At 35.8% G+C, this 144,179-nt stretch overlaps 5 protein-coding genes and 1 long non-coding RNA gene across 16 annotated transcripts; 2 read left to right on the top strand and 4 right to left on the bottom strand.

Moving 5' to 3' along the window:
* The first annotated feature begins 17,539 nt into the window (after positions 1-17,539).
* Positions 17,540-22,573, top strand: LOC127850781 (uncharacterized). 4 transcript variants are annotated; one of them, XM_052384089.1, is made up of 4 exons: positions 17,544-18,091; positions 20,995-21,340; positions 21,928-22,035; positions 22,209-22,573. In XM_052384089.1, exons 1-4 carry the CDS (start codon positions 18,026-18,028, stop codon positions 22,370-22,372), a joined length of 684 nt encoding a protein of 227 aa, XP_052240049.1. In that variant the 5' UTR covers positions 17,544-18,025; the 3' UTR covers positions 22,373-22,573. The 4 variants fall into 4 exon arrangements, with proteins under 4 accessions (XP_052240064.1, XP_052240049.1, XP_052240056.1 ...); XM_052384104.1 differs by lacking the exon at positions 20,995-21,340 and having other exon boundaries at positions 17,540-18,438; XM_052384096.1 differs by lacking the exons at positions 20,995-21,340; positions 21,928-22,035; positions 22,209-22,573 and adding exons at positions 19,010-19,117; positions 19,289-19,653 and having other exon boundaries at positions 17,711-18,438.
* Positions 22,574-49,824: 27,251 nt separating this feature from the next.
* On the bottom strand, positions 49,825-50,575 carry LOC127850857 (uncharacterized). Its single transcript, XR_008035530.1, has 3 exons — positions 50,534-50,575; positions 50,074-50,145; positions 49,825-49,912 (listed from the first exon to the last, which is right to left on the bottom strand). It is a non-coding gene; the product is annotated as an uncharacterized LOC127850857 (long non-coding RNA).
* A 411-nt stretch (positions 50,576-50,986) lies between these two features.
* Positions 50,987-59,737, bottom strand: LOC127852835 (uncharacterized). Its single transcript, XM_052386874.1, has 8 exons — positions 59,635-59,737; positions 58,634-58,866; positions 56,132-56,245; positions 53,772-53,939; positions 53,175-53,311; positions 52,435-52,543; positions 51,901-51,984; positions 50,987-51,175 (listed from the first exon to the last, which is right to left on the bottom strand). Exons 1-8 carry the CDS (start codon positions 59,735-59,737, stop codon positions 50,987-50,989), a joined length of 1,137 nt encoding a protein of 378 aa, XP_052242834.1.
* Positions 59,738-75,120: 15,383 nt separating this feature from the next.
* On the bottom strand, positions 75,121-84,025 carry LOC127852765 (uncharacterized). The gene is made up of 8 exons (XM_052386764.1): positions 83,909-84,025; positions 83,639-83,842; positions 83,134-83,296; positions 79,493-79,746; positions 78,476-78,634; positions 77,952-78,062; positions 77,311-77,397; positions 75,121-76,220 (listed from the first exon to the last, which is right to left on the bottom strand). Exons 1-8 carry the CDS (start codon positions 84,023-84,025, stop codon positions 75,888-75,890), a joined length of 1,428 nt encoding a protein of 475 aa, XP_052242724.1. The 3' UTR covers positions 75,121-75,887.
* An 8,010-nt stretch (positions 84,026-92,035) lies between these two features.
* On the bottom strand, positions 92,036-96,431 carry LOC127850630 (uncharacterized). 2 transcript variants are annotated; one of them, XM_052383816.1, is made up of 3 exons: positions 96,264-96,431; positions 94,859-94,943; positions 92,036-94,036 (listed from the first exon to the last, which is right to left on the bottom strand). In XM_052383816.1, the coding sequence occupies exons 1-3, from the start codon at positions 96,369-96,371 to the stop codon at positions 92,418-92,420; spliced, it is 1,812 nt and encodes a 603-aa protein (XP_052239776.1). In that variant the 5' UTR covers positions 96,372-96,431; the 3' UTR covers positions 92,036-92,417. The 2 variants fall into 2 exon arrangements, with proteins under 2 accessions (XP_052239776.1, XP_052239778.1); XM_052383818.1 differs by lacking the exon at positions 94,859-94,943.
* Positions 96,432-96,446: 15 nt separating this feature from the next.
* LOC127850608 (uncharacterized) lies at positions 96,447-135,453 on the top strand. 7 transcript variants are annotated; one of them, XM_052383748.1, is made up of 11 exons: positions 96,447-96,624; positions 98,352-98,471; positions 98,819-98,903; positions 99,143-100,906; positions 117,055-117,229; positions 120,772-120,905; positions 121,482-121,656; positions 125,199-125,332; positions 125,788-125,896; positions 126,302-126,450; positions 134,628-135,453. In XM_052383748.1, the coding sequence occupies exons 2-11, from the start codon at positions 98,364-98,366 to the stop codon at positions 134,864-134,866; spliced, it is 3,072 nt and encodes a 1,023-aa protein (XP_052239708.1). In that variant the 5' UTR covers positions 96,447-96,624; positions 98,352-98,363; the 3' UTR covers positions 134,867-135,453. The 7 variants fall into 7 exon arrangements, with proteins under 7 accessions (XP_052239708.1, XP_052239737.1, XP_052239718.1 ...); XM_052383777.1 differs by lacking the exons at positions 117,055-117,229; positions 120,772-120,905 and having other exon boundaries at positions 96,449-96,624; XM_052383758.1 differs by lacking the exons at positions 120,772-120,905; positions 121,482-121,656 and having other exon boundaries at positions 96,449-96,624.
* The last annotated feature ends 8,726 nt before the right edge of the window (positions 135,454-144,179 follow it).

The raw sequence follows: 144,179 nt of genomic DNA, 5'->3' as shown, positions 1-144,179 counted from the left end.
GGTAATTACTTTTACTATTACCCACTAAAACTTTATATACATATATCAAATGGTAACATTCACGTTTTACGGTTTATAATAAGTTTAATACACATAAAGTATTACATTTGCAAATTAGACAGATAAAACATTATTTCTAGTGAACCCTAAAAAACATAAATTATCACTAATTTTACGAGGAGTATAAGAGGTTAACAAGTTACTGGTTCCCCAACGAACCCCAAAGTTTATTTTGGTATTCCATGTTAAGTTTTCATCATTTTTGCTTATTACACTTAATTAACCAGCTGTATATTTTGCGATCATATTATCTAAATTTAATAATTGTAATTTGCCAACAAGTGACGAAAGAGATTATACAGAGATTTGAAAGTTGAATTCATGTCATTTGTATATTAATAAATAATTCTTATTCAATTTAATAGTAAAAACAAGCTAACGACCTATCTCTCCTACTTTTTGTCTATGTAAGTGGAAATTAATAACATTGTTTGGCCTAAATACCCATCAGAATTTCTACGAATTGTCGGAATAGTTCTATAATATAGATGTTTGTTTAATTTTATAAAACTTTTTCTACCATAAAGAGTTGTACACATTAGCGTTTAGCAATTGTATGAACTGAATTCGATAAAACGTATAATCGTACTATTTAATCGCTTAAAAGTTTCTCTACCGTACGGTTACCTTCCCAAACTTTCGATGGGCGAGTACCCTATTTATAGTATGGGGACCTACGTACGTTCAATCATACTACAATTTTGAAACGGATATTGCAATAGTTGTTAATCACTACACAAGTGCATGTGCATGTATGTATTGTACATAGGAAATGCCATAGCGTGTAAAATAAACTGAATTTGTAGACTTATGACTTAGGTACCACCCCTAATGTTCAGTGTTATCGTACTATTTGCCCTTCCTAGCTGTATAATCATCACTATCATTATCACCGTGATTGATATAATCATCATTATTAGTATTATCATTATCACTATCATAATCCCACCTTTATGTTACCTACCCTATACTGGAGATTTTTCATGTAACAACTCTTTTTCACAATATACGATGATTTATCGTATAGACTACTGTTTGTTTGATATTTGTGACATTCTCTTATAAGTAAGCTCACAAGTTATTACAAATTGTTATTGTTTTGTAAACTGTGAACACTAATAAGATACTGTTCTATCAAGTTATTATTTAATTATCTCATTTTTACATAAAAGTTTACACCAAATGCTTAACGTTTTAAAGTAGATACATGAAGAATTTTTTTTACCATTTCGAGTATGCCCTTATTCAATTAGTTACCATGTTAACTAACAGCTTGCCGATATACTTTGAAAACTTTGAATTATATTTATTATTCCATATGAGCAACAGGAAAATGCACATTCGAAACATTTGAAATAAATATTAGCAAATACATAATGAGCCCTGCTCTGTGAAAATGAGTTTAAATGCATGTGCGTACAGATTCTGGAGTCCGCACAGTCTAATCAGGGACGACACTTTCCGCTTTTATGACATTTTGTGTTTAACGAAAGTCTCTTCTAAGCAAAAATCGAGTTTATGTGGAAAGTGTCGTCCCTAATTAGCCTGTGCGGACAGCACAATCTATTCTAGGACGACACTTTACGCACATGTACATTTAACCCCTTTTCACAGATCGAGTCTCTAGTATTTTATTCCAACGTTCTAATATTGTTTCATTAAATAAATATATATTGACTGTCGTTTTAAACGTGCGGGGTAAGAACTATACTGCTAAAAATGTTATATTATATTATACATATATCTTATAACATAAAGCAAATTATGCTCTAACTGGAATTTAAATTCTCGTAGCTGTTCTGTTGATTTATAGTCCTAGGTGCTCGGATTCTTACCACATATTTTTTTTATTAAACAAATAAATCATATTGTACGGTCATTACACACTTCCGAACAGACGGCACTTCTCTTTTTGTGTTAAAATTTTATTTTTAGTGGCTGTAAATCTAACCAATTATTTTGTTGACAGATAAATGTTATTGTGTGTGTATACATTATGAGAAGATGTATAAGCAATGTACATCTAACTTATTCCCGTCGGCGAGTAATATACAAAATTAATTTATGTTCTTATTTAAATAATAAATACAATGATTTACAGTTATTTATACATTTAAACTCTGTTCTTAGATACAAATCGAGTTGTTAAATAACGACAGCATTTGTAACACATTCTAGATTATCGTCACATCAAACTGATAATTGTTGCGGAAATTGATGGATATTAATTAGCATGGGGTCTCTTAACTCGAATACTATGGAGTCCACCTGCCAGCTCTGCTGACACTTAACTTGTGTATAAAGGGCAAAAAGTGGAAAAAAATTTTTTTGCTATAAAAACACAAGTACTGCAGAGTAAGTATATTCTACACTTCTGCTATGGTGTCGCGCAGGGGGATTGTGGATATTTTTCGAGACCAGTATAGAAAATGTTAACACCTGTTGAAGCCATATGACACGTGTGACCGGATATTAATCATTAAGTTTGATGTTTTGTGTTGTTTTTCTTAGAACATGGATTGTGTGCGTTAATTCTTTAAAAAAAAGTGGAAATATATATTAGTTTTCAGCGTTCTCTATATCGTCTGCGTGTCATTTATATAAAAACGCAGAAATACCTATACATTTCCTGTCTTTTTTAATTGTATATGAAATTGCAAAGAAAAAAAAAAGAAAAATTACACCCGTAACATATTACCCACGGACTTCAACCGGTTTTAAATATTTTCTTTTTGATTAAACTATCGGTACTATGGATAATAATGGATAATAATGCTACTATATTTAATAAAATATCACATTTACAAGTGTTGCGCATCTTAGTGACGTGTAAATAATGATTTAAATCCATTTTATTAAAGCCCGTCTGCATTTTCCTTCTTTGTCCATATCGTATGCAATTTCCTTCTTTGTTCAGATCGGGTTTATGGACGTTTCGTGCCACTACCAGTTCGTGCCACTGATATTTGTGTTGAAAAGGGGTAGACGTTTCGTCCCACTGATAATATATAGGCGGATAGGTGTGAATAATGCCGTATAGGTGTGAATGATATTAGGGTGTATATAAATGTAGAAAATTACAGCAATGTTGACAATTATGATTATAAATAACAAACAAATAAAATGATTTATCGTTAGTATACTAATATTTGTAAATAGTGTATTATATGTGATAAACATAAAGCATAAAGTGTTGTTATTTTTTTATGAATCATGTGTATGCGCTTGTAATAATAAAATAAAATGATTTATTGTTAGTATAAAAACATGTGTGCATAGTTCATTATGTTTAATAAATATAAAACATGAATTGCTGTTATTTTCTATGCTTCAATTGTATGTATTATATACATAAATAATAATATATAACATGAATGAACAATAATACAATTTAAAATAAAGTTGTTTTTTTTCTTTAACGAAAAGCTTATGCTTTACTATCGACTCACAAACTTTCATTTAGCCGTATGTGTCTTTACGTAATTAGCAAACAATTAATTACCGACTCGGGCCTTTAATTTACCGACACGGGCCTTTAATGGCCAATTAGTAACCAATTAGTAGACAACTCACCGCTTTAATTATGATACAAATTGTGTATGTGTGTATCAGAGTTTATTTACAGGTCCTACCGGCCTCTTCACGAGGTCTTTGAGGTAAACTGTGTAATTCATTGAAAGAGTAAATAAAGTCAGTTGAAGACACAGTATATAATACCGCCAGACGGTACGAACGAACAACGACGTTAAAGGTATTTTTTTACATGTATAGAATAATTAAGCAATATATTATTTTCAATTGATAGTTATAATTTAAATATTATCGTATACAAACTAATATATCATATTTTCATTGGATAGTTATAATTTAAATATTATTAAATACAAACTAATATACATCATAGTTCACAAAAAGAAATATTCCAGGATGGCATCGCAGAATCAACGGTCGAGCGGGGTGTCCCGACCTAGGGTTTTACGTGCTCGTAGCCCTGTTGCGCCGTGAGGCAGAAACATTGGATCTGACAATTCGCCGTGTGTCGGAGCACGCCCTGACTCGGGTACACCGGAAAATCTTCAAAGAAGTGCACGGGCGGCTCTTCGAGATCTGGGAGAAGTACGAAGACGATGACATGACAACTACTCAACTGCTGAGAGCGTGCAGCCATGTCATCGGTCTGGGACCGAGCACAACCCAGGATGACATCCACAATGAGGACTTCTGAAATGCAATACATTGTATATATGATTTGTGTATGTGTATGATAGGATAGTATGCTGTTGTATTTGTGTTTCTATATTTGTGCACTTTTGTATATGTGTATTAAAACAATGTTTGAATATATTTATGTAATCAATCTAGATATTGTTAAAATTTATGAATGCATTCACTTCTGATGTTGTTAATGTCAATTTATTGCAAATGTTTGTATATATTTATGTAATCTCTGCCAACACAAGATAATCCTACAAGATTGGGTAGGATGCATTTTTTTTGTTTAAAATGTATGTTTGCATTCACTCCTGATGTTTTAATATATTTATGTAATGTATTGTTAATGTATTATATGAAGCATTTAAATTGACTCTTAAACTATCTTGAAAAAAAAACAATGTTGTTTTCCCATTGAACAGATGTTACAATCAAAGGTGCGAAAGTTTCCTGCTATGATTTCACACCTATACAGTATTATTCACACCTATCCGCCTATATATAGAGTATGCAGTTTTCAACGTTATCTATATTGTATGCATAATCCGTAAGTGTTTTAGTGACGGCCCATCTCTAATAATTATGCATGCTAACAATAGAACTATTACCTTTATAAAATGTTAGGTATATGCAATTTATTCAGACAACATTGACATTACACTATTTGTAAAAATGTGTCACAACAAATATAACAATATTCCAAACTTACATCCTATCTTTCTAAAAAGATATTCAACATTTGCACTCAATATAATAACTTTGATATCTAGTATCTTATATACAATGTAACGCATATATTCCGTATACTGTACAGATGTTTAATGCAAATAATGTCTTATCCACACACTATTTAATAAAAGTGTAAGGAAAATTTATCAAAATATATACAAGTGTTATGTAAAATTCATTCAATATCTAAACGCGCACAAAATCAAGAATTGTTTATTCAGAATATAGTCCGCGTGCACTAACTTGACTAAGTTGCACGTGAGATTATTCAAATTGAACTATGTGACAAAAATATATTTGAATGTGTATAAAATAATTAGGAAAAACAACTCTTACCAGTAAAATCCTAATTTCTTTAATAATACAGATAACTACGCAAGTACACACATACACACTAACAAAGTGTCTAGGCAGTAGGCACTTACCTAATGTAAGACGATTTCACTATACACAAAGGTTCTCTCCACAACAGTTTAGTTAGAACTCGACGTCTCGAGTTAAAAAAATCTAAGTCTCTACGGATGGGCCCATCAACACAACCCTTCATACGCACGTGACAATGTTTGTAAACAAATATGTATCGATAGTATATCCAATGAATGTTCAATCGCGTAAACCGAAAAGTCTCTATTGGTGGACGTGATAAAAAAATCCGGGTCATATACATAATGCGATACTATTCCCGTAAATCGAATGAATGGATTCACGTGATTAGGTAGTCCATTTACACTGTAGTGGTCATGGCTAATCCCTCCACGACAATTGTGTGTTTACGAAATAGTGTACAAACAAGTGATGTCCGCTCTGGAATATCCAGTGGGTCCGGTTTAATGAAAAACTACAAAACCCAATTGACCACTCGTCGCACACAAGGAGCAAGTTGCCGCAACTGTGGTCGCACGACGGTGTGGTCAGTCGACTGCGGTCTTGGTGGGCGCTATTTTTTAGGAAAATTACCACTTCCACCATTCACATTCGACGGCGCAAAATAAAAGCGAAAACTGGAAGCCGAAGACAGCAACGATTCAAGTCAGTGCCATTCGTGATCCAAAAAAGAGATAGATATCCTTTGAGAGCTTGTTATCTGGGAGACCGCCTGGCACCGTCTGGGAGTCTCTTGCTGGTACCAAGACGGTCTTGTCACTGTCGCTGACTGTCTGAGAGTCTCTTGCAGGTGCCCCGGAGGTCTAGGAGACTGTCTGGCACAGTCTGGGATTCTCCTGCAGGTTCCTCGCCGGTCCTTAAGACTCTCTGGCACCGTCACACACTGTCTGGGTGTCTTCCCACCGTCTTGGCGCCGTCGCAGACTTTCTTGGAGTTTCCTGCAGGTGCCCAGCTGGTCTGGGAGACATTCTGAAATCGCGCAGACTGTCTGGGAATGTCCTACAGGTGCCCAGACGATCTTGGTACCGTCGCAGATTGTCTGGGAGTCTCCTGGCACGGGTTTTGGGTGCCGACAAAGCGTCAAGCGACGAGCAGTCGTGGTGTGAGGGGTGGACTGCGGTCGCTCGACAGAATGTCGAACACCGCGCGGTCGATTGACGACCGTCGCTCTCCATTAAACGCGGTTATCGTCGCACGACGATTATTCGCTGGTACAACCATGGTCGCTCTCATTAAACCGGAGGTCTACACGGTTGATTGTGTAATGTTAGCTGTCCTTCAAGATCACCTGCCCTGGTTTAAAAAAAAAACATAAATATACCAATTTTATGAGAGATTATAATGTTTTATGCAAATCCATGCCATTATTCGATCGAACCCAACGTATTCAGCGAGTATACAGCCGATAACTATGCCGATTTTTTCGCACTTCGCGATCGAGTCGACATTTTTGTTCAAACCGGAAGTGACGTAGTAGGGCACCACTTGCGTGAGTTCATAACACAAGAATCGATATCAGCTGTTGTCATATTAAAGATCGACATATATATATCGAGGAGTTTTCTTGGTAAACACACATGAGAGCGTATCTTGATTGTTTTAAGTATTGAATTACGATTTAATCAGACTATTATAATTGACAGATAATGAACAGAAACAATTATTTCCTGAAATTGATCGATGTTCGATTGCAAGTCCAAACCTTACATATAAATAACCGTTCAAATTAACACTTCAACAATGTAGTCAAAACAAATAATGTTGATTTACAATGAATGAATCTTACGTAAATGTAGCGTAATTTAAAGTAGAATTGTCTATAATATAAATTTCTTTAATTTCTTTTGCTATTATCCGGAAAGGGCCATTTTGTTGAAACCCGATGTTGACCGTGCACACGATTTTGTACTTACGCTTAATTGATCTCGTTGTTGTCGCCATTCACTTCAACGTGAAACTACTCATTTCTGTTCTATTATATATAAATAATTTGTCTTAATAAAATTTATTAATAATTAATTAAAAATAATTAATATTGTTCGTCATATAAATATGAAAAAATGGAATTGTTCTGAACTCTCCACAGCGAGGTGAATCTGATTACCGGAATAAACCCCCTTCGGAAGAAACCCCCTTTCCTAAAAACGGCATAGCGGAAGAAACCCCCTTTCACATTTTGCATACGCGGAAGAAACCCCCTCGTAAGTTTTGCATAGGCGGAACAAACCCCCTTCGAGTTTTCAGACAGGCGGAATAAACCCCCTTCGTGTTTTCAGAGAGGCGGAATAAACCCCCTTCCTAAGTGTTAAGTCTTTCCCGCAGAGGTAGTAAAATCCCGACTATTAACGATAAAAGCTCTCAATAATTTCTTTAACACAAACCTTGCCATTTTTTCTCTTGTATCAAATAAATTTCGGCATAAGTGACTATTTATAGACTTGATGAAATATTCCCTTCGAACATGCATCAATCCCCTGACTAGTTGTGTGCGTGTTACAACGCTCAATACACCCACGCTTTCTATGCTGCATAATTTTCGCGCCCTTTTTATTGAGAAAAAGAGTCAACTCAAAATAGAATTTACACTGCACAAATATTTCAACGTTGCAGTAACATTTACATTCGGAAGTGCTAATGTAATTAAACAAAACTGTTTATAACTTCACACGAGCCGCAAAGGCGTCGATCATGACACAACTTCTCATCATTATCTACAATAGCCGGTACATTAACGGACCTTTTATATAATTAAATGAAGGTGCGAAAATCTTTTTCCAAACTGTTATGTGCTGAGTAAAGAGGTGTACCGGCCGTATGTTCACAAGTTGTTAATGATGAGATGCTCGTGTGAATTTGTCTTGCACTCGTTTCAGTGAGATTATACCATTTTATATGCGTTAGCTTGTACTAGATTGAAAAAAATAACAAAAACTCAAAATTAGCGCCCAGAGCCGATAGTGACGAAGATATTTGGTACATATTTTCCTTCAATAACCGAAGAATTCGTCTTTAAAAAAAAATTGAATTATGCTATCATGCTCCCCTGGAACTTTCTGAAAATGAAGGTGAATTTCTGTAAACAATTACCGTGCGTTTGAATGTAACTAAATCGTCTGGAAGGGGGTTTCTTCCGCTATGGAAGGGGGTTTCTTCCGCCTATGCAATCTAGCGAGGGGGTTTCTTCCGCCTATGCAAAACTAGCGAGGGGGTTTCTTCCGCGTATGCAAACTATGAAAGGGGGTTTCTTCCGCCCTGCCGTTTTTAGCGAAGGGGGTTTCTTCCGGAGGGGGTTTCTTCCGTACACCGGTGAATCTATATGATAAAGGACAAATATCATGTCAATTGTTAACTTACTAAATTGTTTAAATGGAGTACACAACACTATAAGTAATATACAATTTTATTACAACATTACAACTATAAATTATCACAGACAAACAAAACAGAACAACCTGTACAATGACGGCAAGTTTTAGAAAACTGGACGGAATTAGAACATGAACTTTGCTAAAACATTGTGGCAATACAACTTAATTTTTTTTTACTGCAGACAGATTTATTACTGTCTGTGACAGATGAAATTAATTGATAACAGTAGATCACTGATAACATGACTGCACAGCAACAAACGGGACCAATTATTTTATGACACCAGCTTGATTTATGGCATCTGTAAGGTGGTAATACACAGAATTCTGCCAACTTGGTGAAACTTCCATGCATTGTTGACTTGGTGATTTGCAACAGTATATGCACTGAAATGTAAAAATAATAAACTGAAATTGTCTTATTTAATGTTGCACTCATTATAATGCTGTCATGAGATGACAGTTACCATCCATTTATTGTGTACTAATACAAGAATTGCAACACAAACTTTACCTATATGATAATATAACTTATGAGTCATACTAGTAATAAAACATGTTTCTTAAAAGAAATGTATCAAGCAATACACCTTTAGTACATTTAATGCTATAATTATATAACGAAATGGCTCCTTACCAAAATTTTTTTATTACCCTGAAACCTGTTTCCAATTCAATTATGTATATAACAACATTTAATTGTATTAAACAATATATTGCACTAACAGTGAGTCTAAATAGTCCGTGTCAGGGAACAGAGTTGGTACTGTATCAGGAAGTAGCAAAGGTCTCAGCCCTAAGCCCGCACTCGCCATCACACTCGGGGGATGGACAAAACACTTGGCCTCAAAATGTTTAATGCATAGCTTTGAATGTTTGCTAGGCGTAAAGTCCACCACCTTTTCATCGATTATCCGTCGTGAATTCACTGCTAGGATCCATTTTCGCCTGATACTTCGTCCTTTGGGAAGCGGAAAAAATAATTTCTTCCCCTTTTCAGGACGAGCATTGCATCTAAACGCTGCACACTGCACCATCCTTTTACCCGTCGATTCGCAATGTCACGTTACAATTCGAATCGTAATCAACTCAGCGTAGATAGAAAATTTATAAAATGCAAGCAAATGATCAACACAGTCCTGTATACATTTACGTTGTGCGGGAAATTAGCGTAACGGTAAATAACAATGGAGGTCGTTCTGGATCATGCGCAGTGGTGCCCGACTACGTCATCGGGGAAAACAATCTGAACGCATCGGACAGTGGGCTACACCACACCGTCTGACGATCGCCGTTATGGCGGAATTGTCTGAGGAGTCCCGATTGCGGGGAAAATAGCGGCGGAAATTACAGAACGCATAACGGAATTTACCGATCATCAAAGTCATCGTTTTTTACCTTTTAAATATTTTTTTGTTATTTTTTGTTTTTATTTCAATGTTATTATACGGTATTTCTTTACAAAAAGTATTTTTAAGTCACAATTATTCAGGTGATCTTTCAGTATGCAATCACTCAACGTTGTCAACTGATGTCTATGGCATCTCGCTGCCAGCAATCCAAACGTTGGGCGCCAATGTCGACGTAGCTCAGTCGGCATGTATTTATTTCGTATTGGATTCTTAATTTAATATATATATATATAGAGAGAATACTAGGTCGGTGCCGAATAAAGCAAAGTTTATTTTGCGAGGCTTAGAAAATCTGAACCACGAGCCTTGGCGAGTGGTTCAGATTTTCGTGCCGAGCAAGATAAACTTTGCTTTATTCGGCACCGACCTAGTATTCGATTTATCCCATCAATTTTCTTAGTCGTAAATTATTTCTTTTAACATAGAATAGGAAAATCGAACTAGACGGAAAATCCCAAAGATATTTTAAGCAAACATTGTTTCATTATTTTAATCGTGTCGAGCCTAATACATAACAAAAAGATCAGTAACCAACCTGTTTTTCGTTTATCATACCTCTACGTCCCCGATTTTTAAGAAATAATGAAAAAAAGACACTAAACAACTGCATCTTTAGCGTGAAACAACATGCATTGTGTCGTATGACGTATTAATAATGACGTCACGAGTACGCGCACTTAATATTTGTAAATAATGTTTATTTGCTTTTTGAGTTGCATTATGTGTAAAAACTATATTACATCTTGGTATCAAATTGTTTGTTTTGTTAAATCTGATTCGATTTTACTAAAAATGATTACTTTATAGTTGATTCCGAGTAATATGAACATTCTTCGCCGCGCGTGACAGCTATATTTCAGCACTGCTGAAATAAAGGTAAATTTATTCCACAGTGGTTTATTTCGACAATGCACGTCTGATGATGGGATAAAACGAAAAACAGGTTGGTTACTGATCTTTTTGTTATGTATTAGGCTCGACACGATTAAAATAATGAAACAATGTTTGCTTAAAATATGTTTGGGATTTTCCGTCTAGTTCGATTTTCCTATTCTATGTTTAAAGAAATAATTTACGACTAAGAAAATTGATGGGATAAATCGAATACTAGGTCGGTGCCGAATAAAGCAAAGTTTATCTTGCTCGGCACGAAAATCTGAACCACTCGCCAAGGCTCGTGGTTCAGATTTTCTAAGCCTCGCAAAATAAACTTTGCTTTATTCGGCACCGACCTAGTATTCTCTATTATCATACCTCTACGTCCCCGATTTTTAAGAAATAATGAAAAAAAGACACTAAACAACTGCATCTTTAGCGTGAAACAACATGCATTGTGTCGTATGACGTATTAATAATGACGTCACGAGTACGCGCACTTAATATTTGTAAATAATGTTTATTTGCTTTTTGAGTTGCATTATGTGTAAAAACTATATTACATCTTGGTATCAAATTGTTTGTTTTGTTAAATCTGATTCGATTTTACTAAAAATGATTACTTTATAGTTGATTCCGAGTAATATGAACATTCTTCGCCGCGCGTGACAGCTATATTTCAGCACTGCTGAAATAAAGGAAAATTTATTCCACAGTGGTTTATTTCGACAATGCACGTCTGATGATGGGATAAATATATATATATATATCAAAGATATTTATTTCACAGCAACAATCCGACCGTCATATACAAAATATAAAAGGCAAATGCAGTCAGATATTAACGCGCATAATGGTAATTATAATATATTGCATAAACAATAATAGGAAAATACAATAAATACAATAAATGCACTAACCTGAAAGAAGTTATATATATCAAAGATATTTATTTAACAGCAACAATCCGACCGTCATATACAAAATATAAAAGGCAAATGCAATAGGTATTGCATTTGGTGATCGGTCGTGCGTAACAGGTTAGTTGTTATAATGGATTAAATGACTTATTAGATGACTGTAATGAATGTAAGTGATAACTGGTCATCTGGGTCCGGTTTAATAAAAAACTCCAAAACCCGACTGTAGTCGGTTGACTGTGTGGTCGACTGACGCTCGTCGGCCGCCAACTGACCACTCGTCGCGTTCAAGGAGCAAGTAGCCGCGACTGTGGTCGCAAGACGGTGTGGTCAGTCGACTGCGGTCGTGGCAGTCGCTATTTTTAGGAATATTACCACTTCCGCCATCAACATTCAAAGGCGAAAATACACGCGAGAAATGGAAGACGAAGACTGCAACCATTCGAGTCAGTGCCATTCGTGGTCCAAAAAAGAGATAGATATTCTTTTAGAGCTTGTTATCGAGAACAAGAACCTGCTGGAGGGAAAGTACGGGCTATTGGTGACCGAGGCAAACAAAATAAGTAAAAATGGCAGGAGATTGTGGCAGCCATAAACGCGTGTGGGTATGCGTTGAGGACAGCAAACACTTATAAAAAAGCTACGGGACATAAAGAGGAATGCACTAGACTGACCACTCGTCGCGTTAAAGGTACCAGCAGGAGACTCCCAGACAGTCTGACACGGTGCCAAGGCCGCCTTGACACTTGCAGGAGACTCCCAGACAGTCTGCGACAGTGCAAGACAGTCTCCTAGACAGGCGGAGCACCATCAGGAGACTCCCAGAAGGTGCCAGAAGTCTCCAAGACCGTCACCTTCAGGAGAATCCCAGACAGTCTGCGAGGGTGCGAAGACCGTTTGGGCACCAGCAGGATACTCAAAGACGGTCTGCTTCGGTGCCAGTACCGTCTCGGCACCAGCAGGAGACTTTCAGACAGTCTTTGACAGTCTATTGCAGGTGCCCAGACGTACTTTGCAACATCGCAGACTGTCTGTGAGTCTCCTGTAGCTGCCCAGACGGTCTTGGCACCGTCGCAGTTTGTCTTGGAGTCCCTGCATGTCCCAATCGGTCTGGGAGACTGTCTGGGAGTCTCCGGCTAGTGTCCAGACAGTCTTGGCATCGTCGCAAACTGTCTGAGAGTCTCTAGCAGGTGCCCCGACGGTATGGTAAAATTTCTTGCACCGTCTTGGAGTCTCCTGCAGGTGCCCTGACGGTCTTGGCATTGTCGCAGACTGTCTGGGAATCTCCTGCTTGTGCACCGACGGTCTAGTATATTCGTTTGGCACCGTGTGCGAGTCTCCTGCCGGCGCCCAGACGGTCTTTCCACCGTCACAGACTGTCTGGGAGTCTCCTGCCGGTGCACCGACGGTTTGGGAGACCGTCTGGCACCGTCTGGGAGTCTCGTGCAGGTACCAAGACGGTATTGGCATCGTCAAAGACTGTCTGAGAGTCTATTGTAGCTGCCGCGGAGGTCTGGGAGACTTCTGGCACAGTCCGAGATTCTCCTGCAGGTGCCCAGATGGTCTTGGCATCATCGTAAACTGTCTGGGAGTCTCCTGCAGGTGCCTCGCCGGCCTCGCATGCTGTCTGGGATTGTCCTACAGGTGCCCAGACGATATTGGTACCGTCGCAGATTGTCTGTGAGTCTCCAGGCACGGGTTTTGGGTGCCGACAAAGCGCCAAGCGACGAATAGTCGTGGTGTGAAGGGTGGACTGCGGTCGCTCGACAGTATGTCGAACAACGCGCGGTCGACTGACGATCGTGGCTCTCTATTAAACTCGGTTATCGTCGCACGACGATTATTTGCTGGTACAACCATAGTCGCCCGACCATGGTCGCTCTCATTAAACCGGACCCAGGGAAGGCTGTCAACTGTACAATAATTTATTAAAGCAACATTGACATGGTTTTAGTAAACTTAGTGGTTTCGTTTCCACTGGCGAATTCGATTTATTTCGCATTTTTCGACAGATGTTATTCTTAACTTTTATTTCAATTTTTATTGAAATAAATGTATAATCAGTTTTTTTTACACATTTTAAATAAATTCATAAATATTTGACAAAATCGTGCAGTTTTTGGGAAAGAAATCGTGTTGTTAATACATGACAGCTAGCTCATCGTACGAGCGAAGCATACACAAATTATTCAGGAAGCCTGTGTGGATAGTTTCAAAGATTTTAAAGCTACTTGCTAACAGATTTTTTATTTTTGAAAACAAAGTTAGCAGATGCTTTTATTAACAAAAATATTTGGAGAAATTAAAAATTATGACGTACATGCATGTGATGGATATTTCTTATATCCCTTATATTGGGCAATTGCCAGCATATGTTAGTGCATTGGAAGTATGACATGAGCTATGCACTGATTTATAAACTGTATAAACTAGCATTGAAATGTTTAAACATGAATGTGCAATACAGTACATAAACAGAACATTTCATGCGGTCGATAAGGGAAATAACATCAGAATTTTTTTTTTACCTTTGTTTTCAAATAAAATATTTATGCATTTTAATTTTCAATCTTTATTTTCAATATTGGGTGTCACCAGACTTGTCAATGGAGAACAAGATCGACCACCTGTGCATCATGAAGAAGTTCCGTCACTCTATTCAGGATGAACGCGTTTAGCGAGGAGCAGACATTTATTCGGACCATCATTGTCGCCAGATTGAACCTAAAGCTGAAGAAGAATGGGACAAAGAAGTCCAGCAAACGCCAGCGTTATTATATCGCTACGCTGACAGACACAAAGAAGAAAGAAGAGCTTTACATCACTCTCTAACAAGTTCCAGGTCCTAGAGAAGCTGCTTGAAAAAGAGATGATAGAGCAGAAGTTGCAGAAAATGAAAGAAGCAATGGCCTAAACATTCCAAGAAGTACTGGACCCAAAGCCGTACACCCACAATGGGTGGATATCAGCAGAAACGCTACAGCAACAACAGCATAGCAAGATCAGCAAAAGCAAAAGCACAAGAAAAGTATACAAAAGCAAATCGGAACGTCAAGCGAAGTATAAGTGCAGACTAGCGGAAATACCTAGAGACGCTGGCAACAGAAGCGGAAGAGGTAGCCCCCACAAAAATGAACCAAGGACATCATCTAGAGAAAAGGAGGAAAGTTTGCCAAGAAAAGGAGGAAAGTTTGCCAAGCCAGAGAGGCCAGTAAGGGACAACAATGGAGGAGTGATAGGAGATGACGAAGTGAAGAAGAGGTGGATCGAGCACTTTCAGGAGCTCATCAACAGGCCAGCTATTACGAACCCACCGGCGATATCACCAGCTGCAAGCTATCTGCCAATCAAGTGCTGCGCACCCACGAAGAAAGAGATCCGCAGCGCCATCAAGCAATTGAAGTCTGCAGGACCTGAAAGAATACTAGCAGAAGCACTGAATGTTGACATCGAGCTCAGTTAGGAGGTACTCTTCCCGCTCATCAGCAAGATATGGGAAGAAGAAGAAATATGAACAGAGTGAAAGAGGGCTTCCTCATTAAACTCGCCAAGAAAGACGGCTTCAGTTCCTGCTCCAACTACAGAGGGAAAACGCTGTTCACCATCCCAGGAAAGGAGTTTAATCGCATCCTACTGGACCAAATGAAATACTCTGTAGATACGCATCTCCGTTACCAAAACCGGCTGCCAAAATTAACAATATTACACGGGCCAGATTGCAAACCTTCGCTACATTCTGGAACATTCCCTGGAGTTGAACGCGCCCCTCTATGTCAACTTCATCGATTATGAGAAGCCGTTCAACAGCGCTTACCGGCAGTCCCTTTGTAGACTACTGAGACACTACGAAGTGCTTAAAAAGATCATCAACATCATCAAGAAGTCTTATAAAGGGATGACCTGCAAAATCGTTCATTGCAAACATATAACCCATGCATTCGACGTAAGAACCGGAGTGAGGCAAGGCTGCATATTCTCACATTTCCTGTTCTTGCTGGTCTTAGACTGGGTCATAAAGGCCTCGACGTACTAGAAGCAAAATGTAATCCACCGAGCACTTTGAAAGCAGTTGGACGACTTAGACTTGGCCTACTCTCTCTAACACCCAAGCAACAGATGCAGGAAAAACCAAAATTGTTGCGAACAACTCAGCTAGACTTATCCTCGCTATCAACAGCGGGAATAGCAAGGTGTTCAAGACCAACGCACCCAACGACACACCCACCACAGTCAAACGCGAGGTACTAGAGGAGGTAATTGAAAGCTTCACCTATCTAGACAGCATCTTGGAAAACCATGGAGGTACAGATGCAGATGTCAGAACCCGATTCGGTAAAGCACGAGCAGACTTTCATCATATGAAGAACATTTCGGTATCCAGCGAGATCGGCATCACCACCAATATCATACTCCTCAATACCATCGTGAAGCCAAAACTACTCTATGGAGCAGAGACAAAGAAAACCACGGTCACCACCATGAAGTAAATCCAGATCTTTATCAACACCTCAGGAAGATCCCCAAGATCCCTTGGCCAGAAAGATCACCAACGAAGGATTATGGAGAAGAACAAGGCATCAGCCAGTTGACGAAGACATCCCTAAAAGACGTTGGTGACGGATGACCACACAATTCGCAGGCCCACATCCAATACGACAATGCAATCTCCCACCTCATCTGCGGCATAGAAACACCTGGCTCCGAGACCTGGATGCAGATGCCGAGCAGAAAAGCGAGACATGGGGTCAGCTGGAAAGACTCCCCCAGAACCGAGGCACCTGAAGGAAGCTGGTCTGTGGTCTCTGTCGCAGACGGGACCACAGGCGAAGATGATATCGTTTTTAAGTCATTTTTTGTTTATATAGTATTCACTTGTCTATTAAATCTCTGGGGACGTTAAGCAGAACATGTGCAATTTTATTTGCTAATCAATGTCATTAAATATATTAGATAATCGGATGTAATCTAATGGAAATTTTATGACAAAAAAATCAGGGATAATTTTTTCAAAATATGTGATATTTAAGCCCTTCATAGTTGTCGCCCTTATTATAATTGCCTTGACCACAGCCGGTCTGATGAATTATGTTTCGACCGCACAACGGCCTCGCATTGTTCTCCATATAACGTACGTGTGACCCACTCTGCGGTATGTAGAAATAAAAGCATACTTCAAGAAGCATTTTTTTCACAAACAGATCTGAGTATTTTCAAAGTAAATACAAAAAAAATGAACACCTGAAAAAGTTAAAAAGCATTTTTTAATAAATAGTTTTGGCGATTTTCTATTTTAATTTTATGTTTGCACTAAGATTGCAATGTGCGCACCACATGCGCAAGTAGAAAACAATGTCTTATTCTGTTAAAATTTGTAATTAATAATGTTTTGTCAAGTTCATAAAACTTAAACACGGACGCTTTCTTCTTTGCGAAATAAATGACTGTCAAGATAAAGCTACGTCGTCCTGCGTTAGCGTTACATGAGGCTGGAAATTTATGACAGAAACTGACAGCGCATCCATGAAAAATTATTCATAAAGTAAGTTAAGTTTGTATGATGCGTGCAGATCACTTGTAACAAAACGCGGTGTTTTGGATATTAGCATGATTTCAAAACATTAATAGCATAGTACGTGTACTTTAATAATAAAACATAGAACGAATGTTAGATTTCGCATGTACGGCATTGAAGATTCGGAAACAAAAGTTATGTTGATTGTTTTAAACCATAACTGTATGATTGGATATACTTTGAGTTTCCGAAAACATAATGCGGCAATATTCAATTATTTCATTTTAATTAATTCATGCAACACATGTTGGCGTTCTTTGATGCTGCCGGGACGCTTGCAGAAAATAGTATCTTGAAGTGTTTGCGTATTTGAAGGTGACAATATTCCACGTCTCACTTTCTTGGCATTTCGTAGAGCGACGTGTTTACGTTGGTTATGAAATGACTTATTTATTCACATGCACGCACTGACAAAAAGGATAAACTGAAATGTCAAACAACACGTCTGTCTACATGTGAGATGCATATGTTTACAAATTCTGAATACAGTTCATGGAATACTTCTTCGTGACGACATTTAATGAAGTGTTTAAAAAAATACGCGATGGCTTTTTTTTAGTTTTTAAATATGCAACATATGTTGTTTACGATTGAATTATACATGGTGCTAGTAAACTCAATGGAATTTAACAAACTGCCGTTTCAAATATTATTTTTCACAATTTTACTCGCACGGTATATTACCAGCGAGCTTTATGGTGGACCGAAACATAAAAATAATGTTAATGACGCCATACGTCTTACTGACGTCATAAGCGACGTCATCGAAACGTTGTGCATAGGTCAAGACACTGATAGACTTGTGTACCGATACAGAAATGACACTCACATATTTATCGGCTTTGATGTAATACAAGACAACGTGATATTCACCATGGAGTGGCTTATGTATGGTAATGATGGTGGTACGTTTGTATAATTAATTATTAAATAATTAGTAATTGATTAATATTTAGCTATTGATTTATAATTTATTATTATTATTATTATTATTTTTATTATTATAATAATAATTATTATTATTATTATAATATTATTATTATTATTAGTAGTAGTAGTAGTAGTAGTAGTAGTAGTAGTAGTAGTAGTAGTAGTAGTAGTAGTAGAAGTAGAAGTAGTAGTAGTAGTAGTAGTAGTAGTAGTAGTAGTAGTAGTAGTAGTAGAAGTAGTAGTAGCAGTAGAAATAGTAGTAGTAGTAGTAGTAGTAGTAGTAGTAGTAGTAGTAGTAGTAGTAGTAGTAGTAGTAGTAGTAGTAGTAGTAGTAGTAGTAATAGTAGAAGTAGTAGTAGTAGTAGTAGTAATAGTAGTAGTAGTAGTTGTGTAGTAGTAGTAGTAGTAGTAGTAGTTATAGTTGGGGAAACAAATTGTGATACGACTATTGCAATAGTTAACTTTCTGTATTCCAACTTACAATGAGTAAACTCTAAGTTTAACTGGAATTTCGTTTATTTACAACTGATGCTATGTTTACCGCAGAGCTGCTTCGGGACCTGAACTTGAACACCGGAGGGTTCGACATCAGCCTGTCACATCCTGTGCGCCAGTCGCTCACCGTGGACAAGATCCTCGGACTCGCTAACCTCCGTGAGTCACGTCACACGTTTCTATAAATCGCTCACAATATTTTATTGGTTTTTGTTGGGTGGGAGGGGGGGGGGCAGTTCAAATAAATACACAAACACGCACTCTGGCTTTAACTACATGTATACAAATAGGGATTATTACCTGTATACTCGCTGAACCTCGTGTTTACAGGTCAGCAGCGGCTGTTCGCGGATTTCCTGTCCGAGTGCCGGGTACCAGGCCTAACGCAGTCGTGCCTCATTGAAGCCTTCGTTACCATGGCAACCGGCATGAAGAGCGTCAAGCTTCACAAGTCATGCGTGCCCAGGTGGCGCCGTCTGCCGTTCGACTACTGAACACTCGGGAAACTCGTGCGATTTGTCATAAATCTGTCAGTTCCGGTACGCCAGTGCCTCACAGTGGACAAGATCTTCGGACGCTCTAACTTTGGAAACTCCTGCGATTTGTCATAGACCACAGACAATCTCGATTCACATGTTTGTTTTAATGTTCTCTTGGAATTTTACTAAATGTTCAATAAATGACGATTAGTTTTATATTTGAGTCATGTCAAGGGAAAACATGGCGTCAAGCGCGCATTTCGCGCACGCTGATCAAATAGGCCACTTAACGCACGTGTACAAATTAAGCCGCGTTCTGAGAAAACTGGGCTTAATGAATGTTCAGTCCGCACAGGTTAATCAGGGACAACACTTTCCGCCGACACTGGATTTTTGTTTTGAAGAGACCTTTCAACAATAAAATCCATACAAGCGGAAATTTTCGTCCCGTGCGGCTCAGATTAATCCTGGTGTTCCGGTGTGTCAACTCTGGTCGTACCTGGTGTTACGGTGTGTCAACGCTGGTCGTACCTGGTGTTACGGTGTGTCAACGCTGGTCGTACATAGTGTTACGGTGTTTCAACGCTGGTCGAGCCTGGTGTTACGGTGTGTCAACGCTGGTCGTCATCAACTGTTTATACATGTACAATTGTAAACAATTACCGTTTGTTTTCTTCATTGTGGTCGTCTCACAAACGACCGCAAACACAAATCGTGTGTTATCCCCACGCTCTTTGAAAAGCGTGGGGGTATTGTGGTTATCTCCGCCGTCCGTCTGTCTGTCCGTCCGTCCTGGCTACTACTATCTCCTACACTATTAGCACTAGAACATTGAAACGTACACACATGGTAGCTATTAGCATATGTGCGACGGTGCATTATTTGGAATTTTGATCTGACCCCTGTGTCAAAAGTTATAGGGATTGGGGTGGGGCCGGGTCAGAGATTTGCACTTATTATTATGCCCCCGGTATGGTGCATTGGCTTTTGCAATATTGAAGATAGCAACTTGATATTTGGCATGCATGTGTATCTCATGGAGCTGCACATTTTGAGTGGTGAAAGGTCAAGGTCAAGTTCATCCTTCAAGGTCAAAGGTTAAAAAAACAAATCCAAGGGAAGTAATAAGCTATAAAGGGAGGTAAGTAAATTACCTGCCAAATGATATATTTTTTTTAATATATCAAAGCGGTGTAAGAGGGGGCATTGTGTTTGTTCATCCTTCAAGGTCAAAGGTAAAAAAAACAAACCCAAGGAAAGTAATAAGCTTTAAAGAGAGGTAAGTAATGAACCTGTCAAATGATTTTTTTTAATAAATCAAAGCGGCGCAGGAGGGGGCATTGTGTTTCTGACAAACACATCTCTTGTTTTATGTTATTTTACATTAACTTCTTCATTTCGACACCGATTCACTTCTTATTGATACTGGTCATCTCTTATGACAATGCGGTCAATCTTAACTATGCATGGCCCCATTACCAATCCTTGGGTGCCCCCTGGGTCAAACATGCGACATTTAATGAAGTGTTTAAAAAAATACGCGATGGCTTTTTTTAGTTTTTAAATATGCAACATATGTTGTTTACGATTGAATTATACATGGTGCTAGTATACTCAATGGAATTTAACAAACTGCCGTTTCAAATATTATTTTTCACAATTTTACTCGCACGGTATATTACCAGCGAGCTTTATGGTGGACCGAAACATAAAAATAATGTTAATGACGCCATACGTCTTACTGACGTCATAAGCGACGTCATCGAAACGTTGTGCATAGGTCAAGACACTGATAGACTTGTGTACCGATACAGAAATGACACTCACATATTTATCGGCTTTGATGTAATACAAGACAACGTGATATTCACCATGGAGTGGCTTATGTATGGTAATGATGGTGGTACGTTGTATAATTAATTATTAAATAATTAGTAATTGATTAATATTTAGCTATTGATTTATAATTTATTATTATTATTATTATTATTTTTATTATTATAATAATAATTATTATTATTATTATAATTATTATTATTATTATTATTATTATTATTATTAGTAGTAGTAGTAGTAGTAGTAGTAGTAGTAGTAGTAGAAGTAGAAGTAGTAGTAGTAGTAGTAGTAGTAGTAGTAGTAGTAGTAGTAGTAGTAGTAGTAGTAGAAGTAGTAGTAGCAGTAGAAATAGTAGTAGTAGTAGTAGTAGTAGTAGTAGTAGTAGTAGTAGTAGTAGTAGTAGTAGTAGTAGTAGTAGTAGTAGTAGTAGTAGTAGTAGTAGTAGTAGTAATAGTAGAAGTAGTAGTAGTAGTAGTAGTAATAGTAGTAGTAGTAGTTGTAGTAGTAGTAGTAGTAGTAGTAGTTATAGTTGGGGAAACAAATTGTGATACGACTATTGCAATAGTTAACTTTCTGTATTCCAACTTACAATGAGTAAACTCTAAGTTTAACTGGAATTTCGTTTATTTACAACTGATGCTATGTTTACCGCAGAGCTGCTTCGGGACCTGAACTTGAACACCGGAGGGTTCGACATCAGCCTGTCACATCCTGTGCGCCAGTCGCTCACCGTGGACAAGATCCTCGGACTCGCTAACCTCCGTGAGTCACGTCACACGTTTCTATAAATCGCTCACAATATTTTATTGGTTTTTTGTTGGGTGGGAGGGGGGGGGGGCAGTTCAAATAAATACACAAACACGCACTCTGGCTTTAACTACATGTATACAAATAGGGATTATTACCTGTATACTCGCTGAACCTCGTGTTTACAGGTCAGCAGCGGCTGTTCGCGGATTTCCTGTCCGAGTGCCGGGTACCAGGCCTAACGCAGTCGTGCCTCATTGAAGCCTTCGTTACCATGGCAACCGGCATGAAGAGCGTCAAGCTTCACAAGTCATGCGTGCCCAGGTGGCGCCGTCTGCCGTTCGACTACTGAACACTCGGGAAACTCGTGCGATTTGTCATATATCTGTCAGTTCCGGTACGCCAGTGCCTCACAGTGGACAAGATCTTCGGACGCTCTAACTTTGGAAACTCCTGCGATTTGTCATAGACCACAGACAATCTCCATTCACATGTTTGTTTTAATGTTCTCTTGGAATTTTACTAAATGTTCAATAAATGACGATTAGTTTTATATTTGAGTCATGTCAAGGGAAAACATGGCGTCAAGCGCGCATTTCGCGCACGCTGATCAAATAGGCCACTTAACGCACGTGTACAAATTAAGCCGCGTTCTGAGAAAACTGGGCTTAATGAATGTTCAGTCCGCACAGGTTAATCAGGGACAACACTTTCCGCCGACACTGGATTTTTGTTTTGAAGAGACCTTTCAACAATAAAATCCATACAAGCGGAAATTTTCGTCCCGTGCGGCTCAGATTAATCCTGGTGTTCCGGTGTGTCAACTCTGGTCGTACCTGGTGTTACGGTGTGTCAACGCTGGTCGTACCTGGTGTTACGGTGTGTCAACGCTGGTCGTACATAGTGTTACGGTGTTTCAACGCTGGTCGAGCCTGGTGTTACGGTGTGTCAACGCTGGTCGTCATCAACTGTTTATACATGTACAATTGTAAACAATTACCGTTTGTTTTCTTCATTGTGGTCGTCTCACAAACGACCGCAAACACAAATCGTGTGTTATCCCCACGCTCTTTGAAAAGCGTGGGGGTATTGTGGTTATCTCCGCCGTCCGTCTGTCTGTCCGTCCGTCCTGGCTACTACTATCTCCTACACTATTAGCACTAGAACATTGAAACGTACACACATGGTAGCTATTAGCATATGTGCGACGGTGCATTATTTGGAATTTTGATCTGACCCCTGTGTCAAAAGTTATAGGGATTGGGGTGGGGCCGGGTCAGAGATTTGCACTTATTATTATGCCCCCGGTATGGTGCATTGGCTTTTGCAATATTGAAGATAGCAACTTGATATTTGGCATGCATGTGTATCTCATGGAGCTGCACATTTTGAGTGGTGAAAGGTCAAGGTCAAGTTCATCCTTCAAGGTCAAAGATTAAAAAAACAAATCCAAGGGAAGTAATAAGCTATAAAGGGAGGTAAGTAAATTACCTGCCAAATGATATATTTTTTTTAATATATCAAAGCGGTGTAAGAGGGGGCATTGTGTTTGTTCATCCTTCAAGGTCAAAGGTAAAAAAACAAACCCAAGGAAAGTAATAAGCTTTAAAGAGAGGTAAGTAATGAACCTGTCAAATGATTTTTTTAAATAAATCAAAGCGGCGCAGGAGGGGGCATTGTGTTTCTGACAAACACATCTCTTGTTTTATGTTATTTTACATTAACTTCTTCATTTTGACACCGATTCACTTCTAATTGATACTGGTCATCTCTTATGACAATGCGGTCAATCTTAACTATGCATGGCCCCATTACCAATCCTTGGGTGCCCCCTGGGTCAAACATGCGGCGTGGGGATACGCGTCGGCCTCTGCCGCGCCATCCTAGTTCAAAATGCATTTCAGTTCATTTTTACAAACAGTGCTTCAATATTGGCTCCATATTGTAGTATCTGGTCATGCTCATAAGGGAAAATATGCGTATGTTTACAAGGACTATGATTTGTCACGTAATTTCTCAGACCCCAATAAATACTACATAAGTGAAATTAATATTGCAAACAGTGTCATTCAAGTTAAATTTAAGTTATTATATTTACACGCATACCATTTCTACGTATTTGGAGATTTCTTTAACTCCATTTTTTAAATTAAAACATTAAACATTTTTGACAAGAGCGCCATTGTCACAATGATACGCCCTTAAATAATGACCGTTTACGTGTCAACTATTTCTTATAATTTACCTTGTACTGTGATTTTGTCCGTGGGCCTAGGATTTCTGTTGTTGTTGTTTTTGTTCGCCTGTCTGTTGGCCTAGGATTTCTGTTGTTGTTGTTGTTGTTTTTGTTCGCCTGTCTGTTGGACTAGGATTTCTGTTGTTATTGCTGTCTTTGTTCGCCTTTCCGTTGTTCTAGGATTTCTGTTGTTGTTGTTGTTTTTGTTCGCTTGTCCGTTGGCCTAGGATTTCTGTTGTTGTTGTTGTTCGCCTGTCCGTTGGCCTGGGATTTCTGTTGTTGATGTTGTTTTTCTTCGAGTGCCCTTCCGTATGAAATGGTGAAAAATCCTATGTTTGCTGAAGACCTTGACTTATGTATTGTGCTTAAAGGTAAGACAAACTATGCCTGCCACTTCTGCAATATTGTTAGTTTTTTAAATTTTACATTGGACTAGTAATTTCTTACAATTTACCAATGGTATCTGTTTTTTGCATGTGACATTCCTTTTCATTGAGATTATCTGCCGAGTAATAATAACAACACAAAGACACACATATTCATACTGGGCAAAGTTATGATCAGGACAAAGTGTTAACATTGAACCTTGATGTTGACCTTGAGGCTACTCATCCTGTGTTCTAATGGTTATGACATGCCAACGCACAGTGTTTGTCACTTCTGTTCTTTCAAAACAAAAACACATGCATTTCTATCCTGTACAAACGGTTAGGTTTTGATTCCTATATTTAACATTAAAATGTGACCTTGAAGTTTGACCCATATACCTCGTTCTTGCCTCTCTCTCTCTCTTACAATGAACACCTCTTCCGCTTCTAAACTCGATCTATACTGGAAAACAAGTATTAGTGTTGATTTTCCATAACAACAAACTGCGGCAAAGTTGCAACTAACAATAACAACACCCTGCGGCAACGGTGCAACTAACAACCTCATTAGTGCAATGATACCTGGCCACAGACATTATAATATGGCTTAAGGAAAAGGGTTATTTGAATAACCCATTTATGCCTAGCGTCTAGAAAAAAGGCATTGGCAAACAGCGTAGACCCAGATGAGACGCCGCATGATGCGGCGTTTCATCAGGGTCTGCGCTGTTTGCTTTAAGGAATTTCTGAAAGAAATATTATAAATATAGAAATGAATATACAAGACATCCCTAATTTTGAAAATAGATTGATCCAATTTAGAAATATGGGAGAGTCCTCTAGGCATAAATGGGTTCAGGCAGCGACCCACTGCCGAGAGACGATGCTTTTATCCGTACCCGCTTGATCATATGGTACTGAACTTTTCATAAAATAACCTGAAAATAATTTCTTAACGTCCTCTTGATATTTTGTAAAATATGCAAACTGTGTAACAGTTGAACAAAATATGTCCTTGTGCATATTTAATACATTAAGCCCAGTTTTCACAGAACAAGGCTAATTTAAAGAGTTTATGATGAAATTTTAAGAATGATTATTCAATGCATAATGATGCGATTAATAGCAGATCTCACTCTAAAAGTTTTTTTAAAGACAGACGGAAAGCAAGAGTGATAATAATACCCGCCTTCCGGAAGTGCGTTTATCCGAAAACTCGTCTGCGCATCGCTATGTTCAATTTCGTCGTTTCTTTTGGATTTTAGCTAACTTAGCTAATTAAAAAAAGAATTGAAGTAATTAACACACTTACAATGCACTGCACATGTGTCACATGCCAACAGTCTTTAATCATGATTCAAATCATTATGTAGATCTAAAGGTGTTCAGGGCATATTGCTTTATGAAATCGTCAGAAGTGGGTGGCGTAATGTAAAATTCGAATTGTTTATATAAGCATGCTACAAAGCTTGAAACAGTATTTACAACTAAAAGAACATTAACTTTAGTGATTCATGCACCAGATCTAAATCTTTAGTTTATCCTTTTTATGTTTAATTTATTCAAATACTATATATAGTGATAATCATTTTGTCAAAAGCAGTTGAATAATGAAAACTACTACGATACGATTAAATGTGTCATAAAAAAAACTGAGAGAAACACGAACGTTCAAGATTAAATTAAGTTCTTGTTTACTTATCAAAGATGTAGCGAACAGAAACATAGAGTTACTTTTTAGGTAGTTTATTTTATTTCGCGATCCTTACGGACACGTCTGTCTGTCGAACCGCCGAAAACAGGCTATTAAAAGAATTTAAAGTTGATGACATTAAATCAAGGATAAACGTTCCGAAGAAGCATTATGAGAGAATCAACGAAATACGAGTTGTGTACAACAACACATGTGTCTTGTTCTGATAAAACTGGGCAAAATGCATGTGCGTAAAGTGTCGACCTAGATTAGTCTGTGCAGTCCGCACAGGCTAATCAAGGACGACACTTTCCGCTTAAACTAGATTTTCGGTAAAAATGGAATTCCTTTAAACGAAAAATACTATTAAAGCGGAAAGTGTCGTACCTGATTAGCCTGTGCGGACTGCACAGGGTAATCTGGTACGACACTTTACGCACATGCATTTTGCCCAATTTTTACAGAACAAGACACACATATGGATAGCCTTCACAGTAGAACATTCATGTATGCACATAAGGGTGCGTACTTTTGAGAAATCACCCTTTTTTCTCTGCAGATCTGTTCAATCATACAAATACACACATTATGGTTCTGCAAAAATTACGAGTAAGCGAGTCGCTGTGGGCGTATATATAGTAGCCTATGTGTGTATCTCAGTTTTCATTGAAGTAAAAAAAGAAGATTTATGGAACACTTATAAAACAGGTAGCATGTTTTTGTTATATTTCTCGTTCATATTTTTGTATGGGTTTACGATTTAGACAATATATTCAAAATAATAAAAGCGTGTATAAATGTGTACAACGTGTTAATCTCGTTTTTTTAATAATATTACGTTGTATCAGTAACATATATATGGCATTTTCCCGCCAATAATGGTTACATGCATTAATAAAAATTAGTATATATTCTATGTATGATGCGAATGTATTGTACGAGAAAAGAATTTATTTTTCACAAATATTGCGTCTTTTTAGTTGGATTTTATTCTTCAAAACAGAGCAGAGTTTCCGTCTTTGGGCGTTATTCGAGCCCGATTCGCATGCCTTAATGATATGTGATCGCGGATACTCGAACGGCATCGCGTCCTCTACAGGTTTCCAGCATGACGAGGTTTGAATTCTTACCGCGTCCCCCGGCTAAAGATTGGCCTTGCTCTTTGCGTGTTGGTCGTAGTCGAATTTTTGCCATTTACGAAATTAAGGCAATTTGTGTGTGACCTTTTTCTCTAATTATTTCGGGTTGTCGGAATGTTTGTTTGATAGGTATATGTGTTTTTGCGTGTCGCCCAATCCAACTTTTAATCGGTGATCCGATGTTGTTGCGTGGTGTGCTTCTTAGTTCTAACAGAGCAAAGTAAATGTCGTTCCCTGTTTCGGTGCACTTTTTAATTAGATTGTTCACGGTTTGTGCAGCCTTTTCGGCAAGGCCGTTTGTTTGTTGGTGCAATGCGACGACGTAATATGGCTGATTCAGAACTGGTATAACGTTGTCCGAGATGATTGTGTCCATGATTACGAGCCACGTTTTGCTTGGTTTTAAGTGTCCCTTTCGAGTGTCTCTTCTGTATGGTGCTATGTCAATGAAGTTGGAGAAGTAGTCTAAAATGGTTACCCTCGAGTTCGCATATGTTTATTCCAACTTTGATTCATGGGTAGATCAGTCACTTGTTGGATGATTTTTGGCTCCTTTTTGCTCATTTTGCGATGCATAACACACGCACTACACTTTTTCACAAGATCTTCAATTTGTTTGTTCATGTCGCACCAAACTACTAAATATCTCGCCCTCTTTTTACAGTTCACAACCCCTAAATGCGACTTATGTTTCGCTTTCAACGATTCTGCTCTCATTTTTTTCGGGATACACACGCGTTCCCTCGGTAAAGAACTCCAGTGTATATTGATTATTATCGCGGTAATCCCAAAACGGAACGGCTTGCACGGAACTTCGCACTTAGTTTCAGTCCATCCTCGAATGATTACCTTGGCCAAAACTTTCATCATCTGCTGCTTTTCGCGTTCAACTTTTTTATGGTTGTAACACGACGGTGTGTCGAGCTTCAGAACAAGCAATTCTTCAGCAATATTTTTTGCATCTCTCATGATCAGCCCAAAATTACTTAAATCATCCCTTCAAAGCAAGTTTATACCTCTTGGAGAGTTTTTTTCCCTAAAGCTTTCAATAATGGCCCTCGGAGTGTTTTTCACTAGCGCTTTCAATAATGGCCCTCTTACACCGCTAATAATAACATCACTCCTTGTGATTGGCACTACATGTTCAAATAGCTTTACTGTTCCATGTGAAATGATACTACACATTGCGCCACTGTTGATGTCGATTCCACGTTTTCCATCCTATTTTAAAAATACGTCCGTTTACATGTTCAAACTGGTTGAATAATTGGTCAATCCTGTCGTCTTCCTCAGCTTCCGTTAAGTTGACAAGTCGTTGACCCCAAAGGCCGATGGCCACGGTGGGTCCTCAAAATACTTACACGATGACGCGGTCTACGCCCGTAGCCACGTGCCCACTGTGTGTTTGCACTTTTGTCGATGCGATGCCTCATCCAATGCAGGACATAAGTTTGCGCCTTAAAATGGCAACTCATCGCAATTGTCGCACTAATTTTGATAGGCGGGGCATGTCCTAATTTCATGCTCTCTGTAACACTTGGCATCGTACTATTGTTGTTTATGACGGTTTTTGGTGCGTTCTAGCAATGTTGATGTGAGTGCTTTCGCCAAGTGATTTGATGTGAGGTGTGGGAAATTCTATTTGCCTACAAAACTGCGCGAAACGCTCGATGGTAAGTTTATTATTTCACTTGTATCTCAATCAGCCTGTCTCTACACTTTGCGTCATTCACGCCATTAATTATCATGTCGTATATTAAACCTTCTTTGTCCCCATATTGACAGTGTTCGGCCTTTCTTTTTATTTCCGAAATTTTATACATTATGGACAATTTGCCACGCTTTGTGTCGAGAAACTCTTGTCTTTTTATGTTGCGATAATTATGCACTACGAAATGTCTGTCGAATTTAAGAAAACCGTTTGCACTCGGCTGGCACTGTCGCAATTCCAGCAACCTCGTCGGCAACTACTGCCGGCACCAACGCGAACGAATCGTAGATCTTAACGCACTCTCTTGCCATGTAAGCAAGTAGGACAACTACCTTTCTTCTGCAAGGCTTGTCATCCAGACTTAGTAGCGTTCAAATGAATCTGAAAGTTCCCTTCATATTCTTCCTAATCCCCGTTGAAGGCATCATGCTGTTTTGTATTAACAAAAGATTTACATTATATGATTGTCAAGCAATCGTCCAATTTCGCCGATTAAAGTGAGTTTCTGCCACCTTGTATAAAACTTTATAAATGTCAACCGGAAACTCACTTTATTCAAATAGGTTACGCTGCACATGTTTACAACAAATATAACGGTTTACACACGATATACTAAATGTGATGGTTGTAATGATGATAAATTGCACTCCGGACTGTCACTGTGTCATTGACCATGCAATTTGAAACTTACCTCATACGACCAATTTAACGAGATTGTGTGTTGCTTGTTTGACCCGTCTTCCTGTGTTTAAGATCAATATAACACTTTGGTGTAAATAGTAAAATACATAGATTGTCATTAGTTAAGTTTTGACACACAAGTGGGGCATCCGTGTTTTCTAAACACATTTTGTTTTACTTAGCTTGAAACTATGCGTAGAAACAAAATACACAAGAGGTGCCATGCATTGGGCAGTATCCCATTCGAATACAAAAGGAAAGGTAGCACTTCCGGTGGGCGTCGTACCGCCATGTTGAATTTGGCGGTTTGGGACCAAGTTTAGTTAAGGATGCAACATGGTTAAAAAAGAGAGCGGCTAAATTACATGCATATATTGTCAAAGGAGTTGGTAATGAGGGTCAACGACAGGAACTGCTCCATGGAAGTACGCATGCACGATAACCCCCAGCAAATGCCTAGCTTCAAGTCCTTAACGATGCGAGTTTGAGGCCATTAACTTGTAATGATTTGCTCAAAGCTTTAAATATATTGTATATAGCGGCCACAATATATCATAGGCATTATCCTCTTTTATTTACCAAATTTAGTTATCGTTTAAATATATGTTTCTTTGTTCAGAAAATTGTCAAAAGAAAACGTTGTTTAATTTTTTTTGGATACATAACGTCATTGCTAAAGAGTTTAATGCTTCGCCAAGAAAAAAATAGTTTGCTGTATATAATTTGAAACCCGTGCCCATGTAGTAGGCGTATCAATACAAATAGCGGCGTCTTTCATTGATTATTTTTGAAAGTTGTTCAAATAGCAGATGTGAAACATAAATTTTGCCTTCTTTTCTAGTACGTATTAAGGTCTTTAACCTTAAATGAACTTCTAGTTATCTCGCATTGTTAGCATAATTCATCACTCAGGACGCTTCCGAGTATATGCGCGGCAGTACAAACACTCGGTGAATTTATTTTTTTTACAGCTAGAGGCCTCGGGGTCGATTTCCGGGACTGTTAAAGTATTGTACATACTGATTGCATTTTGTTACCCTAAGTTTTTAGATTATCCCAAGTAAGAAAATTTTCCTTTGTTTCCCCAGTCGATTCCAATGTGCTCACATTATGAAAAACGTTTGTTGAGTTTCAAGGTTTCGGTAGTTCCTTCCTTATCTGTGTAAATACCCTGTGCACATATTGTTTTTACACTGGGATTTGATTATAAACTATCGATTATTTTACCACATTACAACATATCTTTGCACAATTTAGTTATTATATATTGCAACTAAATGTAGGTAATTCTGAATACCATTATTTAGGTGAGCAATAAAACCTGAACAAAATGAACTTTTTTAGGCATGATTGTTTTCGTTTACAAAAGATGCACTTATTGTTATTCATAGATATAAGCAGTGATTGCGATATGTATCCTCAGTTTATGCAACAACCAAGAGTCCCAACCACAGCATGCAAAACTTCTTAGGATTGATTGATTTCCAGTTATACACCCCTTGACATGACCACTTCTTTGAGGGAGGTGGGTGCGGCAGGGGAATACAATTGAATTTGTGGGAGGGGTGCGAGAGGGGAACACAAATGAATTTAAATAGAAAATGTATTTGTTTTTATTATTGTTATCAACTAGACAGTTATTGGTACACATATATCATTAAAGGGGCCATACAAAAGATAAAGCGTCGTATCGACGCGATTCGATATTTTGGGAAACTACGAGGATTGCTTATATAGCTAAACAATACATCCACTCTTAATGTGAGCGTGGATGGTCAGTGGTCTATGCGGGAGCCTTTTTACACCAGGACTCCAGAAATCCAGGGGTCAGTGGTTCGAACCCTGTTGATGGTTACATTTTTTTTCCCTTTTAAAAAAAATTGTATTCTTGTTTCTTTACTGGAGATTTATAGTTCAAATGTTTACATTTATCAATATAAAGCATTTAAAGTATTTAATCACAAGCTTCAATACATGCCAAAATCTGTTGGACGGCCCCTTTAAATTATAACAGAAAATTTAGAATTTCATGCAAGCAGAGTGCTTGAAAACTTGTATTTGTCAATTTTGTTGCAATGAAGAGCATGTATCTCTATCGATTCTGGAACGATAAAGCAGAAACCAACTAGCACATCATTTGCTGGACCTAACTGCTTGCTGTAAATCATAGCCAACATAAGATCATCGGCGCCTTTAACAACAATAAGGGCATCAGATCACACATTACCTCTTATTCACTAGGAGCTTCTTTTGCTTATTATATGCCTTACTCGATGAGTTGTTTAGCATTCAAAGCCTGGAACTTTATAATCAATACATTTGACCATTTTTCTGTCATTTTTGGTTCAATATCTTATTATTCACACCTATTAAATTTACGTATTTGCCTCTCAATCAAAGCCTGCATGTTTAACAACGAGAAGCGTAGTTGGCCTATCTCCTGCGTTGTGCCAACAGCAATCCATCAGAATGAACTTAAATCTCAGCAGGTCAGCTCCTGGATCTAAGGTTGTTTTCGAATATGAGGACGCGGCAATTTCGTTTTAATGAAGTGGTCGTCTTCGATGAGCTAGCATTTGAAATGTTAAAAGGTTTAGCAGTTAGTGTGTAGTCGCTGCTTGGGGTAACTGCAAGCGATTACCCTTTGATTGCTTCTTGATTTAAACAGTATATTACATGGCGTGACTGCCGCTGAGTAACTCAAGGATGTGATTTCGATTTAGCGATCCTGGTTTGCAAGGCGTTAAGGTTAAATCGGTTAAATTCTCGGATGTAACACATTTAGCAGCTAGTGTGAGGGACGTTCCATGTGGTCACTGTGAACGATTTCCCCGTGATTACTTCGTATTTACACAGTAAATTACTTGTCTCGACTGCTGCTGAGTGTAATCGCGGATGTTACTTCAATTGGGCGCCCCTGGTGTTTGCGGTGATAAGTTTAAACCGGTTAAATTCTCGGCTGTAACACACATAGCAGCTAGTGTGAGGGCCGTTCCATGTGGTCACTGAACACGATTTCCCAGTGATTGCTTCGTATTTACACAGTAAATTACTTGGCTCGACTGCGGCTGAGTGTCATCGGGGATGTAACTTCGAGTTGGCGCCCCTGGTGTTCGCAGTGATGAGGTTAAACGGGTTAAATTATCGGCTGTTAAAAATTTGGTAAAATGTGTTGATCGATCCTTGGGGTAGCTTTAAAAAATTACTTTGTGATTGCTTCGGGTTTAAACAGTTAATTTCTGGGCGCTTCTGTCTCTGAGAGTACGCGCGGACGTTACTTAAGCAACCCTGGTTTGTGCGGCAATGATGTTGAATCTATTAAATTTAAAGCTGAAAGGAGCCACTGGTACTAATGTAGCGCACGTTTATCGACATTTTATGTCGATAATGGTAATGTGTCGTTTAGTGTAGCTAAATTAGTAGGTGCCACTGGTGAAACAGTTCGGTCAAATGTGTTTGCTGTCTGTTTAGTGTTGTTGCATTATAATGTTGATGCGAATCGAAAGAAAGATGTATTTGCCTCTGCTGTCGGTTATTTGACAGAAACTATATGATTCATGATGAAATTAAACAAATATGTTCTAAAAATAGTATATTGTCTCTCATTTTACGATGTTTATTGCTTTGGCAATAGGTTCAATACTATGTTGATTGGTCTGCCTTTTCCCAGATCCGATATCCAGTCTGAAAATTCGTCGCGGTTACCTGTTTCATTTGTACCAATTTTGTTGGGTATTTTATTTGTACCTTAAAGGCCGGACGTTTGGCCTTTAGCTCGTAAAATTATTGCTACAGTCTCTATCGTGCAAGTGCGAATTTAAAAGAATACTCCAAATATATGGAGAATCTCATTCCATTTAATCTGTACGTAGTACTTCATCATAATTAAGATGTCTAGAAATTTCATGAAAAGACAATAAATGGCCAGAACGATCGCGTTTTCATTTTTCAACCGGATACATATTTTTAAGCGTCAAGGTTAAAATTCTCACTCATTATAGCGCGAACTACATAAAAGCAGATTTCAACGTTGGATTGTTTTTGAAGCTTTTTTTCTTGCTTTACTGTCTATCGCTCAATAAGTTAGGTATTGCAGCAAAAATGAACAGAATCGATCGCTCTCACATTTTTATTTATCTTATTTTTTCAAACTAGGAAGCAAGTAATTGTCGGTACGACTTCCCCAGCGCCGTCATTGTGGATACAATCGCTATCATGCATGCTACTGGCCATCGGTTGCTGCTTGTTATAGGTTTTACTGTAGCAGGATCTGCAGGATTAATAGAATGATTTTGCTTTCCAGTTTCAACGATGGTTTAATTTATAACAATCTATTTACAGCTAGTTTACCAAGACATTTACACGCATAGACTTATTTAACCGTATCTTTGAATCCTTAATTACTATCCATTCACAACAGAATTACAAATACTAAAATCTACCTGTTTACATGTTTTTAGACTTGACTAAAACATTCTTTCCGACACAATCATATCAAAATAGTAAATGATTCATAACGAAAATATGTTTAAGATTTACAAATGGACCGTGCTCTGTGAAAAAGGGGTTTAATGCATGTGCATAAAGTGTCGTGTCAGATTAGCCTATGCAGTCCGCACAGGCTATTCCGGGACGACACTTTCCGACTCAACTTGATTTTTGCTAAGAAGATATTTTCTTTAAACGAAAAATATCATAAAAGCGGAAAGTGTCGTCCCTGATTAGCCTGCGCGGACTGCACAGGCCAATCTGGGACGACACTTTACGCACATGCATTAAACCCCTTTTACACAGAGCGTTTACCAACTTCATTTTTCCTATGATTACCAGATTCAAACAACATGTTCACATGTGTTTTTTAAGTAATAGTAATTACATAATAGTCGTATAATTGTTCAAAAGATTTCTTTATTTCATTCACCTGTTGTGCTTGCATTTGTTTGTGAAGCTTATGTAAGGTTTACCTTTAGACCCTCACAATTAGAAATTACTTCTTTTCGTGTGAATACAAACTTACAATATAACATCAATGCACTCATTTAAATATGTATCAACGAGAAAAAACATTTTTCAGTTTTATTAAAACTTGTATCTTTGCGTTTTTATGCGATCGGATATATCTGAACTTAATATATGCACCGTGATGAAATCGCAGAATAAATGGGTAGTTAATTCGACATGTGGCAAACATGCATGATACAAGAACCGTTTAAAAAGGATTGAGTTTGTCCCAATATTCTGAAGATTACTCTAGTTTGTAACAATGTAATATATGTCTTATTCTTTTTCACGCACTTGCCCAATTATATTTTTTCATTGTATGCATCAGTTTCAAAGTATTCATTAAGTTTCACTCGGCAAAAGCGAATTTAGAGTTCCGTTTTAACATATTGTATTATAACGTATTGTATTAATTTAGAAATATCGGTTTTATATAATTCTCTAACAATTCACATAATGTTTTAATGTATATTTTCTACATATTTTACATTTTATTACTTTAGTGAAATAGTTATTAATTTATAACACAATAATAAAAAGTGATAGCTAAAACAAAGGCTTCAAATTTACAACTAAACCTTTGAATGTCAAGGCCCCTGCCACACACATTTTAAAAGCTAACATTAAAATTATTGCCAATGGCATCCCCGGGCTGTAACAAAGAGAAAAAACAAGTGATTACACTATTTAAGTATCAAGGTCTTAACAATGATTATTTTACCTAAAGAAGTTCTTTTTTAATGCGCAGTGATAGATGCTCATTTAACTTATGTGTCATTATAATTTAGGTTAATCACTTTGTGGTCATCAAAATCGGAAGTTATATCTAATAATTTAAAATGAATACATCCTGAAAGAAGTCCCGACCTTGTTTTTTGGATCATGAACTGTATTTTCACCCGATCCTGTTTTATTACCTACTACTAGTAGAAACTTATTAGACTTTTTAGACTACTACTACTAATAATAAAAGATGCCTTTCCTACCGCGGTAAAATTTTAGTACTACTGCCAACACTAATAAAAGAAGATCACAGTTTGCCTGAATTATCTCGACCAATCAATGTAAAGCATTCATTACGGCATCAAAAATGGCAGCATGCAGTTCTGTTGCAGTACCGGCGGTATGTTCTAAATTTCTATATTTTCATCACGTGTTTATTAGTATTTAGCGACTGAAGACACTAACGATTGCTTTCACTGAAATATTATTTCCAGGAATTTTTTACTAGCAGCAAAACATGTCGACATCGAAAACGCTATCTCTACAGCACGTGTAGGCCTAACCTTCATTCATGTTGTTTTAAATTAAATTCATAGATTCAATATGTGTTTACCGATTGTAAAATAAACATTTTTATGTCGATATATATATATATGTTATTATGACATATTTTGTGAAATGTGCGACTCGATTTAGCCCCCCCCCCATTTAGGTGTTTCGCTGTCGATCGCCACTGTCGCTACAAAATGACGAAAGGAAAGAGTTGTATCAAAGTAGCAAATTTATTTTTATGCTTTGACGTTTTATGGAAGATATAGAGGATATTTGTTGGATCCGGTGGATTATCGATTTTAATTCACGAGTGATCATAGAAAATAATATTTTCACGAGTGGCGCAGCCACGAGTGAAAATATATATTTTCTATGATCACGAGTGAATTAAAATCGATAATCCACCGAATCCAAAAAAATTTCTTTTTATTTAATGCATTTTTCACAGTTTATATACATTGTTCAAGAGTTTAACTAACGAATTTTGCTGGGATAATGACGTCATTTCGTCAAAAAATGACGTCATTTCACAGTAAACAATGAAAATTATTGATAATTCTCACTGATAATTTTCACTGTTTGAAACAGTGAAATTATCAGTTTTAATTCACTGATATTTCTCTATAAACCACCGGAAAGCATTAAATAAATAAGTGAATTAAAACAATGAAAAATAACAGTAAAATTCATCGATAATTATCACTGTTTTACTGTGAAATGACGTCATTTTTGTGACGAAATGACGTCATTATTTCAGCAAAATTCTCCAGTTAAATTCGTTAACATTATAAACAAACGTTAAAAAATAATAAAATAACTAGAAATGGCGTGGCAGAGGCCGACGCGTATCCCCACGCCGCATGTTTGACCCAGGGGCGCCCCAGGGTTGGTAATGGGGGCCATGCATAGTTGAGATTGACCGTATTGTCATAAGAGATGTTCAGTATCAATTTGAAGTAAATGGGTGTAGAAATGAAGAAGTAAATGTAAAATTACCTAAAAAAATGAGTGAAAATCTCTGACCCGGCCCTACCCCAACCCCCATATCTTTTGATCCAAGGGTCAGATCAAAATTCAAAATAGTGCACTGTGGCACATACGGTATGCTCATAGGTACCATGTGTGTACGTTTCAAGGTTCTAGTGCTAATAGTGTAGGAGGAGATAGTGGCCAGGACGGACGGACATACAGACGGCGGAGATAACCACATAATAGATTTCAAAATCTAAACGCGGACCCTAAGGTCAAGGTCACAGTGGTAAAAAATTTCATGCGCATGGAAAGGTCTTGTCCAGATACACAGTCATACCAAATATGAAAGCAATATCTGAAGGGAAACAGTAGTAATGAGCCTTTTTCGAATCGCGGTCGCAGATTTCGAAACCTGAAAACTGACACCAAGTTCAAGGTCAAGGTCATAGGTGTAAACAATTGTGTGCGCGTGGATAGGTGTTGTCTAGATACACATGCATACCAAATATGAAAGCAATATCTGAAGGGACACAGTAGTTATGAGCCTTTTTCGAATCGCGGTCGCAGATTTCTTAACCTTAAAACTGACCCTAAGTTCAAGGTTAAGGTCACAGGGGTAAAAAATTGTATGCGCATGGATAGGTGTTGTCTAGAAACACATGCATACCAAATATGAAAGCAATATCTGAAGGGACAAAGTAGTTATGAGCCTTTTTCGAATCGCGGTCACAAGAAAATCTCTGACCTGGCCCCATCCCAACCCCATAACTTTTGACCCAGGGCTCAGATCAAAATTCCAAATAGTGCAGGGTCGCACATATGCTCATAGCTACCATGTGTGTAAGTTTCAAGGTTCTAGTGCATATAGTATAGGAGGAGATAGTCGCCAGGACGGACGGACAGACAGACGGACAGACGCCGGAGATAACCACAATATCCACAGGCTTTTCAAACAGCGTGGGGATACAAAGAAAATTTGGAGATTCGGTGGAATATCGACTTTAATTCACTAGTGATCACAGAAAATATATATTCTCACTCGTGGCTGCGCCACTCGTGAAAATATTATTTTCTATGATCACTCGTGAATTCATATCGATATTTCACCGAATCTAACAAATATCCTCTATATATTACCATGACCGTAGACCATAAAACACTAAGCGCGACTTGTTTTCTATAGAAAAAGAAGGAACTCAAGTGTGGGTTGTTCTGCAATAATCATGGGCGAAGATTAATGTTTCGAAAATAGTTCCGAATAAATAAAGAAAATATTGCAGTAAAATGCACGTGCAAAAACCCACTCTAAAAGAAATGTAATAAATGTAGCGTGTATATAATTCAAATGAAACCACAAATTGTATATTTAGTGATAAGTGGCATAACCAACTACAAAGAATGTTATTTGTTAAAGAACGTAATTAAGAAAACATTAATAGCATGTCAGCTTTTTAGTAGCATCAATAAACGTGACGTCATTGAGTTTCTACGATTTTTGTTATCAATGAAAGTGACGTCATTTGCAAAATATTTATGAATGAAAACGACGTCATATATTTATAGAATTCAATGCCGTCACTTAATAGTGAACTTTGTACTAAGAAGGACGAACTATTGAAAAAAGCTTGAACCAAATCAATCAGAATCGTGTTAGAATCGAAATAATAATTTTCTATGATTGTTTGTTGTCAAATAACCTACAGTAAAGGAGTATAGATGCATGTGATCAAATCCCTCGTGCTTCGCACTCGTAATTTAATTCCTACGCATCTAAACTCCTTAGTGTTGGTTATTTGACAACAAACCATGATAGAAAAAATATTATTTCTTAAGTATTTAAAAAGTAAATTTCTGTCATTGCCGAAAAGTGTATTATTCATTTTTTATTTTTCATATTAAAGTAAATTTTTTAATGTTATTCAACATCTAAAGCCATAAATAAACTATGAAATTAACTTAAATATTTTCGGAGATCTTCATTAGCGAAACTTTGTAACTTTTCAGATCGCTGAAGATTTATTGACAAGTACATACGTGCAAGCTGTATATAATTAGCAGGGGTTTCACTGGGTCTAAAAAGTTTTCGCCACTAAATTCGTTACTTGTAATAAGTCGGAGCCCATGTTTGTCCATAATAACAGCTTTCACAATAATTCATGTCACATTTCCTAGTTTATATATACATAGAAACCAAAGATTCCCTTTGTGTTTTAACAGTAAATTGTCAGACATCTTTCCAAACGTTTTTATGCCTTTCATGCGTATTATTTTCCCTCATTTACAATACACACCTTCAAATATTTTATAAAAAGTATTATGTATATCAAGGAGTCATTTACCAGAATGTTAATAAAATTTATTTTCATTTGTAAATAATTGGTCATTTCTGAAATGTTAATAGTGAGTTATTGCATGTTATCATAACTCGGGTTAAACTTGATTTTCGGCTAAGGGGCATAAGGTACAAATGCGCTATACGATAGGTTTACGCAATTATCTACTTATCCAAATCAATCACTTATTTCAACATTGCAGATGAGAATGTTAAGAATTACCCAACTGCCCCGAAACATCTACCCTTAATGTGGAATACCGCTGTCAACCATAATTGTTTTTAAATTAAAATTAGAACAATGATTTTTTTTTTACACTAGATGCATATTTTCAGAAAAGGCAAAGGAAGGACTTTTCAGAATTGGAGTTGGGGGTGCTGGAGGCAGCATGGCTGAAAGGCATGACTTCTACCAGAAAAGAATGCCATCCTAAGATCCTTGAAGTGGCCACACAACTTGAAACTACATCTGAAAGAATTCAAGTAAAATACCAACCATTTAGCTAACAATTTTACGTGACTATGGGTAGTTTTATACCCCCACAAACGAAGTTTAGGGGGTATATAGGAGTGAACTTGTCTGTCTGTCGGTCGGTCCGTATTAAGTGTCCGCTCTCTAATTCAAGTTGTTTTCATCCGATCTTCACCAAACTTGGTCAGATGTTGTATCTAGAGGATGTGTAGGTCAATTTCAAACATGGCGATGCCGGGTCAAAAACTAGGTCACGGGGTCACTTAGTGCGTTTTAAACATTGAGCATGATGCCCGGTGTTTTTTTTTTAGAAGACAACATGCAAAATATTCTGTGTCAATGCGGCATGTGGGGGTATTCGTCACGTCTGTGACAAAGCTATAGTTATACCCCCACTAAACGAAGTTTATGGGGGTATATAGAAGTGAGCTTGTCTGTCGGTCGGTCCGTCGGTCCGCTCTCTAATTCAAGTAGTTTTCATTCCATCTCCACCAAACTTGGTCAGAAGTTGTATCTAGATGATGTCTAGGCCAAGTTTGAACATGGGCCTTGCCGGGTCAAAAACTAGGTTACGGGGTCTATGTCAATGCAGCATGTGGGGGTTTTAGTCACGTCTGTGACAAGGCTCTAGTTAGCTTTTGTAATCGCCTGTTTGCTGTCGTGTTTCGTCAACATTTAACTTGTTAACACTCTTAAGGCCACAATTGTTTCCAATCTTAATGAAACTTGGTAAGAATATATTTCACATGATATCTTGGCTGAGTTCGAAGCTGGGGCGCGTAGTATTAGAAACTAGGTCAAACTAAAAAAAACTATATTGTTAACAGTCTAGAGGTCAAATTATAGTGACAGTCGGAACACTAATGCTGATGATGTCTCAGTTGAGTTTGATATTCCGATTCGTCGAAAAACAGGGGACCGACAGTTTTCATTTTTTGGCTATAGAGAAACCTTGTGAACACTTCACATGTTATATTTAAAGTAAATCTTTATTTAACTTTACAGGGCTCAACATTAAAAGTTGTCCTATTGCCCCTGGCAAGTAAAAGTTGGGTCAGGGCAAGTTATCTTATATTCTAGTTGTCCGCCCAGGCAAGTGCAAAAAAAGAACAAAGAGCATTAAATTTAGACTTAAATTAGACTTAAATTGCTGTAATCATTTTATTATTATGTTCAAAAATAAAAAGGTTGTGTGGTGTATCATTTTGATGTTTATTAAAAAAATATGAGGTTTACAGTTGATGTGATATTTCATGTTTGGGCAAGTGGCTTTACGTTCAGGGCAAGTTGATTTTCTAAGTACTTGCCCGGCAGGACAAGTTGGTTTTTAGGTTAAGCCCTGCTTTATTAAAACAAATTTGCATTTGGAAATGATATTTCAGCCAAGTTTTAAAAATGGTTGTTGCTCGTTGGAAAACATGTACTCGTGACATGTTTTGAACACTCTGGAAGTCACATTTTAGTGCTATCTTCATGACCCGTAGTCAGAACATTTGTTCTTTTAAGTTTGAAACTGGGTCACATGAGCTTAAAACCTAGGTCATTAGTTCATATTTATGAAAAAGCTTGATAGCACTCTTAAATCCGCATGCTTTGTTCTACTGATATTTTCCGTGCAAATAGAAAAATGTGCATAGAAATCAACTTAAAAAATATGTACTTTATTATTCTTAATTCGACCGTTTCACTTTATTTCTCAGTTGAGTCTCGTAGGGCCTAGGGTCATTTAGTTGTATTACCTTTCAAAAGGGGCAGGTCCGTGCAAATAGAAAATACTAGTAACTAATTTTACTAGTTACACATGTAGGGATGTTTGTAAACGAGTTATACTTGGTAATCCTTAAATAGTATTAATTTCATGGATATGTAGTTATTATAGTCATACAAATTTATCATCGCTTTTAGGCATGGATTGGCAACAAGAGGTCAAAAATGAAAAACACCAACTCAACGTTCAAACAATACCAGAGAGATAGAAAAAGAGTCTACAAGAGCGGGCCAAATGCATACGCCATGTTCGTGAGCACTCAGAAACGAGGTAATGTCGCTGTAATTTAACGTTTGAAATCAAAAGTATATGTTATGTATATTACAAATATTACTTATAGACTCCACTTGTTTTGTAAGTAAAGAACATAAAATACGAAAAACATGTATGGATAAAATGTGGCAAACATATTTTAAGTTCCATATATGAAGAATGTTAAAAAAATCTTTTGTGAACTTGCTTACGCAACGTATGTAGGAAAAGTGCAGTTCATCAGAATGAAAACTCTTGCGTAATAATAACAGTTATATATATATATATCAATATACAATCAATTACCGTTTATTATATTTGAATGCTTATCTTTATCTGGGCCTTTACTGACAATGATTTCAGGTATCAATATTTGACTAAATTCAATGTTAATGCACGTATGAAGCTTGCACTGATGAGAATACGCTCAAGTCTGGCTTCGATACCATAAAATTTACTGTAAATTTTTGCGCATTAAACCTTGTTGGGGCTCAACACCTTGTAACCCTGAAACATACGCTTTCACAAAATTGAAGAAAAACACTTTAAGATAAAATAAAGTCTTAATAACAGGTTCAAAGGATAAGAAAGAGTTCTTCAAGGAAACGTCCAAAGCCTGGCGAAACCTTGATGAGCATACAAAAAAGCAGCTAACAGAGGAAGCTGAAAAAATCCGCCACAAACCACACGAGAAGGCCGATATTAAAGAAGTTGTCAAACAACAGATGCGAATTATATCAGATGCAGTATAATATATATATATATATATATATATATATATATATATTATCTGGATTTTTAAGAATTTGCATATATCATTTTGCATAGTATGTATGACACAATAGAAGTAGATGATCTGTAGCTTTTTTAATATGGTAACCATATGCTAAATCTGCAGTTTATTCAACGATGATTTCCGGGCGTGTAATTAATTGTCCTTAGTATATAGTTAAAATTATAATTATAACAATATTCTGAATAATTGTTGTACAGTTGTATTTTACGTTAATTTCAGTATGTTGTTTGAAAAGAACATTAACAAAATTGAAGCATACCATTAACACAGACGGTATTTCAATGTTGAAGGCTAACTAATTTTACACTGCACTATTCAGAATAATTTCACCATAATAGACAATTTAAGAGGACGTGAGTCATTTCATGTAAAACACAACATCATAATTTCCGGACTTCTTTTTCAACACCCAATTACCTGGATGATAATTTATCTTAAAATGAAGTAAATTTATTGATATATTAAACATTTTTATGTTAATATTGTACTTTAAATATCGCTATATTTGTTATTTTTTGTTTTGTCTTATACGCAAAGTAAGCAAGTCGTATTATTCCGATGTCCCATCTGTTATGCAAGTAATACTTAGCACTGGTCTATTAATATGAATGATTTGGGTATGAAACCCAAATTTGTGTGTAATTAGAATTTAAAATTCACGTAACTGAATAATTATTGTGCAGACAATAGCAAATGCTTAATCTTGGAAAAAAATCATACGATGAAGCGAAATTAATCAATTAGAAGCCGTTAGCTTAGCTTTGTAATTAGAATAACTTATAATTGTAATATTTTGTACAAATAACTAAAATAATAGAAGGCAGCTATAACTCTTTAATTTGACCTGTATTTTTACAGTCTGCAGTATTGAACTCGGTTGGGTACCATTTTGGTGGGATAGGAATGGATGCCAACGGAAGCTCAGTGATTGCAGTAGGGACTGAAAAGGCCCTGAACTTCTTCACGCCTGTTTCCATAGAAAACGATTTAAGGACCTTTCTGAACATCACAGGTACCGGTTGACATCTACTGAATGCATCAGAAACAATCTATTGCTGGAGGATTAAAAATCACTTTTAAGGGACTTTTTGATGGGGTATTGTTCGGGAGCATCACTGCCATAATTATCAATTTGTAATATAATCAGGTCATCAAAGTTAGCTTAGCTTAATAGTTATGACAATATAATACCCATGATTGCATTTTTAAATTCCATTCTTGTAAAAATACGTGAAATATCCCGTATTTTTCCACTTAATAAATAACATTGTCGCTTTACAATATCATTGTAAAATATTGACACAATATACACATTTGGAAAATAGCAACAAAAAATCATTTGGTAACATAACTCTGATAAGTGTTGTACAAATTAATATGACATTTAAGCTTTTTTGCGTATTTTTAATTAATTGGGTGTTATTTTTCATTCGAATGTTTTGAAGAACATTTTGTTTGTAAAGCTCCACTTACATGTATTTCCAATATCTTCATGGAAATTTTTAAATTAAACCTATTGTTGTATGCATGCAGTATTAAAAGTAAAGTAGCCTATCTAGTTGCTGACATTGAGATGTCTTCCTTTTTATATATGATCACAGCTGTTAAATGATCCATTTGAAGTGTGGTCTGTATCGAATAGAAGTTACAATGTTTTTTAAGAGAATTACTCATACAATCATGTTAAAAAGGAAGACATCTCAATGTCAGCAAACTTTTCTGGATCCTGCGAATACTTTAAAAGTTCTTCATATTTTTTCAGGAAACTTAAAACATGGATAGATGGCAATATTGAGATTATGCATGTCATTTCATTGGTTCCTACGTCGAAAATTCTGGTTGCTATTGTAAAAATGTATGTTAAAAATACTCACCGGTAATTTTACTGACAATGATGGAGTTTCACCGGTAGGAGACCATATTGCTTGGCAATCTCTTGTTTTGTTGTGTATTTATTCAAACCATAAGGTCCCTTCTTTATAAAAAGTTGTAAAACTTCTTATAAAATAATTGTGTTAAAGGCCAGCACACAGTTGCCAGTGCTAAGACGATGAAAAACGACGACGAGTTGGTGAAATTAAGGCAACAAGTTCGTCATAAGTTTAATGAGTGTTGGGGTATGTAAAAAGAAAAATCCTTTCACCATATTGCAGTACTTGTACATACATATGTTAAACTTTAGAACTATTAAGATAGAAGTCTGTATTTAACTACAAATAATTACTTTTATAATTCATTTTAGATAGAGCACAGTTATTAGTTGTGTGTGTGTGTGTGTGTGTGTGTTTAAACCTATTTACCGAAGCTCGATTGCATAACAAGCCTAAGCTTATATAAACGCTCTCGAGTCCGTTTCCTTGGTGTCTATGGGGGCGATCTAAAGAACGCTCCCACAGTGGGGATCGAACCCGTGACCTCCCGATCGCTAGGCGGACACCATATCCACTACGCTAAGGCGATCTATGTTTGTTAGTTTTTTAATTGCTATTTAAAAGCTGCATACATTGTTTGATTGTAATTGCAAGTTTAACAGATCATTATTTAACAGGGACCGGGGGCAAGGGTAATTGTATTGGTTCATGTTGAATATAGTCTGTTTCTATCATCAAGCATTTTTGTTTAATTACAGAGAAAATCACTGGAATAAAGAGTCTTCCATATGCTCTTGTAAGGAACCAACATGTGCAGGTGACCTTGCTAGGATGTGAGGGGGTTACATTCAAGGAACCAAGCTGGTACGGCAAACAGACCTGCGATATTTGCTGTCACAGTTGAAGGCGTTTGATGTACAGTTAGTTAATATCCTCTAAACAATCACAATTAATTGCAACGCTGTATATGTGAGTTAATGCATACTGCTTATTTTGTATAAAAACGATAAATGTATTTAAAACTCAAGAGAGTTCATGTGGATAGTATCTATGATAAATGATCCCGATGTACTATTTTTTAAATGTTTATGCATTGTTGATTGTTTCATATGTGCATATGTCATATAACAATTCATTTTTCACGTACCCTACAACTACCACGGTGCCATCATCAGCTGAACTAGAAAACAGGTATCAAAAAAGTGATTGACATTCAAGTGTTACACGCGATTTATTCCTTAATGATAAGATCCATTGGCGACGACCAACTACCATATTCTATGCAAAAATACCAGATATTAAACATATTTGATAAATATATATAATTTAACTCACCTCTGTGTAATTGTTGAAAAAACATATAATCACCATAAAACAAGGCATGAGGTTAAAATATCGAATGAATACTATTTCAGAAAATGTTCCGAGGTCCTTGAAACAGCTGAGTCTGTCTACAACAGTGATAATGTAATCAGCCAGTTTGCTGAGCATGAAGGTATTTTGAACCCATTAATAGGATAAGAGGCATTTGTTAGCTCAACTTTTCGAAACAAAAAAAGCTTTTTCTCTCGCAAAGGCGTGAGCTTCCAAACAAGTTTGTCTGTGACAAATTTAAAGTTTAGGAATAGTTTAATTGATTTCCTTTTATATTGAAACATGGTTATGACTTTACTCCATAAGAACTATATTGAAATAAGTGATAACTTGTTTTTTTTATATATGTCAATAGGGACACGTGTATTTCAATAAGGTCGCCGACGTGTAATGGATATGGTGTCTGCCTAGAGACCGGGAGGTCATGGGTTCGATCCCCACCGTGGGAGCGTTCTTTGGATCTCTCTCAAAGACACCAAGTACTGGTTCTAGGCCCAGGAAACGGACTTGAGAGCGTTTATATAAGCCTCAGGCTTTCGATACAATCGAGCTAAAATAAATAGGTTTTAAATAATAGGGAAACGTTAAAAAATGCAATTCCCCCCCTCACTCCGGTAACAAACTGTCACAAAATCTTGGACCCCACCCCCTAAAGTACGTCACAAACTCACACTGTCAAACATATTTCTTTTTAATTAATACCTATTTCAAATTGAATCTAAAACACAATTTACTATTAAACCGTATTAAAAGTTCACTTAAAAGAACTTTTACATTATAAAATTGACTTTACTACTGGAATAGTTCATTGTTAACAGTTGTCACAGATTTTTATTGAATACCCCCCTCCCGCATGTCACAAAATGTCACACTTTCTTACAACCCCTCCCCCATCCAGAGCGTGACATACTTGTGTTTCCGACAGGTACATAATGGGCAACTAAGCGCGCATGTATATGAAATTTAACTGAGATTTTGTATTTCGCATTTACATCTTATGATGGTCTTCTTCCTATTTTGTGACATAATTTCCGTATGTGACATGTTCCCCACCCTGGCGATGTTGGTGTTTTTGTAAGATGTGCATAGTCAATAATTTAAAAAACTATACATTCAGAAATGATTTTGACATGCATGTCATAACACAGCACTGTGGGGGTTGTTATAAAGCGTTGTGTTTTCCTTTACTTCTAGATTCAAATGTTTCGGGCATGTTGGAAAACATATTTAGTGAAGTGGAACAGTCTTCTGGACTTGAAGCCGTTACAGAACTTGGTAATCGTTTAAATTGCTTCCATTTTTAGTGTATTGCATGGGACCATAAATCAGAACTTAATAAGCTTTATTTCCTGTATAATAATTACTCATTATAACATAGTTGTTAGCGGGCTATGTTGGAATGAAGTTATTCATCATACTTTCGGTCAGGGATTTTTTAAATCCCCACTTGGGTGGGAAGCATTACAAATTGCAATTGTCAGTCTGTACATATAACGTACGTCAAAAAGCTTGAGTTTTCCTATGGAATGTACACATGTAGCCCCAAAACATTTAGTTTTGAATACCATCGGTACCATGCAATTTACTTGGCTGTGCATATGATTGTAACAATGTTCTCAACACAAGTGATGTCCTTCCTCCAAAATATTGGAATTTGCAGTTTTATATGGTAGTTGTTCAGCATATTCAATTATCAAGTTTTAAAAAATGCAAGTGCAAGTGTTATCTTTCAATTCAAGTTTCTTTTATTTCTTTTGCGACAAATAATACACATACTTTTAACTTACAGAGGCTGAGCAAAGACTCACAGATGTAATGGTTGAAAATTTGAAGGATTTACAGATGTATCCAAAAGGTTAGTTTATTACCATCTCAAATGCAAACAAACGAAGAGCTACTTTGTGTCATTAAAACAACAAAAATCATTTCCCAAATCGAGAAAAGCGATGCAATTTTTTCAAATCCAAAGGGAACCCGACCCTATTCCCAACATGATGAAATGGTTTATTCCTCTATGCAATTTTTTTTATACCCTTACATTTTTGTAACTTGATTTTTACTGCAGTCTTGTGATATTATGTAAACATTAATACATGCTTAATATAGAGTGTTTTCCAAACCAAAATCAGGAATATCTCTTTCAGATAAAAAAGATGTCACACAGATGAAACTTGGTCCTAACAAGAAAAAGAAGCAAAAATTGACAGGTAAAATGTGAAATCAGATTCTGAGAAACGTACACAAATTGGAGCTGAAAGATGCCATTTACCCACTCGGAATTATATTATCTTCAAATGCCGGCACAAAAGTTTCTCTTTAGAAAGTGTGCTGCATCTGAAGATATATGTAAAATAGCAATGTGCTAATAATTATGCAAACCTAGCATGGGCTTTAATTTCGACCACTCTTGTTAGGTTCAAGATCACTGTTAATTATAATATGAAAACAAACGGTTTCTTCTCAGAAACTTGACTTATGATGGGAAAATGTTGGTATAAAAGTTTAAGTCTACCGGTTAGTAGCTTACCTATATCGCTTAATTGGGATTCCGTTTTTGACCATTTGGTCCAGATCAATGTCACGTTTTCTAAATATGCAACAACTGTATCCTCTCAATAACTTAAGTTAATATGATGTTATTATTTTGAAAGTGTGCATATTGGTCGCTTACATGCCCACATTAATTGAGATCATTTGTGATCAATATCTATTTCTGACTTCTAGAAACTAGAGAAACTGTGCTTTCTCTGAAAGTGTGTGTGCAGTTAGCACACATGCAGGCTAAGCTTGGAACTGTACGATTATATAAATTAAATTAAAAACGTAATTATTCAAGCTTTCATAAAATTGTTAGTGATATAACTATATATTTAACATACATAGAGCATATGATTTTCAACCACTGGCCACTACAGGAACATTATGTAAATGTACTATGTATCTAACAAGAGCTGTCAGAGGACAGCGCGCTCGACTATTCAAGTGCTTGACAGTATAACGTAAGCCATCATGGGGAAATTGTTCAAATTATTCAATAAGGTCAAGTTAATAGTTCAGGTATATTTTCAGGTGGGGGTAGGGGAGGGGGTTGAGAGGGGTATAATGTGGGGTGTGGTCATTTATAAGACGATCTTTCAAAAATAAAAAAATGAAAAAATAAAAAATATATCTTTTTTTTTTTTGGGGGGGGGGGGGGGGGGCTGGGATTCTGGGTTGGTGAGTGGGGGATGGTTTGGACGGAATCCATTGTGGTATTCAGATAAGTGTTGTTTTGTAAAAGTATTAATAAAATCTGATCATAAATAAAGAAGTTATGGCAATTTAACTAGTTTATTCTTTTGACAATGAGAGTCAAGGTCATTCAAAGGTCAAGGTCAAATTGAACTTGCCAGGTACAGTACCCTCATGATAGTAAGAAAATATTTGAAGTTTGAAAGCAATAGCTTTGATACTTTAGAAGTCAAGTGGATCTAAACACACAATTTAACAAAATATTCAATTACTAAGACAAAAAAGGGCCATTATTCTTACAAAATGCTTGCTACAGTTGTCTGCTCTTGTTTATAGATTGGGGTCATGTTGGTAAAGAAGTTTGCAAAACATGAAAGCAAACTATAACGTTTGCACGCTCACGCTAACGCCGACGCCCAGGTGAGGAGGATAGCTCCACTATATATATTTCATATATAATAGTCGAGCTAACAAAAACAACAAAATTCTGAGAAAAAATGGGTCAAGTGTTATGATTGAAAACTCATTATTCTTGCACATCACAACTTCATTTATTTTTTATTTATCCACAAAGAGACTGGATGCTAACTTATAACATTACTTAGAATCTGTATAAAATAACGTAGTAACAAATGCATTATTCCTATTAAAAGTACCTGTATTTTGTTAGCTCCTCCAGGACTAGACAATACTCTTCAGCAGGTGACAAGGAGTGATTTTCTGTATTAAAATGTGCAAATCATTAAAACACAAAGACCATGTTAAGCAAATTATGTGGCTTGTAAACACTTATTGAATTTCTGTTAAAACAATTGAATGCTGCGAGAAAATGATAAACTCACTAAGCTACTTATGAAGCAAATAATTATCATATAACATACCAGTTGATTTGCTGCGGATACACACAACCCGCTCATAATCTATCCATTCCTGTAGACATTCAGTTGTTACTCCTAAACAACAGAAAAAATAAAAAAATATTTGTGAACTTACACAGAAAAAAACAATAATTATTTTAAATTCATCTACATTATTTAAATGGTTCATTTTGTTATCGGGACATTTATAGTTTTGTTTCTTGTGATTTAACATAAAGTCTTTCAATTCTATATTGTTATGCACAAACATTTTGTTTTTTTTAATATTGGGACAATATTTTCTGAGATGGCAATTAGTCGAATTATGTCAAGCCAGCAATTAAAGGTGTTCATCTCACAACTGGTATTGACATGTGCATCATTTAATTAAACACTGGAAACTGCAAAACAAATATGTGATGGTAATTTTATATAATGACTAAAACACTTGTAGCAAAATCTGCATTTGTCCATGTTTTCTTACCTGCAAAAGGTTCCAAAATTTCTTGAAGAGCCTCCTTGCTTTTTTGTCTATATCCTCTGCTCTAGCAAGCTTATCAGGGAGGGAGAATCCTGAATAAGAAAATACCCAGAACTTTAAATTGTCACAGAAAACTAGCATCCATTTTCAAAAAAGAAAACACCATTCATGAGAATTTGACAGTCAACACTTCTAACGACTTCGTTGAGGGAACAGTAAACTGCTATCTATCCTTTCTTTAAAAGATTGGTTCAAATCAGTGGTAAATACTAGCACATGGAGTTTCGTCTTCATCAGTAAGTAAAAGTTAGCGTTTTTCTTTTCATTATGTCCTCTTTGTTTCACATCATGTTACAAGACTGACAATACAACCCTTTATCTTAGGAATTGTATTATTTACAAATTCAGCTAGCAAGCCTCTGTTGGTTATGCGAGAAATCAATTAAAATATGCACTTCACATACCTAACTTATTTTTCATTTTCTGACCATAATGCAGCAGGGCATCGGTCAGTAGGTCGATTCTGTTTTCTGGAGTCATTTCTTTGGTTATCTTTGAAAATTTTCCTAAAAACGACCAAATCCTTTCCATTCCTTCTCCATCAGTTAATCCAAGGCCTTCTATTCGTCTAGGACTGTATAGAATCTATTCAATAGCATAAAAACCAGTATATGCTCATATAAGAGAAAACTGACAATCATCTTTAAGAAATCCTGTGTACAGGTCCTTGCTTGTAAAACAAAATAAACAAACGAATGTAATGTCCAATTTTATAACTAAATAAAGTAAATTGCACAAGTAAATTATTGCAAATTAAAGCACTTTTTAAAACATAATACATTTAAACATTCAATTATGAAAGCTACTCTGATCTTAATACTTATTGGTTGATCTGGTATAATTTAGGCGTAGTAACAGTTTAAAAGACAAGATAACTAAATAAATTTTAATAGAAGTGGAAATGTTTGTCAAATTTATTAAAAGTTAACTCATATTTCTACCACATATTTTGATTATTATTAATTGTTTGGTAGCAGTGATTTGCAAATATAAATAACATACATGAATTCAGGAGTATAAGTTATAGTGCGAATTAAATATTATGTGAAGGTATGGGTTTTCCTTGTTTTTATAGCATGGTCTGAGGGGGGTTTAAAGCATATGTTTTTTTTATTTGTATTTCTATGGTTCAACCTTTATTATGAAAAGTTAATTTGGGTTGATTTGTGAAAAAAAAATGATGACACTAATTTAATATTTTTGTTTTCTCATTTTGTGCACACTATGCAAAAAGAAATGTGCATATTATGTTGTAACTGTTTAGCCTTTATTTTTACATTATTATAAAATAATATTCTATCATGACGTACCTGACAGTCCACTTTGTGGCCATAAGCATGGAAAATTGGTATGGCAAAACTGGTTCTCTCTAATACAGCATTCTGGTTGTTTTTCTAAATATTAAATGACAACATGTTGTTTTTTTATACATTTTAGTTCTTATCAATCAAGATTTAGAGTTTTTACAATTGTGAAAACAATAACCTGCACAGGTTTCTCACAGAAATAACAGCCATGACAACGGCTCAATTCAAGGGCACATAACTCAGAAATACATATATCAGTGCGGGACTTCTACATCTAAAAACAACAGACAAACCACCCACAAAATTACCAACTGCCTTATCTTATATACACCCGTCAAAGTCTGTTCAATTTAATAACCTGATGCAATGAACACATATTTTGTTAATATCTGGAAGTTTAATTTAGTGATGCAGATGTTGGTCAAAACAGAAAATGAACATATGAATGAGTCCATTTCTAGGCAAATTACAAAATTGAAGATCATTATTCATCAGTCTGACATAGTATAAAAAGGAAAGACATAAAAGGTATCATACCTTCAAATGCTGATGTAAGCTGCATGCAATGTCATACATCATGTATAATTTCCCATGTTGGCCATCTTCTTCCAAAAGTTTGTTTAAAAGGAAAACTGAGTACCCAAGCCTGAAATAATAATCTGAATATAAAATTATTCAATACAGTCCTCTTTTTATATTTAAAACAAGGAATGTGTTTGTGAAACACTATGTCCCAATATCTTTGACATTTGACCTTGAATGATGACCTTGACCTTTCACCACTCAAAATGCGCAGCTCCATGAGATACACATGCATGCCAAATATCAAGTTGCTATCTTCAATATTGCAAAAGTTTACATTAAATGAGCGATTTTGACCCATATATTTGACCTTTGACCTTGAAGGATGACCTTGACCTTTCACCACTCAAAATGTGCAGCTCCATGAGATACACATGCATGCCAAATATGAAGTTGCTATCTTCAATATTGCAAGAATTGCAAAAATGTTAAAGTCTGACGCAAACAAACACACAAACAAACAAAGCAACAGACAGGGCAAAAACAATACGTCCCCAACTATAGTGGTGGGGACATAAAAATATACATGTTTAATACAGTTCATTTTAATCCTATGTATATAATTTTATAAAGTTGATCAATATAACAAATTCTATTTACCAAAAGTGACAATAAAGTTACAATACGTGTACAATGTACATCAATTACTAGATTTAGAATGTTTAAATCATTTTAACGGTATTTTAGAACAATACCTTTCACCATGCTTCAAACTGAAGAATATTTTTGGACACTCGTGACGACAAGCACATCCAAACACAGCAGTCTCTGACAACTTCTTGTTTTTATATTTGGATCGCAAGTTATTGCCAGCTTGAAAGTCACTGCAATTCTGAAACACAAAGTATGTGAACAAATAAATGTTAACATAAAGATATTTTAAGCAATGTCGTACATTTTATTATCTTTGGTTATGTTGTAAACCACTTACTTTCCATTAAACATAGTATTTTGTTTTCAATGTAGTTTTATCAGGATAACACAATATCATTTATAAAATGTTTGAAGATACAAATTGATGTGCCGGAATTGTGTTTCTTTATTTATCTTCAAGTTTAAGTTTGCACATGATGTTTCGCAGGATAACAAACACTTATTTTACCTCTTTTTCTAAAGAAAAACAATCAGGCAATAATAAATATTGAACTTGGTGCACCATTTGCAGCCATCAGTCTATGGTGCATAAAAAGTAAGGGATCAATGCCAATTAATGCTGCAATTGTCAACACATTTTACATTATAAATGTGCTTATACAAATAAAATATCAATTTTAATACATAAATTCACAAACCATTTCTGGTTTCTTTTTGTCAGCAGAATATTCATCAATAAATAAATCTACTGCGTCTTGATCTACAAATAGCCGATTGTTGTGCTTAGGGTCTGACCAATTTTTCCCAGAAGATTCTTTACGAACTAATTGGAAATCTGCATCACAGCAGTAGATCTTAGCGGACGACTGAAAAATGAATGTATATGTGCGTTGAGTATAAAGAAGTGAACAAAACAGGAATAAATATGTTCTTTGTGATTACATTCTAATCCCATAAAAATCAGATCAAATGAGTTCCTTGATAGAACAATTAAATAATTATCTACTACAAAATAAAATAATGTACAAAATGATGAAAGCCTAAATTAATATTGTTGTTTGATAAGATTCTTTTCAAAATTTTATTTAAAGTTAAGACAATCTTTTAAAGCGTCAGAACTTTTGGAAAAATAATAGCATCATTCAAGCTACCCCCCACCTCAACCCTAGACCACTGACAAAAACAAACAAGAGGGCAAAGATGGCCCTACTTCGCTCACCTGAGAAGAGTCGGTTCATTCAATCTTTACCAAACGTCAAACTTGACCTATATATTGTTCAGACAAACATCCTGGTCAAGTTTCATCATTATTGAACCAAAACTCTGGCGTATATAGTGTTTTTGTTTTTGTAAGATTTGACCTGGTGACCAATATTTTGAGTTGACCACCCTTACCAAACATCAAACGTTGCCTATAAAAATAAATATTATGACCAAGATTCATAAAATCTGAGACAAATTTGTGACCTCTAGAGTGTTTTCAAGGATTTTGTATAATATAATGAAAATTTGGACAATCTAAGGGCAATAATTATGGCATTAATTATGTGATTTTGCTCATTATCAAAATTGACTGTGATCTTTCAACAACTTTGATAAAGAATGCTTGAGAAATGTGAATGCAAGAGTGTTTATAAACCAAATGTGGACGGCCGGACGGCGGACAAAGACCAATCCTAAAACCTCACCTGAGCAATCAGGTGAGCTAAAAAGTGTGTTTCACCGATCTGAGCCATTTTCCAACTTGTCTGAGAAATCAATAAAACCAATGTATTGAATAAGTTTCACAATGATTAGGCAAAAAATGTGAATTCTATAGTGTTCGATCACAAGGTTTCTCTCTAGTCACATAAGGAAAACTGCCCCCCTCCCTGGCAGCCATGTTTTTTTACTGATCGGGATCATTTGCGAACTCGTCTGAGAGATATATATATAACCCTTTACCACTTAGATACGTATTTTCACGCATTTGTAGTTCCTTATAAAGTAATATTTAATTGAAGACCTTTCTTACTAGATTAAAGTTTTTAAGACTTCATATCTAAACCATAGATACTGATGAGCAGCAAACAGCATAAAACATGAACAGGCTGCGAGTTACTCTCAGGCTTTTCTGGTTTTATGCTGTTTGCACATTGCCTTTTTCACTTTGCTTCTAAGTGGGAAAGGGATAACCAATCTTTTCACCAAGTTTCATGATGATAAGGCAAAAAATGTGACTTATAGAGTTTTCACAAGCTTTTTTAAATAGATAAATATAAGAAAACTGCCCCCCCCCCCCGGCAGTCATGTTATTCAACTGACCGGAACCATTTTCAAACTCAACTCTCATATCAAGGAAAAATATGTTCTGACCAAATTTCATGAAAATTGGGCCAAAAATGTGACTTCTAGAGTGTTCACATGTTTTCACTATATACATATAGAGAAAAATGCCATGCCCACTGGCAGCCGTGTTTTTTCACCGATCTGGACCATTATCGAACTCGTCCTAGATATCAATAAAACCAATGTTTTGACCAACTTTCATGATGATTGGGCAAAAATTGTGAATTCTGAAGTGTTTACAAGGTTTCTCTATACCCAAATAAGGAAAACTGCCCCGCCCACTGGCGGCCATGTTTTTCAACGGACCGGAACCACTTTTGAACTCAACCATCATATCATTAAGACAAACAAAGTTACATGAAGATTGGGCATGAAATGTTACTTCTACAGTGTTAACAAGGTTTTTCTTTTTTGACCTAGTGACCTAGTTTTTGACCCGGCACAACCCAGTTTCAAACTCGACCGAGATTTCATTGGGACAAAGCTTCTGACCAAGTTTCATGAAGATCGGACAATAATTATAAATGTGGCCTCTAGAGTGTTTATGAACAAATGTGAACGGACGGAGGGACGGACAGACGACGGACAAAGAACGGTAACAGAAGCTCACCTGAGCAATCAGGTGAGCTAAAAAGAAAAGTATCAATTCATTGATTAATTTTTACTTTAAATACTGTAATTGTAAAAGGGTATGATAATTTTCTGTTACAAACACTATTTAATACATTACCTCATAACAAGCTGGACATTTGGATCCATCATCGTGGATGTTTTCCGTTTGGTAGATAAAATGTCGAAATTTATCGGCTGTTCCTCCTACAAGCACTTTGTACAAATCTTTGACCTAAAAATATAACCGCGATTTGTCCCATTTATTCAAAATTTATTAAACAAGATAAAATCTACAGACAAAACCAACAGTTAAAGCAAGCTGTAAGACCTTAAAATAAACGTTTAAAGGTAAACAAAAGCATACACATAAGGCAATTACACATTGCAATTAAAAATAAGGCTTGTTATAGGATCTGACATATGCCCCCAAAGTGGAATATTGTCGGTGCAGTGTGAACTTTTTTGTGAAACTTTTCCAGATGTTAAACTTTGTTCTGTGTTAGCGACTTCAGTATGGTGTTTCCACTTACATACTTATATTCAATCATCCATCCATCAGCATAATTCCATGCTGTCTGCTCTTAATCAAATTGAATTTGATAATTTTCATATCAAATAATAATGTATGTTATCTATAAAATTGTTAATAGCCACTATAACACATAGGGTCTTTCTGTAATTATTTGTGTACAATGGTGAGACATACTTTTAAAGGGTGGAGCATAAAAATGGAAGGGGGATGGTACATATTTAACAGAGAGGGGCACAAAAATGGAAGGCTCCGCCTCCTGCTGTTCTGATACTAGTATAGCAAATCATTCACATGAATCAGTAAATCAAATATTTATACTTAAATTATTTTGTAAACAAGCTTTATTTTATGTATTAACTACATATAAAAATATTTTATCCCATTTTCAACGCGACATTGACAGTATAACACGTTGTGGAATATACTAGCCTGTCTTCAACACTGTGGAATAAACCTGTCGCGTGCAAGGACTACTTTTCAAATGACGTCATGCGATATGCGCTAAAATTAGGTCGATATTGTTTGGTTCATTGATCGAATTTTAACTTAAAAATTAAGAATGTACAACAAGCCATACACATACCGCACAATTCATAAATAATCTGCCATGTTTGCTTTCCTATTTAATTCACGTTAGGCATAGAGCTGTGTAAAGCATAAGATGGTAAAAATAGCATCACACTGGAATTGGGAACGTCCCATTTTGTACACGGGTATTATCTACTCATTTATCTGTTGTGAACTGGAATGTTTTCCATTCTTTGTGTATTTATATATTAAATTATTTTCTTGTACAATAAGGGCATTTACCACAGATAAATAAAACATTGTGCAAGTTTAAACATAATTATGTTTGCATGCAGAAATCTGCAAATGCAACCGAGTTTACCAACGGCTATTATTAGATAAACTGCTCCGGTTCATTTGAACAGCAGTAATGTAGAGTACATGACGTAGCGTGTGACGAAGAAGAAGTTAATTGAGTTCATAAACTCATTTGAATATAGTGATAGGATGGCATAAGGGTCTTTATTTAACTATGCTAAAATAATTATTAAAGACCCTAGATGCAAAATCGTCAATTATTGAGTTAAATGGATTATTAGATGGATTTTAAAGGATAATTAAAGGTAAGATACTAGTTCTAACGTGTTTTGGTTTTTGTTTGTACTTTTGTCGTTCCCTGTTATCGGGGAAATGATTTTAACATGGGCGACATTGATGCATCGGATCACACACGGCATACCCATAACATTATATAAAAAACACGTTCTGCGCGTCCTTGAATTCGTCGTCCGAAGTCGGAAAACGTATTGCCCTGTATATTAAGTCAAATAAAGTGTCAGTCGCTGCAATTGTCGGTTTACTCGTCAAAATTGTCAAGGTCGTCGATAGCTAAAGAAACTTCAGCGTACAGTTTATATAGTATTGACAGACCTGTACAAAGTCACGCCAGTCAAAAATCATAAAAAGTGACATTTAAAGTTATGGTAGCCAGAACTAGGTCGTCCATGGTGTACATGTATGTTGACATCGACATAATTTTGTCAGGAGCAATCGCCGCCATATTGGATTTTGATCATTTTCTTTCGAAAATAAAATTAATTATAGTAAAGTAAAATCTTCTTTTCGCGGTCGTAATGAATAACAATTCGCATACTGCGTAAAATTGAATCGAGGCATATGGTGATATTTTTACTTGTTTTACAGTTTGTGTGTGAATTTTTTAAAGACTATTTTGCGTACCAGAACAAATACATGTATATCACTATGCATGGTTACATTTGTTAGATTTTAAGCCCTTTTCAGACTGAATTAAAATTATTGTTAAGGTTATTAGATCTATTTATGTTAAATGTCACGTTGAAAAATATCAAATGGGATAAATGGAATACTAGGATTAGCGTTGAATACAGAGAAGTTTATGTTGCTCGGATCGAACACCGAAAGCGCTCGCCAAGGCTCGTGCTTCCGGCGTTCTAAGCCTCGCAACATAAACTTCTCTGTATTCAACGCTAACCTAGTATTCTCTATATACTTTTGTGTTACTTCAGAAACAATTAAAACAAAAATCATGTACAAACATACAGGGTGATGAATATATGTCTTCACGTGCTTTGATGTCCTCGCGTCTAATGCGGAGCAGAAACTTTTAACTGACACCGAGCTTTCAAGAAGAAGACCACATAACCAGCGCATGAAGTCAAAGTGAAATGCCACCTTTGGAAATTTGGTTGAAGATGGCCACAGGTTGAACCTAATCAAGCGTACAGCTTCAACTTCACACTTGCAAAATTGCAGGGTCTTCAAATGCTGTCGACCTTAAAAAAGATTACAAGGTTTTTAAAAAATACTTGTGGTTGTTTACTATAAAAAGTGTTTTAGTAATTGCAAATAGGCAAAACCATGATTTATTGGGATCATATAACTCACTTAAACTTGCAACTTAGTTGTAACCATGCTAATGCGTAATCAGGGGCATTTCCAGTTGTAATAATCAGTTACTTGGCTTTTTAATGACCCAGTTTGATACAGGGTGCATATACTAATATAGGCGAGAATGTAGCTAGATTCCAATATAAGTTGACTACTGTTTAACACAAAGTAACAGGACAGCAAAACAACCTGCAACGAATTTTTCGTACCAAGTTACATTATAGGATAAGAACAATGATCAGCGTGAGACATGACAAGATCAGAACAATTATCAGCATGAGACATGATAAGATAAGAACAATGATAAGCGTGAGACATGATAAGATAATAACAATGATCTGCATGAGACATGATGAGATAATTACAATTATAAGCATGAACCAGGATAAGATAAGAACAATGATCAGTGTGAGACAAGATCAGAACAATTAGCAGCATGAGATATAAAATATGAACAATTATCAGCATAAGACATGATAAGATAAGAACAATGATCAGCATGAGACATGATAAGATAATAACAATATCACCAAGAGACATGATAAGATAAAAGCAATTATCAGCATGAGACAAGATAAGAACAATTATCAGCATGAGAAATTATAAGATAAGAACAATGATGAGGGTGAGACATGATAGGATTACAAAATTACCTTTATCATCCACGACCACAAGTTTTTTCAGGTAAGTAGTGCTACAGGAATGGTCATTCAATTTCCAAGCCTCATCATCATCAATGAAAGAAAGGTAAGCCATGTTCTGTAAAAAAGGGCATTTAAGACAAATGCTCAATAAGCATTTAAAAACACCTGGCAGTTTTAAAGTTCAAGATAACAACAGCTTCTGAGTTTGATGGCAGTTGGAACTGGTTGGTTTTGAAACCATGTATTGAAAAAGACCACATTTGTAATGCACGTATTTGTATGAAGCTCATGTAATGATAATTTTCTAAAATGGTACTTTGAATATCTCTAAACACATTCAAAGATTTTTTAAATACATGAAGTCATACCACTTTAAGAAAAAAAAGTACACTGTCTTAGATGATTTTTGTTCAAATTCAATGATTATTATGATAAATGCTTTCTCTTGTATTTGTTAACATTGTACCTTCCAAATTTCAAACAAATGCAGATGAGGATGTTTATGCCTCAACCGCAAGCATGTGAGGCACGTAGTCTCCCAGCAATCACAACACCTGTACAGTTCATCTGTGGAGAGACAACAATCAGCACATTGTCGCTTATTGGGTGTCTGCATTTGTACATAAGCAGACATAATTTCTGGAGATATACTTTTCCATTCTTCAAGACGTTTGGCCTTTTCAGTATCGTATCTTCTATTTCCATCTGCAACGCATACATATCTTTCTTTAATATTTTGAGGAGTTTCGAGTTGACAGTAAATATTATTGATTATAGACAAATAAGTAGACCTCAATTATTGTATTCTCAGGTATTCCAAGTTTTTTTCCATGATTTTGTGCGGACCCTGGCCCACTTACATTTTTTTTGAGTTGCGAACTTTTCAATTTTTTTTTTTTAATGAGTCGCAAAATTCTGAAACATAATTGTAGTGTGTGTTTTTTTTATATATTTCCACACACCCGTGGTATGGGGTAATTTCCCACTTTAATTAATATCATGGGTATTTATCGTACGATTCCCTTATTCTGAGCATGACCTAATTTAGATCACTTTTTTTACATTAAGATTGCGGCTCTCATGATGACGTCACACGCATGCGTTCTGAGTATTTTGTTTTACTAACATTACAACGCTTGAAAATATAAACTACAGACACAACTAAAATAAGGAAAAAAAGTTTAATTACATTTAAAATTCTTACTTCAACTGAAATAATCTAATTGTATGCCGATTCCGTTAATTTTTTTGCTACTCATCAATAAACTTGCACAGACATTGCAGACCACTGCGCTTGTGTAAACACATAATTTCATGTATTTGTTTTATTTTAAAGAAAATTCTTTTACTTTTTCACAATTCCCAGAAAAGGTTGCATGGAAAAATCTTTGCAGGTACATCACGAAAATAGGTGACATCCCTTATTCACATGTTCAGTGGGTATACCCTGTCTCGATTTGATATTTTTATCAAATCTTTTAATAGTATCATATATGCCAAAATTTTATTTGAACAAATTGCGAACGTTTTTGTTTTTTCCAATTCTTGAGCACTTTTTGTGTGTATATGTTGCTCAACAGAAGATCTACAGATAAAACAGAAACTTGTTAAATGGTAAATAGAAGTTATAAAAAAGTTAAATTAATCTTTCAGTTTCTCTAAATTTGTTCAGTGATTCGAATTTTCTAAGTTTAAATCATGCCTATTGCAATCTAGTAATAGAGCTTTTATAATGTAACCTTTTGACTCAAGGTAGACAACGCGTGTAGTGTATATTATTTGCGGATGTGCATGGAACTATCGACTTTGCGTAGTTTAACACGCTGTAAATAAACAATTTTTACATGGATTTAATGGGAATGAAATAAATTGTTTGAGGTACATTTTTATTGCGGCAATGTTTGAATTAATTCAGAAATTATTTTATTTGTTTCCTTAACCGCTTGACTAAAGGTAATTGGAAGATATATTTATACTAGCTGTGTGATCTTATAAAGTAATGTCACAGGGCCCTCGTTTGGCCGTTTTTGGGGCCAAAAATCGGCCCCATTCCCCCCTTAAAAAAGTATACTTTTTTCCCCTATTTCAACTAAAAATTCCCCCCTCCAAAAAAAAAAAAATTTTTTTTTTTTTTTTACTTTTATACCTATGTTGGCAGCTGGTATCGTGCTATGAACCTTTGATTACATGTATATTTATGTAAATTACATTAAAATATAGCAATTTTAAGTGTTGAATAGTTGTGATAAGATCTTCTAAAATTCCCCTTTTCGCCCAAAACAACGCGAAATTCCCCCCTCTAAGGGCCCCGGCCCCAATCCCCAAAGTGTAGCAAGGGCCCTGTGTCAGAAGTTGTGCGACTATAATGGGAATTAAAAACATGAGCAATGCATAACAGGTGCCACACTCGGCTACGGGTGCAGTTCTGAATAAATGAAAGCTTGTCAGATTTTTTTTTTAAAGGTTACAGTGACCTTGACCTTTGACCTAGTGACCCCAAAATGGGTGTGGCGTGTAGATCTCATCAAGGTGCATCTACATATGAAGTTTCAAAGTTGTAGGTGGAATCACTGATTTGAGAGCCAATGTTAAGGTTTTAGCATGACGCGGACGGCCGACGTCAGACTGCGGACGACGAGCTGGCTACGACAATAACTCTGGTTTTCTCCGAAAAACCCCGAGCTAAAAAATGATCCAAATATCAGTCTGGAATAATAATCAACTTCAGATTTTTAATTTTTCCTTAATACTGTATCATTGGTTTTGGAAACATTACTTTGTAAATAGATATATATGATCACACACACCCATAAACCAAGGACAGCTGACATGTGACTAGAGCCGGCCTTGGACGGAGGCTGGAATTAATCTCAATCAATGCACCAATTAGGTTGTTGTTCACTTACCGAATGTAACCAAAGTATCTACGTCTGATACTGAACTGCTACTTGTAGCACAGTTAGCAATTAAGTTTGTTTCTGTATTCTCATTCTCAATCTGAACTTCTGCAAGTTCTTGTGATTGCGTTCCAAGCTTTTGCCTACTGCCCCACTTCTCGGTGACATGTACTGTTCGCCGGCTTTTCCCCTTGTACACAGTTTTAATAGAATGAAGCTTTCGCTTCCGGATCATTGGCATGATGTTTAGTTAATTTAGGCTGATCACTTTATTATCCCATAATATTTGTATTCTATAATTAAAATAACACAGACACGTTTCTCCCGCGAACCCCGGTACGTCAGCATTATCAGACGATTGACTGTATAAGCGCCTTTCAGAAAGGTTCAATTTCCGGCTAGAAAAGACTTGACGTAAAGCTGAAGCGCAATCGAACCACTCCAATAGCTTTAAAATGCTTATCACTGCGCAGACAAATTTATTTAAAAATAATATCATTTGTAAAAAAGAACAGCGATATCTCGAAAATATTTATTCATAATACTACATAACCAAATTAATTTTGTCTAAACAAAGATATATTACTTAAAATTTGTTACATCAATCTTGATGAATAATAATAGGAAATGTGTACAAAATTGTTAATATATGTGAAATGCATAAAAGTAAACAAATGAACTGAGTTGTTTTTATTATTGACATTTCAAAACTAATTAATGTAAACTGTAAGTACTTAATGTGAAATACTGTTATATAAAATCGTTTCGCATACAAAGTACATGTCAATACACAAAATCCATACACACAGTCCACTGAAAGCTTTTAATAATTTAAAGCAAAAAAACTGGTCGTCATGGTAACCATTTGTTTTTAAAATTGTGCAATATAAAAATTTGCCTTCAAATAAAGGCTGGTTCAACATTAGTAACGTTGAAATTGTACCCTGTACTTACATTGATACATGACAAATGGAAAAAAAAATCATTGCAAAGTCAATGTGTATTACTTTATTTCAGTTAAAATAACATTAATACTATTATCTCCAAATATATGTAATCAAATTACAAAGTTATATAAGTATGAACCAAATGAATAACTTATTCATATAAAGAAGAGGTTCTAACAATGTCCTGGTTATTAAAGAATCTAACAAATTAGAAACAATGCAATGTATCACTATTTGATTATTTCCAAACATGAACCAGGTTTTTAAATATTTTTTTATAAACAAAAATTACACAACATGGGCTATACTTGAAATGCATGTAAATTAACATAACAAAGACATTATAATGCAACATTGACAGAATTAACCATTCATTGCAGGCAAATCAACAATACATGTAAATATACACGTAATAATACTTTTCTGCACACAACTCCCTATACAACATTTATTAATGCCTTAATTGTCAGCAATTTTTCACAACTGTCCATTCTAAATAAACAATTACTTTGTAATGAGAGGTTTGGGACATGTTTTCTCTTTTGCTGACTCAGACCTGAAAAATTTCGAAATATGATCATACAAGTGCCACTGTCTTGCTAAAGGGAGCACTGGAATGGTCTTAAGTGGAGGCATGGCATTCTTATTTATTGCACACTTCAAAAGATCAAAACACTCCTTGGTAGAGCCAGCATACTCCTTACAATGCAAAACACCGGGATCATCTTTGGAAACAAAGAAATGGTGGTATTTAGTTATGATTTTTATGTTCCTGAACTCGGCTTCATGGTGTGACCGCCACTCAAAGAATTTGACCGGACTCTCCATGTCACACACGAGATTTTGACCCATTTGGCGCTGACGTCATTTCAGAGAAAAATCAGGAAGAAGTTGACGTACTGTTTTTCGCGATATTTTCACGCAATTATTTTTTAAATACTCTATCAAATAAGCATGACATGACATGTTATATCGCAAGGGACGATGTGAACATTATTGGCAGTCGTTACTCAACATAATTTACAGTTTATTGTAACCTAGGACAAATTTACCGAGTATTTCACCCACCGTTTTACCTTGTCAACAAACACACACACTTCCTGTTGGATTACACGGTATGTTTATTTCTTTCTCTAGGTAAAATATCGTATTTATTGTGATTAAATGTCATCATAATGATGACAATAAACATTTACTGCTATTATAAATAACTTTAGAATAATGACAACAAGAAAGTGCAGAAAAAGCAGGCTATCGCCAAGTGTCACTTCAAACATGTTGAACAACAACAAGATGGAAAGAACTTTGTCCACATAATTGTAATCAAACCAGCTACAGATTTATGTTTAGTCTGTCAAAATGTTTTTGGCAAAGCTTAACACTAGTGGCAAAGTGTCAGAAGAAGACAAGGAAGATTCAGCTAAGCAATACTCTGATCATTTGGAACTTGCTAGGAAACAGAGGCTTCTGTATAAAACACAAGTTATAGATACTATCTATAAAGCCACTTGCGCATCTCAGGATATTGTTATAGGTGTGAGATAGAACAATAAATTGGACTATACATTTGTGTATTTTGTTACAATAAAAATAATTATAATTGTTTTTACGTGACATCCCTAATTTTGGAAATAAATTGATCCAATTTAGAAGGATGGGAGAGTCCACTAGGCATAAATAGGTTGAGTAAAGAAACGCATTCTTTTGACGTTTCTAAAGTATCAATGGTAAATATTCACAATTTATAAACTAATACAAATCGTGATTCTAAAATTAGCTGTTGCATTATCGTTTCAGCAATCGACATATGGGCCCGTATTCACCAATGCATTCTTGTATGAAGAGATTTATTATGAATAAAACAACAGCACATATCGACACATTTATTATAACAGCACCTGGGTTATAAAACTAACATTTATCACAAATATATGCTGGACTATAATAGAGGGGCTAGTACTCAGTATATATATATATATCACGTGTGTTTTCATCAAAACACAGTATTAACACTCCATTATCCGATGCGAAAGTTGTTTATAAAGATTTAACGGATAAATAACAAAACTATTCATAATTATTTTCGACAACAATTTTGCAGTAAGCTAACAAATCGATTACAAAATATATCGCCGTTTATTAATTAATTCTACTTAACATTGCAAATGCAATATACAATATGATACTTGACAGACAAAATATCAGAAATATAATATTATGAAAACACAATCACAACCTCAGTTTCATGTAGATGATTAGCAAAATAGTGGAAAGTCAGAATATATACGTCGTGTGATTGAAAAGGCATACTACGGTAGTTATATAGGTATTCGACTACTTCAATAAAATATTACTAATATAGAACATCTTATTGTATAAAAAGTGACCTAATTGCTTTTCACAAATGTATAGGCATATTGATTTAATAAATATGATGGCAAAATTGTGAGAAAAAAGCAATTACAAATACAAATTATGTATAAGGGAAACTAATATGAAATTATCGAAGCACGCGAAATACGAAAATTTAGGCATAGTTATGGATTTAAGCAGGACTGGTGTGAATAACGTTATTTTATCGACAGAGTAAACCTATACTGTATTGTCACAAACACATTGAACATAAAACATTTAATTAGCACATTTTTTTCGACACATAGATGCATGGTTTTTAGTATTATTTTATATACGTATATAAATATACAAGAATAACTTTATTTTTTTTTAAATTATATTTTAAATGTAGTTACGAACATTTTATATTGTAAAAATAAGATTATACTTGTATTATTTATATATACGTATCTAAAAAGAATACATTTTTTTATTTTAGCACACGTTAAATTTAATACTTAAATACATTTAAACGTTCTGTAATACATAGAGGAATACATAAGACAATATAAATACGGATGAGCATAAGTATACAAGCCCAATGGAATACATACAAATTAGCATCTTTTGCAATGATATTAACAATGAAAGAACATTGTATACGTTAATATTGAATAAATGTAAATACCTTTGTAAGGTTGAATGTATTAAAAACGTTAGTATATCAAATTCTTATATTTGTTTTCTTTACAAAACAATCGTAAGGTTTATTTTCTTGTTTTATTTAATTGTTTTGACACCTACTTGATATTAATTAGATAATAACAAAAAAAAACCGAAAAAGAAATCATGATAAGCGGTAATTACGTTAAAATTATTACGTTTACAATTTTATGAAAACCAAATCAACACTGTCGCCAAGTCAACACATTTTGTTTATCACAACACAATAAAGGCTATAATACAATTTCACAGAAGATCATTATTAATTTTCCACGTGTCATGGTTAATTGAATTGAATAAACATACATATGACATCTATATGCCAAGCATATCCCTATCTTTTTATGTTTACGTATTTATCACAGGGCCACGATTGTTAATTGTTGAAGAATCGCCCACAGCTGTTTGAAAGCACAAACCCTTCCGAACTAACCTTATACACTCCTTTAACAGCGCGCGGAATTCTTGCTTAAACAATGTCCCACTGACAAAGTAAAGCACAAAGTTCAGGGAAAAGTTACAATACGCTAAACAAAGAAAGATGGCGTCATACATGTTTCTCCTTTCGAAACCATGAGGTGTGGACACGTCTATGCGGTCCCAGAACTGCAGATAGACATTGTACGGCAGGTTGGTAACAACGAAGCAACCACAAACCAGAAACAACATCTTGTACAAGGGCCTATTTCGTCGGTTGTTTCTTATCTCTTCGTTTTGTCTTTCCGGATACACTCGTGCCATTGTGCGCGCATGTCGTACGATGTTTATTAAAATAGTCAGATTTCCAAACACAATTAATACTGTCGGAATAATATTCAGTTTTGTCATTATCATCACTGGCCAAACCTTCTTGTAGAAGTTCTCAAATGTTTCTGAGATCCTAACGCACACAGTCCGCATTTCGGTTGAATTGGTAAAATTGCCAGTTTGTTTAGGAATTGTGTCCAAACGAAAACCGAAAAAGTAATGTAAATGAAACAACAAGCATATAATAAGTAAAATACACGAAATGATAAAAGCAACTTTGTTACTCAACTTTTTCTTTGACAATGCCAATGAACTTGTCATCAGGACTCGCTCAGTGATCACCACTACTAGAAGCCACACGGAAAAGCCCGCGATTCCGTAGTTTATCCATGGAAAGGCCCGGCACAGGAACGCGCTACTGTTCCTCACATTCACGTGGTACACTTGCTGATACATATGTGGGAAGGTGGAGGTCCATAGCAACGCCAGGTCCGCGCCTGCAAGAAAGAGAAGGTGCACTGAGATAGAGTGCTGCCGCATACGCTTCCGAAGCAAGATGACGATATTCAGTATGTTGCCACCAGTTCCTATGGCAAGCAGTGGAACCGGGACTGTTCGCCAAATCCAGTACGTTATGTAGCATTCCAGGAAATTGTGCGGAAAACATGCGTTCATTGTTTTTTTTCTTTTAGGTTTATTATGCTATCAACTTGTGGTATCTGCGACTACTGAACGTGTTCACGACAACAATTCCTTATTGACATGCTTCTTTAATTAATACTTTATTTATGTTTGAAATATACACTGATCTTGGCTAGACCAGTAGATAACCAGCTCTTTGTATGCAACAAAAAATATTCGTCAGACGCACAATTCAGCGTTTTTATATGCTGACGCACTATTGAAAAACACATGCGCGGAGTCGTTTTTTCGATGACGATTGGGTGCGAAATAAAATGACGCCTTCGATAATGGTCGATATTACATTTGACATAAAGTTATGAAGAAATAATGGATTAATATCTGCATATATTTTATTTACACTTAAATGTTCCACAACAATCATCAATTACTCAGGAAGTGTATTATCTTTAATTACACGCTTGTATTGCGTATTATTGTATTATTCTGTTTCGTTCGTGCACGTGTTTTACAATCATTCAGTAGTACATCGAGGAATCTACTGACCATAACGATAACTTAAACAATGATTGGTATGTTTTATTATTTATTTAGCCGGTCAATAGACTATCAACTATACAGTACAAACGGCGTTCAACAATGACCATCGACGCTCGGAAATAACAACAAGACAACTATTTTACGATGTGACTGTCCCATTATACAAATAAGGTTTGACAAGAACTTATGGAAGGATATTGAAGAAAATGTTATATTCATGTATATGGCTATTAGTGTGTACCAATTATTTCGTATAATTAAAAGGTATCCCAAATTACAAATCCGTAACAAACAATAAATTAATTTGTTGCCAGTTTTTATGTCCCCCACTATAGTAGTGGGGGACATATTGTTTTTGCCCTGTCTGTTGGTCTGTTGGTCTGTTGGTATGTTGGTCTGTTGGTTGGTTGGTCTGTTGGTTGGTTTGCGCCAACTTTAACATTTGCAATAACTTTTGCAATATTGAAGATAGCAACTTTATATTTGGCATGCATATGTATCTCATGGAGCTTCACATTTTGAGTGGTGAAAGGTCAAGGTCAAGGTCATCCTTCAAGGTCAAAGGTCAAATATATGGGTCAAAATCGCTCATTTAATGTACACTTTTGCAGTATTTCAATATTCAAGATAGCAACTTGATATTTGGCATGCATGTGTATCTCATAGATCTGCACATTTTGAGTGGTGAAATGTCAAGGTCAAGGTCATCCTTCAAGGTCAGATGTCAAATATATGTGGCCAAAATCGCTCATTTTATGAGTACTTTTGCAATATTGAAGATAGCAACTTGATATTTGGCATGCACGTGTATCGCATGGAGCTGCACATTTAGAATAGTGAAAGGTCAAGGTCAAGGTCATCCTTCAAGGTCAGAGGTCAAATATATGTGGCCCAAATCGCTAATTTTCTGAATACTTTTGCAATATTAAAGACAGCAACTTGATATTTGGCATGCATGTGTATCTCATGGAGCTGCACATTTTGAGTGGTGAAAGGTCAAGGTCAAGGTAATCCTTCAAGGTCAAATATATGGGTCAAAATTGCTCATGTAATGTCACTTCTGCAATATTGAAGCTAGCAATTTTATATTTGAAATGCATGTGTATCTCATGGAGCTGCACATTTTAAGTGGTGAAGGGTCAAGGTCAAGGTCATCCTACAAGGTCAAGGTCATCCTACAAGGTCAAACGTCATATAGGGGGACATTGTGTTTCACAAACGCATCTTGTTGCTTAATATATTTCTTTATCAGATGAAACATTATTAATTGTTTAACACTTTGTCAAACTTAACACTCTTATATACAACTACCATTGTAGCAATCTTTATTGTTTTATTTCAAGTTGCAAAACGATGAAACGAACTTTACAACGATTCTTCTGTATTATATCGATTTATTATGCCCCCGGTAGGGTGGCATATAGCAGTTGAACCGTCCGTCAGTCCGTCTGTCTACCAGTCTGTGCGTCCGTCAGAAAACTTTAACATTGGCCATAGCTTTTGTAATATTGAAGATAGTAACTTGATATTTGTCATGCATATGTATCCCAAAGAGCTGCACATTTTGAGTGGTGCAAGGTCAAGTTAATTCTTCAAGGTCAACGGCCAACTATATGGCATCAAAGCGGCGCAGTAAGGGGGCATTGTGTTTCTGACAAACACATCTCTTGTTTTTAAATAGTTTTTATTTCCAATTAATTTGTAAATCTGACCGCTAAGTCATTAAATAAGTTACCAGTAATAATAAAATTGCATATATCAACAAACATTTGAATACAAATTGCGATAATCGTTTATTACAGAAAACAAAAGTAAACTAACATTTGCAAGCTAGCATTTTGATGATTGGAAATAATCAGATTTAACAAAGTATAAAAAAAAGGATTAAAATTCGCAAAATGTCTCATAATTAAACAGTTCATTCGTAAAATATGTGACTAACCATGTTAAAGATAATTAGTCATTCACACACAATTTTTGAATTAAACGTATGCATTTTCAACAACAGAGTAACTGTCATTTAGTGTGTTATGACTAGTGTTATAATAATTTAATACACATATTTACATTGAGAATACAATAATGACTTATACGCAAGACTATGTCAAGTGAAATTAAATCGATTTTTAATTTGGAATACAAACGAAACCTATACGCTAGAATTATGTATGTATTCGTAAGAAATAGTCATTTAAATGAATCGTATCATCATCAATATTATTATCATTCCCTTGAACGGCCTTGCCGTTTAAGGAAAACGAGTGAAGACGACTACAAAGTGATCCTACGCAAGTTATGCCTGTGTTTGGCTGTTATCAGTAGCTCAATCATGGGGCAGAACGTCCACTATTTAAAAATGTCCATAACATTTCTTCTGAATGCGTCGACGGCGACCTCTCTTCAGCGTGTCATGAGGCAAAGTCTAACACGGTGAGTCGTGACCTCCCTTCAGCGTGCCATGGAGCACAGTCTTACACGGTGAGTCATGACTGGTTACGTGCCATGGAGCACAGTCTTACACGGTGAGTCCTGACTGGTTTAGTGTCCAAACCAGGCCAGTTTTCGTCGTTTAAATGTCGTCTGGACACAGTTCAAACGATGCCACAAGCAGTTAACAAAAAATGATGCATCGAACGGATGCGTTTGTTGTTGTCGAATTTCGTATTGTGCATTGTATTGAATATTGTGCATCGAATTGGATCAATTTTGATTTTGTCGATATGAGGTTATAAAATTAACCTTTCACTGAGTTATGTTCTTGTTGGATCCCATATGTGCTGAAATAAATTGTACCTCTGATGCAAATCTCACTGACTTCCGAGTCAAGAAGGGCGGTTGTTAATACCTGGCATATATATGTTCATTCAGTGCCGGTAAAGCAAATAACTCAGGGATAGTAGGCTCAAATCATTATGACAATATGACATGCTTGTAGGATCCGTCCTTATATAATTACTTGGGTAACATTTTAATTACAATAGTATAATTTTCAAACGGTATATGATTTTTTATTGACATACAGTGCGAAAATAATGGGCTGTATACTAGCTCAGTGAAGAATATTAACACGTTTTTTACACAACATTATAACCAGAAAAAATCGATAACAATTGGTGTAAGTATTAGGAAATCAGTCAAGAAACTTATCTTCATTTTGCACTTAATTATTGGAATCGGTGTTCATTTACTGTGTCTAGCGGTAGGGTCATGTTATTTTCCGCCTTTTCGGTACGTGTTGACACCATTTACAGCCAAGTTGTCATCAAATTCTTCTGACACGTTTTGAAACGCGATACCATACAGTCACGAGAAACTTCGGTGAACGGAAAATAATGTCACCGTATGCTATTGTCGCGAAAGTTCTCGATTTGAAACATCAAGAGAGCAAATCATGATATATTACTCAACTATTTAAACAATTATTTCCAAAATAAGCCTGTGAATGTATTTCTACACATAAATTGCCAGAATCGCACTATCATTACATGAGTAGTTTGCCTTTTCCAGAATTTAAAGAACATTATTGTTTTTGTTTGAAATATTTAAACCTACTGTTATAGCATTTAAAATAAAATTGTTACAAACGTATGTGTTTTATCTTTTTTTTTCAAAACCTATTCCGGTCATACTCCTTGTTGTTATAATACGCTAATTAAGCCGCTATATTTAAAAACCCATACATATTCAAAATCAACGAATATTTCGTACAATATTTCGAAAATAAAGTTAACACATTAGACATAGTAATAGCAAACACTTCAATGCTATATATGCTCTGGTAACATAGATTTAACGCGATACAAAATGCTCGTTTTTTTTTTGTGCCAATATATTCCATGTGAATTTCCGGGTGATTGCCTTCGGACAGCGTTGGAAGCACGACGTAGTTCTTTCGAAGCCAGTCTCGCGTTCGTTCGCAAATGTTCGGATATCGTCGCGGGAAATTCACACGGAATATATTATCGTACAAAACAAATAAAAACGAGCATTTTGTATCTCGTTAAATCTATGTTACCATACCACATCTAGCGTTAAAATTTGGGCTATTACTCTACGGATTTCTAATGTGTTAACTTTATCTTTGAAAATTTCCTCTTGTTTTGCAAAGGGAACATCTAACTACAATACTTTTCGCCAGAAAATTTAAGTCAGACTGTGTTATTTATAGCAAACTTGAAAATGTCGGTAGCCTATTTTTGCTGACAGGAAAGTTTGCCAGACAAGCTGACCGCATACGTCACACAATTCACAGATATACGATGTTGTTATTATTATTGTACTATTGTATTTCAGTACTTTTTCTAGCAGTGAATTTCTGTCCCTAAAATTTATGGAGAGTAAGTTGGTTCTTTTTTCCTGGTTCTTTTTTTTGAATAAGAAATATGGGACTGTTCCTTATTCCTTATTCAAGCTTAACATAGTTGATATATGGTTTTAAAGAAAAAAATGCATACAATTCTTAAGCAAAATAAAAGAAAATAAATCGAATACATTAACTTTATGTATTACGGTACATATTAATGTTTCTTCTTCGCGCTTTCATAGGATTTCTTGTTTAAACCGAACCGATATTTTCTAATACGAATACTAACTTCACTTCAACAACACCTAAAGCATGTAACATTATTTTACATGTATGTGATATAAAAGTGCAGTCTTTAACTTTTCAAAATGTTTGCTTTTATTTATAATCCAGTTCCTTTTTCGCGGCTGAATAAGAAACAACAAACCAGTTCCTTATTCCTTATTCAAGCCGAACAAACTACTGGAATTTTCTTACTTAAATATCAATGCAATTAATTCAAAGTTAACCACATATAATAGAACATCATTATATATAGGTTGTATATTTAAAATACTTAAAATACTTAGCTTGAAGTAATTATAATTCAGTTCCTTTTTCAAATCGAATAAGGAACTGGAATGCTCGTTCTATAAATTATAAATCAAAATGAACCAACGTGACGAATAAATCAACGAAAATTGTTGTAAATGTAGGACGGGTATAAACAAATATTTATTGCAGTAAATTTCTACTTTGATTTATTTAATGATAACAAAGTTCCTTTTATTCGGTTTGAATGAGGAAAAAGGAACTGGTTCAAATCGAATAAGGAACTGGCATTTTCTTACTTAACAAATAAATTAATATGAATAAAGAGACGCATACATCATGGAAAATCCCTGTAAATGTAAGTTGGGATATAGAAAAACAAATATGTATTGCAGTACATTTCTTCTTAGTTGTCTTTTGTAATGATAACCCAGTGCCATTTTCGCTGCCGAATAAGGAAAACGCAGCCAGTTGCACCAGTCTAAAAATATGACTGATTACCACCGAAAACAGCGCCATTTTGTCGGTTTCCACGACTTTTAATCGTGCGCTTATAATTAAACATTGCAAGTAATAACGAATTTAAAGCTGTGCTTTGCGAGAATGATCCGAATTTAGGTATCCGAAATTATGGCCTTTGAATAATGTGGGTGTAAAGTTAGTTCCTTATTCGGAAGCCTGTATTTCGGACGAGCACTTTCGAATATGTTATAATTAAGATGTTGTGTGTGTTACTTAAGATTGATTATGTTATATGGACATATTCGGTCACATTTCTTTTTATATTCTTTTAGACTATAAATGCTGAAAACAAGTATTATGAAGACAATATTAAAGAAATGGTATTGCCTTACTCGCACAAAAAATTAAAATTAACTAAAGAATACTAAATGTAAATGACAATCATGGTATATTTAGGTTCGAAGTTAAAATTGTTTATCGCAATATATTTCTACCTAGTTTTATTAAATAATAATACAGTTACGTATTCAGTGTGAATAAGGAATAATGAACTGATTCGTTATTCCTTATTCAAATCGAATAAGGAACTGGCATTTTTATACTGAACAAACTATTAAAATGAACCAACAAATGTAAAGTTTCTTATTCTTTATTCGAATAAGAAATAAGGAACTATGAAAAAAGGAACTTATTCTCCATCTGAAATTCGTGTTATATTTTACATGTATTTTGAAAGCAATACTGAGTTATCAACATAAGGCCACAACAAATTGATGATTTGTTCTACGGATTTTAGCCAAAAAAAAATGGAGCGAGCGAGCGAAATAAAAATAAATTAATTTTTATTCTATTTTTAAAAAAATCACAGGCGAGCGAAGAGCGAAAAATAAAAAATAGATATATTGTCTCTGTAAATTGATATTTGTTGCCAAATAAATGCATGATATCTTCAAAATACAAACACAAGGTCATTTAGTAGTACTAACTTATTTTAACTCTAGTCCAATGTTTGTTAAAGTATGATAAACAAAATATTCTCCAATAGTTATTCTGCTTATTCACAACAGGTAGTGACTACTTAATATTAACATGGTACACTGTACTTTTCACTAGCAAAGTTATATAAGAAGCTCAGTCTTCTGTCAATGAAAGTTAAATAGCATGACAATAAATAATATGCTAAACATCAAGCGTAAGAAATATCTTCAATTTGTATTAGTTCTAAATATCATAGGTTATAGTAGTATACATTATACTCAAATGCATTACTTTGGTTAGTTTAGCAATGTTAAAATTAGAAATGAGAAGTTTAAGTTTTGTAAAGTAAAAAAAACCATAACTTCCTAATGAAAGAACAATAAGAAACAGATAGTTATTTTATTTTAATATAAAACACATGCCTTTTAATCAAAACTATTTATAGATGTGATTAGTAGGAGCCCTTTATTTTAACATAGCACAGTGACATATATTTGTCTAATTTGAGTGCCAAACAAGAGATGTGTTTGTCAGAAACACAATGCCCCCTACTGCGCCGCTTTGAAAATATATATTTATTTTTTTACATGAACTTGACCTTTCACCACTCAAAATGTGCAGCTCCATGAGATACACATGCATGCCAAATATCAAGTCAATATTGCAAAAAGTATGGCCAATGTTAAAGTTTTCGGACAGACAGACGGACAGTTCAACTGCTATATGCCACCCTACCGGGGGCATAAAACGACTAGTATCAGTTCTAGTATATTTATTAAATGACTAGTACTATAATATATATTTATAACAATAGTAGTAGAACAATATTTAGCGTGACTATTTGTAAAACACATCAATTTACAATAAAACATACTTTTCCAAGAAAAGTGCAATCACAAATGACTAGTATCAACTTTAATCTTAACACAAAACAATTAAAATCTGTAGAAATAGAAATTAAACTGGAAAATACGAAACACTAATATTTTTAAAAGTTAAAGCATTTGCTCTTTATTCCAATCCATGATTTTTCATTTTCAATCACAACATGTTAACATTTATAAACATGATGATGATGGTCATCATAAACACATTCTTTTGCTTTGGTCTCATTTACAAACCAAATCAAAGTAAGAACTTTTGAAGGCTTGAATGAGTTCATTTGACTTTTTGTTTTTTTAAAAACTTCTTGGCGCCCCATGTTTTTGCCTCTTTTCCAGAATGTCGACAAGACACACAAATTGGCCTGACAATGGAATATTTTGTATACAAATCTGCAATATATGCATCGTTGTCATCTAACAGACAGTCAGGAGATCCACAGTGGATGCACACTGGTGGTAGGTAATGCCGACACTTGGCTGAGAAATAAGCTGTTTCCACCTCAGAGCTGCAGGTCACGCATCTCCGAACATACAGGTCAGGTGCATCTTCCAACTGATCTCCACAGATATACGAATGGCATGCCTTAATGTTCCGCAAGAATTCCTCCTGCAAGGAAGTGAAATGTTATGGAGCTTTTCACAAAATTGACAGTCATCATTATTCGCCCTATCCAAACAGAAAAAATCTATGGTCTTTTTTTCAGGCTTATAGAAATTCCCAATTTTACCAGCCTAAAGTGCTTGTAAAACTCATAAAACAGATATTAAACAATTTCTAATTTTATTTTCGCTATTTTTTTTCCAAAAAGAATTTGAGCAACTTTAAGCAACTTTAATCAACTGCCATTAGAAGCTTACTTTCAGAAAGATGAAAGTACGAAGAAAATTGGCATGTATTTGAAGGATTAAATAAAATTAAAAAAAAATTGTGTCTGTTATTTTGAACAAAATGTACACAAATGGCTGCGCTCGAAAATTCTGACTCAGGCTAGTAAAATTTCCCATATTACTAAATTTCTATTACTGTAATACTTCTCCAAAGCCTCTTCATAGACATGGAATTGATGGCAGCTATGTCTTGGATAAGTTCAAGAGCACATACATGTAACTAAGGAATAAGTGAATCAATATGTGTGAAAATTGTGTCATGTTAATCTACACTTCATGGTGATTCGCATGCAAACAAATTGCCAGAAGGATTGACCGACAGAGTGACTCCAATAAATTGCCTCCCAACCTTTGTGTTTGCAGCATTATTAGACTTGAAACCTATTCAAATCAAAGCAAAAACGAATGCATTTCCTTCATATTAAGATTATCATTTACCAATGCATTTTTTGTTTTACAACTATTTATATCTTGAATGGGCCTTTGATGGTATGAAATAAAAAACAATGTTTTGCAATGTCAATCTGGTGATATATTAACACATACCGTGTTTGATCAGACATTAACAAAAAATATTCGGGCTCTAAGTTGCAAACCAACAAGCCAAAGAGCTTTTTTCTGATCTGTAAAAATATGTATCATTCATATCAATTTATTGGATCAATACGTGTCTTTTTATAATCCTGCCAAACTGTGTATAACTGTGATGTTTAAATGTTAATTTAGACTCTTAAAAATTATGTAACCAACATGTTATGATCCTATAATGTTGAAACACGCTGTAGATTGTATTTTTACAAAACGTTTACCTGTTGTCGGTCAAGCTTGTTTGGACTAAAGACACATCTTGGCCTGCTACATTCTCCGCAAAGGACAGCATCTCGAAGCTTCTCATTCTAAAACAACATGGAAAGATATAGTGTAATGAAAGCAAAAATATTTAAAAAATGCTTTTTATGGCAAAATGCCCGCTTCAATTTCCAGCCTGCAAAAATGTTGACAACATGATATCATTTTGACATGATCACTTTTTCTCTTGGTGTTGCCAATTGCCAGGTGGAAGAAGGAACGGATGTATACTGCAACAAAAATGCACTTGGAATATTTCTCTGATTTTTATTTTAATATCACAGTTGTAATTCAATGAGGTTTAGTTTAAACCTATTTATTTTAGCTCGATTGCATTGAAAGCCTTAGGCTTTTTTGAAACGCTCTAGAGTCCTTTTCCTGGGACTAGAACCAGTACTTGGTGTCTATGGGGAGATCTAAAGCACGCTCCTACTATGGCAATTGAACCCGTGACCTCTCGGTCGCTAGGCGGACACCATATCCACTTTGCCAAGGCGACCTTACAATAAGGTTTGACAGTTTGACCTAAATATAATAATATAAACATGAAATAAAGTGTTAAGTTATTTGCGAGCTTCTAAAATATTATAATTATCATTACCCTCAAAATTTCTCGATTCTCTTTATCATGGTTTTGTAATTCCTCATCATAGGTTCCACATGGTCTGGTTGAGGGTCTGTACTTGTCACGGGTCAGGGCTTTCCCAAACAACTGGAATTATTATTATGTTATTATAATTTATATAATTGAATTGGCATGTTTAAACCTTATCTCAAATGTTGCTTCCAGTTTCTAAACACAATAGTCACACATTATCATTTAAATCATTAAATTAACTACATGTCAGCTGGACAAGTTAAGTTAACTAAAATGTCAACAAGGTATATAGTTAAGTATATTTATGCCTTTTTATTAAACAAAAGGCAGAACATAATATGTTGTCAGATCAATGAAGTAAACATGAGTAAATTGATTATTCAAATTTAATTGTAACTATTGACCATTTGCACAGGTACACAACCTTCAAATGCCAAAGTAAGTTTCCAAAATATATTTGTAATTTACACAACTTCATCCATTCAATAAATATGTCATATAATGGAATACAAATGCGATAAATTTACCTCACTGAATGGTAGGTAGTGTTCACCATTTTCGTCAGGCTTTGGTTCAGGGAGGAACCTGAGGCGGTCAAAAACATCCTGATCTCGGACTGGGTTAACGGAGCAGTAGCCACATTCATCGGATGAACACTTCTTTAACTGGAAGCAGTAGAAGCATGCCTCTCAAAGAAATCCTTTAGAAGAAAGGACACTGATGTTTATAGACGCTCTTCCATATTAATAACATGTTGTTTTTTTGTCATTTTTTAAACAAGATGTATCTTTATACATAGGTTGATTTTTCATTATAAAATATAATAAACACACGTTTTCATTAATATTGTTAATAAGACAGCATAGCCTTCACAATATCCAATATTTAATAAAAAATGAATAATGTTACCCGGTAAACATTTAACTTTTAAAATTGAATAATTGTGTATTGTTCTGAGAAAACTGGACATAATGCTTGTGCATAAATTGTCATCCCAGATTAGCCTGTGCAGTCCACACAGGCTAATCAGGGACGACAATTTCCGCTTTTATGGAATTTTTCGTTTAAATAATGTCTCTTCTTAGCAAAAATCCAGTATAGGGGGAAAATGTCGTCCCTGATTAGCCTGTGCGAACTGCACAGGCTAATCTGGGACGACACTTTACGCACATGCATTATGCCCAGTTTTCTCAGAAAGCGACACAGTTAAACTTTCCATAACCTAGACAAATTGCTTGCCTGTGCCAGATGCATATTTTAAGGTTGAATGTTAAAAACCTTTATTTGTTTTTCTGTCAGATAATAGTATACGCACTGGCGCATATTAATTTAATGCGAAACAAATACTTAAATTGGAAGTGACATATTAAAAACTAATATAAATATGCATTATGTAACCAGTGACCATAAGCAATTTTAGTAGAGGGCAATATACAGTTATATCAATATAATTTTACTGAGAACAACAATTATTATATCATTTCCAGACAAGCAGGACATTATCTATGCATTTTTCTTTAAAAAATAAATTTAGTTTGTTTTACCTGCAGATGCTTGCTTTTCTTCAATTCAGCGCTTTTTGTGTCAGCTGTGGCTACTGGACTATCTGCTCCAAAGCCAACACCAGTGATATCTAAGATGGATGTGATCTCTTCATCTGATACCCCTTTCAAAGTTTTAACAGGGTTTCCTTTCAAGCTCATTTGTGAGAAACGTTTGTTCACAAGATCAACCACTGGTTCCATACTTTTCTTGAAAGCCTCTTTCAGACCATCTTTTAGTCTGGCTTGGTTTCTTACTGCAGTTAGAGAAGACAAGTTTTTAACCATCTGTTCATACTTCTCTTCCATTTCATTTCTGTCTAGCGCAACATGCTGCAAGGCCAAATTTAAAATGGACATGCAACGTTCAGCTGGGTTGGTCCAACTATGTGATGGTGCCGTTCGGAGTGCAATTAGCATGTCCAAATCTAAATGCATGAAGATAAGAGTGAGCGACAACTTAACCGTTTCATAAGTGACTCTATGATCCGGTCCTCCATCAGTATAAAGGCACATGATTGGGGTTCTCAAATTTAATCCATCTGAAGAGTAGGCATCATTTAATCTTACGAGTTCAATAACTTCAGCAGCATGTCTAAATGGGCTAGATGGGCTGAATACCTTTTCTTTTGTTGTCACATGCATGTCCCCTGAAAAGAAGCTGTCTTTCGAGTCCCTAGGAATTTCTGTGACAAGAACAACTGAAGGAACAAGACCGCAAAGATGAAAATCATGGTCAGTTGCAACTAATACAGGTCCCTCTGAAGGTGTTAGAACCTTGTTATGCCCTCTTACTCCAGTTGATATAGGGATTCCTGGTTCTCCCACTGGAACTATTGCCTTGTCGTCCATGCATAAGAACATAGCACTGTCTCTAAACATCACACAAAATTCTTTCATATACTGAAAGTATTTTGCAGCATAGTGTGAATCAGGATGTGAAACTCTTGCCTGGCGTGTCTGCACACGGAATTTAACATTGAACTGACCAGTGTACCTTAAAGCAGTCTTATGAAATGGATTACTGGGACAAAACTGCAGTCGGATCGTTTCATTGCTAGGAATGGGTGTTCCATCAGGCACTCTTTTACAAATGTCATTCTTTAAAGTCTCTATTGAAATTGCCAATGGCAAATACATTTCATCACATTTTCGTCTTTCACTGACCTGTAAAACCTGTTCTTCAAAGAACTTTCCCATTTCTTCAAAAAAGGCATCATAATATGTATCAGAGCCATTAGTTGCTCGTAAATCAATCAATAACTGAGAGTCATCTGCGCCTATGATCTTCAACACCCTTTCATTAATTTCTTTTTCACTGGAAGAATTGGCACTTTCTTCATGCCCTGTTAGGCTAAAATACATGTGTCTAACGACTGACTTTGGGCATTTCACATAACTTATAAACTTGTCAATAAATTCTTGTCTCATAGCCCTGCTTGAGAACGTCGGAAGATCTTCTGAAATTTGAGAGATAACTTTCATGTTGCGGGATGTTTTGTCTTCTGTTTGACCTACTGGAACACTCCAAATGAAATTTAATGTTCCTATGCTTCCTCCATAAGCAACCCTATACAACATAATCGGTTTGGACAAACGAAGGTTTTTGATGAATTTGCGACGTTCAATACGATTATCGGGACAAAACTTGTCAAGGTGCACATAGGTATAATCTGATGTTTTCACTACTGTCTGGTTTAAATGACTATATTCTTCTTTAACATTGGACGGTGTCACAGGATCTATGCAAACCGAGTTCGAGTCACCGCAGTTAGCTGTTTCTCTTTTATGACTTATGTTTTGGTGTTTTTGGTTATCATTTTCAAGTCTGTCTTTGTATTGTTTTAGAGATTCTGCTAATTCACCCATGATTTTGGCTAACACTGTGTTTCGTTTATCACTCAATGATGGCAAACTAAGGGCGGAGTATAGATCACCAACCAATTCGCCAAGTCTGGCTGCCTTTACAATAGGTGGTCTGTGCCTAAGTAATTTGTAGCTGTTGTAATTTTGAAATTTGTTTAATTCAGTTGGAACATGACAACTGGCATCTTTCAGTCTTGCATGGCAGTGATCTACGTACCACAAGGCATTGCTGAGAGATTTTAGGGCTTGTTTTCCACTGTCCTCGACAATATTAGATGGCCATCCACACCCAGTACTTTGGGCCCAATCAATCAAGTCGCAGTACAGGTGTTGTGGACCAGAAAGTTTCTTTACTTTTGAGCTTGTGTTTACTTCATATTTTTTGGGCATAATGTATACCTTGGACTTGTTCATTAAAACTGTGAATGCATTGGAGTTTGAACTTGTTGATGGAAGTCGTGCAGAATTAATTGTATATTCGACCATTTTTTTGTCAAGTTCTACTGCGACATTTAGTTGCATGTTGATGTTCGAAATTTTTATTCTATCGCTACTACCAACTTTACTGCAGATATTTACAGAATTCACGCATTCGGGCGACATTTCGAGGCCTGATGATGATGCGGCTGCGATGAATAAATCGCTAAAATCATCCGTAATCCGGTGACACATTGCCACAGGAGAAAAAATTGAATTACCATTGGTGTCTTTCGCCGACACGACTATGCAGACGAGCGCCGCCATTATTTTACCATAAACCAATCTCATTATTATCGTAAAGCGTTATAAAAGTCGTAAAATACGTAGGCTAAATTAAACTAAATCTGTAAACAAATACATGCGGAGCAAAATTGTTGCTGCGGGCGCGAAATAAAAATAAAAATATTTTTATTTAGTTTTAAGATTTTTAGGTGCGGCAAATCCGACGAACATTTAATCAATTTGTTGTGGCCTTTAAAGGTGATTATCAATACTCCTTTATCTCTTCCACTGACGATTAACTAACTGTGCACTGCCCCTGAACTTCTGCGATATTGAATTTAATGCGTAAATGTAACAGGGTCAAAATGTGTGTCTGTCTGTCGTATGAATATGCAGAGAATAGTCGGGATTTCTGTGCACTGAACACAACTATACGCTGTAGAACGACGCAGTAATGGCTGCAAATGTTCTGGAGGATTTCTCTCAAATCAGACAATGCAAAATTCTGCTATTTTCATTCTCATCTAGTGGCGGGATATTTCCCTTACATTTTATAGGTGTTGAGAAGTCATCATAGACGAAAAGCTGGGTTAAACAGCTATGCCGAAAAATTCGTGAAATCACGTTTTGTATCAGACTTAGTCGCATGCCTGACTGCGGAACTGAGATTTCAAGTTTCAAAAATCATGAACAGGGTCCGGTTTAATGAGAGCGACCATGGTCGGGCGACTGGTTGTACCAGCAAATAATCGTCGTGCGACGATAACCGGTTGTAATAGAGAGCGACGATCGTCAGTCGACCGCGCGTTGTTCGACATACTGTCGAGCGACCGCAGTCCACCCCTCACACCATCACTGCTCGTCGCTTGACGCTTTGTCGGCACCAAAAACAATTGCCATGAGACTCCCAGACAATCTGCGACGGTACCAAGATCGTCTGCGCAAGACCGGCGGGGCACCTGCAGCAGACCCTCAGACAGTCTGCGACGTTGCCAGACAGTCTCTCTGACCGGATAGTCACCTGCAGGAGACTCCCAAACAGTCTGCGACGGTGTCAAGATCGTTAGAACACATACAGGACAATCCCAGACAGTCTTCTAAACATCGGGCATCTGCAGGAGACTCCGAGACAGTGTGCGACGGTGCCAAGACCGTCTGGGCACCTGCAGGAGATTCACCAAACACTCTTCGACGGAGTGAGAGTTTGTCTTGCACTGTTACAGACTGTCTGGGAGTCTCCTAAAGTGTCCAAGACGGTCTTGGCACGTCGCAGAATGTATGGGAGTCTCTTGCATGTGCCCCGCCGGTCTGGGATACTGTCGCACACAGTCTAGGAATCTCCTGTATGTGTTCTAACGGTCTTGACACCGTCGCAGACTGTCTGGGAGTCTCCTGCAGGTGCCTATCTGGTCGGTCAGAGAGACTGTCTGGCAACGGCGCAGACTGTCTGTGGGTCTGCTGCAGGTGCCCCGCCGGTCAGAGAGACTGTCTGGCACCGTCCAAGACTGTCTGAAAGTCTCTTGCAGGTGCCGAGACGGTATTGGCACCGTCGCAGACCGTCTTTGGGTATGCTGCTGGTACCCAGATGGTATTCGCACCGTCGCAGACTATCTGGGATTCTCCTGAAGGTGCCCTAACGGTCTGGAGACTTCTGGCACCGTCTGGGAGTCTCCTGCAGCTGCCTAGACCGTTATGGCACCGTCGAAGACTGTATCGGAGTCTCCTGCGGGTGCCTCGCTGGTCTGGGAGATTTTCTGGCAGCGTCGCAGACTGTCTAGGAGTCTCCTGCAGGTGACAAGACAGCCTTGGCACCGTCACAGACTGTCTGGGAATTTCTACTTATGCCCAGACGGTCTTGGCACCGTCGCACACTGTCTCGGAGTCTCCTGTAGATACCCCGCTGTTTAAAAGACTGTCTGGCACCGTCGCAGACTGTCTGGGGTCTCCTCCAGGTGCCCAGACGGTCATGATATTGTTGCAGACTGTCTGAGAGTCTCCTGAAGGTGCCCATACGGTTTTGGCACCGTCGCAAATCGTCTAGGAGTCTCCTGCAGGTGCATCGCCGGTCTGGGAGACTGTCTTGGCACCGTCGCAGACTGTCTGGGGCTCCTGCAGGTGCCCGCCGGTCTGAGAGACTGTCTTGCACCGACGCAGACTATATGGAAGTCTAGTGCAGGAACCTTGACGGTTTTGGCACAGTCGCAGACTGTCTGGGAGTCTCCTGCTGGTGCTCCGCCGGTCTGGGAGACTGTCTTGCACCGTCGCAGACTGTCTGGGAGTCTCCTGCAGGTGTCAAGGCGGTCTTGGCACCGTCTCAGAATGTCTGGGAGTCTCCTGCTGGTACCTTGAACGCGACGTGTGCTCAGTCTAGTGCATTCCTCTTTATGTCCCGTACCTTTTTTACCTGTGTCTGCTGTCCTCAACGCCACACCACACCACACGTGTTTATGGCTCCCACAATCCCCTTCCACTTTTTCCGCGGGTTTGCCTCGGTCACCAATGGCCCGTGCTTTCCCTCCAGCAGGTTCTTATTCTCGATAACAAGCTCTAAAAGGATATCTATCTCTTTTTGACCACGAATGGCACTGACTCGAATCGTTGCTGTCTTCGTCTTCCATTTTTAGCGTGTATTTTCGCCGTCGAATGTTGTTGGCGGAAGTGGTAATTTTCCTAAAAAAAGCGACAACCACGACGGCAGTCGACTGACCATACCGTCGTGCGACCACAGTCGCGGCAACTTGCTCCTTGAACGCGACGAGTGGTTAGTTGGCGGCCGAAAAGTGTCGGTTGACCACACAGTCATCCGACTACAGTCGGGTGTTGTAGTTTTTCATTAAACCGGACCCTGGTTTGACATTGACATTTTGCACTTCTTAAACGCATATTGTGATGTTCCATATACATACAACCCAGAAAGGTATATTTGATACATAGTTTCGCGATAAGTTTAGTGTTTTGAACCGGAGGCATTTTATTACGAAATTTACTGCCTGTCGTGTCTTGTCTTATTGCTACCGTTAAGTCTCTTAGAATTTATTGGTTTTTCACTGTAGCAGAACAAACTACAATAATGCCAAACCAGGAAAACAGTGCCAGTTCGAGTCGTCAAAACCAGAGACAAACCGGGGAGAGAGAGTGTGTACGAGACACTGTTACAAAGAAAACGTTGTCAGAAAGAGAAGTTATCAAACCGATACGGTTAAATGACTGTGTGTAAAATTTAAAATTTAAAATATGTGCAGTATGACTTCTTTATTGTAGTACAAAATTAAGACACTGATTAAAAACTATCATTCGGTAAAATTTATATTTGTATAAGTCGTGTGCTTTGTAGCAATGCATGATGTTCTTTAATCCGTACACCATAAATGCGTACATGGTTTGCAATAAAATACATTAAGATTCAGAGTAAACTTTCGTCTTACTTTGTTAAGGCACATTTACAAGTTTATATATTGCATGATTTGATGTATGTCTGTTTCACGATTATCTCATAAGAAGGTTGCTTATATTCGTAAAAGTAAAGGGTATGTAATATGTCATCATTGCAGTCATCGTATTTAGTCTAATCATGTGTGTTTGGTCGATTAATGGTATAGCACTTCGTATTGCGACGAAATAAATTCACTGATGAAAGGTGGAAAGGGACGATACGATGCCATCAAAAATCAGACAGGAACTGGATAATCAATAAATATATTCGTAATTTTAAAATAATTTGTTCTAAACAGAGACCTATACAAACAAAAGGATGCGCAACCTCGCGTCATGCGGGCCCAGCGCGCACAAAAATAGGTGCGCGAGGTTTGATAATCTCGAGCCGTTGAACGCGTTCTGTACTGATAATGGGTCTAAATGGCATCAATTGCAAGCGATGTTGCTTACTTATGTTGTTTTTTTTACTATTCAACTTATGTTATTAAATAAACAAACACATATTCGTTCTTTTTTGCGTTGTTTGTCTTACAAATAAATCGTAATTAAGTCCTATCTACACGCAGTATGCTAAACGGGACCCAATTAGCGGATTGACAAATAACAATACCTTTTTCCCCCAAAAGTTTATTTGGCGTTGTATATCGCAAGTGCATGTTCAAAAGACCGGCCTTTTAAATAATTAAAAATGTTACCCTGCTTTGTATTAAATATCGAATTTTTCAAACCCTGTCAATTGCATATAATTCAAAATGCATAATTGTGATCTGAAGGTGTTTCCATCGTGATAGATCGCAGTGACAGTAGGTGAGCACCTTGGGCGTTATTGGGAAATCGATCTCACGGTTGACCACCGCGATCACGGTGGACCATCGCAAATAGGCACTCGCCAACATGACAAATGATCTCTTCGCATGACTATGATATTGAAATGTCACTGAATTAAATACTTACTGCCGATGTCTCGAATGTACAGACGTACGCAGTGGCGAATCGCGGTGACAGGCTCGATCAATTATGTTGATATGAATTCGCGCGCGGGCTTTATCGGGCAATAAATCGCACGGTGGACCACAGCGGTCTCGCTTATTTGCGGTGAAATACAGGTAAATGTGAAAAAACATGTTTATTAACTATTTTTGTTCATTTGTTTGCAATACATCATATTAAAATCGTTATTTGTTCCACTCTTTTATATTATATTTACCCTCTTTACAGAATCAGTTTACATGTCTTATATCGAGCGTCAGTATAGATTGCGTTTCATGTTTCATGTTATGTTTCAATTGTTTCTGCATGAAATTTCATATGTTGTTTTTAATAACAGATTTGCGTCTGTAAGCATTTTGAAAATGCTTACTCGTTCGTGCACATATTAAGCTAGCCATCAAATTCATAAAAAACATGTTGCATGTAATTTGTTATCATACGATTTTAGTGATTTCCTTTTTCTATTGTGACATTTTTGGATCCGTACACATCTGTATATTCGATACAATTGCAGTAAGTTTTCATTCCAGTCCTGTACACACTCTCTCTCTACCCGGTTCGTCTCTGGTTTGGTCGACTTCGACTAGCACTGTTTTCCAGATTTGGCATTATTGATGGTTGTTCTGCTACAGTCTATATTAGAGCTGTGTGTGCCGGTATGTACACGTCATTGATTCTGTTGATCATGTGTGGTTCTTCCTTGGTTTTCATTTAAATGTCCGTGTTTCGGCGATGTTCGTGTTCCGATTCGCCTGCATTAACGATATTTGATCGCAGGTACTTGGACGGTTTCACGTACTCTGCAGGGTTCCAGCCTGGCGAGGTTTTAATTTTTACTTGGTCCCCCGGCTGAAAAATTGAAAAAAAATGTCATTGCACTTCGCGTGTTGGTCATAATATAATATTTGCTTGTCACGAAATTCTAGAAACTTTGATGCGATATTTTCACTCGTTTCTTCGGGTTGTCGAAATGTTTGTTTCATAGGTATAAGGGTTTTTTCGTGTCGCCCTTTCAAAAATTGCATCGATTATATATATGATGGTGTCGCGTGGTTTGTTTCTTAGTTCTAACAGGGCTAAGTAGATGCCGTTCCCTGTTTCGCTACACATGTAGATTTTTCACTGTTTGTACAGCCTTTTAGGCAAGGCCGTTTATTTGTTGGTGCAATGGCGACGACGGAATATGGCTGTTGCCATATTTTGCGACGAATTCTCAGAATTCCGCATATGTGAACTTTGAACCGTTGTCCGAGATGATTATGTCCATGATACCATAACGAGCCATGTTGTGCTTGATGTTGTTTAATGTGGTGCTCGTTTGAGTGTCTTTCTGGAATGGTGCTACTTCAATGAAGTTGGAGAATAAGTTAACACTTATGTAATAGGCTACCCTCGTGTTTGCATAAGTCCATTCAAACTTTAGTTTAGACCTATTAATTTTAGCTCGATTTGATAGAAAGCTTAAGGCTTATTTGAAACGCTCTCGATCAGTTTCCTAGAACTATAAACAGTACTTGGTGTCTATGGGGGAAATATAAAGAACGCTCCCACAGTGGGGTTGGAACCCGTGACCTCCCGACATTCCATGCGTAAAATTCCAACAATGTTTCATGGTAGCTCAGGCACTGTTTGTATGATCATTAGCCCCTTTTGGCTCATTTTGCGTTGCATAAGACAAGCAATACACTCACCCAACAGATATTTAATTTGTCTGTTCATGCCGGGCCAAAATACTCATTATCTCGCCTTCCCAGTTCTTTACCCCTTAATGGGACTTATGTATCACTTTCAACGTTCCTGCTCTCATTTCTTTCAGGATACAAATTCGCTCCACTCCGTAAAGAACTCCATTGTAGATTGATATGTTCGTGGTAATCGCAAAACGGAACGTCTTCGAAGGGAACTTTGCACTTAGGTTGTGGCCATCCTCTAATGATTACCTTTACCATCACTCCGTTTTTGTTGCGCGTGCAATTTTGTCACGGTTTGAACACGCTCGCGTGTCGAGCTTAGATACCATCAACTCCTCATCGATAGTTTTTGCATCCTGATAAGCTAACGGTAATATTATGAGGCAGTCGTCCAGACCAATGCCAGTGCTTTGTGCATAAGTTAAAGTCAAACAAGTGAAGCTTCATTATCAGCCCAAAATTAACCGAATAATCCCTTCCGAGCGAGTTTATGCCTCTTGGAGTGTTCATAATCTGGAATTTTTTCGGACGCTTGATATTTTTATGCTCGCACAGCAACGGAATCTTTCCAAGCGCATTCACTGCTGGCCTGCTGACACCGCTTATATGTGTCTTGTTCTGATAAAACTGGGCATAATACATGTGCGTAAAGTATCGTCCCAGATTAGCCTGTGAAGTCCGCACAGGCTAATCAAGGACGACACTTTCCGCATAAACTTGATTTTCGGTAAGGAGGACTTCCTTGAAACTAAAAATACCATAAAAGCGGAAAGTGTCGTCCCTCATTAGCCTGTGCGGACTACACAGGCTAATCTGGGACGACACTTTACGCACATGCATTATGACCAGCTTTCACAGAACAAGACACATATTAACTACACTCATTGTGATCGGCACTGCCTAATCAAATGGCTTTGCTGTTTCATGTGACACGACAATGTTGAATTTGAATTTCACCGTCATATATTTTTTCGTTGGCGGATCATTCATGGTCATCTGCACTCGATGTTGCTTTAAATATGTCGTTCACATCCGCATGTTCAAATTTGTTGAACGTTTCTTCGACCTTTACGTCTTCCTTGGCTTCCGTGTATTTGAAACATCGTTGACCCCTACGATCCGATAGCCCCGATCACTTCCACGATCACCCGGTACACGCCCATAGCCACGTGCAACACTGTGTGATGCTCCCTTTTGTTGATGCGATGCCCCATCCACTGCAGGACATAATTTGGATGCCTTGAAATGGCCAAACTCACCGAAATTGACACAGTGTTTTTGATTGGACATTTCCTAATTTCATGCTTTCTGCATTACTTGGCAACTTACTAGTTTTGCTAATGAGGGTTTTGATGCGTTATAGCAATGTTGACGTGGTTAGCGATTTGATGTGAGATGTGGTCAATTATATTTGCCTACAAACCTGCACGACACGTTCGATTGAAAGTTGTGTCACTGATATCTCTATCAGCCTTTATATACAATTTGCGTCATTAACGCCATTATTGATTATGTCACATATTAAACCTTGTTGTTCCCCATATTGACAGTGTTCAGCCGTTAATTTTAATTTTGAAATGTTATTCACAGGTTCCCACGCTTTGTGTTAAAAAACTCGTGTCTTTTTATGTTACGATAATTAAAAATTCCTAAATAACTGTCGAACTTTGCAAAAACTGTTGCTAGATCGTATTTGTCCTCGGCTGGCAATGCCACCATTCCAGCATCCTGGTCGGCAACTAGTGCCGGCGCCCACGCGAACGAAAAGAAGATCTTAACGCACTCTCTTCCCATGTTAGCAAGTAGGACATCGCCCACCTTTCTTTTGTCATGCTTGTCATTCAGACCTGGCGCGTCCAAATGAATTTGAACGTTCCCGTTTGTAATCTTCCCAACTCGTTCCACTTTCGGACGTGTTAAATTCCGCTAATTGCCTAATCCTATTCGAATCAATAACGCTTTTGTGTATAATGAACCTTTAACAACATATTTGCAATATATGATTTTCAAGCAATCGCCCAATTGCGCCGATTTAAATGGATTTCCAACACCAATAATAAACCACGTAAAACTGTTTCAAGGTCAACGGGATACTCACTTTAATTAAATAGGTTTACTGCACATGTTTACAAAAACATAAAATGGTTACACAAGATCAGACTTAATATGAAAGTTGACATATTGATATGTTTCAGTGTCTGAAAACTCTATGAACAAAACATAAATGCAAATAGTCTGAAAAACCCACTTCTCGCGCAAGACATTTGTTATTCTCTTTTATCGAAGTGCCATCCGTTAGCAAGTATAAGCATGACCGGCGTGTTTTTGACAACGGGCTCCTCGTCATAAATAACAGAAGATAGATATAACATTTCGTTCATGCAGGCGTATCTCCAATTTCACCATAATTACAAGGGTGAATGAAACTGTCAATTTGTGTGCGATTCGATATGCAATTTATGATGCGTATATTTATTGAAGATTTATAACTATGATCCAGTTATGGCTATTTACAGAAATTAAATATCTTCTAGCGCGATAATATGCTTCAAATGGAAAACGTTCTTTAGATACAAATTATGACAGTTAACACCATTTTTTAATGCAAAATTAATGCTGACATGATTTAATCATTTTGTTCGTTATGAACATTTTCTACAATAAAGTTTAAAGTTAATTCATTTAAATAATTCATTTGACCGATATAACCTCCATGCAATAAACCATGGTGCGTATCATTTTAAGTTTGAATGTCTCGCAGTTTCAAGTTATTCATGTAAACACTTGGCCAGCTTTTGCGGAATGTTTAATTAAGATATACTCTGCGTTTTTCGAAAAATAACGTAATATCATGTCTATAAATTAGAGATTTATGTTATGGGAGCACTTCAGTACATGATTTACGTGCTCGAACCACTATGTTGTGCCTATCTTTTAATCAAGACCCTCTCTGATTGATTTTAACGCGTTATAAAGGTTACATAGCTAATCATAATTGATGAATGTCTTTACCAAAATCGATCATACGTTCAAAAAGAGTTTATGATTGATTATTGCTACGCTTAGTGAAGATGTACATGCCAAAAGGTATATTTTATAGATCCTCTAAATAAAAGCAGTGATCTTTCATAAACGTCCTCTAGATGCCGCATAGCATTTAGACAATGCTTTTTTGAAAATGTGTAGCCCATAAAGAATTTAATGAATGATGCGAAATTAGAAATGCCTTAGGATAAACATTTACACGAAAAGAACGTTTGCTTATATAATAAATTTCCAATGTTCATTTTGAAAATATAAAGTATAGATAAACGATGTTGCTAACTGAGAAGTTACAGGTTTCACATACGGGAAGAGTACAAGTAGCTACATATTTTGTGACTTTCTGACGATCATTAACATAAAAAATGTCAAAAGAAAATTGTCAAAAACATGAGAACTCATCATCTTAGTATAAACGCTTGGTGGTAGAGTAATGTCGGAAATAAGAAATTGGCGAATGTGTGGGACACCAAGTTGTATTAATCAGCTACGTCGACAAAATAGTGTACTGTGGACTATGGGTGATATGCATGCATCATATTTCATTACATCGGAAGTTTGAGCTTACAGACTGAATGCCACCTTGTTGAATTGTTTAATTATTTGCATTGTAGAATTACACTTTCATTCAGACATACTTAAGAGAGTAACTTTCAACTGCGCCTTTTTTAATTAAAGGCAGGGAGAGAATGGCCGTAGCAAATATTTCATGACCAATGAAAATAAATATGTGGTCGGCTTGTGCAACGAACTCGTTTTGTAGTCCGGCGTCCTACCAACTAAGCTCGCCGACCCGGCGATAAATTTCAAAGACATAGTATTTTTGAACATTATTTTTATAAGTCAATTAACTGCAAACAAACTGAAACTGAAGTAATTGAAACCTTTTTTTATAGGATACACTTCTCAAGAGGAATCAGCGGCATTTGTTTATCTTTGTATTATTTCAGATATAACACGCATTATTACCAACAAATTAGACAATTACTTTTAGAATAATTTAAACGTTTTAGACGAATATGCATTTAGCAGCATGCTTAAGAAACTTGGCAAGCGTCATGTACATAGGCTTTACACCAGAGCGAACAATACGTGCACAAATATAATTTGTTATATAAAACATGCATAGTTTTCGAATACTCCAAATGGGACAAATGTTCATATAACACATATCGATACGGTAATTGAAATTGGGTCTATGTTTATAAAACGTTATTACAATATTTGTCTAGAAAATAATCATCAGAGTCGGAATCCGTGATACTGTTCTTGCATGTCTGAAAATCTAGCGACTTGACTTCTAAACCCCATTCTTTTTCTGCTTCCTCATCTTTAAGCTCACAATGTGGGCAATTGAAATGGCACATAAGCTTTGTCCTTTTAAGGCTCATATGCGCAATGTTTTTAAATGAAAATAAATCAAATTTTATATCTTTTGGTATTGCGACTATGCCCCATTGTGTTGTTATTGCGTAGTGTTCAAGTAAATTGCTGCTGTTTGTCCATTCCAGTGTACGGTCTGTAGATGAAAATCGATAACAATTATTGTCAATGAAAGCATAACTAAACCTCCCTTCACCTTGAACATGCATCATAGATAATCGGGCCAATGCACTCGAACCGTGCTGAAGCCTTATAAGGCTAATATGACAGCCGTCAACGACTGCAAATCCTTGCTCTATACCATAAACCTCCAACATCTCCGATGGATCTTCTAATAGATGTGTAACGTCAAAACGACTTGATGAGGATTGATCGTATACTAGTAAATTAGTTTTGATATTTTTAGAGCAAGTGTCGTTAGTTGCATCGGTAATTATCAGTATGGCAACCAACTTTGACGAATTCACACACCATTTAAACACTTTTCCTTTAAAGAAAAGAACTGGATTCAAACGCACTTTTTCACAAATGTGTGTTATAGGACTCATCAGAAGAGTCGATTTGCTGTTCTGACTGTTGTTGTGTTCTGTTTGCATTAAATAACAAATGCCATTTTTTATCACAAGTTTACTATAAATTATCTCAAAAGGTGGTTTGAAGTATTCTACTGCAATTTGTTTTGTTATATTCCTTTCTAAGTCATGGACTTTCACAATTTTCTCTGCGTCGTCATAGGTAATAAAATGGCACCCATCCACAAAAGAATTACCTTTGCAGAATATTGTGCTGTTAAATTCAGCAAAGATGCGTAAGTTGTTGCAGACTGTTGTAATTTTAAATTTAGCAGGGATTTGTAAGTTGTACCATTGCCTGTCAATAAAACAATATGCCAACACTTTGAAATCAAACGTGAATGGCTGATATGTTATCAGACAATGTTCCTGATGATTAGATTGTTGTCTTTTCTCTAGAAGCATTCGAGGAATGTCGATCGAAGCCATCAATTCGGCGACCTGATCCATTCTAGTATTTTGTCTTTGTCGTATCCATTGGGATATAAACTTAATCTTTAAATCGATCGGTACGTAAGAGAGTCGTTGATCAGAAAACAAAATCGCTACTGATTCCGGAGACAGAGTCAGCAAATGATCGCCATTTAAAAGCTTTAACAATCTTTGCTCGATGAATAGTTCTACTTCTGGAATGTTCAACCCGTAAATCGAGCACATGTGTAAAATGTCAACAACATTCGCTTCTGATAATGCTACTTTTTCAAGCCACGTAAAACAAAGCATTTTCAAGTTTGGTAGTAGAAAAAACTCAGCTAAGTCTAGCAATATTGCGATGTTTTTCATGTTTAGTTCCGGACAAATTCCATACAAATACATAATGGCCATGTCGATTGTTCTAGGAGATCCGATATGCAATTGAACCGCACCTGTCAAAAAACAATATAAAAATCATTGGGTAAAGATACCCGGTATACTGATACTATTTTTTCGATAAAAATGTTGAACCTGCACACAACGAGAATAACAGTTTACCGCCTTATCGTATGTATTGTATCAGGTTTGGCTTAGACTAAAAGAATGGCAAGGCTTGCCTAGCCGCCGTTTTATTACTAAGCCTGATAGACTACGCAATAATTGTGCAGTAATCTGTTATGTGTGTACCATACCTCTAAGACCTCATTTGTAAGGTAAAGTAATAATGAAATATATTCGCTACGACGCTGCATTTTTATCGGGAATAAACACGTTGTATGGCGCTTGAGTTGTTGTTCTCATGGCCACAAAAGCACTTTCGCTAACTATTTATGAGCTATGTTTTCTTGTTGTTTTTGTTGCTTTTTGTGTCTAGATATATAACATCTTGTTATTACATTGATTGTTATGTACAATCTTATTCAATATTACCAAACATTAGAACTTAATAGTTTATTTCGAGTAAATAACCCACTACCAAACATTAACAGATATCATACTTGTTGACGAAATATCAAAATATATATCAAGCACCTTTATATCAGACCGATATCAATAAAGTGATATGATTAAAAATGCATGATAGTTTACCACAACAAACTACCATGAATCGAATATATACATTTATTTATAAACATGGGTATTTTTTCTACCAATTAATTTCACGAATGCGTTTATGATATATATATATATATATATATATATATATATATATATATATATATATATATATATATATATAACTCTCATGTTCAAGAAATAAATATAAAACATACCAAAATTACGTTCTTGAAAATTGTTGTAAAACGCCTGCTGGAAGAATGGGGCTTCCATTAAAACATGTAGATGATACCGTTTTGTCTAAAAAAAGAAACCACACAAACATCTACCACCATTAGTTTTTTTAATCAGTCGCGGCGGGTAGTGATAGACGAAGTAATTATTATGTTATAGTAGTAGCACAGAAGTAGTGAGTAGTAGTAGTAGTAGTTAGTAGTAGTTAGTAGTAGTAGTAGTAGTAGTAGTAAGTAATGGTAGTAGTAGTAATAGTATAAGAAGTAAACGGATATAGTAGTTGTTAGTTTGTACGAGTAAAGTAGTAGTAGTAGTAGTAGTCGTAGTAGTCGCGTCGTCGAGTCCCTAGTAGTCGTCGTGTCGTCGTGTCGTCGTAGTCTGTCGTCGTCTTCGTAGTAGTCGCCCCCTGTCGCTCGTCGTCGTCGTCGTCGTCTCGTCTAGTCGTAGTCGTCGTCTAGTCGTGTCGTCGTGTCGTCGTAGTAGTAGTAGTAGTAGTAGTAGTAGTAGTAGTAGTAGTAGTAGTAGTAGTAGTAGTAGTAGTAGTAGTAGTAGTAGTAGTAGTAGTAGTAGTAGTAGTAGTAGTAGTAGTAGTAGTAGTAGTAGTAGTAGTAGTAGTAGTAGTAGTAGTAGTAGTAGTAGTAGTAGTAGTAGTAGTAGTAGTAGTAGTAGTAGTAGTAGTAGTAGTAGTAGTAGTAGTAGTAGTAGTAGTAGTAGAGTAGTAGTAGTAGAAGTAGTAGTAGTAAGTAGTAGTAGTAGTAGTAGTAGTAGTAGTAGTAGTAGTAGTAGTAGTAGAAGTAGTAGTAGTAGTAGTAGTAGTAGCAGTAGTAGTAGTAGTAGTAGTAGTAGTAGTAGTAGTAGTAGTAGAAGTAGTAGTAGTAGTAGTAGTAGTAGTAGTCGTAGTAGTAGTAGTAGTAGTAGTAGTGGTAGTAGAAGTAGTAGTACTAGTAGTAGTAGTAGTAGTAGTAGTAGTAGTAGTAGTAGTAGTAGTAGTAGTAGTAGTAGTAGTAGTAGTAGTAGTAGAAGTAGTAGTAGTAGTAGTAGTAGTAGTAGTAGTAGTAGTAGTAGTAGTAGTAGTAGTAGTAGAAGTACTAGTAGTAGTAGTAGAAGAAGTTGTAGTAGTAGTAGTAGTGGTAGTAGTAGTAGTAGTAGTAGTAGTAGTAGTAGTAGTAGTAGTAGTAGTAGTAGTAGTAGTAGTAGTAGAAGTAGTTGTTGTAGTAGTAGTTTTTGTTGTAGTTGTAGTAGTAGAAGTAGTAGTAGTTCTAGTAGTAGCAGTACTACTAGTTGTAATGGTATTAGTTTCAGTCATTTTAGTCCTTGTGATATTAGTAGCAGTAGCAGAAGTGTAATAAATTGTTGTAAATAAATAAAATAAGATGTAAAACTTACCCATCTCCCAGATATAAGGGTAACATCGCAGACCTTACTTTGTTCTGCAACCTGTTGTTTTAACAGTTTTCGAATTGAATCGGGCTCGTAATTCTGCACGTAGTCCATCGTTTAAGTATAACACTGAACAGACCAGATTTGTGACTTTATCTTTCGTAACGTGTTAAGGTTGATATGGATTAGTCACTGATCGATATTTACATAGCATGCCTAAACTTTCTAGACTTTATCTGTACTGATTATTTGTTTTACTATCTAACGGGTCAGATATTGCATGTTTTGAAAACAGATTTTCACAAAATAAGTAGTTGTAGACACATAACATAGTGTTCTTGGTGCATTAATACACAGGATAAAAAAGGTAATTTTTACAAAAACATTGTTTAAATAGGTCATACTTAAATATGCCTCAAATTAATGAAATTGTAATAATTATCGCTTAAAAAGTGAGACACATTTACTCTTGATAAGAAATTTAAAGAAACGCATTGTCTTAACGTGAAGGCTTTGTTTTAAATCGCTATTTCATTTTCTTAGACTTGACATCGCTGTCAATCCTTGCCAATTTCATCTTTCCAATTACAAACGAGTTGCGTACATGTCTAGAATTCTGATGTCATCTTACCAATTGTGTTAATCAGTCTTTCAATAAAACAAATGGTTTTGAGAAATTTTAAGTATTATCGATATTTATTCATACCCAAATGGATAAACATATTCGCGAAGTTTATATTTGAGTATGTTTCAAGTTGTGCTAAAAAGGAATTTGAAAAAATGACAAATTTGACCATGTGGGCTAAGTATGCATACACTGTTCACACAGTTAATATAATTGTATTGTGTACATGTTTAAAAACCTATTCGGACCTCACTGTATCGCGGCATTCACTGCATCGCACTATTTCTTAAACTTTTAATATGTTGATACCAATGCCACCAAAAGGTTATTAAGATTAGACACTCCACTTTTTCGTTATCTTTTGGCAAATTTCCAGCGAAAGGATGATCAAAATCTTTGTAATATGCTTCATTTATTATTCAAAAGAGATTTTCAGGTTGATTTCATAGTTTTGTTTCAGAGTATTTGTTAAAAGTGTGTTTTTTTTCCTAAAAAAATACTTTTGATGATTTACGGTCGTCTGTGTAGTTTGACAGTCATGTAATTTCCGCACTTAAAAATAAAAGCTACGGAAGCGCATATTTGATATAATATTTTAATTTTAATACAAAATAAAGCATTGATGGCGTGCATTGCTGACTGACTCTAAAACATGTGTGTACAATAAGATTGAGAAAGCAGACATTGACAAGTTCCCATACATTAAATTGGTGACATGGGGCCAAAACGGCGGCAGCCGCCCCGCTACAAAACAAATTGTGTGCCTTCTATGTTCGGCTCTGTGCGTGATACCAACTAGTTACTTAAAGTAAAAATACAGATATCAACAATGAAACAGTTGATTGTAACGTGTACAAATTATGACGGGCCGTGTGCAAAGTCACGTGTCTATCAATTGCATCGTAAATATGAAGTATGTAACTGACACATTACGAATACATACGGAACCGACCGATTTTTGAGGTTTTATACCTGAGGCAATAAAATGGTGGTGAAGGCGTGACTGCTTTTTGAAGATTGTATGTTGATACCAATTTCGATCATTATATTTATTAAACGATGGCCCAAATATTCGTTTCGTTACAAAAGGCTGCCCACTATACTTAAAAAAACTATTCCTTTTATAACAATAGTGCAATACAATTGAGTGACCTAGATTTTACGAACGTTTTGACACGCTATTACCATTCTGCATTTACGTCCATATTTCTCACACGCACGCGAAATGAATGCCATTATTGTGTGAAAAAATGAACGTTGAAGGAAAATCTGTGGTAATACATTTGTGCAAATTAGAAATTGATTTTCGACAAGTAGCGCGATACAATGAGGTCCCATGCTATCCTTATTGTTAGAAATAGCTTAATCTTGAATACAATTACTTGCATTCGATTATGCAGTAAGAATAATATATGTTGATTAGGATGGTAATCAATTAAACCAACCTTTTTGTACCACCAATATTGCAGTACACTTTTAAGATGGAAATAGCGGACACGTTCCGACCATACTCTACTAAAGCTTCCTTATGGAAACAGGTCGACGAGCAGAGTGATGTATGCGATTTCACCATCAAAGTCGGGAACTGGGTAAGACCGGGAAGTGTGCTCCTGTTTAGTTGCGCTACTTGTTTAAGTAAAATAAATGTACATGATGGCCATGGGACAGGGGTTTTGAACCTTAAATGCATTGTAAGGTGAATACTAGAATCTGGGTCTTCCATTGGTAGTAAATTATAATTATATATATTTTTCTGTTACAGCAGCCCTTAATTCGTTACTGCACAGTTTACTCTGATTCTATGAATTGATCACCAATGATAAAAGTAGCTGTTTTGTGACCACATTAGATGGTCAGTATAAGGGGATTTATTTGTGGTCGAACTAAGATGGCTTAAACTTCGAAATAATGCAAATAGCTTGTTTGTGTATTTCAGGAAAAGAGATTTCATTCTAGTATTATGATGGCGAGCCCATTCTTTCAGTGTGTCATCGAAAGCAAGTTCATGTTGTGTACGCCAGGTAACATTACTTGCAAAAGTAAAAGTTTAAACTATAACGATACAACGACTTCAAAATGGTAACAGGTAGTGCATATGTTTGTTTTCCGAGACAAATGTGTTATTTACTACTCAATTCTTAACTATGTCATTATATATTTTGTTAACAAAATGCTATTATGTATATTCTGTATAATTTGAATTATGCAAAAAATTATGGTAGTTATATTTGGCAATTACTGTATTTTATTTCATTTTAAGCATGCATCGAGCTTACAGACACGGGCGCTTCATCTGCAGAGATGGCTTTAATGTTTCTCTATGGCAAGTGCCCTAAACTGAACGAAGAAAACATCGGAGAGTTGTTCAATCTTGCTGAATTCATGCTCATACCAAACCTAAAAGCACTCTGTGTAAAATTTGCTCAGTTCATGACCATAAGAAAAGAAAACGTAACAACCCAACTAAAGCTGGCATCACTTTACGAATTCGATCATCCACGTGCTCTTGAGTATGTTCACAGTCATCTTGATGATCTTCTGGCAGATGATTCACTTATACCAGCTTCAAAATATTTCATTCAGTCTCTTTTTGCTAATGATTCTCTTCGGTATGTTTCTATGGACACCAGACTGCAGTTTTTGATACGTTGGATTCAGTTTAAAACAACTGAGAGGAAAGGTGTGTTTCAAGATTTCGTAGCATTACTAGATATAAACCAGTTAAGTGAAAACATTATTCGTAGAGCAGCAACTGAATTAGGAGCACAATGCTGTGCGAACTTATTACATTCCTATGTCAGTTTAGGTGGCTTCAAACCGCGGGAAATAATTGTTACGGTCCCGACACATCATTCGTTTCATTCGAGATGGTATGACATAATTAACGATCAATGGATGAATCCTTATGTTTCCATCGACATGATGTTTACTTATAGACACGCCAACACATTTGCCTGCGCTCTGAATAAGTCTTCATATGGGGTATGCTTTTTATCGAATATAAAAATTGTTGATGTTCCGACGAAAACAAATAAAAGTCTCAATTTATGTAAACAACGCACTATCACATTTAAACATGTGTGTGCAAACTCCACTGCGGTGTTCGCATACTCTATTCAAACGGTGCAAGTAAGAAAAAGTGAAGAACAAATAAAACTCGAAGAGAATATCCGCGATGCTTCTTCACATGGCATTTGGCACTTGCTTGGTGAGGTATCACCAACAGCAACAATACGTAAACTGGTATTTCATATAGGGAACATAGATTCGTCATCTGATGTTACGATGGAACCAATATTTACTTTAAATTCTAATGAAAGTGTCAGTGTCTGTATTAACGAAATGCACACTTGTGCAATCGTGAACAAAGACAACATAATTTTATTTGACACCTTGACATATAAAATGGACACGTTTGCAAATATATACTTTATTGGCACATATCAGGTAGTGCCTCTTGGTGATGGCTTCGTTGTTCACGACAACACACTCGCAGTTTGCATACATAAATTATTTGGACCATGTCTCAAGGACCGCTATAGCTTTAGAGCGTTTACTTTACCACAACAAAGGGATATTGACGGTAATATTCGGCCCGGTCGACTCCAATATCGACTTGTAGGTAATATGTGGATTCGCCGAAAAGAGGATGACAACACCGTTTTTGAGAGGTCTTTAGAGAGATTTTCTCTGCATTCGATAGCTGATCCAAAAGACTTTTTCTGGAAACCATGCAATATGCCTGTTGTCCAGGGATCTGAATTGTTTTCCCTTAATACAACTGCCATTCTGCTGAGGGTCCCTAAGGAAATACTCAGATGCCACGAAGATTGCCCACATTGCAAGGCGCTGCAACAGAAACGGCCAACTTATGAAACGGACGATTTTGAATACAAAAGAATACAGGGCTTATGGAAATCGGATGGAACTGATTCAGACGATGACAGTTTTAATCAATACGACCCCAAGCGAAATGATTTTCATGATGAATATGATAATCGTGATTGTTATTATGATGAATCGGGTATGTATTCTGACTAATCACTTGTAGAATTAACTATTCAAAACATAACCTTTAAAAAAAATTGATTTGTCTGACAAGCGTAGTCTTAGAAATGTTAGTCGCTTGCATTCTGCATGCATAAATACGATGGCATGTCATGCTTTTATCGTGATATAGCTTGACACTGTCATAGCTGGCTAATATTAACCTGCGACTGACCGTAATGGCTGACAAGGAACATAATAGCATATGCAATTATTGATATAGAATGAGTGATATATTTAACGTCATATATTGATCAGGGGATGGGGGCGCATGCGTATACGGGAGCTTACCGGGTTAAAGTCAGGTTAGTGGGTACTTACTTCCAAGATGGCGTCGTTTTCGTATTTTTCGTGCAAAAATGAAATATTATAATTTGGCTTATGGAAAGGAGTTATTAGATTTAGGCAGCGACGCACTGCCGAAAGAAGATGCTTTTATCCGTACAGGCATGATCATATGGTACTGAACTTTTCATAAAATACAAGCTAAAATACGAGCTACAAGATAGGAATCACATTTTAAATGCGTGAATTTTGTTTCCGTATTTTTTTTTTGGAGGTTCGAAATAAATGGAATGAAACAAGAACTTAGTGTTCCGGTGATTTGTATCGTACATTTTTTATCGCATACTTGTGTGATGTCTGCATAGAATAATTTTGATAAAAGGTTCCAAAATCAGTTCATAAACAGATGAAAAACAGAAAAAATATGATTGGGATCTTAACTCGTTTTAGATAATTGATTTGGTAAAGCCTTTTACTCATGTAGCTCATCAAACGTTCTCATGATTGTAATAACATACTTGAATGGGAGAACAAAGCAGATGATTTCCAATTTGGTACTCTGATGTGTAATATTGCTTTATTGTGAGAGGGCACTTCTTACAACTTAGCCTTCTTGTCTCGTTTGTTTTCCGCACTAAAAAGACGTATTATAGATTTGTCTTTGTATTATTTCAGATATAACACGCATTTAGTACCAACACAATATATCAGTTAATTTAAGATTCATTTAAACTAGAGATGGCAAAAGTATTCGAATATTCGAATATTCGATTGAATGGTCAGCATTCGAATAATAAAAATGATATTTTTCGCATTTTTATTCAAACGTAATTTCACCAATATTTAATGACCTGCGAACCGCTTACTAAAAAGCAACCGAAACCACCTGGGAGTAACATGTTTGACGCGACGTTCTTCGTGTCAAACTGATAACGCGGCCCGTATCAGTGTTGATTGCGCAATGCAATATACACGCTCTAAGAAAGGCCCCGACTGTTATTTGCCAATGGGGTGCCAATTAACGGTTTCAATTGACTGGCGAATATTAATTAAGTTTTGTGATCACAGTATGTACAGCCATTTAAATGTGTGTATTACTCAAATCGCGCAATGCAATATACTTACTATAAGAAAGGGCCCGAACTGTTGTTTGTCAATTAGGTACCAATTAAGGGCTTCAAATTACTTGCGAATAATAATTTAGTTTTTGTTATCACAGTTTGAACAGACATTTAAATAATGTGAATTTCTCAAAAGTAACAGATGATATAAACTAAACAATCATCAAGGAATCATAATTCAAATCTGAAAATGCCACCAGCCCCTTCTGCAGTATGGAATACTTTACACGGTCTGTGGATAAGAAGACCGCAACGTGTTATGTGTGTAAACTTAGTTTTACATATGCGCGGTCTGCTACAAATCTGTGGAATCATTAAAAATTAAAATTCTATGACACGATGTTTTACATTCTATTTGTGCCCGATCACAGTATCGGTCATAGTATTAGTCGACAGCGATACAATTTTTCGATAGCAACGTTATTAAACAGCCTCGTATTTAGCAAACGGATATAACTTACAAACCAATGGAAATTAACACATAACAAGGTAAAATCAATCCAGCCGTTTTATGCGAATATTCGAATATTCGATTTAATGAATTTGCGAACATTCGAATACCGATATTGGTATTCGATGCCATCCCTAATTTAAACGTTATAGACGAATATGCATTTCGCAGTATGCTTAAGAAACTTGGCAAGCGTCATGGACCTAGGTATTACACCGGAGCGAACAAAATGTGCACTAGTATTATCATGTGTTATATAAAACATGCATAGTTTTCGAATAATCCAAATGCGAAATATGTTCATCTAACACATATCGATACGACAATTGAAATTGTTTCTATGTTTTTCAAACGTTATTACAATATTTCTAAATAAAATAATCATCAGAGTCGGAATCCGTGAAACTGTACTTGCATGTCTGCAAATCTAGCGACTTGTCTTCTAAACTCCACTCTTTTTCTTCTTCCTCATTTAAAAGCTCTCAATGTGGGCAATTGAAATGGCACCTAAGCTTTGTCCTTCGAAGGCTTATGTGCGCAAGTTTTTTAAATGAAAACAAATCAAATGGTAGATTTTCTCGTATTGCAATTCTGTGCCATTTTGTTGTTGCTGCGTAGTGTTCAAGTAAAGTGCTGCTTTTTGTCCTTTCCAGTGAACGGTCTGTACATGAAAATCGATAACACACATTGTCAATAAAAGCATATCTAAAACTCCCTTCACCTTACACATGCATCGTAGCAAATCGGGCCAATGCACTTGAACCGTGCTGAAGCCTTAAAAGGCTAATATGACAGCCGTCAACGACTGCAAATCCTTGCTCTATACCATAAACCTCAAACATCTCCGACGGATCTTCTTATAGATGTGTTACGTCAAAACCAGTTGATAAAGATGAATCGTATACACTTTGAGACTTTTCTTACACATCACTTAATCATATCAATATAGCTCCCTTAATTTTGAACGGCTTGTGTTGAAATAGGGATAATGAATAAGTCAACATATATTTGATAATTCCTGAAAAATATAATTGAAATTGAAAAACAACGAAATACAAAACTTAACAAATTATAAACGTTACTTCAAAAGTCAAATTCGCAAACTCGTACCACGTTAAATAATAACAATGTTAACTAGAAATGGCGCTGCAAAGGCTTACGCGTATCCCCACGCCGCATGTTTGACCCAGGGGCGCCCCAGGGTTGGTAATGGGGTCATGCATAGTTGAGATCGACCGTTATGCCATAAGACAAGTTCGGTATTAATAAGAAGTGAATCGGTGTGGAAATGAAGAAGTTATAGTAAAAGGCAATTTTGGATGGGTGTGGCCTATATGGACGGGGCGCCGCAGGGTTGGTTATTGGGCCATGTAAAGTTGAGATTGACCGTATTGTCATAAGAGCAGTTCAATATCAATTTGAAGTGAATCGGTGTAGAAATGAAGAAATTATAGTAAAAGGCAATTTTGGGTGGGTGTGGTCTATGTGGGCGGGGCGCCCCAGGGTTGGTAATGGGGCCTTGCCTAGTTGAGATTGACCGTATTGTCATAAGAGAGGTTCAGTATCAATTGGAAGTGAATCGGTGTAGAAATGTATTAATTATATGTGTTCTATGTGGGCGCCTGGCGGGGCGCCCCAGGGTTGGTAATGGGGCCATGCATACTTGAGATTGACCGTATTGTCATAAAGGATGTTCAGTATCAATTTGATGTAAATCGGTGTAGAAATGAAGAAGTTAATGTAAAATAACATAAACAAATTAGTGAAAATCTCTGACCCGGCCCTACCCCAACCCCCATTTCTTTTGAGCCAGGGGTCAGATCAAAATTCCAAATAGTGCAGGGTCGATCATATGCTCATAGCTACCATGTGTGTAAGTTTCAAGGTTCTAGTGCTTATAGTGTAGGAGGAGATAGTGGCCAGGACGGACGGACGGACAGACGGAGAGACGGACGGACGGACGGACGGAAAGCGTTGCAAAAAGTGTGGGGATAAAAATAAAGCGCATTAAATTACACGTCTTAATAACTGACCGGTTTGGAACATTCCAATGAGCCGTTTCGCTCCTGAATATTCATACGAGCCATATTGTTTTTCTTGAATTCATGTAAAGTTCTTCCTGTGTAAAAACTTACCTAGAATTATGAAATTAAAATTAAATTGGAATAACATGTATATCGCCATTTACAACACTTTGTGATTTTTCTAACGCTAAACTTTTAAAACTTACATATCTCAGTAATGAGTAAATATTTTTATTTTAAATTGCACATGTGATCATTTGACTACAATATATGCAAGCTAACGATAAAATCATTCATTCGTGACGATCGGACGATTTAGCAAGTGGGAAAGGTAGCTTGTAAAATTTAAAGTGCGCGATTGCGCTCCTGAATATTCATACGATATTCATATTTTTGTAAATGTATTTTATGTTTTCCTTTTGTAAGAACCCACCTAAAATAATTAAATTTAAATATTTAACATAGAATTAAATCGCGTTTCAACATTTCTACGTGCACAAAATATGGAACCACACTTACCCCACGTGCTAAAGCATCCACTCGTCACGGATGTATGCTTTTATCATGAGCTTACATAGAATGTAGTCAAATGATCGTATGTAAAATGTTTAATCAATATCTTTACTCGTAACTGAGATATTAAAGTTTGAGAAGTGATGCGTTAGAAAAGTCCCCAAGTGTTCTAGTAAATTAAATTTGATATTTTGATAGCAAGTGTCGTTAGTTGTATCGGTAATTATCAGTATGGCAACCAATTTGACAAATTCAAACACCATTTAAACACGGTTCCTTTGAAGGAAAGATCTGAATTTAAACGCACAATTTAAAAAAATGTGTGTTCTAGGACCCATCAGAAGAGTCGATTTGCTGTTATGAATGTTGTTGTATTCAGTTTGCATTTCATAACATATGCCATATTTTATCAGAAGTTCACAATAAATTATATCAAAATGTGGTTTGAAGTATTCTCCTGCAATTTGTTTTGTTATATTCCTTTCGAAGGCATGGACATTAACAATTTTCTCTTCGTCGTCATAGGTAATAAATTTCAATCTATCCACAAAAGTACACGTATTACCGTTGCAGTATGTTTTAATTTTATATTCAGCAGGGATTCGTAAGTTTCACCATTGTCTGACAATAAAGCAATATGCCAACACTTTGAAACCAATCATGAATGGCTAATATGTTATCAGACAATGTTCCTGATGATTAGATTGTTGTCTTTTCTCTAGAAGCATTCGAGGAAAGTCAATCGAAGCCATAAATTCGGCGACCTGATCCATTGTAGTATTTTGTCTTTGTCGTATCCATTGGGAAATACACTTAAGCTTTAAATCAAGCTGTAGGTTAAAGAGACGTTGATCAGAAAACAAAACCGCTACTGATTCCGGAGACATAGCCAGCAAATGATCGCCATTTAAAAGCTTTTACAGTCTTTGCTCTATGAATGGTACTAATTCTGGAATGTTCAACCCGTAAATCGAACACACGTGTAAAATGTCAACAATATTCACTTCTGATAATTTTACTTTTCCAAGCCACGTAAAACAAAGCATTTTCAAGTTTGGTAGTAGAAAAAAACTCGGCTAAGTCTATCAATATTGCGATGTTGTTCGTGTTTAGTTCCGGATAAATTCCATACAAATACATAATGGCCATGTCAAATATTCTTGGAGATCCGATGTGCAATTCAACTACACCTTTCAAATAAAGAATATAAAAATCATTTGGTAAAGATATGATCATATTTTTTCGGTATAAATGTTAAACCGAATACAGACAACGACGAGAGTAACAGTTTACTGCCTTGTCGTTATTTATTTATCAGGTTTGGCTTGTAATACAAGAGTGGCAGTTATGTGTTGTTTGTTTATCATACCTCTAAGTCTTCATTTTTAAAGTAGTTGTATAATGAAATATCGCTAAGACGCTGCATTTTTAGCGGGAATGAACACGTTGTATGGCGCTTGAGTTATTTATCATGACCCCATAAGCACTTTCGCTTACTATTTTTGAGCTATGTTTTCTTCTTGTTTGTGTTGCCTTTTTGTCTAAGTAAGATATAAAATCTTGGTATCAAAATGATTGCTTTGTACAATCTGTTTCTGTATTACTTAACATTGTGACTTAAAAGTTTATTCTGAGTAATATAAACCATCACCAAACTTTAACTGATATCATACGTGTTGACGTAATATAAAAATATATATCAGGTACGTTTATATCAGACCGATATCAATGTAATGGTATGATGAAAATGCATGATAGTTTACCAATAAAAACTACTATGAATCGAATATACAGTAATTTATTTAAAAAGGTGTTTTATCTTAAAACTAATTTGACGAATGCGTTTAAGATGTATATCCATATATGTGTAAACTAAAATTTGGATTTATAGACAATATTTTAGAAATAAATATAAAACATACCAACATTACGTTCTTGAAAATTGTTGTAAAACGCCTCCTGGCAAAATGGGCTCTCCATTAAAACATGTAGATAATACCGTTTTGTCTAAAAAAGAAACCAAACAAACAACTACCACCATAAGCATGTTTGTTCAGTCCGCCAGTAGTGATAGACGAAGTAATTTTAGTACTATGAATAGTAATAGTAGTAGTAGTAGTGGTAGTGGTAGTGGTGGTAGTGGTGGTGGTAGTGGTGGTAGTGGAGGTAGTGGAGGTGGTGGTAATGGCGGTGACGGCGGTGGTGGTGGTGGTGGTGGTCGTTCAGTTGGTATGGAAATCGTTCTTGAAAGACTGACTAGGCTTCCGAAATTTGCCAGTTTGTTATAAATAATACAGTTTGTCTTCAATTTTCTATCCAAAATTAGTGTGCTAAGATTTTCCATTTATAATTAACAAAGATATTTTTAAAGACCCGCATCTCGCGACAATGTACAAGAAAAAGGCGATTGTCAAAATACTCATGTTAAGGTTTCTCTCTATATGTATCAGTATGCCGTACTTAAAAAGAGCTCGGTAAGCAGCAGGAGCCGTGCACGTCGCGATCGGTGTGAGATTCATCCGCAGAAAATTTCTCTTTAGACTTCTCCGAAGAATCACCACGCGAAATGCTAATTGTCCGTAGGTTATTAGTGGTTTCATCGTCAGAGGAGGGTCGGAAAGGGGAAATTCTGCGGGCGGTTATGTTATTCCAGCGAGTACCGTAATCCCTCAAAAGTATGTACCGTAATAACACATACGCACATACACTTAATGAATATTTCTTTGGTCTTTATTTAGTTGTTAATACAACTGTTCTCAGTCAATAAAATATTTTAATCAACTGATTAAACTACCAGGACATGACACAATCCGTCAAAATTCACCCCACCCCGACATGGGGTTCTGAAGATAATCCTAGTGTGTCGCTACTATGGGTAAGATCCTTCTCTTGAGTAGCCAAGATATTTCTGCTTAAATGCATGTATCGTTACATAAACATGCCACATTGATGGGTCAAAAAATGTGTTGAACTGCATATACGGGCGTATTTACTATTAGGTTAATGCAACGACACGAAAACAAACATCAATTAACCATGTAATATTGTCACGATATATTATTAAAAAAGACTGAACCCTGTTGCAAGCGTGCATATACTGTCAATCAACCAATAAGTCTCTGGCTATATTGATGTAAATATAGGGCATGTTTATTGCGAAACCAGATCTGCACATGTATTATGTGTCATGAACATCCTCTCCCGCCTACTTCGCTGACTCCTAGAATTTGGCAAGGTTTGCCAAGCGGAAAATGTATTGTCCGTAGGAAGACAGTGGTTTCAATACATCCGTTGAAGAGGGACTGGAGTAGCGGAGGCGGTAGCGAAGAGCAGGGACGAGAGAGACCGTGGACAGAGATGCAGACCAGGATTTCGAGGGGTAGGCCCTATGAAGATAATGGAAGCGTCCCAGGACGGCCGTACTCAGTACGCAAAACGTGCTGGGGAGGCCGTTCTGGGGTTCGGGTCGACGGTATGTGACGTCTAGAGAGGTCATCAAGGCGGCACAGCGCGCGAGGAGCGGGAAGAAGGTATTTGTTAATTGTCAGCACCTCCTTGACGGAGTAACCTTGTTCTTTTAAGGCGACCTGACATGAATTGTCTTTAAATTGTCTGTCAGTACACATTAAGGTTTCATCGGCCACCCTGCACTCGTCGATTAGGCTCAAAGTTATTTTGTTGAGAATATCAGGGCAGACGAGGTGAATTTGACCTTCTTTGGCTCAAAATTTAAAAAAAAATCCCCTGAAACACTATTGGGAAAATTCTGTACAAAACGTAGTCGTGAAGACTTAGCGATAACCTGTAAATCAACTTCTGAATAACACATACACTTACAAATAGGAGAACTGTACCTTCCTGTATGTGCTATCGCCATAAATGCCCAATGGGGTAATAGATAATCCACTGAAAACAGAAAGCATATAGACACTATCGAATGTTCAAGCCAGATTACACAGTCATGTGTGCTGACCAGATGTATCACGAGAAATTCTCAATGATATTTCTAGTAGCTAAACTGTTATATTTTCGCCCTCAGCACTTTGATGTGAATAATGACGCGTGCTTGACACATGGTCCCGCCGCGATTAGTTGCTCAAATTGATGTAATGATACGCGCTTCTTATAAATGACGGATTTACACTTGTTTATGATATCCTCACATTTCGATTTACTTAATTGCACAACCATGATAACGGAACACAAAACAAATCCCCAAAACGTACCGGGAATTTGTTGAGCTGGTTCAAGAACTGACTATTCTATAGAAATCGTAAATCCTAGTTTGTCGAGAATTTGAACAGTATCAGAAATTGTAGTTTTGCATGTTTCATACGACTGTCTTTGTAGACATGTGTCATCAATATAAATCGTGCTTATGTGGCCTTTTAATCGTAACATCTTAAACACAGGTTTTACAATTTTGCTAAAGATATAAGATGACATATTATATCCCGTAATTAAAGCTTTAAATTTCAATTTAGTGTTATTAAAAACGAATCTGATGTAGCGTCTGTCTGATTCACAAATTGGAATGGTATAAAAGCGTCCGCTATATCAATCGAACCGAAATAAAAGTTCTTGCCTATGGCCGTAATAACCGATTGTAAAATCTCCATCTTCATATGAACATTTGTTTTACACAATTTTCTTTTTTTCAGGTTAAGAATAAGTATTGTACGACCATCCGTTTTTGTCGTGAACATATATTTGAAATGTATTCGCCGGATGTATAATCATCAGCCAACTCTATAATTTCTTGAGATAAGAATAGATTTATTTCCGCTCGAATCTTTTGAATGAGTCTTGAATGGCAGAACCGAAACGTTCCACTTTTTAACCGCAAACGGTCTGCAAAATCCATTCATCATTTGTAAATGTTTTCCATTCGGGATTTGCACAGGCTGTTCACCCCATCTAAGTTCTCTTGTGTATGGTTCAAAGTTAAATAACTAACAGTTATTATTGGATCAGCGACTGCCTTGCAAGCTGATATTTTCTGCGAGCTTGTATTGTGTTCCTGTAGAACGGCATGCCTCTGCCCCGGCGTTGTTTTTTGAATGCGTACTGTTGCTTCCGAGCATAGACGTGAATTTTGTTGTTGGCAAGAAAGTTGCTTGTTCCCGTTGCTCGTCCTAAAAAGGATGATTTGTCAACGTGATTTTTTTTCTGTTCTTCCTCCAGTTTGTCTCCAAACAGCAAAGTATAACAACGTAGTGTCCTAAACGAAGGCAGGAGCTGGGTTTTTTCTTGTCGCTAGCAGATGTTGATGTGATAGAAAACGTATTTTTTTAAACATCGCCAAAAAGCTGTTTTAATTTTGAGTCACCTGTTGGTTTAACCATGTCTATGGCTTAAAGCAACGGGACGATAGCAGTGCACACCAGAGTAAGAGCGACTACGAACATGTGCATTTCGCTGAATGTATTAATTTTATCTCAAAATATGCCTTTTAGGCGCTATGGCATTTTCAGTTAACTATGTTGTGCTTTTAGACTGGTGTAGAGAGCGTCAAAAGACTGTATTTTAAGGGAGACTCCTTTTAGGATGGGGTATCTCGTTGCTGCACGCCTTTTAGGAAACATATATTTAAATGAGATTGTTTTGATGTTGGCGAGACGTTGTACGACGTCGCCGACGGCGCGAACGTTCACGTCTAAAGACATCATCATTATTGTGATCTTTGTTTATAATTGTCAGTTGAATATTTAAAACCGTAGAGAAAGGTTGAACCTGGGTTGCGCTTTTCATATTATTTCAACTGACCTACAATCATTATACGACCGCCGACAGTGTTGCCGTGACGAAAAGTAAGAAGATGAATTTGCATAAGCACATTGCTGTACAAAACGCACAGAAAGAAGCGGTGGAGTTTTATTAAAAGAAAATATATGAATTGAGAGATGAGTTTCTGTCAACCACTATAACACAGTTTTTCGTAAACTGGATGAAAAAATAACGCAGTAAAGCACACTCAACAAAAAGAAAATAAGTTTAACGGATAACGATGATATGCTCGAAGAAGTTTTACAAACGGAGAGATACATGCTTGAGTTCGACTTCAAAATTCAAGATCTGAGGCAATTTCAACTATCGCAACAAGAACCGAATTGAGACGGTACAGGAAATAACGCAGCATCTGAAAGATCGTTACCGCAACAAATCGCATTTTCGTCGGCACTCAGTCAGCAGCCGCAAACTAAGATTCAAGTCGTGATATCATTGGGGGGGGGGATCATGATCTTCACCAGTCTACTCAATTTCACATCAACGCGAATCCGTGTTAAAACAACCAGCACCAACATGCCAGTAACATTGATTCATCACATTTTCACAGACTGCCAAAATTAGCGTTACCTACCTTCCAGATTCTGGGATACCTTTGAATCGACAATACATTAAAAAAGAAGTCTCACGGATGACCAGAAATTCACGTATCTTAAGTCTCAACTAGATGGTTCAGCCGCACGTTCTATAGGCGACTTTGCATCAACACATGCTTATTATTTGAGAGCGCTAAGTCTACTTCGAGATCTTTTCGGCAGACAGCATTTAATCACGCATGCTACCATGCAAGCCTTGTTACAGCTGCAAGCCCCATGTCACACACTTGCAAGTTTGCAGAATCGTTACGATAACATGGAATCCCTAATCCGGGGTTTGAAATCAATTGGGCAGAATCAGGACAACTACGGAAGCCTGTTAGTACCAGTCATTCTCAAAAAGCTGCCGATGGAAATTGGAAAGAATTTAGCTCGAGAACATGGTGATGGTGACTGGCAGCTGGACGATTTAAGGATGGCATTGAGGAAAGAAGTTAATATTTTAGAAGAAGGAAGTAAATCATCTTATCGGATGAAAAGCGTCCACATTGAGACCGGGGGTGTACTTCTGAAGAAGGCTATTGCTGTAGTTGGTACCAAGGAGACTGAATTCGATGCTTCTATCCTTTATGACGAGGGTTCACAAAGGACTTCCGGTTGATGATACAGAAACACTAACCATGGTATCTTTTGATGGAAACGTTTCTAGGAATTAACATGTTGATCGTGCTACTATCCACGTTAGATCGGACAATAACGAGAAGATCCCGTAAAGTGTTCTGATTGTGCCGACAAAAGTAAACTTATCGACACAGGGCTCACCTCGATTGCAGCAACACACCCCTATCTACGAAGATTGAAGTTAGCACAGCCAGTAACAGACGAGTCCATGCTGGACATCTCCATTTTGATTGGTGCAGATCACTACTGGGATTTTGCTGAAGACACTGGATTTCGCGTTGACGGTCCCTCCGCGGTGAAGTCCAAGGTAGGCTATCTACTGTCGGGTCCTGTCAAAATCTTGAACACTACGACCGAGAGTCACATTATGAACGTCATCACCTCTTGTCCACCGGAAGGTTCTATACTTGAGCGGTTCTGGAATCTCGAGAGCATGGGTATTACATCTTATGTACACATTGGAAACGAAGTAGACTACATTAAAGAATACCTAGACAAGGGCTTTGAGTTTAGCGATGGACAGTACCAGGCTTAATTACCATGGAAACAAGCTACCTTTCAATTTTGAGATTACAATGAAGCGGACCATGAATTCAGTTCAGGGACAACGGCATGAACCGGAATTACTTCACACGTACGATGCGATCATCAAGGAACAGGAAAAACGAGGATTTATTGAAAGGATTTCAGGTGACAGCACATCACCGTCTACCGGAGTTCACTACATTCCACACCATCCGGATCGTAAAGAATCATTTACTATCCCTATTTGTATCGTCTACGACTGTAGATGCCGGAAGTCTGCAAGTCACCCAAGTCTTAACGACTGCTTGGAGTCTACACCACCGGAACTCAACGAGTTGACAACGCTACTGGTACGATTTCGAATGCAACGGTATGCCGTCACTACCGACATAGAAAAGGCTTTTCGTCCCGTCGGCATTCAAAGACTGACCGAGACGTGACTAGATTTCCTTTGCTCAAATATCCGCACGATCCGCATAGTAAAGTCGTAGTGTATCGTTTCAAAGCCGTGTTATTTGGTACCACCTGTTCGCCGTTCATACTGAATGTTACTCGTTTGAAACCCTTGGGCGGAACTATCAGCATATGTTCAAAAAGCTCGACGATTGATGTCTGAAGCTGGAATGAACCTCCAATCAGGGTCATCAAACAGTACAAAATTACAAAATCAAGCATAACAAAAAATCGTTCTAGACGAAAATGAAATCACAAAGGTGCAATGAAATCACAAAGTTGCTTGGTTTTCGGTGGCAAACCTCATCAGGTTTGCGAAAAAAAATATTCCAGTTGTACCTGACGTCACGAAAAGAACAAAACTAAAGTTTTCGTCTCAGACCTACGACCCAATAGGTCTTTTATGTCAAGTTACAGTTCGAGCGAAGAATTTGTTACAACAAATTTGGAAAGAACACTATGACTGGGACACTACCCTTCCAGCCGGAATTCAAGCAACATGGAACAACATCGCAGATGATCTAAACAAAGCCGCATATATGAAAATCACACGTCTATTTCTTCCCAACACTGAATAAGTCAATTTAAAAACGTCATCATCCGAACTTCACATCTTTGTTGACGCTAGCACGACGTCATACGGTGCTGTTGCATACTTGTCTAACGGGAACACCGCTTGATTAAGTAATGGCAAATAATTGGGTTGCCCCACTCAAATCACTGACATTGCCACAACTGGAGTTAATGGCAGCATAAGTAGGAGCCAGGCTAGCTACACATCTCCAGTCAAACGTGATGACAAACAAAATTACATTATGGTGTGATAGTCAAATCGGCCTTGAATGGTTATCAAGATGATCAAGTACAAAGACATTAAAACGCTTCGTTGCAAATCGAGTGTACGAAATTCAAAACTCACTCAACTACATGAATGGAGATATTGTCCTACGAACGACTATCCTGCTGACCTGTTGATATGTGGGATTTCCGCTGATTGTCTGTTACAAAACAAATCGTGGCTTAGGGGCTCGTCATTGCTATGTGAAAGAGAACAGTGGTCACCATGGAAACTCGAAAATACACATGTGCGTGCTAACGCACTATATTGTGCAAAATCAAAGTAGTTGTGAAACGGCAAAAGCAAATATTCAAAACGTGATTGATATCTCGAGACACAGTTCCTACAGAAAAATACTTCGTGTGACAGCATTTGTGCTGAAATTCATATCGATATGCAAACGCAAACCTCAACAGAGCGATGTTGGACTTTCAACAAAGTACATAACTCAACACAAATTCTGTGGATTTAACATTGCCAAGAAATAGACTTTGGTGATAAAATTACCAGTCTGAAGTCAAGGTCAAGTAAATCACCACTTGTTAAACAACCAGGTTTTTTTCCTGGATGATCGCGAGATTCTTCGATGTCGTAGAAAAAAACACAATGCGCAAGTGGAAGAATATACCAAGTTCCATATGTTGTTGCCGAAGAAACTCGCGCTGGATAAGAGGAAAACGTTACTTATCCAACATTTCTGGGATCGATGGAAGGACGGGTACCTTACAGCCCTTCGTGGACGTCATCGAGTATCCGGATCCAACGACCAGACGCTAAGGGTCGGTGATGTCGTCCAAATACATGACGAGTTGTCAAGATGCAATCGAAGATCGCAGTCGTTACCGATGTCATTAACGGAGGCGACAGACTTATTCGAGCTGCACGAGTGCGCAACAGCAATGGACAGTGTACTAATAGGCTAATTACCAAATTGTATCCCATAGAAATAAACAATGAGATACTGTGAATTTTTTACGCAAGCAGTTTTATAACACTGACACTTATTAATAGTATGCTGTTATATCGTATTTGTTATTTTGTAATCTGCCTTTTGTTAATATTACTAAATATGTGTTTCATATTATTTCGCGATCGGGAGAATATTGTGATTTTGGCGCGACGTCGTACGACTTCGCCGACGGCGCTAACGTGCACGTCTTAAGACGTCATCATTATTGTTATTGTTATTTATAATTGTCAGTTGAATATTTAAAACGGTAGTTAAAGGTTGAACTTGGGTTGCGCTTCTCATATTAATTCACAACATAACTAGAACTATACGAACGCCGACAGTAGAAGTAGTACTAGTAATAGTAGTAGCAGTAGTAGTAGTACTAGTAGTAGTAGTAGTAGTAGTAGTAGTAGTAGTAGTAGTAGTAGTAGTAGTAGTAGTAGTAGTAATAGTAGTATTAGTAGTAGTAGTGGTAGTAGTAGTAGTTGTTGTTGTTGTAGTAGGTGTAGTAGTAGTAGTAGTAGTAGTAGTTGAAGTAGTAGTAGTAGCAGAAGTAGTAGTAGTAGTAGTAGAAGAAGTAGTAGTAGTAGTAGAAGTAGTAGTAGTAGTAGTAGTAGTAGTAGTAGTAGTAGTAGAAGTTGTTGTAGTAGTAGTAGTAGTAGTAGTAGTAGTAGTAGTAGTAGTAGTAGAAGTAGTAGTAGTAGGCGTATTAATCGTAGTAGTAGTAGTAGTAGTAGTAGTAGTAGTTGTTGTTGTTGTTGTAGTACTAGAAGCAGTGCATGAAAGTAGCAGTTTTTTGGCTACAATGTTAAAGCGTGTTTTCATAATATCGAGTATGTAACGTTATTGTTCTGGCCTTTAGATTTTAAATCTAAAATTAAATAGACCATGCGCAACGCATGTCGGTTTATATTAAGATATAAGACATATCAATGAATTGAAATTTATTTACAACATAAGGTAACCATGAAATTAGATTTACTCATTTTTAGATATTGATACATAAGTGATCAACTCAATCAATAATTGACATACATTACTTGTAAAAGGATTTTTTAATTGTCGTTGCTAACAAGATATGTACTCTATTAGCTAGCATAACATTATGGAGTAGTAAAGACAACAAATAAAAATAAAATATTGAGAACGGTGGAGATTAAAAAGCAGTGAAAGAGATAAATCAGCATGCCCTCAACGTGAAGTCGTTTCAACGTCTGAACAACAAAACAAAGATGTTTTAGGTGAACATTGATACATTGACTTAAAGAAATCAAACTTTTTTAATTGACCATGACTTCTCTATACAAAAGAGTCGTCTAGGTCGACTTCAGTGAGTAGACAATTGACACGGGTGCTAACTGTCCGTAAAGGACAAACAGGATGTTACCAATCAATCTTTTGAAGTGTTTGAAAGAGTTCTCAAGTACACTCGAGTGTAAACATTCGTTTTAAAAGTAAGGCCATATTCGTTTCGCCTGTTAAACCTTTTCGAACACTTGGATAGCGTAAATTGGAACAAATATTTCATCATGGCTATTTGTATCTATCTTGGTAAGTATATTAAAACTCACTTTTGGGATTTTTCCAAAAAAAACGGGAAAAAAAAACATTTACACGTATGCATGCAAAATGAGCAATGCAAATATTTTACGTTTAATTATAATTATTATTATTCTATAATAAAAATAAAAATAATAATCATTATTATTATATTAACAATAACAACAACGATAGTAATATAATTTTTATGTACAATACAAGTAATAATGCGATTACAAATCTTTGATTTATGCAAATATGCTTATCATGCCCATTCTGTCTATTTTCATCGATGTCACGGTTTCTATCTATGTTTAGGTGCTCTAATATTGGCGAGGGCGGTATCGATGTCACTGTTTCTATGTTAAGGTGCTCTAATATTGGCGAGGGCGGTATCGATGTCACGGTTTTTATGTTTAGGTGCTCTTATATTGGCAAGGGCGGTGCACGGGGTAACGTATCCGCGGAAATGCGAGACCAAAAAGGAGAATGGGTACTACCATGCGTGTGTTCGACAATGGCAACTCACCGACAAAATCTCACGAAAGTATTCTGCATTCCTTGAGAAGCCACACCTCTTCGACGAAATTTGCGAGTAAGAAATAGCAGGAATAGTTGAATAATATTGATCATAGACACGTAAAATTAAGAGATTTGGGGCGATACCGTTGTTATAGGAAGGTGTAACGTGCGATACGTGTTGATTAAATTTCTTTTTTTTTATAAACACACAGGTGATTAGCTTGTTGCTACGACAATTATAAGTAAAAACATCATTTTGAATGAAAAATAGTCAAACTATAACGAAAAATCAACCTCTCTGAAAAAACGAGTAGGTCATGTGAGTAGTGTATCGTGTTTTTACTTAACAATTGACCCAGCAAATGTTAAATATGGTAAGATATGTACATGTCCAGAAAAGAAATTCATTTCTGCGTTTAATAAGACCGAGTTCATGGAATTCGCTGCACTATTGATAAAGTAATGGCGATGCACCCTATTATTGGTTCATTTTGCGTTGAATACATTGTTATATAAATATTAGATAGTAAAATGTTTTTTCCAGTGAAGTTGATTTGTCGTTATAGTTTAATTAAATTTCATTCAAAATGATGTTTTCCTTATTATTACAATAGCCACACGCTAACCACCCGTGAATTAACACGCACGCTGTCAGGCAACCGACTATCAATGAAATTACCTATTCATGTAGTACTGTCAGATTAAACATACTAACATATCAATCTTGTCATACAAGGTCAGATGCATTCAGTAATTTCATTACGACGGTCTGCCATACTCGTTATTGTTCCCATGTTAATTCACTGAAAATAACCGGTATAACTCATTTTCCAAATTCCACACACGCGTTTAGCCCATACATTTTTTTGTGTTGAAGCTATGTCAACAACAAAAACTTGTAATTAAGAAACATTCGTACCAAAGCTTGACAATCATGTGCTATACGTAAATAAAATAGTTTTATGTTATTTCTGTTTCCGAATTCGAATTTTGTGTGCATCAAAGTAAAATTAAAGGTCAAAACTATTTCGTAACTATACAATGTATTTTATCGTGATGTGTTTATAGACTGTTAAAGGGACTGTCCAACAGATTTTGGCATGTATTAAAGCTTATCATTAACTGCTTTAAATGCTTTATATTGATAAATTTAAACATTTGAACTACAATTCTCCAGTAAAAAATAAGAATACAATTTTAAAAAAGAAGACAAAACGTTAGCCTCCACAGGACTCGAACCACTGACCCCTAGAGTCATGGAGTTTTGGAGTAAAATGTCTCCCGACTTTACTACTCGATCATCCACGCTCACGTCAAGTGCGGAGGTATGTTTTAGCTTTATAAGCAATCCTCGCAGTTCGCCAAAATATAGATTCGCGTCGAACGACGCATTTGACTGTTGGACAGTCCCTTTAACGCGTCGGTTAGTGATTCAACAACTGGTAAATTGTGTTATTTATTTGTTTACATAACAAGATACGTATTGATGCAAAGCATCAAAGGGCGTCGTGAATTTCAGTGTAAAAGGCACTCAATGAAGTTACATGGAACGATTTTTTTGTCTACTGTAATTATTAATATATTGGTCGATTATTTTAAACAAAATAGAAAAAGATACTGGTATAACCATTATCTATAAATTTGTGTTATAACCCCCAAATAACCATTATTTATGATGTTGTGTTATAACCCCCAAATAACCATTATCTATGATTTTGTGTTGTAACCCCCAAATATTTCATAGTTCATTTTATTTACATTGGTTTCCTTTTTTTAATGGCATCCGTGTGCAGTTTTCATTAATGGAATAGAACTGTGTAGGTTTTAAAAAATCTGCTATATCTTGTAAGCAAATTTCATAATTTTCTCAACTTCAAGGGGAGATGATTCTGAACTTATTCTTACGTTGCTCATTAACGATAGGGGGTGAGTCATTGATATGAAAACACTGTAAAAGTTTGAAAAAAAAATTGAATGAAAACTGTAAATTGCATAAAGAAGCTGCATTTCACAATACTTTGAAATTCAGTAAAAGATCATAATAGATTTATTGCTCCGATAGTCATCATATACTTTATATCAGTAATACTGATATAAAAAATAACAAGATTGGAAAGATTCAGACGAAAGTTGTGAAATCTTTTAAACAAGTGGAAATAATTTATTTTGTCAAATTTAATAGAAAAAAATCTGGAATTATTGTCCCGATGTTGCTCATTTTTAATGAGGTAAAAATGCTCATTGATATGAAGACACTGTAAGTTTGGAAAGAATCGGATGAAAAATGTTGACATAATCACCTAACCAAGCAGTTTTTCACTTGTATTTTTTAATTCAAAGAGACATAATTCTGGACTTATGGTCCGATATTGCTCATATAGAGGGTTGGATCCGTATTGATAAAAAAAACTGTGAAAGTTTGGGAACAATCGGATGAAAATTTTGGACTTCGAACAACGATTTCAAAATTTCTCAAATTCTAAGGAAGATAACTATGGACGTAATGGTCGGATAATGCTAAAGGGCTCATACCACCTGGATAGTAATACGTGTCGCGCTTCGCGCACCTTATGTGGTTATTAAAAGAACTCCGAGGAGTGCTTGACTCTAGGGAAACAGGTTGCTGGAACACAGCTCCTCCTTGATAAGCGGCTGCTTCCTTTATCGCAACTCATTGTTATAACCAATAATACGTGTCGCGCTTCGCGCTCTATTTGGGTAGGGATAGTACTTAGGGCCTTTGATAGACAATCATAAAAATACATGGATAATAGATGTGTTGTTTGCATTTATTTGTTAACATAAAAACACGTGTATTTAAGTGACATAAGAAATTTTAATTAACGTTGTCACCACGCGGCATCCATTAATTTTAATAAAAAATGTCCGATTGTAGTAAAATGGACTTTAAAATGTCTGCATAAAATAAAGCTTTATTATATTTATTAACCTGACTGAAAAAAATTGTCAGCCGCCGAACTGTTCCGTTCGTGCCGGATTGAACCGGGGGCCTTTAGATGTTTGTTGCGTAAACAACTTCAGTCTAACGCTCTCCCAACTGAGCTATTCCGGCTGAGATCATTTATGTACTGCTATTTGGTGAAGTTGTGTATAGCGATCGTTATTATATGTCTATTAATAAACTAATACATTGTACGTTTTCGTACCACTACGCCTTCCAATAAACTTGCTTGCGCGATAGGTCGTCAAATATCGTACTACATTGATTCTCCACTAAATAAGAAATTAGAAAAACCACAAAATAAATATATTTTGATTATGTTTTGTTTTTATACAAAACCAGAAAGTTTCGCGTATTTGCCCAGTCCATGTGATCTTTCCCCTGTGATCAGTTGTGGATCAGTTATTAATTAAAACAATTAGCTTTGCATTTTTGGCAATAAATGTTGTAATAAATGTTATAGGCACAAATGCAGTACTTATCTATACTAATTTACCAAAAAAAAATCACCACTATGCAAGATATTCTTGAAACAAAAATATATACATGTATCCGTAATATAACTTCTCTTCCCATAAGCGAAAAAAAAATCATTACTTACTAGTCGCCGCTCTCCAGAGCGACGCCAATAAATGTATACGTATTTGTTGCAGTTCAAGACCCGGGAAGTCAGTGTATAACGTAGATACGTGTGTAAATCAGAGTGTCTCACCATGGTGTGACGTCATAGTCGAAAGTTGGAAAGCTTACAAGACACAGGTCCAAACGATTTGCAAGTTTAGACACGGTTCGTGCAAGTTTTGTGTTTTTACTGTTGTTTTTTTAAAGTTGTGTTTAGTCTTTTATTTATGGCAAACAAGTAAGGCCATATTCGTTTCGCCTGTTAAACCTTTTCGAACACTTGGATAGCGTAAATTGGAACAAATATTTCATCATGGCTATTTGTATCTATCTTGGTAAGTATATTAAAACTCACTTTTGGGATTTTTCCAAAAAAAACGGGAAAAAAAACATTTACACGTATGCATGCAAAATGAGCAATGCAAATATTTTACGTTTAATTATAATTATTATTATTCTATAATAAAAATAAAAATAATAATCATTATTATTATATTAACAATAACAACAACGATAGTAATATAATTTTTATGTACAATACAAGTAATAATGCGATTACAAATCTTTGATTTATGCAAATATGCTTATCATGCCCATTCTGTCTATTTTCATCGATGTCACGGTTTCTATCTATGTTTAGGTGCTCTAATATTGGCGAGGGCGGTATCGATGTCACTGTTTCTATGTTAAGGTGCTCTAATATTGGCGAGGGCGGTATCGATGTCACGGTTTTTATGTTTAGGTGCTCTTATATTGGCAAGGGCGGTGCACGGGGTAACGTATCCGCGGAAATGCGAGACCAAAAAGGAGAATGGGTACTACCATGCGTGTGTTCGACAATGGCAACTCACCGACAAAATCTCACGAAAGTATTCTGCATTCCTTGAGAAGCCACACCTCTTCGACGAAATTTGCGAGTAAGAAATAGCAGGAATAGTTGAATAATATTGATCATAGACACGTAAAATTAAGAGATTTGGGGCGATACCGTTGTTATAGGAAGGTGTAACGTGCGATACGTGTTGATTAAATTTCTTTTTTTTTATAAACACACAGGTGATTAGCTTGTTGCTACGACAATTATAAGTAAAAACATCATTTTGAATGAAAAATAGTCAAACTATAACGAAAAATCAACCTCTCTGAAAAAACGAGTAGGTCATGTGAGTAGTGTATCGTGTTTTTACTTAACAATTGACCCAGCAAATGTTAAATATGGTAAGATATGTACATGTCCAGAAAAGAAATTCATTTCTGCGTTTAATAAGACCGAGTTCATGGAATTCGCTGCACTATTGATAAAGTAATGGCGATGCACCCTATTATTGGTTCATTTTGCGTTGAATACATTGTTATATAAATATTAGATAGTAAAATGTTTTTTCCAGTGAAGTTGATTTGTCGTTATAGTTTAATTAAATTTCATTCAAAATGATGTTTTCCTTATTATTACAATAGCCACACGCTAACCACCCGTGAATTAACACGCACGCTGTCAGGCAACCGACTATCAATGAAATTACCTATTCATGTAGTACTGTCAGATTAAACATACTAACATATCAATCTTGTCATACAAGGTCAGATGCATTCAGTAATTTCATTACGACGGTCTGCCATACTCGTTATTGTTCCCATGTTAATTCACTGAAAATAACCGGTATAACTCATTTTCCAAATTCCACACACGCGTTTAGCCCATACATTTTTTTGTGTTGAAGCTATGTCAACAACAAAAACTTGTAATTAAGAAACATTCGTACCAAAGCTTGACAATCATGTGCTATACGTAAATAAAATAGTTTTATGTTATTTCTGTTTCCGAATTCGAATTTTGTGTGCATCAAAGTAAAATTAAAGGTCAAAACTATTTCGTAACTATACAATGTATTTTATCGTGATGTGTTTATAGACTGTTAAAGGGACTGTCCAACAGATTTTGGCATGTATTAAAGCTTATCATTAACTGCTTTAAATGCTTTATATTGATAAATTTAAACATTTGAACTACAATTCTCCAGTAAAAAATAAGAATACAATTTTAAAAAAGAAGACAAAACGTTAGCCTCCACAGGACTCGAACCACTGACCCCTAGAGTCATGGAGTTTTGGAGTAAAATGTCTCCCGACTTTACTACTCGATCATCCACGCTCACGTCAAGTGCGGAGGTATGTTTTAGCTTTATAAGCAATCCTCGCAGTTCGCCAAAATATAGATTCGCGTCGAACGACGCATTTGACTGTTGGACAGTCCCTTTAACGCGTCGGTTAGTGATTCAACAACTGGTAAATTGTGTTATTTATTTGTTTACATAACAAGATACGTATTGATGCAAAGCATCAAAGGGCGTCGTGAATTTCAGTGTAAAAGGCACTCAATGAAGTTACATGGAACGATTTTTTTGTCTACTGTAATTATTAATATATTGGTCGATTATTTTAAACAAAATAGAAAAAGATACTGGTATAACCATTATCTATAAATTTGTGTTATAACCCCCAAATAACCATTATTTATGATGTTGTGTTATAACCCCCAAATAACCATTATCTATGATTTTGTGTTGTAACCCCCAAATATTTCATAGTTCATTTTATTTACATTGGTTTCCTTTTTTTAATGGCATCCGTGTGCAGTTTTCATTAATGGAATAGAACTGTGTAGGTTTTAAAAAATCTGCTATATCTTGTAAGCAAATTTCATAATTTTCTCAACTTCAAGGGGAGATGATTCTGAACTTATTCTTACGTTGCTCATTAACGATAGGGGGTGAGTCATTGATATGAAAACACTGTAAAAGTTTGAAAAAAAAATTGAATGAAAACTGTAAATTGCATAAAGAAGCTGCATTTCACAATACTTTGAAATTCAGTAAAAGATCATAATAGATTTATTGCTCCGATAGTCATCATATACTTTATATCAGTAATACTGATATAAAAAATAACAAGATTGGAAAGATTCAGACGAAAGTTGTGAAATCTTTTAAACAAGTGGAAATAATTTATTTTGTCAAATTTAATAGAAAAAAATCTGGAATTATTGTCCCGATGTTGCTCATTTTTAATGAGGTAAAAATGCTCATTGATATGAAGACACTGTAAGTTTGGAAAGAATCGGATGAAAAATGTTGACATAATCACCTAACCAAGCAGTTTTTCACTTGTATTTTTTAATTCAAAGAGACATAATTCTGGACTTATGGTCCGATATTGCTCATATAGAGGGTTGGATCCGTATTGATAAAAAAAACTGTGAAAGTTTGGGAACAATCGGATGAAAATTTTGGACTTCGAACAACGATTTCAAAATTTCTCAAATTCTAAGGAAGATAACTATGGACGTAATGGTCGGATAATGCTAAAGGGCTCATACCACCTGGATAGTAATACGTGTCGCGCTTCGCGCACCTTATGTGGTTATTAAAAGAACTCCGAGGAGTGCTTGACTCTAGGGAAACAGGTTGCTGGAACACAGCTCCTCCTTGATAAGCGGCTGCTTCCTTTATCGCAACTCATTGTTATAACCAATAATACGTGTCGCGCTTCGCGCTCTATTTGGGTAGGGATAGTACTTAGGGCCTTTGATAGACAATCATAAAAATACATGGATAATAGATGTGTTGTTTGCATTTATTTGTTAACATAAAAACACGTGTATTTAAGTGACATAAGAAATTTTAATTAACGTTGTCACCACGCGGCATCCATTAATTTTAATAAAAAATGTCCGATTGTAGTAAAATGGACTTTAAAATGTCTGCATAAAATAAAGCTTTATTATATTTATTAACCTGACTGAAAAAAATTGTCAGCCGCCGAACTGTTCCGTTCGTGCCGGATTGAACCGGGGGCCTTTAGATGTTTGTTGCGTAAACAACTTCAGTCTAACGCTCTCCCAACTGAGCTATTCCGGCTGAGATCATTTATGTACTGCTATTTGGTGAAGTTGTGTATAGCGATCGTTATTATATGTCTATTAATAAACTAATACATTGTACGTTTTCGTACCACTACGCCTTCCAATAAACTTGCTTGCGCGATAGGTCGTCAAATATCGTACTACATTGATTCTCCACTAAATAAGAAATTAGAAAAACCACAAAATAAATATATTTTGATTATGTTTTGTTTTTATACAAAACCAGAAAGTTTCGCGTATTTGCCCAGTCCATGTGATCTTTCCCCTGTGATCAGTTGTGGATCAGTTATTAATTAAAACAATTAGCTTTGCATTTTTGGCAATAAATGTTGTAATAAATGTTATAGGCACAAATGCAGTACTTATCTATACTAATTTACCAAAAAAAAATCACCACTATGCAAGATATTCTTGAAACAAAAATATATACATGTATCCGTAATATAACTTCTCTTCCCATAAGCGAAAAAAAAATCATTACTTACTAGTCGCCGCTCTCCAGAGCGACGCCAATAAATGTATACGTATTTGTTGCAGTTCAAGACCCGGGAAGTCAGTGTATAACGTAGATACGTGTGTAAATCAGAGTGTCTCACCATGGTGTGACGTCATAGTCGAAAGTTGGAAAGCTTACAAGACACAGGTCCAAACGATTTGCAAGTTTAGACACGGTTCGTGCAAGTTTTGTGTTTTTACTGTTGTTTTTTTAAAGTTGTGTTTAGTCTTTTATTTATGGCAAACAAGCTATTGGTTATAAAATATAGGGCAATTAACACAACACAAAATTAAACACACAATCAAAATGTTCGGGTCTTTGCATTGGAGCAGTCAAACGAAACCATTGAAGGTTCAGATTGGTAAGATAGATCTAAACCAATTGTTTAGCACTCGCACAAGTAAAGAAGAAACAAGAGTTTACGCGAGTCATGTATTTCATCTTCCTATATCACCATCCTTTTCCCCCAAAACTATACACATCACAAGCAATATTTACGAATGCCAGCAAAGTGTCTAAAATATTTTTCTTACTATTAGAATCGAATACTTTTCTTTAAATTACCCTGAAACTTGGCAGTCATATTATTTCGTGATTTTTTAATGCACTTGCAAACTTTATGTCCTGCAGACTTTGAACGCCTCCACAAGCTATGCAGAAATGACACACGGTTTCAGCAGGCGTACGATGAATGCCACAAAGTTTACTCCATCAACAAGAACAGTGTGCCCGCGTGCACGTACGTCCGCTTATTTTTTGTTATCTTAGACTGTCTATAGCACAAACAAACTTATTAAATATATTTATTTATTATTCTTAGACAAAATATAGAATTATTTCGTTATGTTGCGTAATATGGCGGAAAATAAAAAGAATTCGATCGATTTTCATTTTTTTTTAGAATGTTACATCCTAAGCGGTTTATCATAGTTCCTCAATGAGTTCATTATGGGGAATAATTTATTTTAATGTATGCACAAATCGATTAAATTATAACTTTATCGCACTTTTGTCAGTCACGTGCATCGAAACATGAATTAATCCGCACGATTAATTACAGAAAGCAGGACTTCTGGATTTCAATCCTTGCATTTACTTGCATATACAGATTACATTTTACCATAACTACATGACCTCGTTTCAGTGGTGTCCAGAGCCTTTTAGGCTGTCTGGACAACAGCTTGAACGTCTACTGCTCGAGAGATTCGCAGCGATTCTTTAAAATGATCTTCAGGGCGTCACTGCAGTACCACATTGAATTCCTGTGTCACAAGTACACCAAGGATGTACCAAGTAAGTGATTTAGCGAGTTCAGATAAAACTAATACACACAGAAAGTACCAAGTAAGTACCTTAGTGAGTTCTGAAACCAAATACACAGCAAGGATGTACCAAGTAAGTACCGCATGCAGTTCGGCTGCCACATGTACAACAAAGAAGTGCAAAGAAGTACTTTTTTATTATTCATTATGTGTACCTGTTAATTTTTGGGGTGTAAACATAATATTTTGTTTAAGGGTTACGTTCCAAATACTTACAACACATTGTTAGTTAAAAAAGATAAACATGACAACGAGCACACCTACTTGAAAAATGATAGTCAAATATGCAGTTATAACACACAAGGCTTAGCATCATCAGCAAAACGTTCCATTATGGTTCAATAGCTTAAAGAAAACAAATTCAATGTATGATTTCTTCAAGAATCACATTGTAATGCAGAGGTAGATAACGCAACTTGGAGGTAATCAATGGGGAGGAGACCTTGTTTTAAGCGGCAACAGCTCTAACTCTCTAGGTATAGGCATTTTTATCAAGAAAGATTTATATTTTAAATACACTATCTTAGAATATAAGGAAACAATCATGGGCAGGCTTCAAATATTGAAAATAGAAATTCAAGGAAAATTATTGTTATGTTTAATATTTACGGTCCCAACACAGATAATACGGAATTTTTTAATAGCTTGGATAGACATATACAGATGTATAATGACCACTCTCTTATCCTGGGAGGGGATTTTAACACTGTTATTAACTATAATTTAGATAAATTAAACGGTCGATCAGATACAAATAAAAAATGTAGCGTAAAAATTAATGAAATAATAGAAAACAATGATCTATGTGATATATGGCGTTTAAAACATCCACATAAAAAAGTATTCACATGGCATTCAAACACTCAACCACCTATATTTTGTCGATTAGATTATTTCCTTATATCTCAAGACATTGCAAATTGTCTCGCAGATTGCAACATTTCTCCAGGATTTAAATCGGACCACTCTTTAATATCAATTCAATTCGACATACATTCCCATTGCAGAGGTCCAGGTTATTTTACAATGAACAACTCATATGTATTTGAACAGGAATATAAAAAATGTATCCGTACGTCTTTATTGGAAATTGCACATATTAATCGCGAAGCTAATCATACATTATGGGAAATAATGAAAGGTAGCATTCGAGACGAAACTATTAAATACGCCAGTAAAATAAATAGAAAGAAAAACGAGCAGGAAGAAACACTTAAATCAAGAATTGCAGAATCAGAAGAACAATTAACAATAAATAGTAACGATTTAGAAAAATGCAAACAACTGAACGATTCAAAAAGCGAATTAAATGATCTAATTGAACATAATATAAAAGGAATAATGATGCGAGCTAAGGCACAATGGATTGAAGGCTCCGAAAAATACACTTAATATTTTGCAAATCTTGAAAAAAAAAGATCAGAAGCTAAAACTATACAACAACTAAAAACTAATTATAATGCTGTAATACAAGATCAAAAAAGAAATACTAAAACACTCTGCCAAATTTTATGAAAATCTTTATAAAAAAACAACAATATAGATATAAACAACCATGAACGTTTCTATACCAATATCTGCAATAAAATAAACCCATAACCAACGCAAAATGAACAAAAATACCTATCAGAGTATGAATGCGCTAAAGCACTGCTAAACATGAAAAACAATAAAAGTCCATGATTAGATGGCATATCTGCAGAATTTTACAAAATATTTTGTAATGATATTAAGCAATATGTCGTTAATTCTCTTAACAACTCTTTAGACACCAATAACCTTACAGAATTGCAAAAACAAAGCATAATTACTTTACTACCTAAGACTGGAATTGACACCCTTTTGATCGATAACAGGAGGCCCATCTCGCTTCTTAACGTTGTTTACAAAATAGCTACAAAATCCATTGCCAATCGTATAAAACCTTATTTAAATGATATAATCAGTATAAATAAAACAGGATTTATCAAAGGAAGATATATTGGCGAAAACGTAAGACTTTTGCATGAAATTATTGAACTAATGGATGAAAGTAATGAAAATGGTCTCCTTTTTTCAGATTTTAATAAAGCATTCGACAGTTTGGATCATGGATTTATGTTTAAATACCTCCGCCATTTCGGATTTAGTGAGCAGACCATACAGTGGGTAATGCTATTTTATAAAGATGCAACATCACGCGTTACAAATAATGGTCATTTTTAAGATTTTTTCAGTATACGAAGAGGGGTCAGACAAGGATGTCCTTTATCTCCTTACCTTTTCATTATTTGCATTGAATCGATGTCGATAGACATTGAAATTAACACACAAGTCAAAGGAATAACAATTAAAAATGTAGAATTAAAACAGTCGCTTTTTGCTGATGATGCCTCTTTCATACTTGATGGTTCTCGAACATCATTCGAAACATTAATAAAAAACATAGAAAAATTTGCAGTAATATCCGAATTAACATTAGTGGGAGCAGTTGTCTAATGGTAGGACGCTGGCTTAGGGATCGAGAGGTGCCGGGTTCGAATCCCGCCCTGACCACTGGAATTTCCTTGAGCAAGAAATTTATCCCACATCTGCTCCTCTCCACCCAGGTGTATAAATGGGTACCTGTGAGGGAAATAAGCCAATGTGCCGTGGCTGCATACTGCGTCAAGATGTTAACGGACGAATTGTGACTCAGTGATCAGGGAAAAACATGTAAAGCGCCTTTGAACGCACCCGCGAGTATGAAAGGGGCGCTATATACATATGGTATATAAAAAAAACAACCATTAAACAGACATAAATTAAAAATCCTTAAGCTAGGGGCACTTAAAAATAGTCTTTATTGAATTTTGTAAACACAATGAATTTATCTGGAGCTCCAACCATGCTTCAACCTTATGAATAGAATTTAGCAACGATCCCGTAGAAATAATGTCATTAAATATTCCGGGAAAAATTCATGCTTTTGAAACTTGTTTAAATCAATGGAAGCGTTGGAAACTATCTTTAATTGGAAAAATTACAGTTTAAAAAACTTTTGCAATACCCAAGGTTGTATATGCATTAATAGTTTTACCAAACCCATCTCAAGACATAATCTCAAATATAAAATCGCTTTGTTACAAATTTCTGTGGGACGAAAAACCAGATAAAGTTGCCAGAAAGCGAATCACACAAGATTATGCCGACGGTGGTTTAAAAATGTTTGAAATTGACATATTCTTAAAATCTCTCAAAGCCAGTTGGATAAAAAGATTTATATTTCAACCAGATTCAAAACTGATTAAAATATACACCAATATGCTAAATAGTTATGATGGAACGTTGATTTTTAAATCAAACTATCATGAAAAGGAAGTTAAAGACCTTAACATAAAATCCGTATTCTTAAAAAACAGTCTGAGTGGTTGGCTCAGCATTGCGTTAGAAAAAGATGAAATATCTGTACAAAAACTACTTATCTGGAATAATTCATTTATAAAAAACGAAAATAAAACTTTCGTTATAAAAACATGGTACGACAGAGGTATTCAATTTATTGAACATATAAATGATTTCAGGAAAAGATCTTTTTACAGTTTTCAAGATATAACAAACCTTTATGAAATACATAAAGCAGACTTTATAAAATACCATCAAATTGTAAAAAGCATACCTGTTGAATGGAAACATAGACTAAAAGAAAACGATATTATTTATACCACACCGCAATACAAGCTTAAAGAAATAATAGAAAATACAAAAGCTTGCAAAATGGTATATAAATCACTTACACTAAAACGAAAACCAGAAGTGTTCAAACAATTTGATAAATGGAAAGAAACTCTGAATAATCAAAACCAAAGAACCATCTTTAACCAACCAATCAAATTAACTATTGACACCAAACTTAGAAACTTCCAATATAAATACCTCATGCATATTTTACCAAACAATTCTTTCCTCCATAAATGCAATCTCGTTCCATCAACATTATGTGATTTTTGTAATATGCACATAGAAACGAATATTCACTTATTATGGGATTGTCATCCTATTCAAAAGTTTTGGACGGATATAAAAAACTTTATTTACGACAAGTAAGAAAGGTTAGAAAACTTGGAGCTAAATTATGCAACTATACTTTTTTTGTAATTTGACCCTAGCTGATGCTTACAATGCACATGTCATTAACTTCATAATATTGTTGGCTAAATATTTTATCTTTAAATGCAAACAGGAGAAAACAACACCAATAGTAGAAATGTTTGTACCATTTTTTAATACTAGAAATAAAATCGAGGAATTAATCGCAACAACACAACCAAACTACATATATTAAATTACTCGCTGGGCGCATTTTTTTTGCCCAATTAATACACCTACCCTAAAAATATCTTTACCTATACTCAATTACATAAGAACACCTACCTTAAAGCAACAAACACCCCTGTTTTCTTTCTTTTTTGTATATTTGTATTATAACCTTTATTGACCTGTGTAACATTGCACCATTTTTGCAAACTTTTAAATATTGTTTGAAACTAATTCAAACATATTCATTTCACACCAAATATTGTCTTCACAGATGCTATGTATCACAAGTAATATAAAAAACTTTGTGTAACATTTTGCTTAATGTATGTATTTTCAAGTAATATGTAATAGGCAAAATACACATGCTTTATCTACAACAATCATAGTCTTCAAAAATGCTATGTACCATCATATAGTAATGCATTGTGAACAAACATAGTAATTGTGTGTATATTTGACATATTATGTATTATGTTATATGCTAAGTGTATTATGTTTACGAAGGAAATAAAAAAAATACCTAACTAATATCGTTTCCTACAATTGAAGTACCAAGTTATTATCCCATTAAGTGCGTATTCACCTTGTACCATTACGCAAAGAAAAATATAGAGTTTGTATACTGAAAGTCCTGGCAAAGCCATGGAGTACAACATTAAGTGTGTATGCTACGATCACAAGAAGAAATTACCAAGTAACTACCTAATTCTGTTACGTCTTTTTGCATGCTTAAATGTGGAAGCCAACTTTTAGCAAAATCATGTATGGGTTAGTTTTATCCTTTTCTCGTCACAAATCAAAGTGTTATGTTTAACTTGTATGTTATCTCATAATGAAGGCTCTAGTCGTTGTTTTTTCGCAAACTAAATGTTCAACTCGTTATTTTAAATTTACGTTCAGTCATTTGGTAATCAAAAGCTGTAACAATACTAAAAGGTTATGTTCAATCACTCCCGTGTTTGACACTAACGGAAGTCCGGTAGTCCGAGACTCCTTAAAATGAGACTCGGACTCATTGTTTTGTGTCAAGAAAGTCCGATAGACTCCTTCAAATTCATCTTTTTTTATTTGTTTCGAAAAATCAGAATCCCTGCCCAAAGGACATCTTACTAAGAATAGTCATAGTAGAACACTGTCTATAAAAATGTTTAGTTGCATTTGTTTATGGTCACATTAAAATTGCAGTAATTTAATATTCACCTTTTACATACCGCAGAAGGAAGTTTTAATGCCAAGTCATAGCCGCTCACTTCAACCACTTCGTGAGAACCGTAAGAGTTCTTCTTAACAAGGAAAATTATAGACAGCTGCTCTATTGATGGTGAGAAGTTTCTAATCAAAGCTAAGTGATGTCGCAAGCCTAAACAACACAAGAACAATACCATCATTGGGACTATGCACTTTAATAAGTATTTTTCATTTATCCTATGAAAAACCCTGTCTGGTCGACAAGTTTGTTTTCAGAAGACGGATTGTGTTTACTTATTAATGTATTTTTATGATGAAAATACTTTTCTTGTCCATTTTATATTGTAAATTAGCGTTGACCCGCTTTTGTCAAACGACTTTGAACGCAAAGAACCCCAGTCTATTAAACAAAATCGTAGAATAAAAACTCTTTCACAGTGCTCTGACATAGCTTACACATATGTACATAGCAAGAGCCCTTATTAGATAGAATGAGCACAACTGCTTACAGTTAGCTTATGTGATGGTATTTTGTCCATTGTTAATCATCGTTTTTGGATTGTCCGTTGTCAAAATGTACTTTGTGAATACTCTAGAGATTATATTTATTTCCAATATTCACGAAACTTTGTATGAAGATTGTTCTAAATGACTATTGGGTAAATTACAAAACTGCGTTCTAATACTAGATTGCTATGTGAAATTATGTGAAAAGTTTCTGAACAAGTTTCATAAGGATTGGGTAAAGATGTAACTTCCGGAATGAAACTGAACATCAGAACAATTTTACTCATTATTTTGGTTTGGAGAATGTATCATTCTATTGTGGTCCTCCACCAAGTTTTGTTTAAAAATCGTCTGTTGGGTAAAAACTGGCCACTCCCAAGGATGAAGACATTAATATACATGTAGGCTTTCACAGTCCGGGACTCAAGTTATTTATAAAGACTTGTATAGTGGAGTTTGATATTTGGTGTGTAATTTTCCTCTTTTCTTTTTATAAGTTCTCTCAAAAAAAATCATTTGTCTGGGGTCAAAACTAACAATACGGAAGTCCGCTCCAACTCAATAAAAAAAAAATTTCGTGTCGCGAGATCAGAATGTCTGCACTTTTGAAAATCCGACAAATATGCCACTCATCATTCTTCTTAAACACAACAATTGACAAAACAAAACTATTGGAAATTATTTATTTTGGTTCCTTGTCGCAGTATTCGCGAATAGTAATAGGGGAAACAATCGAACTATGAATCAAACCGATTTTGGTCTTTTTTTCTCGGATATTTCGCTGAACAGCATCGAATCACAATAAAAATCACCACAATACCTGTAATTGTTTACACAATGCACAGTTTACGGTCCAAAGGCACTGAAGATGGGAACGACTGTGAATCAGTTGTGCGGAAATGAACACATGTCACTAACAATTGATAATTTCAGTAACTTGGTTGCAGTTTGTTGGCTTTGTTATATTATGTTAAATAGTATGGTGAAAATGTATAAAGTAATGGGCTCTTACACCTAACCCCGAGGATCAACAAGCAAGCATATATATAAATGCATTATAGAAAATAGTATTTTTTTAAACTTACAATGATTAACATAAATATCACTGGCATTTGTCAAATAATTTTGACATAACAAAGATAAATCTGATATAACAAATGACAAACAATATTGAACAGTAGTCACTTGTAACTTTGATCTGAAACCAAACAGGAAAGATAATCTATAACCCAACAAATATGGTATGAAAACAAATGTCATTTTTGGACTTCCTGAAGTATGGTCGGACTCCTTAATTTCAGAAGAATCGAGTCCAAAGAACTCCTTATTCAGAACAGTTAGTGTCAAACGCTGCTGATTCGTACCCCATAATATACTGTTGCGCATTGTTTCATCGCTAGTATATCAGGTTTAATGACTATTACGCCATGATAGAATCAACGATTTGCTCTTTTTTCTTGTGAGATTTGCCCATAATTTAATTCGTTACATATTTTACGGTTCGCTATATTGTCATTTTCTTCACATATCGTTGAATTTTGTTTATCTCAATAATCATTTCATCAAATAATGTCATGATATATTTAGTGTTTTTGCCATCTCAAAATGTACTGTTTCCTGTAATATTCTTTTACAACAGTCAGGTTTTGTTAAATCCTTCTGCCAGCGCATTGTTATCACATGCTCAATTCTCAATCCTTTTATCTCGCTGTGCATATTTTATTCATAACATACTACATTTATACACAAACCGTAATTAACACTATACTTACTGCTTTAAAATCTGTGTTATTGGTATAAATATCATGGTCCATGCAGGAAATATTCCCGATATTTATTGTCGAAGTATTTATTCACATATATTTTATTTATCAATTCAAGATAGTTTGAGAAAATCATTACTTTTAATTTACTTAATCCGGTGTAGTCGTTGTTTTAGTATTATTAAATAATACCATTGCTGCTTAGTTGTTGTTCCTTCAAAATTTGTCCATCCCCATTCATTTTTACGGTGACTTACCAATCGCCGTCAAAAGACGGCTCGTCGGAAATAAAACAACATACACAATATATGCACCTTTGTTTATGTTCAATTACATAGACCATACTGTGTTTTTGTGCTACTTACTTGTGCAATGATGCATACCATTATTACCGAAAACGATCTTTTTTCAGAGTCAGTACAAACAGTATCTCCAATCGACGCATCGGATTTGTCAACGTTATATGAACGTTACGAAGACTACAATGACCGCCTTGATTATGTAGACAATAAAAACGAAACGAGAGGCAACACACAAATGCATAAGGTTAACTGTAGTGAGCCGTCAAGAGACTCGACAAATGGATCGCGTGACCATGAAAGCTTTTTTCGCACAGTGATCGTCTATACTATATTTATTATTATCCGTTGAAGAAAAGGACAAAAGGTAGAAAGAAACATTCAATACAAAAGGTATTCGAACATGTTTGGTTCAGTATTGACCGCGGACTTGAAAAAAAGCAGTATTGGTGTTGCATGCTGGTGTAAGGAGACTATTACATTATCTATTAGTTATGACGTTTCCTGTGACAGTTTTAAATGTGTATGTAAACGACTACACACCTGTGAAATCCATACAGTTTTAATGCAAAGAAGCATATGTGGGTAAAACACCTTCGGTTGCGTTCAATTCATTATTTGATGACAAACTCCGTGAAAACGTTTCTTTATTTCGCATACCGTGTCATTCTTAGTGTCTCAACATACTGTTTTTCATTGTGGATCTTATTTTTCCGAACACTACAACTTTTCTGCATACCGCATTTTATTTTAACGTTCACATGAGACTTCAAACATTATGTTTCAAGATCGTGCATACTGGCGATGTCTACCAGTATGGTAATAAACTTAATGGTCGTTGTTACAAGCGATCAATCATAAGATGATATATACAATCCTTTTGCAACTATATTCATTATTCATCGTTTTGCTCAATAGTCATGACATTTTATGTTTAACCTTTATATGTGTTTTTTTATACATGATATTGTTCCATACCATGTATGTTCAATTTAATGAATTGTATATACAGTAACAATAATAAAAATAAAAATATTGGTATTTGTCCACAATTTTGACTTACCGCATTATACTGAAAAGAGTGAACAGATTAACCCCCATGAAGTTTTATATTGGCTTTCTGCGCCAATAAAACAATAATGATTTTTTTTTACAAAGATGTTGTGCAGTTAACTTTAAAGCATATCAACAGGAACTGATTTGGTAGTGTGTATACCTCAAACATGACCCCAAACAAATATCGAAATACAGAGGATCTGGATGGTCCTAGAAATCTCACCTGATACACTAAGAAACATAACCATTCTGCAAAGGGTTTTTATGCTTTTCAACACATGTATCAGCAAAATTATCATCAAACAATTATTATGAGCAAGTGGCTCGATGACTGGGTAAAGACTCCGACTTCCAGAGTATTCACAAAGTTAATATCAAGCCTTAACAAGGAAAATGTCATGTCTTCAGGTTGCCATGCTTTCTGTTAAATAAACATGTAATGTGTGTATTGGGTGCACTTATTATTAAGTCTTTATTATTTGTACCTAGTTAACTGTACCTAGAAACCAATTCGTACATTAAATAAATGCGTATTCATAAACACACCTTGCGATATTTAAAGAAAGAAACTTTATTTGTATAGCGTTTTTACTCGTCGGTTAGAGTTATTTCAGTGGTTGGTAAGACAGTTTCAAAGTAATTTTTGTACACAATAAGAAAAGGTAATGTCAACACCTTGATAGTGTCGTATAGGCTAAATAAAATATGTAATCGTTTATTTTAATGAATAGTTTATACTGTTTATGAAACACAATCTTTAAAATCGTTCATACATGTATTAAACCGTTGTTTCAAGTCTCCCAAAACATTAAAATGTGCGAAACTCTACTGGCAGACAGTGTTCCGCTTTATATAATTCCGGAAAAAAATCTAGGTCAAAACCAATATTACCCAGCATCGCAGAAAAATATGATCTTGTTTTTATTACGCGTATGTAGTCTACTCGTAGTCTTGTATTAATTAAACTAAATTGTATACCTTTTCTTCAATCGTTTGTTGAATTTATATATTATTTATTGTAAATTGACCTTTGCAATAAGGAAAAATAAGTTCTCTTTAAGCAATTGCGAAAATATGCTAGTGTTAACTTGCTAATTTCGTTTGGTAGCGCAGTAAATTGTCATTGTTTAGTATGTCAAATCGTCTCCTTATTATATATGGAAGAATAATTTCTATGCTTTGTATAATATTATTCGCTAATAATTCACTGGCACTTGATTTTTCAGTGATTTCACTGCTTGCAAAATTTCTACTTCTGTGATAACAGAATTAAAAAGTTGATTCTGTCATTCATCAAAATCGCCAGTATTTGCATTAATATCGAAAGTTTGTTAATCTTCATTTTCATAATTTTCTAAATAAAAAATTGTTTTAAATTGTTCATATCATTTTTCACAGGATATGTTAGGCTCTGTTGTTGAATTTTTGTGAAGATTTTATACATTTTCCAAAAAACAGTTTCTGGTTTTTGACTATATTCGACAATTTGGTTACCACGTAATCTTTAAAGCGTAAACGTTTATTTCTACACAATATGTGATAGTTCGTTTTAGCCGATAAATAGTCCTCAAGATCATTCACATAATTATCGACCCTAAAAAACCGAAGAGCCTTATTAATTTGCGTTTTATACAATTTGCATTCTTTATCAAACCATGTTGAGTTTCGTTTTTTAATGTTTGTTTTTATTTTAGAAAGAAGATGCCGACTGCAATCTATAAGGATATCTTGAAAGTTAATAATGATGATGTGAATAGGTTCATCAGTGTTAAAACACAAAGTAAACAAATAATTAGTTTCAGTTTCACTTCTTTATTTCGAAAGGTAAAGCTTATATAATTCTAGGTTCTGAACAGTGAAGTTTCCTTTAAAGCGTTCTTCCAATTTGTTACTTTTTAAGGTTACCATTTCATTATTTTCAATTTACAATGTTTCTTATTTTAAAACAATTGGTTAATGGTCAGATGAAATTGCCTCGTCAACATACATATTTTTATTATATCAAATAATGCGGGATTACCAATAAAATAATAACACTACAGCCGTTTGAGCTTACTTAGGTGAAATTACCCTTATCTTTTTCAGATCACATCTACCATTCCGAATATATAATGCATACATTTTACACAAATTCAACAAGTTTCTACCACAGCTATTTACTTGTATATCTAGTGACTTTCTTTCACATACTCGAGGGTCTACGTTGAAAATATCCTCATATTCGTTAAACATTGGCAGATTTGAAATCGAGTCAATGCAGTCGCCTTCGACACCTACTCTTGCATTAAGATCGTCTGCCAAAAGTACACAATACTCGTCTTTGTTTAAATTACTTAATAAATTGTCAATTTATCTATACCTTTAACATCACTATTCTCGTATACAGGAGAATTAATGGACGGTATATATACAGCTATTAATAGTATATCTCTAGATATCTTCAATACCTGTTTATTAATTTTTAAAACAATGCCATCATTAAACGTATGAGGTACTTGTGTAACAGAATGATTCAATTATTGTCTTACACCTACCAAAACACCACCCATATTTCTTCCACCTTTCAAGGACCTCTTTGCTGGCGATAAATACCACAAAAATCCTTGCAACGATATACATTGGTAAATTAAGTCAATATTCACTTCACAGGTTTCTAATAATATTACAATGTCAAATTTAGATATATAATCAAGGAAACATGCATCATTCAGTTTCGATTTTATGCCTGAAATGTTATATGACAATATTGATACTATTGAATGAGATGTAGGGTTGATTTTCGGACCTTGACCACAATCCTAGTCCACATGCTGTTCGGCACTGTAAACCGAAGGTGTAGAAGCGTTCGTAGCATCCATCGCTTTGTTCTGGCCAAACCTGCATTGTGCAAGCGCGAAAGTTCTGTTTTTCGTTGATGTCTGACGTTGATATAGTACACCATTTTTGTAGTATGCCTGTATACCACGCTGCGACAGGTCCCTGATTTTGTAACGTTGGAACATTGTCAGCTCATTTGACACACGAATACAAGAGTCCCTGAGACGGTCGCGTGCTTTAAATATTTCCCCTTTTAAGACATATTGTTTAAACTTTACAAGAACCATCCTGTCAGCGTTTTGTTGAATCGGCCTATTTGTGTTTTATATCTAACACTTGGCCATCTTGGAGGGGGGTGTTCGGGACAGCGACATTTCACACATCTGCTATAAATTTCTGTTTTTGTTTTATCGACTGCTTCATTTTCTTCATCAGCGAGACCAAATATCCTAAGACAATTTTTAATTTCAGCATATTCAATTTTTTCTAGGCGTTTACCAATTTCGTTCAGTTCGGCACTATCTTTATCAAACATATGCGCAACTTCTTCAAACTCGGATCTGATGTTATATTGTTCATTTTCAATTTCACCACGTTTATTTTTTATTTAAAATATAAAAGTGATTTTATATATACTAGTAATTGGATACAGGATTTTCATGAAATCATGAAAGATCATTACAGTTGAAAGATTAATGCCACCCTGTTAATTCCAGTAAATATAACGATGTGTCCATGTGGAAAAAGGAGATGCCTTTAATCAGTCTCGTGCACGCTAAGAACAGATGCTATTTATATGGAAAGTTTGCTTTATTCAGCGTCTTTATTGATATGGAACATTGCTAACTGCAGTGTAACGATTGCTATGGACCATTGCTTACTTCAATGTAACGATTGCTATGGAACATTGCTTACTTCAGTGTAACGATTGCTATGGAACATTGCTTACTTCAATGTAACGATTGCTATGGAACATTGCTTACTTCAATGTAACGATTGCTATGGAACATTGCTTACTTCAATGTAACGATTGCTATGGAACATTGCTTACTTCAGTGTAACGATTGCTATGGAACATAGCTAACTTCAGTGTTACGATTGCTATGGAACATTGCTTACTTTAGTGTGTCAATATTGCTTTGGAATATCGCCCAATTTAGTTTTACATCATTCGGTATATATTTTAATGTAAAACAGTTAATATGGAAGTCATTTGAAAAGTAAATAACATTTTACAAAGTAAATGTTTGGACTTAATACTAAGAGCTTCTGTGTTTGATAAGGTGAGCTGTAAATGAAGACTGAACTGCCACAAATAAGTTAAGCTTTTTAATTATTTATAGTTTTTCCTTCTCAAAAAGGATATTGAATGATAGTTCGATGTATTTTTCTATCATTTTAATTCATTCGAAGCATTTCCCTGAGGGACAAAATCCGGGCATTTATAGGCTTAAACTGCAATTTATATTCTGACAGCAGTTTATGTCATTACAAACACATTATTCCCTGTACTAAAACAAACTTGGATGTGTTTAATTAACATCTTAAACATATATTCTCTCGCACACTGTAGGAAAAATATATATTATTGCTTTTCATTTTTATTTACGATTTTTGCTTCATTTGTAAAGCAAAGTCCCTAGCAAATAATCGAAAGACCAATGAATGTATTAGTGATGAAATGTATGGAAAATTTGTAAAAACAACAGTAATGGATGTAAAGTAATTGCCATACACTCACGAGGTAAAACTAATTTATATATGTATTTTTTATGCACATTCAATACAAACACAGAAAATTATCATGTTATCACTTTATGAACAACTTTCAACACAACTTCATTGGATGCCTTATTGAAAAATCTGTGCAATTTTTGTTATAGTATAAACAATAGCTTGTAACAATAGTAATGAATTACCCTAACTCTGCATGTAGTAATTTGTAGCAAGTTATAACTACTGAAGCATCTAATACTGGGACGTTGCAAGATTTAACCACGTGTCCTTTTTACACTCAGTTTTAGATCATGCTTTGCAGCCTATTAACTTTTTAGTGCTTGTCTAAAAATGATAAAAAAGACATTACTTTATATTGCGTAACTGGGAAAAAAAGATTTCTCCTCCAAGATCAAATACATTGCATGTCAGGTCATTGTTTAAGAAGCCCATATTGTTAAAACATGACTATTTCACACTTCAGAAAAAAATATAATGCAACAAACACCGTTCAATCGTGTTTTAGTATATGATTCACAATAATATTAATGAGATTCAAATGTAGTTTATTAAAAGGCGCCGTAGTAGTGTTTTCATAATTGCACTTTAAGATACCTCTTCATTTGTAAAAAATAAACAACTATATTGTTGTTTTTTTTTCGTAATGTTTTTGTTTTGAAATGTTGATATTAGGGTCACTTTTGGTGATTAATTTGCAAACAGACACGTGTTTTATTAAATCCGTATTTCGCATTGTCGGCATACATGGAAAGAGAATCGACGTCCACACGTGTTGAGGTTTTCCTAAAGCGATTACAAAAGGCCCTTTCTCGCGACTGGCAACTATTTAAGTAATAAATATTTCAATAACAAACGATTTCTTTTGTGATTCAATTTTATTTCATTTTGAGTTTTTCGCTTGCGAACAACTTAGATCAGTACCAATAATTTCAAGTCGATTCGCTCTTTATTACGATAAACCTGATAACTGCCGCATCTGCCAAATCCGCGCGAGAAAGAGTTGTATAATTTATGCAAGAGGTTTGAGTTCTTCAACTCTATTCATTCACAAATGCAAACATAATGTGAATATCGTGTTCAATAGAATATTTTTGAACGGTGCGTATATAGAAAAACTTCAATAAACAATGTTTGTATTATACGTGTCGCGGAAGAGAATGTTTATGAATGATTAAAATAGTCCAATACCTGCTTCGTCTTAATGAATATTGTCAGGTCCTTCATAATCTGGTGTATTATTAGATGCGGGGAAATAAAACTTCTGCTGATGAATAAATATAGTAGGATGTTGCGTAACCTCGTTCATAGTGCATGCTACTCCAGCGGGGTTAAATTTGTATGTCTAGGAAAACGGTCTTTTGTTCTCAACAGATAGCGGCCATCTTTTGTATGCACGGGTGCTAACAACGCAATAGTAGAAGGTTAAGATTGTTTGTATTCACAGTTCTCGATTGATAAAACTTTGAACATTAGTTCAGCAATTACTACAGGTATACTACAGACAAAACAAAAATGCTTTATAATCCTTAAACCGAATATAAAAAACAAGTATTACAAGAAATATCTTTTAAAAGGGTAGTCGGCGAACATGCTGACTTTGAAATAAAGTTTTCAATTTACGTTTCTAAATAATATAATTGAAAACAAAAGTTTAACTAGTGTGTTTGTTCACGTGTTTGTAGCATTTTCACCGCATGAAATGTATTTTATCATTGTCTAACCACTCATAAGTGTAAGTAGATAACAATTATACTACGGGAGTGCACATGATATGTGTCCTCACATGCCTTATTATTATGATTGTATTTCTTCACCATCGAAATATATCGTAAATTAATATTTGATTAACACGCAAATTTCTTTCGACACATATAAATCACACTTTCATAGCCGCGTCATGCGAAATTGGGTCCTGTGCGTTTCGGCAACCGTATCTTTAGCCCAACCTGTACATTTGCGAAGCCTGGTCAGAGACAATGCTTTTCGCTATAAAATCACTCAATGTGTTATGGTCTCATTATGTATCTCTTGACCAGACTGAGACCGAGTGGGCTATACATATGATGGGCGCATAATAATAAGACCCATTTTCGCATGACGAAGGTCATTAATAATCTCATTGCGAATTGTAAAATGGCACATTTTAGCACAATGCTTTTCGATAGAAAATTGAATTCAAAATAGCAAGCTGGTAAATACGGACAGCCTATCCAGGCGTTAAGGAACAATTTCCAGACGTGGTGACCGAGTACGGCAAACATTTGTGGTTTAATGATTAAACGATTTTCCTCTTATCGTGACACTACACTATTTCGGTAATGTTTGATTTCTCATATTGATAGCAAAACTGTGTTTATCGATAGTCAATTATATATTCCCCAGACGATTTAGTGAACGAGTACTGACCCTGAAATTCTGCGAGATGGATTTTAACGCATAATTGTAACCAGGTCACAATTTGTGTCGTTAGAACATACAGAGAGTAGTTCGGAATTCCTCACACCGAACAGTGCTACATCCTTTGCACTGAGCACAGACACAGTGATGTAGCCAAAGTTCAGAGGTTTTATCTCCAATCAGCCTATGAAATATTCGAATATATCCATGCGTGTCTGCTGGCGTTATTAAAAAGTCATTTAAGGTGAAAAGCGGCGTAAAACAGCTACGCCGAAAAGCGCATTAGTGGTCTATACCCATGTTTAGGTCAGAGTTGTTTACACCGTGTGAACTGCTGGGGTAACAAGTCATGCATAAACAACAAAGGACGGGTCAACAGGAGTGTCTTAATGACTACCTAATTCGTGAGTAAAAAGTATTGCCCGCATATTTTTTTTATTTTTTTTTCATCAATTATCTTATTGTATATTTTGAATTTGTAAATGATGTCCAACAAAAATTATGTAAAGGCAATTGTTATCATGAAATCATATTCTTAGTAAGATATGTTTTCGATATTCCAACAATATTCATTTAATCTATGGTGATTGCAAATTTTCTTGATAGTCAGTTCTCATTACCATTTGCATCATACTTCCTTTGCTTTCAGAACGTCAACAAAGGGCAATGTTGTTGTTATTTTGTCTAAGTTATCTCTATAAAATAAATAGGATGATAAAAAGTGCACATACATCTCGACCCGTGCGTTAAGACACACGCTTTATAAATTTGAATGGCCTGTGTTCATTTCAAACTTGCGATGAATTTTGAAAAATGAGTTGCGTCTTAAATTATGCAATAGCGAACAACTTCAATGCTTTTAGCGCTTTGATTGTCTTATGTAAGCAGAGTATTTCTAGACAGCTTTGCCACTGAAAACTACGCATTTGTCGTTAGATTTGATCATAAAATTTAATTGATTGTTAAATTAAAAAAAAACATTTACAAACCCTTGAAGTAAAATCCTTGCAAACACTCCCTGCACATAATTAAGCATTACTTGTTAACCTTTAAGCCATCGCCATTGTTATTGCCTATTCGCTCGAATGACAAAAACGTGCAAAAAAGGCAACTTTGCATAATTTAAATAAAAAAATATTTTAATTCATCCTAAAATCGCGTTAAAGTATTAGTTCACAGCCTTTTAACACAATATTGACGAATAATAACCCTAGACAAATAGATACGTTTCAGAAGTAGGCTAGATTAGCCCTGAGAACTAGCCTGTCATGGTCTAATCGTGGCTAATTTCGTGCAATTATCATATTGGCAATGTATTGACGATTAGTCCATGTATGCACATGCAAAATATACCAATTTGAGTTTCGAGTTTCATCACGAATGATTGCATGCAAATCTACTTTTTCTATTGCACTCACAATATGCACATTCGCCGAAAAGTAGCCATTACTGCAATATATGAACTTCTAAAAAAACGCTTACTCGTAACAGCGTGCTTGACGATTAAGTTGTTGCCAAAGCGTCGACATTTAGGACTCATTGAAATTCTATATTAAAATTAAAATAAATCTCCTGGAACAATATATACCTGACATTTATCAAAGTAATGATAATGCCGTTTCTGTCAATTATAAATTTAAAAAAAGTCTGTATTGAAA

The sequence above is a fragment of the Dreissena polymorpha genome, chromosome 1 (genome assembly GCF_020536995.1).
Source record: "Dreissena polymorpha isolate Duluth1 chromosome 1, UMN_Dpol_1.0, whole genome shotgun sequence".
Taxonomy (NCBI): Eukaryota; Metazoa; Mollusca; class Bivalvia; order Myida; family Dreissenidae; genus Dreissena; species Dreissena polymorpha.
This window is presented reverse-complemented; position numbering and strand designations above follow the sequence as displayed.

Bases quoted from the DNA above. Each gene is read 5' to 3' on its own strand.
- LOC127850781 (XM_052384089.1), top strand. From the start codon at position 18,026: ATGGAATACTTCTTCGTGACGACATTTAATGAAGTGTTTAAAAAAATA. The intron at 21,341-21,927 runs GTACGTTGTATA...TGTTTACCGCAG, and splicing joins TATGTATGGTAATGATGGTG to AGCTGCTTCGGGACCTGAAC. The intron at 22,036-22,208 runs GTGAGTCACGTC...TCGTGTTTACAG, and splicing joins CCTCGGACTCGCTAACCTCC to GTCAGCAGCGGCTGTTCGCG.
- LOC127852835 (XM_052386874.1), bottom strand. From the start codon at position 59,737: ATGGCTTACCTTTCTTTCATTGATGATGATGAGGCTTGGAAATTGAAT. The intron at 58,867-59,634 runs GTAATTTTGTAA...ATCTTTTTTAAG, and splicing joins TGTGGTCGTGGATGATAAAG to GTCGACAGCATTTGAAGACC. The intron at 53,940-56,131 runs GTAATGTATTAA...TTCATTTTTCAG, and splicing joins AATGTCCAGCTTGTTATGAG to TCGTCCGCTAAGATCTACTG.
- LOC127852765 (XM_052386764.1), bottom strand. From the start codon at position 84,025: ATGACCGTCTGGGCACCTGGAGGAGACCCCAGACAGTCTGCGACGGTG. The intron at 83,297-83,638 runs GTACCAGCAGCA...TGGACACTTTAG, and splicing joins ACGGTGCGAATACCATCTGG to GAGACTCCCAGACAGTCTGT. The intron at 79,747-83,133 runs GTATGTGTTCTA...CTCTAACTGCAG, and splicing joins AGACTGTCTGGGATTGTCCT to TAAGAAACCAAGCCAGACTA.
- LOC127850630 (XM_052383816.1), bottom strand. From the start codon at position 96,371: ATGGACTACGTGCAGAATTACGAGCCCGATTCAATTCGAAAACTGTTA. The intron at 94,944-96,263 runs GTAAGTTTTACA...TTCTTTTTTTAG, and splicing joins CCCTTATATCTGGGAGATGG to ACAAAACGGTATCATCTACA. The intron at 94,037-94,858 runs GTATGTTTTATA...GTTTTTTGACAG, and splicing joins TTTTCAAGAACGTAATTTTG to GTGCGGTTCAATTGCATATC.
- LOC127850608 (XM_052383748.1), top strand. From the start codon at position 98,364: ATGGAAATAGCGGACACGTTCCGACCATACTCTACTAAAGCTTCCTTA. The intron at 100,907-117,054 runs GTATGTATTCTG...TTTTATGTTTAG, and splicing joins TTGTTATTATGATGAATCGG to GTGCTCTTATATTGGCAAGG. The intron at 125,333-125,787 runs GTTCGTGCAAGT...TATGTCCTGCAG, and splicing joins GATTTGCAAGTTTAGACACG to ACTTTGAACGCCTCCACAAG.